The sequence below is a fragment of the Mustelus asterias genome, chromosome 1, assembly GCF_964213995.1.
Source record: "Mustelus asterias chromosome 1, sMusAst1.hap1.1, whole genome shotgun sequence".
Taxonomy (NCBI): Eukaryota; Metazoa; Chordata; class Chondrichthyes; order Carcharhiniformes; family Triakidae; genus Mustelus; species Mustelus asterias.
Window position 1 is genome coordinate 148,935,803 of NC_135801.1, and position 144,179 is coordinate 149,079,981.

The window sequence follows — 144,179 nt, forward strand, 5'->3', positions numbered from 1 at the left end:
TGTTTTTAATATAATTTAAATGTAATTAGTGGGCCCAGGACAGAATTCTCTATTAGGACGTCCCTGCTGGAGTGAATGGAGGGCAATTGGGGCCCCCCAGGGGGGGTTCTGTGCCCCAGCCCATGCCCAGGGGGCACCTTGACACTGCCCATCTGACATGGGGCAGTGCCAAGGGAGCGGGGCCTAGGGTGCGATCGGTGGACATGGGGGGGGGGGGGGGGGGGGGGGTGGCCAGCTGCCACTCTGCATTTCGATCAATGGGGGCAGGAGGGATGCCAGCGATCAGTGTGGGCTGGGGAAGGGACTGCCGGGGGCATGAGGGTCAGCCGGGGTGGGGGCCTGCACAGCCTGCTGAGGGGTCGACACTGCCTGTGGGGCGGGTGTCAGGACTGCTTTGGGGGGGAAACTGTGGGGGCAGGGGCTGGATCGGGGTGGGCCGGGATGGGGGGGGGGGGGCCTGCCTATGGCTGGGGGTGGTCAGCCGAGGGGGGGTGGGGTGAGTCTGTCTGCTGGAGGGTTGGGATGGGTGACGTGGGCTGGAGATTGGGGTGGGCCGGGCCGAGGCTGCCACGATCAGGCCATGGTGGGATTGGGGGTCAACACTGCGGGGGTCCCGGGCTGGCTAGTAATCAGGAGGCTGATAGTTCAGGACTACTGTGCATGCACAGAGACCCACTGATTTCAGCCTCATATCCTCAGAATAACTTTAAAAAAGACATCTGGAACATATAGAGAGAGGAGAAGAAAAGACAGTAAGATGGACTTTGGATTTTTCTTGCAAGAGGAAGCACAGACAGAATAGGATGTTTAGCATCCTTTGTGCTGCAAGCTTCTGACGAAGTATGGAATTAGTGCAAGTTATCATGGAAACCAATTCAATCTGGCGTATTTTCATAAATACCCACCAACTGTAAATGCATGAATCTTTATAGACTAATCCTGTTAGCAGGCTTTATACTTATGTTGAACAAGATATAATTTTAGAATCTGTTCATGGCAGAAGTCTTAGATTGCTTCGAAGTATTATCTTGCAACTAAACGTGTGAAATATATTGGAGAACTTGAAGCCTCGCACACAATAGATTTTTGTGATAAATATTACCTATTGTAAGCTGAATGGTGATGCTTGAGCTACCCCCAATATTGGGCCTTGGACCCTATTTCGGTCAGTTGAGAAGTCGGAGTCTGGAACCTAGTCCAGAAGGAGAGGCAATGACCGTGGGTTAAGGGAGGTACTGCTTCTCCTGGCTCAACATTGAGGTCAGCATTGTTATCATACCATGTTGTTTGCAGCCTAATAGGCAGTCTTAGATTGCATGTAGACCTGGTGTGCCTAAGTGCATCTGTGCCAGCAGTGGGCTTCAAATAGTTCATAGATCTCTTATTTGCAAGTATAGCAAGTGGTACATCACTGCTGCTAATGATCATGCACTTGTAATAATGGAAGCTTTGGAGGGTCTCTGGCACCAGCAAAATAGGCTAAATGGACAAAATTCTAGGCCAACATTCAGAAATTAGAACATTGTTCTTTTAATTTCATCTTGCCCAATGTTGTACTTTTTAAAAGCATACGATAAAGTTAATTTGTTTTGTGTGGTCGCTTATGTTAGATAACATTTGGTAATTTTTTCAACTTGATAATGAGAAAAATTTAAAATATAATGGTAAATAATTTCATCGACACTAAGGCAGAAAATTTTATTGCCATAACATAATAAAGTAAGAAATTTAAATGTATGTTACAAATGAGATTTTGGTCCATTACATTCAATAACCCCGTCAGACTGCAGCTTATTTATTTGCCCCTTGGTGAAACCATATTCAGTCAACACAAGTTGCGTGTGCTCCCCTACTTCTGGATCTCTTTTCAAGCTGATAATGGCAGGGGTCCGGGACAGAAGAGGAGCTGGCCTAGGACTGATTTGTCCTTCCTCATCAGTAATAAAAGATCCTTTTTTTTGATTATGTGGATGATTGAAAGCTTCTTGGAAGGATAAAACAGGAGTGACACAAGCATCAGCTCCATCAAAGATCTTAGTCCACTGTTCCTGGCTCTTTGCAGCAAATGCTTCTGTAAAAATTCTTTTCAACTCTGGCCAGTCAGACTGGCTCATCTGAGAAGGGAGTTTGGTGGAATCCAAGCCAAGACCTACAAAGATACACAGAAAGCAGCAGTTAATCACATGTATGAGGAGAGACCGTCAAATCTAGATCAGAAACTAAAAAGAATCCTGATCTTTATCTCAGAATGAACTCACTTTGAATGGTTCCTTTTAGAAGAAAGATGTGATTAATACCAGGAGAACTCACTGATCTAAGTAGTGATTCAGGGCTTTTGTTTAAATTTTGAAAACTTTGGCAGAAATACAAATGCAGTTTGGAGGGAGTGCTGCAAAGTTGAGACTCTCTCAGCAGTACACTGAAGTCTGTTAAGAATATGTGCTCAAGTCCATAAGTCAGGCTTAATTCACAACATTCTGATAGGCAACAATAAGGCAAGATGAGGAGGGCGATCCTGGCTGGAAAACCCATTGCTTTGTACTGTTAAGTTGTTCCTAAACCTTGGTTCTTAACTAATTGTAACTAAGATTGGGGGTCATATGGAATCTACGTGAATGATCCAGATCTCAATGATATATGGAGGAGTTCCCCTAGTTTCTTCCAAACTAGGGGAACACTAGAGCAAGGGAGGCTATTCAGCTCACTGAGCCCATGTTGGTTCTCTGCAAAAGCAATTTGACGAGTCCCATTCTCTCGCTCTTTCACTGAACCCGTGCAATATTTTTTGTTGAAGTGCTTGTTTAATTCCATTTTGAAGATCATGATTAAATCTCTCTCCACCATACTCTTGGACAGTGTGTTCCAGATCAGAACCAAACACAGTATAAAAATGTTTTCCTCATGTTGCCTTTGGTTCTATTACCAGTTAAATTCTGGAATCTCTGATCTTTGAGCATTCTGCCATTGGGAATGGTGTCTGTCTATCTACTCTGTGTAGGTCCCTCAAGATTTTGAGCACCTCTATGAAATCTGCCTTCAAGCTTCTCTTCTCTAAGGAGAACAATCCTAGATTCTCTTCTCCAAGGGGAACAATACCTCGAGGTCCTAGCACTGAACTTTGGGGAACATCATTGTTTACCATTCTCCAGTTTGAAAAATTTGCTGCTTTCTGTCCTTTGGACATTTTCTTTTCTCCAAGATCTTCCTTAGTGAACACTGCAAAGTATTCGCAACACAAGTAATGCCACTACACCATATTCCCACATGGCTCTTTGTGCTTGTAGCTCATCAACATTATTCACCACATCGTGAATTTACATACTTGTTTTTGTATCCCTCCTAGACCTTCTCAATCTGCTCTTATTACAGTACTATTTTTTCCTCTAGTACTACCCAAACCTTTCAATCCTTAATGGACTTTAATCCTCTTTTTTGCTTAGTGCCCAACCTCATGCCAATTCAGTTTAAAAACTCCTCAACCATACTAGTAAACCTGGTCACAAACACAACTTGTCCCTTCTGAATAGGTACTTCCTGCCCCGGAACTTATCCTAATATCCCAAGAATCTGAAGCCCTTCCTCCTATATTAAGTCTTAAGATATGCACCGATCCTCCTTAATGTAAAAAAATTACTCTTTTATTGATAGTGAGCATCACTGGCAAGGCTAGCATTTGCTGCTCAACTGTCCTTGGGGAGGGGCTGATGAGCTGCTGACTTGAACTGCAGTCCATCTGGTGTAGGTTTCTACTCTCACCAGTGTGGGGTCCTGGGAATAATCCAGAGGTTACTTACTACCTTTGAAGTCCTACATTTCAACTTCCTCCCTAGCACCTGATGATCTGACCATAATACTTCAATACCTGCTTTCTCTATGTTGTTGGTACTCATTTGTATAACTTCTTCCTTCTGCAGAATCTCTGTAATAGCTTCACGAGGCAACACACAATGCAGGACTCAAGATGATGAATACAGTAAACCTATCTGCCCTCCTAACTGTGGAATCTCCTATAACAACAGCATTTCTACTCAGTTTGTCCTGTGCAGTCCCTTACCTTGTTGCCTTAGTTGGATTGCACACTTTCAAGATTACATAATTCCCAGCAATTTCCAAGGCCGAGTTCTAGTTTAAGAATGCCACACACTCCAAGGACTTTTGCAATTCCTGCCTCTTCCTACACTTCTGGATGGATACCTATTATCCTGAACTTCCATTGCCTACACAGTGTCCACCTCTTGGAACACATGGTCCAGGAAATTGTCATCCTTCCTGATGTTCTGCAGTGGCTCCATTTGGCCCTCAAGCTCAGAAATCCAGAACTTGCAATCTCAGCACCATGGGAGTGCCTTTGGTACATGGACTTCAGCATTTCAAGAAAGTGGTTCATCAATACCTTCTCTCACATAGTTATAGATAGGCAATAAATGTTGGCCATCCCAACAGCACCCAAATACCATGAAATAATTAGATAAAACACCTCATGGTGAGACCTGCTTTGGTCTCACACTGGCATTACTACAACTAATATCCCAACATGGGTCATGACAGATTCAAACTTAGTGTATACTTCCCTTGTTAAATAGTAATTCTGTCAGTTACCACAACTAAGTAATAAAAACAGAAACTTCTGGAAAAACTCAGCAGGTCTGGCAGCAAATCTGTGGGGAGAATAGAGTTAACATTTTGAGTCCATATAACATTGCTCTGAAGGTTTCCAGCATCCGCAGTATTTTGCTTTTATTTAACACAACTGAAAAAACCGAAAGTGCTTGAAAAGCTTAGCAAATCTGTAGTGAGAGAAAATCAGAGTTAACATTTCGAGTTTAACAGGACTCCTCTTCAGAACTAAGTATCGTGACCCTTCCTGCTAAAGAACTCAAACACATTCTATTTCTAGTAAATACACGGGACTTTGAGAATAAGGTCAGTTTTTCCAATAACTGGCATCAGCTGCAAAATCATGTGGTTATCTGCTGAGATGGTATTCAGACACGTATAACTATAGGGAAAAAAATATCAAATTTACACCAATATTAACTGAATTGTTAATAGCAATTTTTTCTTCCAAATTTATCGAAACCAGTTTGGTCAGCTCCCACAATAAATAACAGACATGATGAAAAGGAAAATGGTTCAATAAAATCCACATAATTCAATTTTTAGATTAGTATTAACCAATGGTTAAAGAAGCTGCCTTGTCGAATCATAGAAACTTTCAGTACAGGAGGTAGCAAAAAAAGCCAGTGTGTCTGTGCTGGCTATCCAGAATTATCGTACCTTTCAACTCTTCGAATCAGAGTCGTATAGCGCAGAAAAGGTCCTTCGACCCATCAAGTCTACACCGACAATAACTACCACTAAAGTTGCACTAATCCCATTTTCCATCACTTGTCCCATGTCCTTGAATGTTATGATGTTTCAAGTGCTCATCCAGATGCTTTTTAAAGGTTGATAGGTTTATGGTCTCCACTATCTTCCTCGGCAGTGCATTCAAGGTGCCCACCACCCTCTGAGTGAAAAAGTGTTTTCTCAAATCCCCTCTGAAATTCCTGCCCCTTATTCTAAAACAATGCCTCTTCATGATTGATCCCCCCAACCAAGGGGATCAGCTGCTTTCTATTCACCCTGTTCATACCTCTCATAATCTTATACGTTTCAATCATGTCCCCCCTCAGCCTTCTCTGCTCAAAAGAAAACAATCCAAACCTATTCAGTCTCTCCTTATATCTCAAATGCTCCAGCCCAGGCAACACCCTGACAAATCTCCTCTGTGCCGCTCTAGTGCAATCACATCCTTCCTATAGTGAGGTGACCAGATCTACACATAGTACTCCAGCTGTGGCCTAACCAACGTTCTGTGCATGTCCAATGTTACCTCCTTACTTTTATACTCTATGCCATGCCAAGTGTCCCATATGCCTTCTTAACTGTCCTATTCACCTGCTCTGCTGCTTTCAGGGACCTGTGAATAAGTACCCCAAGATCCATCTGTTCCTCTGAGCTTCCTTGTGTCCTGCCAGTCATTAAATACTCCCTTGGCTTGTTACTTCTTCCAAAATGCATCGCCTCGCACTTATCAGGGTTAAATACCATCTGCACTGGTCTGCTCATCTGACTAACCCATCTATATCTTCCTGTAACCTACGACCTTCTATTAACTATCCTATAAATCTTGGTGTCATCTGCAAACTTGTTTATCATTCCCCCCACGTCATCTTTTCATTTATGTATGTTACATAAATAGCCCTGAGCATTTGGTTATGCCACTTTGAGTACATATTCAAGTACTTTTCAAATGCAGAAAAGGTTTGTCTCCACCACCCTTTCAAGTAGTGGGTTCCAAATCCCTACTACTTCCTGGGTGAAAAAGTATCCCCAAATCCTCTCGAATTCTCCAAGCCTAATTTTCTACCAATTATGTTAAATTTATGATCGAACGTTATCGACTTCTCGGCTAAGGAAACAGGTCCTTCCTATCAACACCATGTAGGTCCCTCATAGTTTTAAATGTTTCAATTAATCTTTCCTCAGCTTCATCTGTTTCAAGGAAAAAATACTCAGCTTACCCAAATCCTTTCTCATAGCTAAAATTTCCTATTTGCGGCAACATCCTTGTAAATCTCCTTTCTGCCCTACTGAATACGGTCATGTCCTTCCTCTAATGATCTGAGGACATGGGTTCAAATCCTACCATGGCAGCTGTGGAATTTAAATTTAATTAATGAACTTGGACGATAAAGCCAATTTCAGTAATGTTGATGATGAAACTATCAATTACTTTAAAAACCCATCTGTTTCACTCATATTCTTTAAGGAAAGAAATCTGCTACCCTTATTTGGTTTGGCCCACATGTGACTCCAGACAGACAACAATGTGGTCGACTCTTACTGCCTTCCGAAATGGCCTAGCAAGCCACTCAGTTCAAAGTCAATTAAATATGAGTAACAAGTATTGGCCTTGTCAGCAACTTGCACATCCTGTGAAAAAGAAAGACTTGGTCAGTGAAGGAAAATATTCTGTTGCCTTCCCGACCACCTTATCTACTTGTCCTGTTACTTGCAAGGATCTGTAGACACACACACCAAGATCCATCTGTTCCTCTACACTTTTCAGAATCTAACCATTTATTGTGTATTTCCTTGCCTCAATTGTCCTCCCCAAACTCATTGCCTCACATTGTTCCAGGTTGAATACCATTTGCCACTTGACCAGTCCATTGGCATCTCCCTGTTGTCTCCTGCTTCTTTCCTCGTTATCCACCACACTCTCCTTTTTTGTATCAACTGTAAACTTCTTTATCATTTCTGCTAATGCTGATCTAAATCATGATATATATCGCAAACAGGAAGGGAGCCAGAACTGAGCCCTGCAGAACCCAACTGAGAGCAATCTTCCAGTCAAAAAAACACATCAACCATAATATTTTGCTTCCTGCCAGAGCCAATATTGGATCTAACTTGGTAATTTCCCTTGCATTTTTAAATTTCTGACTGATCTATCATGTGGGACCTTGGGAAAAGTGTTTTGGATTGTTAGGTGGCTATGCACCCATGCAGTCTAAAAGGAACCCTGGTGGCATGCGCTTTATGCAATTTTAGAGGATATTTCCATAACTGTACAATTTCCTCAGATGTGGATTTGTTAGCCATCTTCTGATGAAAATTTTCATTGATATTTGCAGGGCAATAATATCAGTGATACAGTAACAATCATATTTTGTTCTCCCAATAATGATTCAAGTTGGTTTATAACTGTTGAAAGGGCCAACCTTACAATTATAGAATCCCTACAGTGCAGAAGGAGGCCATTCAGCCAACAATCCCACCGAGGCTCTGTTGCCGTAACCCCACATATTTTACTCTGCTAATCCCCCTGACACCAAGGGGCGATTTATCATAGCCAATCAACCTAACCTGCACATTTGTGGACTGAGGGAGGAAACCGGAGCACCCAGACGAAACCCACGCAGACATGGGGAGAATGTGCAGACTCCACACAGACAGTGACCTGAGGCTGGAATTGAACCCGGGTCCCTGGCGCTGTGAGGCGCCAGTGCTAACCACTGTGCCACCTTGCTGCCCCTATTATTCCTATCATAAAGTAACTTGTGTCTTAAAAAGTTTAAAATGGAAGACTCTAGGGTTTAAAATACCTTATTCATTCAATTTATTCTGAAGTCATTATTCACAGAGGGATCTGAAGCTTAACTCCATGAAGTTCCATATCCCAAAATAATTTATGCAGTCATGTTCATACAATTCCATTTTGATCTCATATCTAAATAAACTAACTTCAGGACACCTCTGCACCTCCCACTGCCATAGCATAGGAATTAAATGAGCTTTTCCATCCTCCATGTGAAGCATTGAAATTAATGGATATAACATATCTACTATGAATTTTAAAGACTTTAGTTTGTCCAAGAAGCGTAATTCAGGCTTGAATTGATGTGATAAAATGACATAACTCTCTTTAGGCCTTATCCTTATTCTTTCAAAATGCTTTAAAATTCTATTTGTCAAAAGATATTACCATAGACACCTTCACCAAAAAGCCATCATCAAGCACAGGGTAGGAGGTAAACTGTCTGAGCATGCTTTTACTATGATTGGCAAGCAGAGAGCAGGCCCCTGGCAAACATTAATGCTCATTTCACTGAAATGAAAGCTGCTCCCTAGATGGCTTGTACAGCCACATATAAGGCAGCTGACAGGAATAATCCTCACATTAAAATTACATTTCTTGAACTCTGTCACCTCGTAACTCACATAACTCCAGAAGCAGCAGGAAATTTGAATGCAAGGCGTATTGACTTTTTCCATGCATTGCGTGCACTGCTTGAACCAACACAACTGAGAAGTAAGGGAGTGGGAATAACAGAGGGGGAACAAGAGACTGAGAACTGATGGATTGGGAAAAGCAAGCAAGAATGCTGAGCGGAAGTTTGGAGCTTTGCGTGTGAATCATAGAAACCCTACAGTACAGAAAGAGGCCATTCGGCCCATCGAGTCTGCACCGACCACAATCCCACCCAGGCCCTATCCCCATATCCCGACATATTTTACCCGCTAATCCCTCTAATCTACGCATCCCAGGACACTAAGGGGAAATTTTAGCATGGCCAATCAGCCTAACCCGCACATCTTTGGACTGTGGGAGGAAACCGGAGCACCCGGAGGAAACCCACGCAGACATGAGGAGAATGTGCAAACTCCACACATGTGATGAGAACTTCTAAAAAATCTGACGCTTCTTGCCTATGAATCACCTACTTTTTCTTTTATTTAAAAGGATTAATTGCTATAAATGGTGAAGACTGGGGGATTGACTTCTATATAGGCTTTCTTATAGGTAGGTATATGCAGTACTATTTGTTAGAATACAAAGGACAACCTGATTCGATAAGTCAGGCTCAGTTCCAAATTACCAAATTTAGATGGGCCCACATTTGTTCTCATTCGAGTAGAAATGTCCTTGACAATTACTTCAGGTCTTCTTCTATTATTGACATGAAGAAATGAATGGATTAGTGAATTGTATAACATGGTTTCAGTTGGTGCACTTCTGTGCTGCAGAGAAATATTCAAATTCTTAAGACCATTATGTTGTGCTGGCACATTCAATGTGGACTACTTTTGCAGAGTAAACTCAGTCACATTGGAAGAGCATTTCCAATTACTGTCATGTCCTTTATATTGCAGTTTGCTGGTGATGTTTGGGGTGTGTTTCAAATAAATTAGCAGGAGGATAGGAGGAGGATGAGAGAAGAAAACAAAGTGCACCAAGAATTGAGAGACATAGATAACACTCGAGTAAAAATTGAAAATAGTGGGTAGAGGAAGATTCTAAATTAAGGCTGAATAACTAGAGGAATAGAATACAAAAGAAAGTTACTACGATGAAACTTTCAGACTCAGCTGCAGTACTCTGCCTAATTCCAATAATTTAGGAGAGATGTGAAGACATTAAAGAGGGTTCAAAAAATATCTGCAAGAATAGTTCCAGGGATGAGGCCAGAAAATCGTCCCCCTATATTTCCATTTCCCATAGTTGTCGTGGATGTGACCCATGGAAGCACTCAATAATGAAATCACTGCTATATCAGCAGATCATATCTACTTTAAGAGTTAATCAGCTTCTAACACAGATTTAACAGACATCTACTGACTACAACTGATACTGAAACAGCAGAGATGCTATACAGGCAAAATTAACCTTTCGAGAATTGTAGTAGATCCGTTCAAAAAGATTGGCTTTAGATCCCGTACAGGCACCCCAGTGTCCAGCTATCTAAATAGGAACAAACATTTCAACAAAACCAACTTTCTTCATCCGGAAACGTCGAATGGATGATACATCCCCACAATCATAGATGACGGTCTTCAGATAATTCTATTCATTCCACGTGATATCAAGAAATGGCTGAAGGCACTAGATACAGCAACAGCTATGGGGTACTGACAAGATTTCAGCTACAGTACTGTACCGGGAGCCAGGCTGATCCAGTACAGCCACTGTAGGGACCTGCCCTACAGTGTGGAAAATTGCCTTGGTGTGTCTTGTCTCCAAAAAGCAGGACATTCCAATTTGGCCCATTACTGGAAAGTGCGGTCAACAGTGCTATCAAACAGCACTTAGACTGATTGGGTAATGCTTGGGTCACTCAACTCCTAACCTCATGACAGCCTTGATCCGAACATAGGCAAAAAAAGCTGAATTCCAAAAGTAAGGCGAGAGTGACTGCCCTTGACATCAAGGCAGCATTTGTTCCAATGTGACATCAAAAAGCCCGAGTAAAAATGAGGTCAATGGGAATCAAGAGGAAAACTCTCCACTGGTTGGAGTCACATCTAGCACATGTGGGAGTACTGCATGGAATTATGATGTTATTGCAATTACGGAGTTCTTATAGACTGATTTGTGATCAGCAAAGGAATTAAGGGTAATGGTGAGTGGGCAGGTAAGTGGAGCTGAGTCCACGGAAAGATCAGCCACAATCTTATTGAAAGGCGGAGCAGGCTCGAGGGGGCAAATGGCCTACTCTGGCTCCTAGTTCATACATGGTTAAAGGAGGGACAGGATTGGCAGCTTAACATTCCGGGATATTGTTGTTTTGGACGGAATAGAAGGGGAACCAAAAGGGGTGGGGGAGTTGCATTGCTGATTAGGGAGCACATCACAGCTTTGATTTGATTTATTATTGTCACATGTATTAGCATATCGTGAAAAATATTGTTTCTTGCACGCTATACAAAGCATAGAGAAGAAAAGGAGAGAGTGCAGAATGTAGTGTTACAGTCATAGCTAGGGTGTTGAGAAAGATCAACTTAATGCAAGGTAAGTCCATTCAAAAGTCTGACAGCAGCAGGGAAAAAGCTGTTCTTGAGTCGGTTGGTACGTGACCTCAGACTTTTGTATTTTTTTCCCGATGGAAGAAGGTGGAAGAGAGAATATCCGGGGTGTGTGGAGTCCTTAATTATGCTGGCTGCTTTGCTGAGGCAGCGGGAAGTGTAGACAGAGTCAATGGATGAGAGGCTGGTTTGTGGGAGCTGTGTTGAGAGAGGAGACAATGGAAGGATTTTGTAGAGGCGCATTATGGATGGAGCTCAGGAATGGGAAGGGTGAAATCATAATGTTAGGAGTGTACAACAGACCTCCCAACAGCTTGCAGGAGGCAGAGGAGCAGTTGTGCAGTCAGATACTAAAAAGGTGTGACAAAAGCAGGGTAGTTGTGGTGGGTGACTTTAACTTCCCCCATACGGCACGGTGACACAGTGGTTAGCCCTCACAGCATCAGGGATCCGGGTTGAATTCCCAGCTTGGGTAACTGTCTGTGCGGAGTTTGCACATTCTCCCCATGTCTCCATGGGTTTCCTCTGGTGATCCGGTTTCCTCCCACAGTCCGAAAAACATGCTGGTTCGGTGCATTGGCCATGTTAAATTCTCTGAGTGTACCCGAACAGGTTCCGGAGTGTGACGATTAGGGAATTTTCACAGTAACTTCATTGCAGTGTAAACGTACTTGTGACACTAATAAATAAACTTGAGCTTAAATTTACTGGGACTCCCTTATAGCCAGGGGCTTGAATGGAGAGGAATTTGTTAGATGTTACCAGGAGGGCTTTTTTACACAGTATATTGACAATCCAACCAGGGATGGGGCCATATGAGACTTGGCAATGGGGAACGAGCCAGACCGGGTGATCAATGTTTCAGTGGGGGAACATTTTGGACTTAGTGACTATAATTCCATAAAAGTTTGGATAGTCATTGATAAGGACAAGAGTGGCCCTCGGATGGGGGTGCTTAATTGGGCTGGGCCAATTAAACCATAAGACGATAAGACATGAGAGCAGAATTAGGCCACTCAGCCCATCGAGTCTGCTCCGCCATTCAATCATGGCTGATATTTTTCTCATCCCCATTCTCCTGCCTTTTCCCCATAACCCCTGATCCCCTTATTAATCAAGAACCTATCTATCTCTGTCTTAAATACACTCAATGACTTGGCCTCCACAGTCTTCAGCAGCGAAGAGTTCCACAGATTCACCACTCTCTGGCTGAAGAAATTCCTCCTCGTCTGTTTTAAAGGATCGTCCCTTTAGCCTGAGGTTGTGCCCTCTGGGGCACAAGAATGTCTGGAAAAGAGGAATGATGGGGCCAACAATTGGTCCTCAATATGTTGTTCCTCCAACAGTTGGAGGAATGATGAGGCCACACCTGGAATACTATGTGCAGTTTTGGTCTCCTTATCTGAGGAAGGATGTTCTTGCTCTAGAGGGAGTGCAGAGAAGGTTCACCAGACTGATTCCTGGGATGGCAGGACTGACATGAAGAGAGATTGAGTCAGTTAGGATTGTATTGCTGAAGTTCAGAAGAATGAGGGGGATCTCATGGAAACCTATAAAATTCCTACAGGACTAGACAGGCTAGTTGAAAGAAGAATGTTCCTGATGGTGGGGTGTCCAGAACCAGGGGAATAAGAGTCTGACAAATAAGGGTAGACTAGGACAGAGTTGAGGAGAAATATTTTCACTCAGAGACTAGTCAGCCTATGGAATTTGCTACCACAGAAAGTAGTTGAGGCCAAAACATTGAATGTTTTCAAGATGCAGTTGAGGCAAAGGGAATCAAATGATATGGGGGAAGGCGGGATCAGGCTATTGAGTTGGATGATCAGCCATGATCATAATGAATGGTGGAGATGGCTGGAAGTGCCAAATGGCTTCCTTCTGCTCCTATTTTCTATGTTTTGATGCATCATTTCAAGATGCAAAAACTCACCAAGACTCCTTTGACAGCATCTTCAAACCCACAATTGCTACCACTTAGAAGGTGCATGTAAATATCATCACCTACAAGTTCTTCTCCAAGTCATTCACCTTCCTTACTTGGAACTATAGCACTATTCCTTCCATGTTGATGCGTAAAAATCCTGGAGGTTATTTTAACTGTTGATGTACTGTAGTGCTTAATGGTAATGATTTATCATCACCTTCTCCAGGGCAATTCGTGATGGGCATTGAATTTTGCTTTTGCCAGAAATATCTATATTCCAAGAACAATTCTTTTACAATATGCACATCATTCTTCAATAACACACACATTCACCACTTCAAAGTGGAGCCATTCCTGTCAGCCTACATCCTGCTGATAACTAAAAGTATGCCAAATAAATGTTTTACTGCGTGCACACTATGAAAAACAAGTACAGAAAGTTGATTTATTCACTGCGTATGAACAACTTGATATTTTCCACACTGAACATTTAATGTTTTAAATGAATATAATTAAGCATAGACTGATGATTAGTTCCTATGAATAATCATTAATACTATTTATGAAACACTGTTTCTTTGCTAGCTGTACATGTTGAAGTACTCTATGACTCGACTCTCAAATTACAAAATTAATTGCACTTGTGGGATTTTCACAAGCTCTTAAATTACATGCTTATTAACATGTTAAAACAGTTGAAACCATTGAAATATTCTAACATAATCCAGATTAAACATCTGAAATATTGAACTCTGACATTTGAAAATGAATAGCAGATTTGTTGAGGTCTCCAAACCTTCATTACAAAAGAACTGGTTAGTGGATGAGAAGTTTTGAACATTGTCATTCTTGTTAATGATTTCCTTGATTTGAGTCATAAATCTTATGACGTTTTAGTAAGCAACTAGGGAGACGTGCAGTGACCATACCCTACTATATACAATTTTTAGCAATTTTCCAATAATACCAACATGAAGAATGCTCAGGTTATGTATTGTGGTGGTGCCATGTGGTCCATTGAACACATGCAGATTTTTACCACCAAGGCATGACTGTTTAGTGTGGGTGGATTTTGTATTTGACACTTGAATTACATTTAAATAGCATCTCAAAGTGCCTCATGGTGCATTATAGAAAAGCATACTGAGACAAAAATTGACACAGAGCCGATGAAGGAATAAAAGGAGAGTCTTGGTCAATGAGGTAAATTTTAAGAACAGTCTTAAAAAGCAGGAGAGGTTAAAAATGTTTAGAACATAGAACATAGAACAGTACAGCACAGAACAGGCCCTTCGGCCCACGATGTTGTGCCAAGCTTTATCTGAAACCAAGATCAAGCTATCCCACTCCCTATCATCCTGGTGTGCTCCATGTGCCTATCCAATAACCGCTTAAATGTTCCTAAAGTGTCTGACTCCACTATCACTGCAGGCAGTCCATTTCATACCCCAACCACTCTCTGCGTAAAGAACCTACCTCTGATATCCTTCCTATATCTCCCACCACGAACCCTATAGTTATGCCCCCTTGTAATAGCTCCATCCACCCGAGGAAATAGTCTTTGAACGTTCACTCTATCTATCCCCTTCATCATTTTATAAACCTCTATTAAGTCTCCCCTCAGTCTCCTCTGCTCCAGAGAGAACAGCCCTAGCTCCCTCAACCTTTCCTCATAAGACCTACCCTCCAAACCAGGCAGTATCCTGGTAAATCTCCTCTGCACTCTTTCCAGCGCTTCCACATCCATGGTTTATGTAAGGAAATCCAGAGCCGAGAGTCCAAATGACAATGATGGGACAGGGAAGTGGGATATGGGTAAGTGAGAGGAATGCAGAGTTCTTGGCAGGCTGTAGTATTGAGGAGGTTATATGCAGGCGAAATGCCATGAAACAATTTTGAAACTTTAAATTGGAGGCATTAACGGATCAACCTAGGCCTGTGAGCAAAGGGGAGATGTGGTGTGGGATAGGATACAGCTAGCGGAGTCCTGGATGATTCTAAATTTATGGATGGTAACGAATATGCCAGGGGGATGGGAACCTCTGTAAGGAGTCCGAGAAGGAGGGAGCAAAGACAAAATGTGAGGAGAATGTTCCAACTACATCAAAAATCAGGAAAAAAGTTAGAAGGAAGGAGAACTCAGGAGATGTTATTAATGGAAATGTTAGAATTCAAAAAGGTACAAAAACTAGCAAAGGGCACTTTATCTGAATGCTCGTAGCATTCGAAACAAGGTAAATGAGTTGACGGCACAAATCATTGCAAACGAATATGATTTGGTGGCCATTACAGAGACATAGTTGCAGGATGGTCACGACTGGGAGTTGAATATCCAGGGGTATCAAACTGTTCGGAGGGACCGAGAGGTGGTGTAGCTCTGATATTTAAGGATGATATCAGGGCGGTAGTGAGAGATGATATAGGTTCTATGGAAAAAAAGGTTGAATCCATTTGGCTGGAAATTAGAAATAGTAAGGAGAAAAAGTCACTGATAGGCGTAGTCTATAGGCCACCAAATAATGACATCATGGTGGGGCGAGAAATAAACAAAGAAATAACTGATGCATGTAAAAATGGGACAGCAATTATCATGGGGGATTTTAATCTACATATCAATTGGTCAAACTAGGTTGGTCAAGGCAGCCTTGAAGGAGTTCATAGAATGTATCCGTGATAGCTTCCTTGAACAATATGTAATGGAACCTACAAGGGAGCAAGCTATCCTAAATCTGGTCCTGTGTAATGAGATGGGAATAATTAATGATCTTGCAGTTAAAAATCCTCTTGGAAGAAGCGATCACAGTATAGTTGAATTTAAAATACAGATGGAGCGTGAGAAGGTAAAATCCAATACCAGTGTCTTGTGCTTAAACAAAGGAGACTATAAAGGGATGAGGGAGGAATTGGCTCAGGTAGACTGGGAGCAAAAGCTTTATGGTGGGACAATTGAGGAACAGTGGAGGACCTTCAAAGTGATCTTTCACAGTGCTCAGCAAAAGTATATACCAGTGATAAGGAAGGACTGTAGAAAAAGAGATAATCTGCCATGGATCTAAGGAAATAAGAACATAAGAACATAAGAAATAGGAGCAGGAGTAGGCCATCTAGCCCCTCGAGCCTGCCCCGCCATTCAATAAGATCATGGCTGATCTGACGTGGATCAGTACCACTTACCCGCCTGATCCCCATAACCCTTAATTCCCTTACCGATCAGGAATCCATCCATCCGCGCTTTAAACATATTCAGCGAGGTAGCCTCCACCACCTCAGTGGGCAGAGAATTCCAGAGATTCACCACCCTCTGGGAGAAGAAGTTCCTCCTCAACTCTGTCTTAAACCGACCCCCCTTTATTTTGAGGCTGTGTCCTCTAGTTTTAACTTCCTTACTAAGTGGAAAGAATCTCTCCGCCTCCACCCTATCCAGCCCCCGCATTATCTTATAAGTCTCCATAAGATCCCCCCTCATCCTTCTAAACTCCAACGAGTACAAACCCAATCTCCTCAGCCTCTCCTCATAATCCAAACCCCTCATCTCCGGTATCAACCTGGTGAACCTTCTCTGCACTCCCTCCAATGCCAATATATCCTTCCTCATATAAGGGGACCAATACTGCACACAGTATTCCAGCTGCGGCCTCACCAATGCCCTGTACAGGTGCATCAAGACATCCCTGCTTTTATATTCTACATCCCTGCTTTTATATTCTAAATAAAGGAGGGTATCAAATTGAAAGAAAATGCATACAAAGTGGCAAAGATTAGTGGGAACCTAGAGGATTGGGAAATCTTTAAAGGTCAGCAGAAAGCCACGAAAAAAGCTATAAAGAAAGATAGGATGGATTATGAGAGTAAACTAGCTCAGAATATAAAAACAGATAGCAAAAGTTTCTACAAATATATAAAACGAAAAAGAGTCGCTAAAGTAAACATTGGTCCTTTAGAGGACGAGAAGCGGAATTTAATAACTGGAAATGAGAAAATGGCTGAGGCATTGAACAGGTATTTTGTGTCGTCTTCACAGTGGAAGACACAAATAACATGCCAAAAATTGATGACAGGAAGGCTATGGCAGGTGAGAACCTAGAAACTATCATTATCACGAAAGAGGTAGTGTTGGGCAAGTTAATGGGGCTAAAAGTAGATAAGGCTCCTGGGTCCTGATGGAATGCATCCCAGGATACTAAAAGAGATGGCGGGAGAAATAGCAAATGCACTAGTGGTAATTTACCAAAATTTGCTGGACTCTGAGATGGTTCCCGCAGATTGGAAAACAGCAAATGTGACGCCATTGTTTAAAAAAGGAGGTAGACAAAAGGCAGGTAACTATAGGCCGCTTAGCTTAACTTCTGTAGTGGGGAAAATGCTTGAATCTATCATCAAGGAAGAAATAGCGAGACATCTGGATATAAATTGTTCCATTGGTAAGACGCAGCATGGGTTCATGAAGGGCAGGTCATGTTTGACTAATTTGGTGGAATTCATCGAGAACATTGCATGTGCAGTGGACAATGGGGAACCTGTGGATGTGATGTGTCTGGATTTCCAGAAGGCATTTGACAAGGTGACGCACCAAAGATTGCTACATAAAATAAAGGTGTACAGTGTTACGAGTAATATATTAGCATGGATAGAGGATTGGTTAACTAACAGAAAGCAAAGAGTGGGGGTAAATGGGTGTTTTTCTGGTTGGCGATCAGTGACTAGTGGTGTGCCTCAGGGATCAGTGTTGGGACTGCAATTGTTTACGATTTACGTAGATGATTTGGAGTTGGGGACCAAGTGTAGTGTGTCAAAATTCACAGCTGACACTAAGATGGATGGAAGAGCAAAGTGTGCAGAGGACGCTGAAAGTCTGCAAATGGATGTAGATAATCTAAGTGAGTGGACGAGGGTCTGGCAGATGGAGTACAATGTTGGTAAATGTGAGGTCATCCATTTTGGTAGGAATAACAGCAAAATGGACTATTATTTAAATGGTAAAAAATTGCAGCATGCTGCTGTGCAGAGGGACCTGGGTGTCCTTGTGCAGGAATCTCAAGGAGTTGGTTTGCAGATGCAGCAGGTAATTAAGAAGGCAAATGGAATTTTGTCCTTCATTGCTAGAGGGATGGAGTTTAAAAACAGCAAGATTATGCTGCAGCTGTATAAGGTGCTGGTGAGGCCACACCTGGAGTACTGTGTTCAGTTTTGGTCTCCTTACTGGCACTGGAGGGGGTGTAGAGGAGATTCACTAGGTTGATCCCGGAGTTGAGAGGGTTGGCTTATGAGGAGAGACTGAGTAGACTGGGGCTATACTCACTGGAATTCAGAAGAATGAGGGGAGATCTTATAGAAACATATAAGATTATGAAAGGAATAGATAAGATAGAAGCAGGGAAGTTGTTTCCACTGGCACGTGAAACTAGAACTAGGGGGCATAGCCTCAAAATAAGGGGAAGCAGATTTAGGACTGAGTTGAGGAGGAACTTCTTCACACAAAGGGTTGTGAATCTGTGGAATTCCCTGCCTGTGAAGCAGTTGAGACTACCTCATTGAATGTTTTTAAGGCAAGGATTTTTGAACAGTAAAGGAATTAAGGGTTATGGTGAGCGGGTGGGTAAGTGGAACAAAAAGATCAGCTATGATCTTATTGAATGGCGGAGCAGGCTCGAGAAGCCAGATGGCCTACTCCTGCTTCTAGTTCTTATGTTCTTAAATGAGAGATAGGCCAGAAGAGGATTTGGGGATCAGACAGGTGACCATAGCAATGAAAAGGACATAAAGTTAAATAGAATACTATTACATTAAAAACAGTCATTAACAATCAGAAACTGTTGCCAAAAAGAGACTGAATCAGAGGCAAGAATATGGCATTTGCAATGAGGGCTGAAAACGATGGGTTCAGTTTTTCCAATGTTTAACTGAAGAAATTGTTCCTAATTCAGGACCAGGCCTTGGACAAGAAGACTGACACCAGAGGAGGTGGAAAAGTTGAGAGAGGAAGGACAGGGTACATATGGAATACAATGCCATATGTTTGGATGATGTAGCTGAGGGTAAGGACCTAGATGGAGAAGAGGAATGGATCAAATACTGATCCTCATGGGACTCACACAAGTAATAGAGGGTAGAAAGTATTTCTGGAAATATTCTCATTCTGATTAGATGAATACATAGAAAATAGGAACAGGAGTAGGCCATTCAGCCCTTCAAGCCTGCTCCACCACTCATGATCATGGCTTAGTTGCACAACAAAAAGAAAAGACATTGCTATTGGTTATGTCATAGGAAGCAGAGAGGTTGAGAAGGATGAAGGGTGATGGTCATGGTCTAAGAGGAAGCTATTTGTAACTATCAGTAGAACCATTTCAATATTATGGCAGAAACAAAAATCTAATTGGAGAGATTCATAAAAGAACCATAAAGTTGTTGGAAAAAAAGGACACACATTTAAGAAGCAACAACACTTTCAAAGTGTTTGAAGATTGGAGATGCAGCCAATTTGCAAAGAGCGATTTCCCACAAAGAGCAATGTGATTAATATTGCATCCAAAACAAAACCCCGCTGACAGCACAGCACTTAAATACTGCACTGGAGCATTAGCCTAAAGTTTTCTACTCATGTCTGAAGTGGGACTTGAACACACAACATTTTGACTCAAGTGACGAGAGTCCTAATCAAAGACTCTGCCATTTGACTTGCCCTAAAAGATTGGGTGTATTACATTACAAGGCACAGGTTAAACTCCCATGATTTGAATTCAACAATGCAACTTAATCCCAATATCTGATGAGCACACTCCAGCATGAGAATTTCAAGATTTCCACTTCTCGCTATGCAAGTAGCTTATAAATTAAATTGTCAATTTGGTGCTGAAAGCTAAATTTTTGTTATGGACCGAAGCCCACACGAACTTGCTTCAGTCATTTGAACCTTTATAACCAATAGACAAGAGTGACTTTAATTGCTTTAGTGTCAGAGATCTTGAATCTAATTGTCAAAAAAGATCACATACTAACCCAAAGTGGCACCTTTTGAGTTATGGAGAGAGATATTCAGAATCACAATGGACAGTTGATCGTGAACCGACACATGATAAGCCTTCAAAGCATCAGTGTTTAAGTCCAAAAGACAAATTAAACTTAAGAAACAACCCATTCCTTATGTATATAAATTACAGATTTTGCTAATGTTTTGGGAAGAGATATCTAGCATAAAAATTGCAAAAAAGGATTGTTGCATTCCAGTAACCAAATTCAAAATTAGGATTTCAAAGGAACCATGAAGGAGTGCAAACAAGTGGTTTTAACTGCAGAAAATTACTGGAATTTGTAAATTAAAATAAAAAAATATTGCTATACTGCTGTAATAAATGCTTAATTTAATAACATATGTCTTGGTATCATAATTCCAAAATCTGACAATGTGACAAATCATGACAATGATAGAAAAAAAGTTCAGTGACAATTGGTCTTTCAAAAATTATTACGAGAAATCAGGGCAGAAGCTAAATAGCTTGGCAATAGGATAAATACTATCAATATTAATTATAGAAGATGTGCAAAGAGAACACTTTGTGGAACCTTTAAATATTTGATATACATTCACTAAATTAAATGAATTAATGAATTTAAGAGATGAAGATAGTCCATAGGATTAGCACAGCTACCTCCTATATGGGTAAGATAATTGTATAGCAGCGACATCTCCTATGCAGTCTTGGATTTCCCATGCAGTGGGAAAGAAAGGACAGCTTTCAGGATAGAAATTAGATAAGTAACATTAATGCAATCTGCTCAGCTGAACTGAATCTGTCACTTCAATTAAGTTGAAAGGGCTTTAGGAAATTTAAAATCGAAACAAATTACATCATGATGACTTAGAATCACCAGTCTGTTCATTTAATTTCAAATTCAAATGGAATGCAAGTATGTCCGTATGTACTAACATAGTTCATAGACCATTTTAAAGTAATAAACTTCGAGATGTTACTCAAGGGAAATCTCGAAACTGTTTCCTGACTTTGTGTTGTTGCCTTTGTGTGTCTGCCTTCCATATCTCTTTGTTTGTTTTGCTTGCTCACACTTCTTTGCTCCCTTCTCTTTTTGTCCCCATTGCTAAATTATTTGTTTTGGGTGAAAGATCACTAACAACAGCAGCAAATTGTATTTATATAGTATTTTCCTCAGAGTAAAACATCCCAAGGTGCTTCACAGGATTATTATCGAACAAAATCAAACACAGAGCAGAGGCCAGCATACATAAATTAAGGGGTAAAGCATTTACAGTTAAATTTTATTTGAATAACATGCTACGAATGACCCAAAAAAAACTACTGGAAGCAGAGGAGTACAATAGGGGGTGCACGAGCCTTTTCACATGTAACTATTGTGCAAAGTGAATCACGATATCCTAAAGTGTGCATTCTCTATCCCACTTGGTATAAAGATCTAGAAAATATATTCTGCAATGTTCCTTTATGAAATTGAAAAAGCAACAGCGTTTCCAGTTATTGCCCATTTCTCATCCTCTCATTTGTATCACGTATGATTTAAGCAGATTTATATTGATCCTTGATACAACTGTTTCTTGTCAATAGCAAAACATTGAGCTTTACTACCCCATACGAATAATGAAATAACAAAATCAGTAGGAAGCCTGATTAAGTACTTCTGAATTCTGCATGATCATAGACAAACATGAATGCGTACAAAACTTAACAATACACAGCAAATAAGCAAAATACTTTCCTTCTTGCAAAGTATTATCATACTTCATGGAAACAGCACCTAGAGAAGAGTGCAAGAGGAGACTGAAAACAACTTAAGTGCTAGCTTGGAGTTTGGAGCTCCTGAGGTGACAGCAAGATTCAAAGGTGACGTGGGGCAAATGGAAGCTGCTGACTGGATGAGTATGGTAGGGAAGTATTTTGTACTTTTATCACATATTATTTGGAAGGTCTTTATTTTGTGGTTTATAGTTTGGGCTATATTCTGTAGTAATGAGGAAAGGGAAGAAAAGCCCAAAAGTAATTGATATTATTTGATTTTTAGTATCTTCCAAAATGTTTAATTTAAGGGGTAAGTCATGGCAGGAGAGCTCAAAGCCATGGAATATTCCTCATGCTCTATGTGGGAAACCAGGAACATTTCCAGTGACCAAGGCCAGCATGTGTGCAGTAAGCGTCTCCAGCTGCAGTTCTTAGAAGCCTGGGTTTCAGAGCTGGAGCGGACGCTGGGGACACTGTGGAGCATCCGTGAGGCAGACAGTTTTGTGGATAGCATGTACAGAGATGAGGTCACATTGCAGGCTAAGACTCCACTTGCAGGAAGGAAATGGGTGGCCACCAGGCAGAGCGCCAGGCCTAGGCAGGCAGTGCAGGAATCTCCTGTGGCCATTCCCCTGCATAACAGATATACTGTTTTGGATATGACTGGGGTGGGTATTGGCTTCTCAGGGGAAGCAGCAACAGCTAAGTTACATTTGACTCTCCTGCACAGGAGAGGAGTAAAACATGTGGGAATACAATAGTTATTATTGTATTCAATTATAAGGATTCAATTATAAGGGAAAGAAATAGACATTTCTGTGACCGCAAACAAGGATATGTTGCCTCCCTGGTGCTAAGGTCAAGAATGTTTCAGAGCAGCCACAGGACACTCTGGAGGGGGAGGGTGGTTGTGGTACACAATTGTACAAACAACTTGGTTAAAAACAAGGTCCGAAAGCATAATTAAAAAAAAATTAATTCATGGGTGTCGCTGGCTGGCCAGTATTTACTGCAGTATAAGATGGTGAGTTGAAAAGAAGGACCTCAAAGGTCTGTGCTGCATGCTAGTCAGAGCAGAAATAGCAGGATATATAGGATGAATATTTGACTGAAGAGATGGTGCGAGGGAGAGGTTTCAGATTCCCGGGACATTGGGCCCAGTTCTGGTGGAGGTGGGACCAGTACAAACTGGATGGGCTGCACCTGGGCAGGACTGGGACTGATGTCCTAGGGGTAGTATTTGCTTCAGTGGTAGGGGAGGATTTAAACTAAAATGGTAGGAGGATGAGAACCTATACAAAGAGTCAGAAGAGGGGGGAAAAAGGAACAAGAACAAAAGACAGAAAGAGGGATAAGAAAAGTGATAGGAAAAGTGATAGGCTGGAAAACCAAGGGCCAGAATCAACCAGGGCCACAGTCATAAATAATGGGAACGGGACAAGGAATATTAAAAAGCCAAGCCTTAAGGCTTTGTGCCTTAATGAGGGAGCATCCACAATAAAGTGGATGAATTAATCACACAAATGTATATAAATGGTTATGATATAGTCAGGATTACAGAGGCATGTCTTCAGGGTAACCAGAATGGGAATTGAATGGTTAAGGGTATTTAGTATTTAGGAAGGACTGACAAAAAGGAAAAGAGGGTGATTTGCATTGCTGGTTAAAGAAAAGATTAATGCAATAGTGAAGATGGGTATTGGCTCTGATGGTGTTGAATCTGTATGGGTAGAGCTGAGAAACATCAAGGGGTAAAAAAATGTTAGTGAGGGTTTTATATAGACCCCCAAACTGTAATGGTGATATTCAGGATGGCACGAAAGAGGAAATTGGAGACACATGCGATAAAGAAACATCTGTAATTATGGGTGACTCTTGTCTGCATATATTTGATTTGACTTATTATTGTCACATGTATTAGCATACAGTGAAAACTATTGTTTCTTGCGCACTATACAGACAGAGCATGCCGTCCATAGAGAAGGAAACAAGAGAGTGCAGAATGTAGTGTTACAGTTACAGCGAGGGTGTAAAGATCAACTTAGTGCGAGGTCGGTCCATTCAAAAGTTTGACGGCAGCAGGGAAGAAGCTGTTCTCGAGTCAGTTGGTATGTGACCTCAGACTTTTGTATCTTTTTCCCAATGGAAGAAGGTGGAAGAATATCCGGGATGCATGGGGTCCTTAATTACTTTGGCTGCTTTTCCGAGGCAGCGGGAAGTGTAGACAGAGTCAATGGATGGGAGGCTGGTTTGCATGATGGATTGGGCTACATTCACGAACTTTTGTAGTTTCTTGTGGTCTTGGGCAGAACAGGAGCCATGCCAAGCTGTGATACAGCTGGAAAGAATGCTTTCTATGGTGCATCTGTAAAAAGTGGGTGAGAGTCGTAGCTGACATGCCAAATTTCCTTAGTCTTCTGAGAAAGCAGAGGCGTTGGTGGGCTTAATTAACTATAGTGTTGGCATGGCGGGACCAGGACAGGTCTGTGATGATCTGGACACCTAAAAACTTGGAGATCTCGACCCTTTCCACTTCATCCCCGTCGATGTAGACAGGGGGAATTTTTCCTCTACGTTTTCTGAAGTCAATGACAATCTCCTTTGTTTCACCACATTCTCTATCTCATTCCTGCACTCTTCATACTACGATGGTGTTGTCAGCAAACTTGAAAATCGAATTGGAGGGGAATTTGGTCACACAGTCATAGGTGTATAAGGAGTATAGTAGGGGGCTGAAAACACAGCCTTTTGGGGCACCAGTGTTGAGGATGATCGTGGAGGTGGTGTTGTTGCCTATCCTTACTGATTGCGGTCTGTGAGTTAGGAAGTTCAGGATCCAGTCACAGAGGGAGGAGCCGAGGCCCAGGATTGGGCAAATCAAATTAGTGATAATATCGTAGAGGATGAATTCCTCAAATGTGTGTGGGATGGTTTTTTGTCGGACCAATACATTGAGGAACCAACTAGAGAACAGGTCAACCTGGAATGAGGACTGTGTAATGAGAAAGGAGTAGTTGGCAATCTAGTTGTGCGAGACCCCTTGGGGATGAGTGACCATAACGTAATAGAATTTTTCATCAAGATGGAGAGTGACATTGTTGATTCTGAGACTAGGGTCCTGAATCTAAATAAAGGAAATTATGATGGTATGAGGCCTGAGTTGGCTTTGATGGATGGAAACGTTACTTAAAAGGATGGCAAGGATAGGCAATAGCAATCATTCAAAGAGCGCATGGATGAACTGCAACAATTGTTCATTCAAAGCAGGAAAGGTGGCCAAACCATGGCTAACAAGTGAAATTAGCAATAGTATTTGACTGAAGGAAGACAATAGGTCAGAAAAAACAGCAGACATGAGGATTGGAAGCAGTTTAGAATTCAGCAAATGAGAACAAAGGGATTGGATAAGAAGGGGAAAATAGAATATGAGAGTAAATCTGCAGGGAACATTAAAAACTGACTGTAAAAGTTTCTATAGGTATGTGAACAGAAAAAGATTGGTGAAGACAAATAATTGGAAAATTTTCGGATTGGAGGCAGGTTGCTAGCGGAGTGCCGCAGGGATCAGTGCTTGGTCCTCTGCTCTTTGTGATTTTTATTAATGATTTAGAGGAGGGGGCTGAAGGGTGGATCAGTAAATTTGCTGATAACACCAAGATTGGTGGAGTAGTGGATGAGGTGGAGGGCTGTTGTAGGCTGCAAAGAGACATAGATAGGATGCAAAGCTGGGCTGAAAAATGGCAAATGGAGTTTAACCCTGATAAATGTGAGGTGATTCATTTTGGTAGGACTAATTTAAATGTGGATTACAGGGTCAAAGGTAGGGTTCTGAAGACTATGGAGGAACAGAGAGATCTTGGGGTCCATATCCACAGATCTCTAAAGGTTGCCACTCAAGTGGATAGAGCTGTGAAGAAGGCCTATAGTGTGTTAGCTTTTATTAACAGGGGGTTGGAGTTTAAGAGCCGGGGGGTTATGCTGCAACTGTACAGGACCTTGGTGAGACCACATTTGGAATATTGTGTGCAGTTCTGGTCACCTCGCTATAAGAAGGATGTGGAAGCGCTGGAAAGAGTGCAGAGGAGATTTACCAGGATGCTGCCTGGTTTGGAGGGTAGGTCTTATGAGGAAAGGTTGAGGGAGCTAGGGCTGTTCTCTCTGGAGCGGAGGAGGCTGAGGGGAGACTTAATAGAGGTTTATAAAATGATGAAGGGGATAGAGTGAACGTTCAAAGACTATTTCCTCGGGTGGATGGAGCTATTACAAGGGGGCATAACTATAGGGTTCGTGGTGGGCGTTACAGGAAGGATATCAGAGGTAGGTTCTTTACGCAGAGAGTGGTTGGGGTGTGGAATGGACTGCCTGCATTGATAGTGGAGTCAGACACTTTAGGAACATTTAAGCGGTTATTGGATAGGCACATGGAGCACACCAGGATGATAGGGAGTGGGATAGCTTGATCTTGGTTTCAGATAAAGCTCGGCACAACATCGTGGGCCGAAGGGCCTGTTCTGTTCTGTACTGTTCTATGTTCTATGTAATTGCTTACAATTAGAAACAAGCGAATTTATAATGGGCAACGAAAAAATGGCTGACCAACTAAATACATACTTTGTGGACCTCAAAGATAGTGACCACTTTCACAAACAAGGACAAAAGAACGTACCAAAAATGTTGGGGAAAACCGGGTTTAGCGAGAGGGAGGAACTGAAGAAAATCAGTATTAGTAGAGAAATGGATGGTATTAAAGGCCGATAAATCCACATCCCAAAATAATTAACAAAGTGGCTCCAGAAATAGTGGATGCATTGGTGGTCACCTTCCAAGATTCTATAGACTCTGGAACAGTTCCTATGGATTTGAGAGTAACTAATATTACCCTATTACTTAAAAAAGGGAGGTAGAGAAAAACAGGGAATTATAGACCAGTCAGCGTGACATCGGTAGTGGGAAAAATACTTTGGATCCATTATAAAACATTTAACAGCAGAGCATTTTGAAAACAATGGCAAGTTTTGGACAGAGTCAGACTTTATGAAAGGGGAATCACGCTTGAAAATCTGGAATTCTTCGTGCATGTTATTAGTAGAGTTGATGAGCAGGGCGAGGGGGGTTCTGTGGGTGTGGGTTATTTGAACTTTAAGAGGGCTTTCGACAAGATCCCACATAGGAGATTAGTATATACAATTGAACTGCACGGAATTGGGGGTAGTGTATTGAGATGGATAGAAAACTGGACAAGAAACAAAGAACAGAAATGAACGGGTCTCTTTCCAAGTGGCTGGCAGTGATTAGTGGGGTATCGCAGGATCAGTGCTCGGGCCCAAGCCATTCACAATGTACATTAATGATTTAGATGAGAGAACTAAATGTAATATCTCCAATCTGCAGAGACACAAAGCTGGGTGGAGGGTGAGATGTTTCAGTGTGATGTGGACAAATTGAGTGAGCAGGCAAATACATCCCAAATGCAGTATAATGTGGATAAATGTGAGGTTATCCACTTTTATAGCAAAAACAGGAAGGCAGATTATTATCTGAATGGCTATAGATTGAGAGCTAAATTTGCCGATGACCCTAAAATAGGTGGGATAGAAAGTTGCAATGTGGAAATAAGAAACTTACAAGTGGATAGAGACAGATAGGTCAGGTGAGTGAGCCAAGATGTGGCAGATGGAGTTTAATGTGGCAGATGGAGTTTATCGTGGCTGAGTGTGAAGTTATCCATTTTGATCGGAAAAATGGAAAGGCAACTTATTATCTAAATGGAGAGAGACTTTGGGATGCTCCTGTGCAGAGGGATCTAGGTGTCTTTGTGTACAAGTCGCAGAAAACTGGTATGCTGCTAATGGACTCACTACGGACCTGGAAATTTGAGGGCTAGGAAACCAAGGAGTGGGGCCCAGGGAGCCGAAGATTGGGAAGCAAAACCCAGACAGCGGAGATGCCAGAGTGCATTGCCAAGGGACAGAAGTGTTGGGGCGCCGCACCTGGGTGTCTGGAGTGGGGCCCAGGCGGGCCAGAGCAGAGCATGAGGACGCAGATGAGGGACCACTGGCATCCAAATGAGTGAGTGACTGAAGACTGTGTGAAAGAGTGTGAAAAGGAGAAGAGAGAGAATGTGAAGGTGGGAGAGGGGAGAGCAAGAGTGCGAAGGGTTGGGGTGAGAGCGAGAGTGCAAAGGGGAGACAGCGAGAGTGTGAAGGGGTGGGACGAGAGCGAGTGTGCGGAGGGAAGGTGGAGAGTATGAGAGGGCAGGGCTGGTGGAGAGTGCAGGGCCAGAATGTGTCCATAGGTTTGGCTCACTCCCAGGTTCAGGGTTCTCACTCTCCCTCACCACACAAGCCATCATACTCTCTCAGCCTCTCTGACAATGAGTGAGGGTGATTGAGTAAGCATCCTGAGACTGGGAGTGAGCTGGAAACACACACTCTAACCCTATTACATTCTAATACTCATCTTTATTTATTACCCATTGTTTATCTGCTCAGTGAGTTATTTCTTTTCACACCCCAATTTCTATTTTAAATTCATGTTTAAATCTGTGTCAGACTTTACCTTCTCAAAATTTGCTCATCGATCCAGTAATGAGAAGAATTTTGAGGTGTAGCCCGCCCCCTTCCCCCAAATGAGAAAAGGTTGGACATGCCTGATCTACAAGATGCACTTGCAGCAACTTGAAAAGACTCATTCAACAACATCTTCCAAACTTGTAACCTTTACCGCTTATAAGTACAAGGAAGCAATTGCACAGGAACACCACCACTGCAAGTTTTTTTTCTCCAAGTCACACAACATCCTGACTTGGAACGATATCACAGTTCCTTCACTATCACAGGGTCAAGATTCTGGACCGCCTCCTTACAGCACTGCAGGTGTACCTACACCTGCATAGGATTGGGGGAAGTGTATTGAGATGGATAGAAAACTGGTTGGCAGACAGGAAACAAAGAGTAGGAATTAATGAGTCCTTTTTCAAATTGGCAGGCAGTAACTAGTGGAGTGCCACAGGGATCGGTGCTGGGAACCCAGCTAATCACAATGTATATTAATGATTTGGATGAGGGAACAAAATGTAACATCTCAAAGTTTGGAGATGATACCACGATGGGTGGGAGGGTGAACTGTGACAAGGATGCAGAGATTCTTCAGAATGATCTGGACAGGTTGGGTGAGTGGGCAAATCAATGGCAGATACAGTATAATTTGGATAAGCGTGAGATTATTCACTCTGGAAGTAAAAACAAGATGACAGATTACTACCTGAATGGCTGTAAATTAGGAGAGGGGAGTGTGCAACAGGACCTGGATGTCCTTGTGCACCAGTCACTGAAGGTAAGCATGCAGGTGCAGCAGGCAGTAAAGATGGCAAACGGCATGTTGGCCTTCATTGCGAGAGGTTGAGTACAGGAGCAGGGATGTGTTGTTGCAATTATACAGGGCGTTGGTGAGGCCACACCTAGAGTATTGTGTGCAATTTTGGTCTCCTTTTCTGAGGATGTTCTTGCTCTCGAGGGAGTGCAGTGAAGGTTTATCAGGCTGATTCTGGGGATGGCAGGACTGATGTATGAGGAGAGATTGACTAGGTTAGGATTGTTTTCGCTCAGACGAGTGAGGGGGGATCTCATAGAGATTTATAAAAGTCTAACAGGACTAGATAGGGTAGATATAGGAAGGATGTTCTCAATGGTGGGGAGTCCAGAACCAGGAGTCACAGTCTGAGAATTCAGGGTAGATGTGTTTAGGACGGAGGTGAGGAGACATTTCTTCACCCAAAGAGTGGTGAGCCTGTGGAATTCATTACCACAGGAAGTAGTTGATGCCAAAACATTGAATTTATTGAAGAGGCGGCTGAATATAGCACTTGGGGTGAATGGGATCAAAGGTTATGGGGAAAAAGCAGGATTAGACTACTGAGTTGGATGATCAGCCATGATCGTGATGAATGGTGGAGCATGCTCGATGGGCCAAATGGCCTCCTTCTGCTTCTATCTTCTATGTTACACCAAATAGGCTGCAGCAATTCAAGAAGTTGGCTCATCACCAACTCAACGGCAATGATGGACAATAAATGCTAGCCTTGCCAACGACAAGTAGAGATGGTTAGACTCCCTCTTGTTGAAGATGGTAATTTCCTGGCGTATACGTGGCACAAATTTTACTTGCCATTTATCATCCTAAGGCAGAATATTGTCCAAGTCTTGCTGCATGTGGACACAGGCTGCTTCAGTATCTGAGGAATTGCGAACTGTGCAATCAACAAACACCTCACTTCTAACCTTGTTTGACAACAAAGACTGTGGCAAGTTAACAAAAGTCCTAACATACAGAACAGTGTTGTCACCACACCCCTGTACTACAGTGAGATTGTGAATGGGCAATACATGAGAGCACAAGAGAAATTCCATCAGCAATTTTGAATCCAGTGAGAGGCCCATGAAACGAATGCTAGTGTCCTTGAAGCCAGCTCCACAAGCATTCAGGCAAAATTTCTGCTACATCAGCTTCAATGGATTGAACGCTGAAAAGAAACTCCCTAACCAGGTCCCGTTTCCTCAAACCAAAAGTTCCAGGAGAGGAAAATGTTTCAAGCATACTCGGAAGCTATCCTTGAAACATGACAGCATGGACATTAATGACTGGGAGGAGTTTCATACGAATTCTTCAAAATGGTGACAACTTATCCATCAGGTTGCATCAGGCTTTAATGATGAGGCAGAGCGATGAAAAAGAAAGAAGACAATGTAAATCCTGCACTTCAGATCAGGCTATCTTGAGATACATCCTGCCCTCTGTGTCCAAAGATCTATGGGTCAAGAATTGACCTGATTAATTACATAAGGCCCCTTTGCAGAAACTGGTGGACTTGAATAGACATCATCCTTGAATTGAGGGTCAACTGCTAACAATGAGAGAGAAGGTCATTGATTAACTAGCTGAAGATTGTTCAGCTCAAGGCACCAACCTGAGAAACAGATGCAAACAATAGCCTAGGGCTGAGATGATTGGCCTCAACTCATTTTCCAACTTAAATTTGTTGGGCTCTAACGCCACACTCAGGACAAATGTTGTTTGAATGTCAAGTGCAGCCACTTTCACTTCAACTTGAGAATTTAGCTCTTTCCTTCATATTTGGACCAAGGTTATAATGCGGTCTGAAGCCGAGAGGCCCAGGTGGAATCCAAACTGAGAATTGATGGCCAAATTATTGCTGAGGAAGTTGTGGTCAATGACACCTTGTTAGAATCATAGAATCCCCACAGTGCAGAAGGAGGCCATTCGGCCCATCGAGTCTGCACCGACCACAATCCCACCCAGGCCCTACCCCCCATATTTTACCCGCTAATCCCTCTAACCTACACATCTCAGGACTCTACGGGGCAATTTTTAACCTGGCCAATCAACCTAACCCGCACATCTTTGGACTGTGGGAGGAAACCGGAGCACCCGGAGGAAACCCACGCAGACACGAGGAGAATGTGCAAACTCCACACAGACAGTGACCCGAGCTGGGAATCGAACCCGGGACCCTGGAGCTGTGAAGCAGCAGTGCTAACCACTGTGCTACCGTGCTGCCCCGTGTTGATGATTGAGCATTGACTGATGGGAAACTATTAGCCAAGCTCAGCACTTGAGGCTGAAAATGATGGCAAATGTTTTACCTGGTCTTTTGCACTTATGTTCTGGGCTTCCCATCATTGAGGATAGGGATGTTTGTGAAGCATCTTCCTCCACTTAGGTGTTTAATTATCATGTATTCACAAATGAATGTGGCACAGTGGTTAGCACTGCTGCCTCACAGCGCCAGGGACCCAGGTTCGATTCCCGGCTTGGGTGTGTGTGGAGTCTGCACATTCTCCCCGTGTCTGCATGGGTTTCCTCCGGGTGCTCCGATTTCCTCCCACAGTCTGAAAGACGTGCTGGTTAGGTGCATTGACCTGAACAGGCGACGGAGTGGGGCGACTAGGAGAATTTCACAGTAACTTCATTGCGATGTTAATGTAACCCTTACTTGTGACTAATAAATAAACTTTTTAAAAAAAACTTCTAAAAAGGACTGCAGAGCTGATCTGTCACTTGTTGAATTGCTTATCTGGGTAAATCGCATGCTGCTTCTGCTCTTTATCATGCATGTATTCCTGTAATGCAGCTTCACCAGGTTGACATTGTTAGGTATGCCTGATGCTGCTCTGGCTGCTCCCCTGGCTTGGTGGTAATGATAGAGTGGGAGGTAAGCTGGGTCATGAAGATTGTGGTCTTGGTCTAAAACAGCTGAACTGGATGACAGGGGGTATAAGTCAATGTGGCTGGGAGCTAGGTTGAGGCAAAGAAATTTCGACTGACTCAAGCTGGAACACAGAGGATATCAAACACTTGAAAATCAGAGTGGGGCAACAAGGATCAAGAGGGTCAGAATTTGAATCAAAGAAACTTAAAATGGAGAAAATTGTTCGCTTACAGTTCAGTGAAGGTGCAACAGGCAAGAAAAAACAGAATATTTTCAGGTGGAAGCTACATGCAGCAATGGAGAGGGGAAGATCTAGAGTGCCACCCAGTGGTGGGAAATGTGTTTTTGTAGAACTATGTAGAATTAACAGCATTGAACCAATCATTTGCTGGTTGGAATGCTTCACATGGGTCTCCTACCCCTATCTAATTTACTGTAAATTGAGGCTCAGGCTAATAATCTGGCCACATGGGTTTGAATCCCACCATGGCAGCTGATGGAATTCAGTTAGTAGTCTGGTATTAAAAAGTCTCAGTAATAGTGCCTTTGAAACATTTGTCAATTGTCTCGTTTACTAATGTCCCTTCTGGAAGGAAACCTGCCGTCATTACCTCTTCTGACCTATATGCTACTCCAGACCCACAATAATGTGTTTGACTCTTAAATGTGGGCAGCACGGTGGCACAGCGATTAGCACTGCTGCTTCATAGCGCCAGGGACCCGAGTTCGATTCCTGGCTTGGGTCGCTGTCTGTGTGGAGTTTGCACGTTCTCTCTGTGTCGGCTAAAGTTTTCTGCGGGGCTCCAGTTTCCTCCCACAGTCCAAAAAACATGCTGGCTAGGTGCATTGACCATGCTAAATTCTCCTTCAGTGTACTTGAACAGGCACCGGAGTGTGGTGACTAGGGGATTTTCACAGTAATTTCATTGCAGTGTTAATGTAAGCCTACTTAAATAAACTTTAACTTTAAATGCTCTCCAAAATGCCCAAGTAAGCCACTCAATTGCTTCAAACCTGCTACATTGTCTACCAAAGGGAATGAAACTAAACAGATCATATAGTAGTGACCAAGGTACCAGAAACAACAAAAGAAAACGCAACCCTGTTACCCTTGCCACCATCTGGGAACTTATGTCAAAACTGAGACCACAGGCTAGTCAAACAACAGTCTGTAATCATAATTGACAGACAATATCTCAGACACCACCCTGGATATGCCCTGTCCCACCGACGGGACAAGCCCACAATAGGTGACGGAACAGTGGCATACAGTCACCTGGGAGTTGCCCTGGGAGTTCTTAGCATTGACTTCAGACCCCATGAGATCTCATGGCATCTAAAACTAAACATGGCCTTGCTGATTACCACTTACTGCAACCACGTCCAATGCCGTACACCCACCATCAACCCCCTCCCTCTTGGTTGATGAATCAGTACTCCTCCATGTTGAACATTGCTTGGTAGAAGCAGTGGGTGGCTCTGGGTGGAGATTTCAATGCCCAACATGAAGACTGCCTCAGTAGCAACACTAGTGACTGAACTGACTGAGTCTTAGCAGACATACCTGTTAGACTGACTCTGTGGCAGTGTTGAGGAAATCAATAAGAGGCAAAAAACCTACTTGACTTCATCCTCACCAAAGATACATCTGTTCATGTTATTATTGGTCGGACTAATCATCACATAGTCCCATCTTCACATTAAGGATGTTGCCCATTGTGTTGTGTGACCCTACGATCGCGCTAAATGGGATAGATTCTGAACAGATCTCGCAACTCAAAACTTGGTATTCATGAGGTGAACCATTAGCAACAGCAGAATTTTATGTTACACAATCTGTAACCTCACAACCCCGAATATCCCCCAAGCTACAATGGCCATGAATCTGGGGGAAATCAACCCTGGTTCAAGGATGAGTGCAGGATTGCATGCCAGGAGCAAAAACAGGCATACCTAAAAATGAAGTGTCATCCTGGTGGAACAACAATGCGAGACTACTTACTTGCCTGCGAAACTGTGAAAGCAGCATGCGATAGATAGAATGATCCCACAACCAATGGATCTTATCTCAATTCTGCAGCCCTTCCATATCCAGTTGTGAATGGTGGTGGACAGTTAAGCAAGTTATTGGAGGAGGCGGCTCCACAAATAGCCCCATCCTCAATGATGGTGGAGAGTTCAAAAGACAAGGTTGAATCATTTGCAGCCATTTCAGCCAGAACTACTGAGTGGATGATCAATATTGGCTTCCTCCTGAGGTCACCAGCTAATTGTAACTTGAGGATATTCGGGATCGTCAGGTTACAGTTTGTGTTACATACAATTCTGCTGTTACTAATGACTCATAGCACCTCATGGATGCTATGAAATCCTTGATAATGGACTCCAGCAACTTCCCCAGTATTGACATTAGGCTTACTAGTCTATAGCTCTCTGTTTTTTCTCTACCTCCCTTTTTGAACAGCTGGCTTACATTAGATACCCTCCAATATGTAGGAACCAGTCCAGAGTCCAAAGAATTTTGGAAAATAACCACCAATGGATCTACTATTTCCAGGGCCACTTCGTTAAGTACTCTGGGATGAAGATTATCAGGACCTGGAGATTTATCCATCTCAAATCCCATCAATTTCCCCAAAACCATTTCTCTATTAATGTTGATTTCCTTCAGCTCCTCACTAAAACTTGTTTCTCTCAGAATTTCTGGTACATTATTTGTGTCTTCTTTTGGGAAGACTGAAGCAAAGTATGAATTTAATTCCTCGACCATTTCTTTGTACCCCGTTATGAATTCTCCCATTTCTGACTGTAAGGGGCCTACATTCGTTTTTGTTAATCTTTCTCTCTTTACATATCTGTAGAAACTTTTACAATCAGTTTTTATGTTCCCCACTAGCTTACTTTCATACTCTATTTTTCCTCCTTAATCAATCCCTTTTAAACTGTTCCTAATCCTCAGGCCTAGTGCTTTTTCTTGACAATTTGTATGCTACTTCCTTGAATCTGATACTATCTCTAATTTCCCTTGTAAGCCATGGTTTGGCCACAATTCCCTTACCACTCTTGCGTCAAACAGGAATAAACAACTTCTAGAGATAACCTATTCATTCTTTAAATGCCTGCCATTGCCTGTCCACTGTCTTTCCTTTCAGTAATGTTTCCCAGTCCATCACAGCCAATTCATGCTTCATACCATCACAGTTACCTTTATTGAGATTCAGGACCCTGGTCTCAGAATCAACTACATCATTATCCACCTTGACAAAGAATTCGATCATATTATGGTCGCTCATCCCCAAGGGTTCTCTCACAACTAGATTGCCAACTAATCCTTTCTCATTGTGTGACACCTAGTCCAAGATGGCCTGCTCCCTTGTTGGTTTCTCAAAGTATTGCTCCAAAAACCATCCCATACGCACTCCAGAAATTCCTCCTCTATTGGACTGTGACTAATTTGACTCTCTCACTCCATATGCAGATTAAAGTCGCCCATTTTCACAGATGTATACCACCTCAACCAACGTTCTTAGCATGGCTTAAGGCTTTTTGGTGCTTGTGTGATGCACTTGAGATACACAAGAAATGTTAAGGCTATAGAAAAGGTAACCCAAAATATTACTTTATATTAAACTGTGGGAGTAGAACAAGGGGCAAAGATGTAAGTTAATAGAATAATGTTAGGATTGATAACAAGATTTCTTTACCTCACACCAAAAGTAAAACTGATAATCAGATAAAGTAGTCATGGCAAAATAAAACACACTTGCCTTCAATCAGCTGGTCATAAAACTTTGGCTCCAAAGCACCAACGGCCATATACTTTCCATCAGAAGTCTTGTAGGTTTCATAAAATGGTGCTCCAGTGTCCAGCAGATTTTCACCTCTTTGCCTATCCCAAAGACCTGATTGTTGTGATTTCCAAAGCCAAGAGCTAAAGTAAGCTGCTCCTTCAACCTGACAAATACCAGTCAGATTTTAAAAATAAAACTGAAATATGGCAATGAAATGTACTCACTTTCAGGATCATGGATACAAGAGGTTTCAATGGACCTTTCTATTTTATATATTTTAAAATTTTTTATCAAATAACCTTCTCAAATTGGTGACGACAGATAAGTATTAAAAAAACGCAAACAAATTTAATTTTGAAAAATCCAAGAATTCAATTCAAAACTTATCAACCAATTGATAATTCCAGCAAATTACATAGGCTACATTTTTATACAACACAAATGATTTTCCCACAGGAATGGTATACTCTTCAATGATTTTGTATCCATTTTTAAATTAGCTGAATTAAGGCAAGCAGAGAAATAACGTTGAGGCAATTCCAACTTTTAAAAAAATGGGGGTCATCTTACTGGCTCGTCATGCTAGTCGATCGGCGTGGTGGGCCAATAAGTCGCGGGAGAGAGGTGAAAAACCGAGTTCACGCCTCTCTCAATCTTACTAACCCCAGATTTCCGGCATGAACAGCCTTGCACTGGAAAGGGTGTGAGGCTAATTTCAATATTTAAATGTTTATTTAAATATCATTGTGAACCCAGGATGCTATTACCTGGGCTCAATTGCCTTAATGGCCTCGCTGATGAAGGTTCTCACCGGCAAGGATCATGTATGATCCCCACCAATGGGGGACCTGATGTGATGGCCTCATCAGTGGGACAGGAGGCCATTGAGGCCCTTCAGGTGGTCAGGGGCAAGGGGGTGCAGGCAGTGCCCATTGAGAATGCCAGCCTGGCACTGCACACAGGGCAGTGCCAAGGGGTGGGGGCCACAATAGGGGTGGAACCTAAGGGGATGTGGGGGAGAAGCTGTGAGCTCTGCAATCAGCTGAGGTGGGTACTGGGGCATTGTAAATCAGGGCAATATCTGGGGGGGTGGGCGGTGGAGGGGGGGGGGGGGTGAATGGCTGGGGAGGCGAGTATTGACAGATCTGTGTCCCGTTGCACAGAACAGAAAGATCTGTATATGCATAATAACACTTTCTAATGTGGGCACCTGGCTTTCCGGCAACAATAGTCTTTCTCCATTCCCCCTATCCCTACTGCCATAAGATTCTGCCTGAGAACTCGCCAAATTAATGGGTGCAATTCTCTCCTGTTTTCACGCTTGTTTGGCACGTCAAATATTTTTTTTAGTAAGATCACCCCTATTAAATCAGTTCTGTTTAATGCTTAAGAAATGAAGGTCGACATTTTAACCCCTTAACACTCGGCCTAAAAGTCTGGAAGGAGGTCAGGAGAAGTGGCCATGTTAGCTAACATATTAGGATTGAGCAACCCAACCTCTTCTCTATCAAATTGGGTACCTAAGCAGGATTCAAATCAGTGGCCCCATGACTTAGACTGAAGTAGGAAAGGCCTGAGGTGTAGGATTCTTAGAAGCAGATTACAGGCAGGAGGAACCATTTATCCAAAATTCCTTATAGGCTAGGAGGAGTGTTCTCCTGAGGCCTCACAAGGAAGCCACTATCTTCTGCCAATCCCAATAAAAGACAGAGCCTGCAGCTTTCCACCCATTGGTCTAGCCCAGCCCCGACTGTCACATGGAACATTGTTTTTATTCTATCACACTCCCGATTTGTACCTTGCGGACAGTCTTTAGGGAGTCAGGAGTTAATTGCCTCAGAATTGCAAACCTCTGAACTGTTCTTGAGAGGACAGTGCTGGTTACGTTTTGTCAATTTGAGTACACACTCAATAGGTCTACTCTTTGTCTCTTGCAACCTAATTAATTCTCTATCTAACCTAATAGATTTCCTCCAATTCCATAAATTCCCATTTTTATTCAGCGGGGTGGGGGCGGGGGGGGGGGGGGGGGGTTGTTAAACCAGAGCAGTATGTCAGCAGTAGAAATAACTGAGGGATAGCTACAGACTAAGGTCAGTAAGATTAAGAGGAAGTGCAGGCAGGGAGTAGTTGTTGAACACAGTGGGACTGGTGGTCTGAAGTGCATTTATTTCAACACGAGGAGTTTAACAGGTAAGACAGATGAACTTAGAGTGTGGACTAGTACTTGGAACTATGATGTTGTTGCCAATACAGAGACTTGGTTGAAAGAGGGACAGGATTGGCAGCTAAACATTCCAGAATTTGGATGCTTCAGGCAGGTTAGAGGAGGGTGTAAAAGGGGTGGGGATGTTGCAATACTGGTTAAGGAGAATATGATGTGGAGATGCCGGCGTTGGACTGGGATACGCACAGTAAGAAGTTTCAGAACACCAGGTTAAAGTCCAACAGGTTTATTTGGCAGCACAAGCCACAAGCTTTCGGAGTGCTGCTCCTTCATCAGGTGAGTAGGAGTTCTGTTCACAAACAGGGCATATAAAGACACAAACTCAATTTACAAAATAATGGTTGGAATGCGAGTCTTTACAGGTAATCAAGTCTTAAAGGTACAGACAATGTGAGTGGAGAGAGCATTAAGCACAGGTTAAAGAGATGTGTATTGTCTCCATCCAGGACAGTTAGTAAGATTTTGCAAGCCCATGCAAGTCGTGGGGGTTACAGATAGTGTGACATGAACCCAAGATCCCGGTTGAGGCCGTCCTCATGTGTGTGGAACTTGGCTATCAGTTTCTGCTCAGCGATTCTGCGTTGTCGTGTGTCGTGAAGGCCGCCTTGGAGAACGCTTACCCGAAGATCAATCAATTGAGTTTGTGTCTTTATATGCCCTGTTTGTGAACAGAATTCCCACTCACCTGATGAAGGAGCAGTGCTCTGAAAGCTTGTGGCTTGTGCTACCAAATAAACCTGTTGGATTTTAACCTGGTGTTGTGAGACTTCTTACTGTAAGGAGAATATCACAGCTATATTGAGGGAGGACACCTCAGAGGGTTCAGGCAGCAAGGCAAAATGGGTACAGCTCAGGAACAGGAAGGGTGCACTCACAATATTGGGGGGTGTATTACAGGCCTCTCAACAGCCAGCGGGAGACAGAGGAGCAGATATGCAGACAGATTTTGGAAAGATGCAAAAACAACAGGGTTGTTGTGGTGGATGATTTTAACTTTCCTAGTGTGGAAAAGTCAAGTACTAGGGGACATAGGTTTAAGGTGCATGGGGAAAAGTTTAGAAGACATGTGCGAGCCAAGTTTTTTTTTTACACAGAGGGTGGTGAATGTCTGGAACACACTGATTGAGGAGGTTGTGGGAGCAGGTATGATAGCGGCATTTAAGGGCCAACTAGATGAATGAATGAATAGGATGGGAATGGAAGGATACGGACTCCATAAGTGCATACAGTTTTAGTTTAGGCAGGCACCATGATCAGCGCAGGCTTGGAGGGCCGAAAGGCCTGTTCCTGTGCTGTGCTTTTCTTTGTTCTCCTTTGTTCTCTAATGGAGAACATGGTTGAATATCTTTTGAAAGTCCATATAAATGACATCCATAATGTTAATTACCTCAAAGAATTCAACTCACTTCTTGTACCCTTTACAGCTCCATACTGACTGTCCCTCATGATCAACTCATATTTGGTCAAATACTCCAAACACTTTTTCTCCTAACCAACTTTTCTTCAAGTAGCATTAAACTACTAGGCCTACAATTTTGAAGTTTATCTCTCTTAATTGTTCAGGGATATTGGCACGTTTTCCACTCAAGGAAACAATTCTAAATTGAGTGTGTTTTGGAAGATCACGACCAAGACATCAACAATTTGCTCACCTCTTTCTTTTAACTAGGATTAGAAACCATCAGATCCTGGAGATTTGTCTATCTTTAATAACATTAGTTTCACTAGCATTACTTTTTTTTTTGCTTTATTTATATTGAAACTAGTTTGTTCCACCTCTTGATTTATTTTTAGATTGGTATCTCTAATTCTATGTCAAATATGTTTCATATAGCCCATATCTGTTATCCCCAGATCTGTAAAAGACATTAATAGTTGTTGCATGCCAAGTCATTGACAATGTAGCTTCAAATCATGGCCAGTGGTAATAGCCCAGGGTTTTGCAATTGCCAGAACTATTCCACAAATAGCAGGGTTCATCCCGTCCAATCAGGTTCTCCTATGCCCTTCCCGACTCCCCATTGGTATCAAGGTAGAGGTTTTATGGTTATTTTAGTTAAAGACTCAGCTCACCATGTTTGCATCAATGACCTGTCCTTTTCCAGATCGTATTCTCTCATACAGAGCCAGGATTATACCCATGGCACACATTACTCCACCTCCAGCAAAGTCAGCCACAACGTTTAATGGTGCATAGGGATTCTCGCCTTTTCTGCCAAATTTTGATAGTAGACCTAAGTTCCAAATAAATGTTGTTAGTAAACTGTATAGCAATAACACTATAGCATAAATGCTCTAAGAGAAAGAGATCTTAATATTCTTCTTCTTCTCTTCGAGTTCTCTACCAAACAGGTAGGGCAAGGAGGCAGGTTCCAAATTCACCCCAGCCAGAATGGGGACGAAACCCAGGCTGTTGACACCAATCTGATCCACACCAACTGCTCAGTCAACCAGCCCTCACAAGAGTCAGAGTTGCTATGACAACATATACTTTTCAAATGCATATTTGTAGCCTGGAGCTATGGAGTCTGATGGTAGAGGCTCCAATTTCTCTCCATCACATGGCTGACCAAGAACGTCTCACTACAGTTTGCCTACTGCCGCAACAGGACCACAGCATACGCCATCTCCCTGGTCCTGCACTCAACCCTGGAACACCTAGATAGCAAAGACATCTATGTCAGACTCCTATTTATTGACACAGCTCAGCCTTCAACACCATTATTCCTAAAAAACTCATCTCCAAACTCCATGGCCTGGGACTTGGCTCCTCCCTCTGTGACTGGATCCTTAACTTCCTAACCCACAGACCACAATCGGTAAGGATAGGCAACAACACCTCCTCCAAGATCATCCTCAACACCGGTGACCCACAAGTCTGTGTCCTCAGCCGTTTACCATACTTCTTATATACCTGTGACTGTGTGGCCAAATTCCTCTCCAACTCGATTTTCAAGTTCGCTGATGGCACCACCGAAATGGGTCGGATCTCAAACAATGATGAAAATCTGGTGAACTGGTGCAGCAACAATAATCTCTCCATCAATGTCAACAAAACGAAGGAGATAGTCATCGACTTCAGGAAGTGTAGTGGAGGACATGCCCCTGTCTACATCAATGGGGATGAAGTAGAAATGATCGAGAGCTTCAAGTTTTTAGGTGTCCAGCTCATCAACAACCTATACTGGACCTCCATGCCGACACTATAGTTAAGAAAGCCCACCAACGCTTCTATTTTCTCAGAAGACTACGGAAATTTGGCATGTCCGCTATGACTCTCACCAAAGTTTACAGATACACTATAGAAAGCATTCTTTCTGGTTGTATCACAGCTTGATATGGCTCCTGCTCTGTCCAAGACCGCAAGAAACTATAAAGGACAACCAATAAATCCCAGTCCATCACTCAAACCAGCCTCCCATCCACTGACACTGTCTACACCTCCTGCTGCCTCGGAAAAGTAGCCAGCATAATTAAGGACCCCATGCACCCTGGACATTTTCTCTTCCACTTTCTTCCGTTGAGAAAAAGATACAAAAGTCTGTGGTCACGTACCAACTGACTGAAGAACAGATTCTTCCCTGCTGCCATCAGACTTTTGAATGGACCTACCTTGCATTAAGTTGATCTTTCTCAACACCCTGGCTATGACTGTAACACTACATCCCGCACTCTCTCGTTTCCTTCTCTACGAACAGTATGCTTTGTCTGTATAGCGTGCAAAAAAACAACACTTTTCACTGTATACCAATACATGTGACAATAATAAATCAAATCAAATCCTCTGGACCCCATGAATGATTGATAAACCTGCACTGATATTTTTAAAGATCATTTTAGAGTGACCTGAAGCAATCCTTTCAAGGACTGATGGGTAGGCCACTCATCACCAAGTAATCAATTAGCAGAACACGCAGTTTGCATACACCTCCCCTTGGTCTCTCAAAATTGCATTGGGGTCCTATTATCATTATATGTCTTCCAGTAGGCGAATGAGGTTATCACTCATTTCCAGCAGATTGTAAACAACCACTTAAAATGCCAGTGGTAAGGGGACAGTAACTACTGTGGTGCGACATCATGCTGCCTCTCTGCTTGTGGCTGGCAGAGGGAGTGTGAATTGGCTCCAATATTCATTCATCTATATTATCTGGATAAGTAGCATTGCATTTTATACTTGCTGGCAATGGTGTAATGAAAATAATTTTTAAAAGTATCTCTGCACGAAAGCGCCATAGCACTACTTAAAATATTATCCAGCTAGTAGGGTGGCAACTGTACAGTCAAATGAAGGGGGAAACTAATTAATGATGTTGCTACATTGTATCCCACTGAAGAGGGCTTCAGAATAATCTGCTGGGAAGTGTTTTACACCAGGGGTTACACTATTTAACACATGAGCTAACATTCAAGAAACAATTCAAAAATTACATTGAATGATAGCACAAACTAATGCTGCAAGTATGCCTCAGTACTACAACTTGCACATTATTCAATTGGATTGATTAGTCATATAAATATTGTAGCCATGGCAAGAATTCAGTGTTACAAAAAAAGTAATTTAAAAATTTCAAAAATGGAAAGGGTTCAGTAAAATGCAAACTTATACTGATCTATCAGAATAACATTTTAATTGAATCTCCCCCTTTCTGTTCAAAATTTACTAACTCCTGTGAAAATAGTTAATTTAAACAATTCAATGGACACAGAAATATTGATTTTTTTTCTCCTGAACTAGATCGCAATAAATACATTCCAATTACCTGACACAGCAATGTAGTTGATATCATGCCCGGCATTTTTGGAATATAACCCACTTTGTCCAAACCCAGTCAACCTGGCATAGATAAGCTTTGGATTCTGTCCAAGTACATCATCAGGACCAAGACCCAGCTTCTCCATGACACCTATAAAGGGACACATGTTTCATTGACTTGGAACAGCCAGCATGCAAACCAACTCTTCCATGAACACAACTACAATATTGATAAAAGTCGGCCAAGAAAGTCAGAAGTGTGATGGAATATTCTGCATTTGCCTGGCTCTGTGCAGCACTAACAACACTCAAGAAACTTAACACCACCCAGGACATAGCAGCCCTTTTGATTAGCATTCCTTCCAAAAACATTCATGTCCTCCCCCCCTCCCTCACCGACAGACAGTGGCAGCAGTCTGTACCATCTACAAGATACACTGCAGGAACTCACCAAGGCAGCACCTCCAAACCCATGGCTGCTACCATCTGGAAGGACAAGGGCGGCAGACACACAGGAACACCACCAGCTGATCTGAAAGTTCCCTTCCAAGTCAGTTACCATCCTGATATGGAAATATCATCATTTCTTCGCTGTAACTGGGTCAAAATCCTGGAATTCCTTGCCTAACAGCACTATGGGTGTATCTACGCCTCAGGGACTGCAGCAGTTCAAGAAAGCAGCTCACCACCAGCTTGCCAAGGGCAATTAAGGATGGAAAATGAATGCTGACCTAGCCACCGACACCCACATCCTATAAATTAGTAAACCAAAACAAAGTACCGCAGTTTACTCCACAGAAAGCAACTGATGCCTCCTGACATCCCAGAGCAGGGAATTTTTTAAATTAATTGATGGTTTCACTTGAATGTAGTTTAATATTAAGTTTGCTGAACTGCAGTTTTAATTCCCATTTATTAGAATTAGCAAAGAGAATGCTGTTTAAGTTAGAATGTCTTTTCAGCTTGAATGCTCACTAATTTCAAACTTTTAAACTGCCAAAAACAAGAAAGCTTTTAGAAAAGCTAAAGAAACAAAAATGACAAAACTAAGGGTTACATGTCAGTGGCTGGGCCAAAATACATGCATGTTGGGGCTGTGATCGGGTAGAACAGAGACTGGAAGATACCTGACTGGATGAAGTTTTGTGCAATTTAGCTTTTGGGATTCAGCGGTTGGGGCTTGTGCACTTGTCGGTGCAGAGATTTGAGCTGAGGGTGTGATGACTAAGTATGTAATACCACCTACCCAAGATTAATGTCATTCTCAACAGTTCCTTGTAAACTGTTGTTGAAACCTTGCATATATAAAGTCTCAAAGTTTTACAGCACAGAAAGAGGTAGTCAGTCTATTGTGCCTGCACTGGCCTTAAAGCACTTATATTTAATGAAAAAATCAGACAATTATGAAGTCAGCTTTGAACTATGGGACAAACAATCCAAAGAAACTTGAAATTTATTCTGAAATCTTGCAAACTGCATTTAAATAGCCTAAATGCACCTGTATTTCTAATTACCTGACACTGAAAAGGTGGAATCAAAATTCTTTCCCTGTTATCCCAACGTAGTCATAGAAGAAATCAAGAAGAAGAAATCATACAGTGCAGAAGGAGGCCATTCAGCCCATCGAGTCTGCACCGACCACAATCCCACCCAGGCCCTACCCCCACATATTTACCCGCTAATCCCTCTAACCTACACATCCCAGGACTCTAAGGGGCAATTTTTTTTTTTTTTAACCTGGCCAATCAACCTAACCCGCACATCTTTGGACTGTGGGAGGAAACCGGAGCACCCGGAGGAAACCCACGCAGACACGAGGAGAATGTGCAAACTCCACACAGACAGTGACCCGAGCCGGGAATCGAACCTGGGACCCTGGAGCTGTGAAGCAGCAATGCTAACCACTGTGCTACCGTGCCGCATCTCATGATGTGGAGATGCCAGCGTTGGACTGGGGTAAACACAGTAAGAAGTTAAACAACACCAGGTCCCAACGTAGGGCAGACGTTTGCGTAGGTGACGACTTTTAGATTAGATCAACATATGGTTAGTTTTCACTTGCTGTGATGAAGTAATAGTGCTGATAATTTGTGTCTGATTTCCAAAGAATCAAATTTTCAGTCTTATCAAGATTGCAGAAAAAAATTAAATCTACAACAAGCTACTCAGTAACTGGCTGGTATTTCATGGGGAGGGTCAGAGCCAAGAACCTAAGGACCTCTGCTCTTGCCTTTACATACTCAACTGCAGAATACTGCACCCACTGTATGGTATCAATCTGCCCTCTTAAATCTATCAATGAACAACTCAACATTATGCATCATCACAAATAGGCTTCGATCAACTCACCTCCCCTGTCTCCCAGTCCTAACCAACATTGCCACCAAACTGCAGTCTCTCACACCATCACACCACCAGCCCCCCCCCCCCCCCCCCCCCCCCCGCCTCCCCACCCCACGCCACCAGGTCCCACAACCCCCTCCACAACAGGAGGAAATTGCAACAGGTAAGCTACTGGAAAAAATCTACTCCAAATCAATCCTACCTTATTCAATGACATCCTCAACGCACCAGCAATATGCCTTCCCTCACACCACCCCATATATTTAGCCCCACCACACCAAGGACCTATGCAAGTGCATTGGGAGGAGAAAACATCCACCAAAATTGATTGTAAACCTCACTGCTCATCTACCCAGCTTTGATTTCCCACAATGACACTGGGCCCGTTTAAACCACTTGTGGACAGCCGTGCCCTCTATGCAGTCACCCAACATTAGATGGGTCACCCAGACATCCTGGCTGCAGCTATGGTGCAGTCCAAACTAACATTCTCATTATCAAGGCATGTCCATGAACTAATCTTGAAGGCAAGTTTAAAGAATCTCATCAAACGACTGACAAGCTCTATGGCTATGCACACCCTAAAATTAAAATAAACCAATGATCAAACACAAGGATAAAGCCATGGTTACAAAGCTAAACGGATGTCTGCATCAGTTTTACATTTCTGAAGATAGTACCATAGTCCTTGTATTTCAGGACAAATGTGCAACTAAAATTGCTTAAGTACAAAGAACAAAACAGCACAGGAACAGACCCTTCGGCCCTTCAAGCCCGCGCCGCTCCCTGGTCCAAACTAGACCATTCTTTTGTATCCCTCCATTCCCATTCCGTTCATGTGGCTATCTAGACAAGTCTTAAACGTTCCCAGTGTGTCCGCCTCCACCACCTTGCCCGGCAGCGCATTCCAGGCCCCCACCACCCTCTGTGTAAAATACGTCCTTCTGATATCCGTGTTAAACCTCCCCCCCTCACCTTGAACCTATGACCCTCGTGAACGTCACCACCGACCTGGGAAAAAGCTTCCCACCGTTCACCCTATCTATGCCTTTCATAATTTTATACACCTCTATTAGGTCACCCCTCATCCTCCGTCTTTCCAGTGAGAACAACCCCAGTTTACCCAATCTCTCCTCATAACTAAGCCCTTCCATACCAGGCAATATCCTGGCAAACTCCTCTGCACTCTCTCTAAAGCCTCCACGTCCTTCTGGTAGTGTGGCGACCAGAACTGGGCGCAGTATTCCAAATGCGGCCGAACCAACATTCTATACAACTACAACACCAGACCCCAACTTTTATACTCTATGCCCCGTCCTATAAAGGCAAGTATACCATATGCCTTATTCACTACCTTCTCCACCTGTGACGTCACCTTCAAGGATCTGTGGACTTGCACACACAGGTCCCTCTGCGTATCTACACCCTTTATAGTTCTGCCATTTATCGTATAGCTCCCCCCTACGTTAGTTCTACCAAAATGCATCACTTCGCATTTATCTGGATTGAATTCCATCTGCCATTTCTTTGCCCAAATTTCCAGCCTATCTATATCCTTCTGTAGCCTCTGACAATGTTCCTCATTATCTGCAAGTCCAGCCATTTTCGTGTCGTCCGCAAACTTACTGATCACCCCAGTTACACCTTCTTCCAGATCGTTTATATAAATCACAAGCAGCAGAGGTCCCAATACAGAGCCGTGTAAACAGTAAACAGTGGTATGATTGTCCTTTAAGGCTAAGGGTGGTTTATGACCTGATATTATTTACTGCAGAATGCTCAGTAAAATGGGGGAGGTCATATGTGAAACTCTGGCATATATATTTAATAGATCATTCAAGAAATAAAATTTTAAAATGCTGTAAAGAGAAATGGTAGCTTATGACCTTTGTAGGGGTATGAACTCTGCATCACAGCTGGAGTCTGAGCGATGAATAGTAATTAAAATAGAAAAAAAACAGAGAGAGCGAGTGTGCTATGATCCTTCTAGAGCAATGGTTCCAAAGCCTTTATAGGTCACATGATGCCTCTATACTGTAAAAATACTTTGAGGCATACCTCCTATATTCTCTGAACTGCCCTCGAACAAAATACTTTTTTGAGGCAATTTTCAGCCTGCATTCTCCCAAGCAGATTTCACTTAAGGTTTGCTCCTTGCAGCACATTCTCTAATTGGAAACTGTTTCTTCTTTTATTAATTTGATTGGCTCCTATTTCACACACTGTCTTCCTTCCTTACTAGGAACTTCGTTCTAATCTTATCCCCGTCCTCTCTCCTGTTATTTTTTAACCTCTCTGTCTTTCTCGCTTCTCCCAGAACTTTTGTGCCCTCTGAGATTTTTCTGTGGATGCATGGGGCCTTTTCAGCTCCAATCCCTGTTGGTCATATTCATGGGCCTGACCAATGTAAAAAGTCTAAACTGCACACATGTGGCTGTTTCCCGGCCTGAGCTTCATCAGGTCTTGGAGATACTGACCACAGTCCTGAAGAGACAGGTTAGTTTTCATTTGATTACATGAATTTTTAATCATTTTGAATATTTTTTGTGTGGCATACTTGGCGAGTCTTCACAGCAGATCAGTGGGCCGTGGCACACCAGTTAGGAATCACTGTTCTAAAGAGTAACGACTTTAAACAAATAAATTTGAACTACCAGTTGGTAGCTGAAAGGATGATAATATTTCAAGTGTTAAGACTTTTATTATAATAATTAGACTAATTACTGACTAAATTATTGCCTAAACCCTATTTTTGTAGGGAACTTGTACTTTAACTACAAAATTGAACTTTTCCCTTTTACTTCCAACACAACTGGAAAACCCACTTCACAGGTATACTTTACACTGTCCCTTAAGTAGTTTTTTGATTTTCCTGGAACCAGTCCCAAGTTCTCAAGGGTTTACTTCCATTCTCTTCCTTTCCCAACAGCTAATTTTAAACACCCAAACTATCTTTCATACTGAAGGTTTGTTCCTGGAGAATCGCCCTCCAATGCAAACTAGGTCAAGTTTCGAGGCTGTTTCAAACCCTCATCAGTTTGTTTTTTTCAATCCAAACACGAGCTCCCACTTGCACCCTTGTGCGGTGAACCATAGAGATTTTTGACTTTTGCCCTCTTTCTCCTTCCCAGATCTTGGCAGACTAACTTGTTTGGGAGATTCAATGATATTCATTGGAAAGCCTAAACCCCGATCTCTCAATGGCTTCCCTCTCAAAGTCCATCTCCATGGCAGGTTCACAACTGCACCATGGAAATCCAATGTAAATATATTAATAACATGTCTGTCTCTCCTCAGTGGAAGATTTGAATGCCTCAATATCTGCTGTGGCAAAAATGGCAATGGTTACATGCACAGTGGGTGCCAGGTGCTTTTGAGGATTGAAGCAATACCCTCCACTTCTGCTGTCCTGTTTGTCGCGGAGAGGGCAAAATTAAATGAGGTTCTAGCATTTCCTTGTTTGATTTGGGACATTGAATTTTAATTCTTTTACTCTATTTTCTGAATTGGACACAATATTTATTTGGCTAAATTTCTAGGGGCAAAGTTGTACTTTAATTTCATAGGGCTGGACTTGGGACTTTTGTCGTCTTCCTTTTCATGTGTTCACCTGGATCTTGCTGTGTGTGAAGTTCTCTGAAACTGATATTTTTCACTGCGTTCAAAACCTGAGGAAATGGCATTTCAATTGCCTGACATTTTCAGAAAGCTGTCAACCATAAAATTACATGAAATGGGCTGCTGCACCAGCCAGCAATCTCGATCACCTTCAAGTGAAATTTGATGGATTTTTCTTCACATTAAGTAACACCTGCAATACACCAATAGTGCAGCATTCTTTTTGAATAATTACATTTGTGTGGATGAAAGGAAGGATGAAAGGATAATTATAGGAAATATTCTAATACCAAAGCATTTGGGTATAAAATCAATCATGATTTTTATTCAGAGAACAAGCTCAGTCAATGAAAAATAAGGCACAAAACCTGCAGCTCGCTAATTAACAAGCCCAGACTAGAGGAGCTATCAGGTTGCATTATGGCTCAAGATCATTCACAAGCAGACCCAGAATTACCAAGAACCTGAAACCTCTACGAGAGGCAACAAGCATAAGAAAACAAAATTGGTGGGGTTGGGGTTTTTAGAGCATCCAACAGCTCTACCACACCTCAACTCTTATCCAATTGATATGTCAGAAAATATTGTAATGCTGCTTTGACCCAGGATCGACAAAGAAAATCAAATGTATGATACAAATTGCATGACAATTGAAAATCAGGACCATTACAGAAATTATAGTTCATTCACAGTGCTGACAGTCATAAGACTCTGAGACTCCTCTGCTGTGTTGTGCATGTACTAAAATCTGTTCCGTTGTAAACTAACTTGTGAATAAGTGAAATAAAAATTGTAATTAAAAAGTTAATTGAAATCCTTTATATCACACCAGAGTAACAATGTTTCAGTGAATATATGGACTCGTCAAAAATAGCAAATGCTGGAAACATTGCTGAGGATAGACACTGCAATATTTTACTTTGTACCTGGTTCCAGTGCTGGTTTCTAATCAGCTTTTTATGTCATTTATGGAGACAAACTTCAGACTGTATTTGAAATTAAGAATTTTTTAGCTAAAGTATATATTCATAAATAGAGTTACATTGGGATCTAAGAATGCACCACAGAATGTAAAACTTTGAAATTATTATAAAAATTATAGAATCGCCACTACAATTTGTTTGCATCTTACCTCTCCGAAAAGGTTCAATGAGGACATCAGATTGATTACAAAGCTGCTTCAATACCTCTACTCCCCCTGGTTTCTTCAGATTCAAGGCCACTGAGCGTTTGCCTCGGCCTAACACATCAGCTGTAGCTGTGCCTGTTCGATCTATGCGCACAACTTTAGCACCAAAATCAGCCAAAATCATTCCACACAAGGGAGCTGGTGCCAGACCAGCTAGCTCAATTACACGAATTCCTGCTAAAGCCATTCTGTTTCACCTGTAAAAGGAAGACAGTTCTATGTTAATTAAACAATACTTAATTAAATTAAACAATTATATAAATATAGCTCACAAAATGGGGTATGAAAGGCAAAGCATCCACAATACTCTTTGTTGAATCTTAAATGCAGCTCCTTTGAACTTGATATTTACCAGATGCCTGTAAAGGGAGGGTGCAGGGATGCGTGATAACCTGGTGATGGGGAGTTGGGGGGGGTGGGGGGGTGGGGGGCGGGTGGCGGTGGCAGATGTTAAAGGGGGGGGCGGGGAGAGAAATGGCAAGGTCAGAAAGGTAGAAGTTCTTGTTGAATTTAATGGCAGTGCCTCATAGAAACACAGAAAATAGGAGCTGGAAGAGGCTATTCGGCCAGTTCAGCCTGCTCAGCCATTCATTAGATGCGTGGGTTAAGTTGACTGGCCACGCTCAATTGCCCCTTAGTGTCAGGGGGACTAGTAGGAGAAATATGTGGGGTTACAGAGTGGGATTCTTGTTGATGCAGGCTCGATGGGCGGAAGGCCTCCTTCTGCACTGTAGGGATTCTATGATTATGATCATGGTTGATATTCCAACTCAATAGCTGATCCCGCCAACTCAATAGCCTGATCCACATATCCTTTAACGCTCTCGCCTCAAGTGGTATATCTAACTGTTTCTTTAAAATATTCAATATTTTGGGTCAAATTACTTTTTGTGGTAGTGAATTCTATAGGCTGACGACTCTCTGGGTGAAGAAAATCTTCCACATCTCTGTCCTAAACCATCTACACTATCGTCGGACTGTGATCTCTGCAGACCCCAACCATCAGGAACATCTTTGTTCCATCTCCCTTGGGTCTAGTCCTGTTAAAATTTTAGATGAGATCCTCCCCCGCTCCCCCGTCATTCTTCTGAACTCCAGCAGATGCAATCCGAACCAACACAATCTTTCTTCATACGTCAGTCCTGCCATCCAGGAATCAGTCTGGTAAACTTTCTCTGCACTCCCTCTAGAATAAGAACATCCTTCCTCAGATAAGGAGGCTTAAACTGCATACAATATTCCAGATGTGGCCTCACCAAGGCCTTGTATAACTGCAGCAAGACATCCCTGCTCCTGTCTTCAAATCCTCCCCCTATGAAGGCCAACATACCATTTGCCTTTTTTACTGCCTGCTGCACCGACGTGCTTACCTTCAGTGACTGGCGTACGAGGACACCCAGGTCTCGTTGCACATGCTCTTCTCCTATTTGCCTTCTCGATTTTGCGACCAAAGTGGATAGCCTCACATTTATCTAAATTATACTGCATTTGCCAATCATTTGCCCACTCACTCAACTTGTCCAAATCACACAGAAAGATCTATGCCTCATGGTAAATGTTCTTCTTCCATTTTCTGGCTGGCAACTAAAAGCTTGCAGGCTTCCTTGAGGGGACTGGGGTATAAGACAAGGAGTGCCCTGGAGGAGACAGTGGCATAGTGGTAATGTCACTTGTCCCAGGGTAATGCTCTGGGGACCAAGCTTTGAATCCCACAATGGCAGATAATGAAACTTGAATTCAATAAAAATCTGGCATTAAAAGTCTAATGATGACCATTAAGATAATAATCGTAAAAACTCATCTCGTTCACTGATGCCCTTTAGGGGACCATTCTTACTTGGTGTGACCTACATATGACACAAGATCCACAGCAATGTCACTTAAATGCTCTCTTAAATGGCCATGCAAGCTCAAGGATGTTTAGGATGGGCAATAAATGCTGGCTCAGATAGCGATGCCCACATTTCATGAATGAATAAAAAAAATAAAAGCAGCCACCTGAAACTGGCAGTTTTTTCAGTTTCATTGCTGTATGTCCCAAGCCCTGGAACATCTAGCTGGAAGCTGCAAAATTGTTAATGTGGGCGACATGGTGGCTTACAATGGTTAGCACTGCTGTCTCATAGCGCCAGCAACCCATATTTAATTCTGGCCTTGGTTGACTGACTGTGTGGAGATTGCACATTCTCCCTGTGGGATTCCTCTGGGTGCTCTCATTTCCTCCCACAGTCCAAAAATGTGCAGGTTAGGTGGATTGGCCATGATAAATGCACAGTTACGGGAAGAGGGTGAGGGGTGCACCTGAGTAAGATGCTTTTGTGGAAGGTCGATGTAGATTTGATGGCTGAATGGCCCAATTTAAATATAATAATGCAATGCCCAGGCTCTCCAAGCCAGGACACATGCCATCTAAACTGCTACCAACCGGGGGAATAGGCTGTCCAAGGTTTAATCTTTAACACCCTCCCCAAAAGCAGGCAGGAGAGGGTAAACATTGAGGCCTCATTAACAATACTTGTTGAATGTTACCAGCATTGTTTTGCCTCAGAATTTTAGCAGCTGTGGTTTTGTATTTTTCATCCTTTATTTTTAAACAATGAACAACCAATAATGAATGTCTTAACTATTTTATTTGTATAAATGTATGGTAAATGTCTAAGTAGGCAAAAGTCTGATACCACAAATTAGGGAGTACCAAAAATCATGCACTCAAACAATCATAGAAAGTTAATGGCACAGAAAGAGGCCACTTGACCCGTTGTGTCTGCACCAGCTGACAAATGAGCTAAATTCCACTTTTCAGCATTAGTCCATAGCCCTGCCGGTTACAGCACTTCAGGTGCACATTCAGACACCTTTAAAATGAGTTGAGGGTTTCTGCCTCTTGTACACTTTCAGATAATGAGTTCCTGATCTCAACTACCCTTTTGGTAAAAAAAATGCATCCTCACACCTCTCGAATTACTTTAAACCTATGCCCCCTAATCACTGACCTCTGCTAATGTGAATAAGCCTTCCCCCTCTACTCAAATCAAAACCCAAACAGTTTTATACATCTCAATCAAATCTCCCTTCAGCCTCCTCTGTTCCAAGGAGAACAGTTTTAAAGTTTATTTATTAGTGTCACAAGTAGGCTCACATTAACAGTGCAATGAAGTTACTGTGAAAATTCCCTAGTTGCCACACTCCAGCACCTGTTCGGGAACACTGAGGGAGAATTTAACATGGCCGATGCACCCAACTAGCACACCTTTTGGACTGTGGGAGGAAACCCACAAAGAATGGGGAGAATGTGCAGATTCCACACAGTGACCCAAGCTGGGAATCAAACCCGGGTCCCTGGTGTTGTGAGGCAGCAGTGCCAACCACTTTGGCACCATGCTGCCCTAGCCAAGCTTAACAACACCAGTCATAGACATAGAACAGTACAGCACAGAACAGGCCCTTCGGCCCATGATGTTGTGCCGAGCTTTATCTGAAACCAAGATCAAGCTATCCCACTCCCTATCATCCTGGTGTGCTCCATCTGCCTATCCAATAACCGCTTAAATGTTCCTAAAGTGTCTGACTCCACTATCACTATCACTCCATTCCACACCCCAACCACTCTCTGCGTAAAGAACCTACCTCTGATATCCGTCCTGTATCTCCCACCACGAACCCTATAGTTATGCCCCCTTGTAATAGCTCCATCCACCCGAGGAAATAGTCTTTGAACGTTCACTCTATCTATCCCCTTCATCATTTTATAAACCTCTATTAAGTCTCCCCTCAGCCTCCTCCGCTCCAGAGAGAACAGCCCTAGCTCCCACAACCTTTCCTCATAAGACCTACCCTCCAAACCAGGCAGCATCCTGGTAAATCTCCTCTGCACTCTTTCCAGCGCTTCCACATCCTTCTTATAGTGAGGTGACCAGAACTGCACACAATATTCCAAATGTGGTCTCACCAAGGTCCTGTATAGTTGCAGCATAACCCCACGGCTCTTAAACTCCAACCCCCTGTTAATAAAAGCTAACACACTATAGGCCTTCTTCACAGCTCTATCCACTTGAGTCTATCCCATTTTTCCTCATAGCTGCACTTCTCTGCCTTCAATTTTCACTTTTGATTTTGCCCTTGAATCTATTCTTGGGTATCCATCTCCCTGCCAAACAAGAAACTCTTCCCATCAAAACTAGCAAAGTGTCCCACAAGGAACTCAGTCCCACCTCTGTTCAGGTGCAACTTAATAAGAAGTCTCACAACACCAGGTTAAAGTCCAACAGGTTTATTTGGTAGCAAATAACATAAGCTTTCGGAGCTTGCTGCTCCTTCGTCAGATGGAGTGGTCTCTGTTCTCCAACAGTGCACAGACACAGAAATCAAGTTACAGAATACTAATTAGAATGCAAATCTCTACAGCCAGCCAGGTCTTAAAAGGTACAGATAATGTGGTTGGAGGGAACATTAAACACAGGTTAAAGAGATGTGTATTGTCTCCAGACAGAACAGCTGGTGAGATTACTCAAACACACAGATTATGCAAGACCAGGGGCAAGCTGTGGGGGTTACTGATAATGTGACATAAATCCAACATCCCGGTTTAGGCCGTCCTCATGTGTGCGGAACTTGGCTATCAGTTTCTGCTCAGCGACTCTGCGCTGTCGTGTGTTGTGGACTTGTGCAGCCTGTACAGGTCTCATCTTCCCCTGAGCTGGTCTCAATGTTCCAAGTATCTAAAACCCTCCCTTCTGCACCAACTTTCCAGCCACACATTCATGTCTTATCCTCTTACTCCTGTACTCACTTGCAAATGGCCATCGGAGTAATCTGGAGAATACTACTTTTGAGGTTTTGCTTGCTAATTTTCCCCAAATCCTGCCTGCAGGATCACAGTTCTCTTTTTACTCATATTGTTGGTACTGGCATGGACCACAACTGCTGGCTATTCACCCTCCCTCCTCGGGATGCTCTGCAGCCGTTTAGTGAGATCCTTGACCTTGGCACAAAGGAGACAACATACCATCCTGGAGTCACATTTGCTGCTGCAGAAATACCTGTGTATTTCTCTAATGACTGAATCACCTATTACTATGGCTTTCCTTGTACCCCTTGTACAGCTGAGCCATCCTGGTGCCATTGATTTCCTCTGGCTACACTCCCAAATGAACTATCATTCTCATCAGTATTCAGAATTGAATATTGGTTGGAGAATGGGATGCACTCAGTGGACATCCGGTGGTCACCCAATGCTTCTCTCATTTGCATACTTTTAATCTAAAGAGTGACCACATCTATAAACATGCTATCCATGTAGCTCTTAACCTCACAGATACACCACAGTGATGCCAGCTGCTGCTCAAGTTCTGAAACCCAGAGATCAAGCTGCTACAACTGGTAACATTTCCTGCACCAATGATTACCCAGGATATGAAAAGTATCTTGGGTTCCCACATTGCACAGGACATGCATTCTCAGTGTTGGAGTAGCCCTGCCATTCCTTTAATTTACCTTGCTACTACTAAAGAAACCTTATCAGTACATACCAAGTTCATTTATTTATTTTGTAAATTTGTTATAATTTACGCTGTTAAAATAATATAGTAGAAATTTGCATTTTCCTAACTTAGAGACAAGGAAAGAAAAACTCAGCAATTACTGGAGGCTGATAAACAAAAAGGCATAAGATGGATTACCTGAACCAAATTCCCAGCTCTTCACTCAACTTCTCATCCAACATACATATCATTTAGCATGGTCTCGTGTCTGTGCACCTCTTTCTGCGTGCAGGTTTAAAATTGCTCTGCTTCTACGGAGAACTTCTGATGTAGTGGTGATCACCTATTGCTGATTGACAAATAACTGCCACTTCCAGCAGTTCCTTGTTGAACTAGGCTATTAACCTAACATTGTTTAAAAATGGAAGCCTAACTCTTAATCCATGTTGAAAGTTAAGAAAAGTTCCATCTGAACTTACCACCTGTACCAGATCTCGAACTTGTCACTCAATCTACATTTCACTCAGTATAATCTCAGGTCTGTTCACACCTTCTGCATGTGAGTTTGAAACCTCTTTGCTTATATATAGAGCCTCTGGTGACTAGTTAGGTAGCACAGCTTTCTGCTACAGTGATTATTGTAAAATATTTTCAAAAAAGACTGAAGCTCAATCCACTGAAAGATTAAGGCTCTATATTAGTAAATATGACACCCAAAATCTTACGTCATCTGTTCCCTGCAGAGATGCTGTTTGACCAACTAGGTTTTCCATCATTTTGAGTTATTTTGTCTCAGGTTTTGGAGATTGAATTTTGCTGTGTCTGTATTCACAATAATTTTGAGTGATCAGGAAGTCCTACACTCAACAGAGGTTGTTCCCTAAATCAGAAGCTGAGTGGAAAACTCAGCTCTTTGTTAATGATTGTCCACGACAGGCAACAACTTGTACTGAATTAAAGTCCACCGCCTTTCTGGTAATTTATTTAGAGTTAATTAGTAAGGGGAACCAAGTACTCTGGAACGTATTCATAAATGGTATTAGGCAATGTTTTAGGGTCAGTGTCAACTTCTCTGTTTTTGACTCTGGCCCTCACTGACTCCCACCTGGTTTTGCTGTTGTTCCAGGGAGTTAAATTCTGCTGTGCAGGGATTTGTACAATAATTCTTCAAGAAATTCCAATTCATCTTTCACTCTTTGAAGTATGGGAATTCAGATTGGCAACCAGAGGGGGTTGGGGGGGGAGGGTGCTGTGGAGAGAAAGTTATGCAACTGATACCTGTATAAAAAATATGCAACAAAAATATGCAATCCCATTATTGATTTTCCCTTGCCTTCTAAAAATTGCGAGGACCCACAATGCTTTTTGTCTTTCTACTTGGGATCTTTCCTTGATGTTCTCAACGAATCAAAATCCCGATTCGTCACCAATTATATTTTTGTAATGTCCTAACAATGTTAGGAATTGAGGAAAAGAGCTGGTTTACACACATTGGGGCCCGATTTTACCATAAAGTTGCACCCATTTTCGGACGTGAAAACTTGATAAAGTCAGGTGTGAGGTAAGTAGCGCAATCTGCGCCCACCTCCGCACCAGTTCCCCCTTTACCAAGGTCCAAAAATGGCCGCGATCGGGACCGTGCCCGAAATGGTCATGACGTCCATTTAAATGCATTTGCATGCATTGCCATTGACTTAATGGGCTGCACGCCCAACTTTACCGGCACTTCCCCCTTTACCAGCACGTTCGCCCATCCGGAATCGGCACGAAACAGACATGCTCCATAAAAGTCCGATTTGGGCGCTCCATCAGTGGGGTTAGTGAGGAGGTAAGTGTTTGACAGCTCTCTGCTGCTTACAGGGGTCCTTTTGTTGCGGCCATTTTCTTTCTCGGGTCAATGGGGGCTTTGCGAGTGTGTGGGGGTGGGGGGAGGGTGGGTTGCTCACCTGGGTGTTCAATGTCCGATTTGCAGCACGGACCCAGATCTCAGCACGGACCTCGGGTCTTGTCGATGCTGCTGGGTCCTAGTGCACTCAGCACTCTGCCAGCTGAAGGATGTGCAGAAAGCTCTTGCAAATTGCACTGCTGCAGTCTCTGAACTTTTCACGGAGCTATGATTCTGGGGAGCATGTAGGTGGGGGAATGGGGTTGCTCTATATCTCTGGGAAGCATGTGGGTGGGGAACTGGGGATTCTGTGATTCTGGGGAGCATGTGGGTGGGGGAATGGGCAATATGGACAGTGACTATTGCTGGGCTAGGAGCAAGCAGCATTCCTTAACCTCTACGTGTTCCTCTCCAACTCCAACCCCCCCCCCCCCTTCAGATTGATGAGATGGCTTTTGCGATGCCACCGATTGATCTTGCTGTTCTTTTTGTTGCTGCTGGAGCTGAGGAGGAGCAGGAGGAAGAATTGCGGGAACAGGAGGCAGGAGCAGAGGGAGACAACCACAGGAGGCAGGAGGTGGCCGCCATTCACCCGGGAGGGGAGGGGTATGGGAGGTGGCAGGAGGAGAGAATGGATTTCCCAGCAGTGCTGTGCACGAGTGTCATTTGAACAGATGTCAGACACCGAGTGCCGCCGACGGCTCTGCCTCCGTAAGGAGACGGTGCAACACATGTGCCACCTGTTGCAGGACCTGGCACTTCAGGGCTGGTGGGGGGTGAGGGGGGTGGAAACATACACCCACTCTCAGTGGCTGTCAAATTGATGGCCGCGCTGAACTTTTATGCAACTGGCACCTTCCAGACCCCCAGTAGAGATGTTAGTGGCATTTCCCAGTCAGCTGTGCACACCTCTGTCAAACAGGTCATGGAAGCCCTTTATGCCCGGGCTGGGCAGTACATCGAATTTAACCTGGACCAGGTCCATCAGGAAACCCAGGCTACTAGGTTTGCAGCCATTGCGGGGTGCCTAATACAGGGGGCCATCAACTGCACCCACATCACCCTCAAGGCCCCCTTACAAAATCCACAAAGATTCATCAACAGAAAGAGATTCCATTCCCTGAATGTCCAACTGGTGTGGGACCACAATATGAACACTGTGGACGCCTGTGTGAGACACCCAGGCAGTGTGCATGACAGCTTCATTCTCAGGAGCTCTGACATACCAAACGCATTTGAGGAAGAGCCCAGGCTGCGGGGGTGGCTCGTGAGTGATATGGGTTACCCGCTTCGGACATGGCTGATGACGCTTATGCAGAGGCCTGTGACTGAGGCGAACACCTGCTACAATGAGGTCCATGTAGCAATCTGTGCGATAGTGGAGAGGTGTATTGGGCTCCTCAAAATGTGATTCCGGTGCCTGGACTGCTCTGGCGGGGCCCTACAATACAACCCTCTGATCTCTTCCTGCATTGTAGTGGTGTGCCGTGCCTTGCACAACCTGGCACAGCAGAGAGGTGACCTATTAGAGGAGGAGGAGGACGACATGGAGGCCAACCAGCTGGGTGTCGCTGGGGAGGAGGCTGCCCAGCAGGAGGAGGAAGAGGAGGAGGAGGAAGAGGAAGAGCACACCAAGGCGTTGGAGGGCTGGTAGCTCGAATAAGACATGCGAAGGTGGCTAGAGAGGCCCTGATCAACAGGCAGTTCAGTTGCTAAGGGCCTATGTCAGTGGGTTCCATTTCCCCCCCCCCCCCGCCCCAAAGTCTTTCTAACTCCTGCAACATTGTCACACCAGAGTGGTGGGCTTGGGTACGCTGTGTTAGCGAGTTTCTTTGGCAGGCAGGCAGGGTGATGACAGCTCCCTAAGCTCCATTATGATGATGCCCTAGTGCAAATTAGTCTGACTCCTACCTGAGCTCCACATGCGTGCTGGCAGAGTAAGGGATCTGAAACCCCCATACAGGGCCCTGGGGCGGGTGGGGTAGGGGAGGGAATGGCTTGTGGGTTCTGGGGAGCCAATGGCTTCATTTTCTCAGTGACACAGCATTGAGTGGCCTGCCCAACTGACATCAACATGAAGCATCTCCAGCAATCGTCAATGGAAGAGGATTCCTATTCGAGACAAATTAGTCACAGGTCGCTGGTGAAAAAACATTTAATGATTACAATAAAGGTGTTTAAATAATAAGTCCTAACATAAAAATGTGTAAACAGAAAACGTTAAGCTGCTTAAGGATCTATCTAACAATGTAGCTCTTCGCCCATGCCATCTTCGTGCAACTACTACTTTCTAACCTTATGTGGCCTACCGTTACATCTCAGTGTCTCCCCAGAATGTACATCGGAGGTGGAGGGGCCCAGCTACCTACCTCGCCCCGTTGCCTCTGATGCGCATGGCGGGCATTCTCTGGAGGCCCTGGACCATGAGGGTCCTGGCCAACTTCCAGGTGTCTGGGATGTTTTCATTACATCCTCTTCATCCAGCTGCCCCCGAGATGTCCTGGTGTTAGGAAGGGGGAAGTCAGAAGGTGTAGCCTTAGCCACAGCCACAGCCTCCTGGCTGGATGGCACCCGGAATGGGCTTGAGCCCTTCCTCCTCCCTTGGGGTTCCTGTGGGTCCTTGGTTCACTCCATGAGATGGCAGTGCTTCTGAAGTGAGAACCAGGAGCTCCGGCACCCTCTGGCCCCGTCAGTCCTGGAAGACCATCTGCGTACTACTCATGTTGGTCGAGCCCACTGCAATGGCCATCTGAGTCGGGGGCCACCTGTCAATGGCCGCAGCAAGTTCTAAATTCTCCCTCAGTGTATTGGAACGGGCGCCGGAATGTGGCGATGAGGGGATTTTCACAGTAACTACATTGCAGTGTTAATGTAAGCTTACTTGTGATTAATAAATAAACTTTAACTTTAAAAAAGTGCCCTCTGAGACTGGGCCACGCTCTGCAGCCCCTCAGCCATGACCCTCTGTGACTGGGCCACATTCTCAAGGGCTGCTGCTGTAGCCTGCTGTGTCTCAGCATTGTCCGGCTGGGTCTCCTGCAAGCTCTCGAGCCTCTCAGCCATGGGCTGCAGAACCTCGAGATTCCTGTTTAGTCCCTCAGCTGGGGCCTGCTGTGACTTGGCCATTGCTTGGATCCTGCCACTCATGGTGAGGATTCCCTTCCCCTGACTTTCCACTGCAGAGTCCACCCTTGCAGCATTGACCTGGGAACCATGCAAGGCAGGCAATGGCTGGCCCGTCTGAAAGCTTTGGGACTCCTCCCAACAGCCTCGCAGTCAATCCAGTGTGGTCGTCGGCCTCTGCTGCATTCCCTGGCTCTGTCCAGTGTGGCCGTCAGTGCCCTGCTGGAGGGGAAGAGGGTGTCCCGCCTGTCCTCTGCTGCATCCAGCAGCCTTCCCAGGTCGCCCTCAGTAAATCGTGTGGTCATTTTTTCCTGCACTGCCTGCCTGACCATCCTTGGGTTTTTTTTAATGGAGCTGCCCCTCATTGGGGCAGATCAGCTGCAGGCAGTTTGGCAGAGCATTCCAGCAAGTTACATAAAGTTTGCTTGTTAGCATTGAGGGGAAGGCAAGTGAGCACTTGCAGGTGTGCTGGTGGGGAGTGGGGAAACAGTGCCTCAATGACTGGGGAAGGGTAGAGAGAGGGAGGTGTCATACAGCCATTAGAGTCAGGAGGAGATGGGGGCCTTGTCCAGGAGGGGGTGGGGGGAGATTCACTCTGCCTGAGAACAGGGGGGGCGTAAGGGGGATCCGCTGCCACTCTACTTGAGCTCGGTGGAGGGGAAGGGTGGATCACTCTGCCTGAGATCAGTGGAGGGGCAGGGGGAGGGTGGATCACTCTGCCTGAGATCGGTGCGGGAGAAGGGGAGGCCCGCTGCCACTCTGCCTGAAATCGGGGGGGGGGGTGGGGGGTGGGGGGGGATAAGGGGGTCAGTAATATTGTGGGGGTGGGGCAATGTCAGCGGGGGCCAGTGGGAGGCATTATCCGGCACAGGAGGGATGTGGCAGGATTTTGGGTGCATTAAGCCCCGCCCACAGGATTGTGCAGCATGACTCGGACTTGCTGATATTTTTGCAGGCAGACTGCGTATGGCGCACCACAGAACAGGCCTAAAAATCGGAAAAGTTTCAAGTCCGCCCAGCACTTAGAATCAAAATGATAAAATGGAATCCATAGATTAAATAACAACAGATTTATTGCGGGAGTTGTTGCCTGTACAGAGTAGAAAATGAAACTGAACAGGAGCCCGTGAAACATCCCAATGACATCACAAACAAATCATGTGACTGGCTCTTAAAGCAATCAATAAATATATAACTAGTTTAGCCGCAATTGGAGTATTGGATCCAATTCTTTAAAACGGATATGAAGACATTAGTAAGGGTGCATAAAAGAATTATGAGAATGGTTTCAGGGATGAGGGACTTCAGTTACAGAGACAGATCAGAAGCTGGGGTTGTTCTCAATGGAGAAGAAAAGTTCGAGAGGAGATTTGATACAAGTGTTCAGCATCATGAGGGGTCCAGACAAAACAGATAGAGAGAAACTGTTCCAATTGGTTGAAGATTTGAGAACGTGAAGATACCCTTTTGGTATCTTCAATGGCAAAAATGAAAAATGTGGAATAATGTTTATCACCCCGCTGAAGTGTTTAGAATCTGGAATGCACTGCCCAAGAGCATGGTTGAGGCAGATTCAATCATGGCTTTCAAAGAGGAATTGGGCCTGTGAAACAATATGGCAGAGCTATGGTGAAAAGGCCGGAGAGTGGCTCTAGGTGAATTGTTCTTGCAGAGAACTGGCACAGACAGGATGGGCTGAACAGCCTTCTTACGTACTGTAACCATTCGATGATTCTTTGGGAATCTTCGACAGAATTAATTTTAAAAGGCAGATGCCACAAGACGCAAGATATCGGAGCAGAATTAGGCCTTTCAATCATGGCCGAGAAGTTTCTCAACCCCATTCTCCCACCTTTCCCTGCAACCTTTGATCCCATTGGTGGCTGATTCTCTCTTTCAGATACTGACAGCTGATTGTATAATCTTTTGTAAATTTGGCTGCATTTAATCAAGCTTCAAATATAACTTTACCTATCTTATATTTTGTATCTCATGGAGTTTAGCAGCCCATTGGTCAATTTTTGAACGTACTAGGCTTCTTTAAATAGCTTACTTACCTGAAAAGCATTCAGTTTATCCATAATGATTTCCATTTGAGCTATACTCCTACTTGCCATTATAATATCAAAGAGTATCATAGAATCCCTACAGTGCAGGAGGAGGCCATTCGGCCCATCGAGTCTGCACCGGCGGCAATCCCACCTGGACCCTATCCCTGTAACCCCACCCAGAGAAATCCCACACGGACACAGGGAGAACATGCAAATTCCACACAAGGTAGTCACCCGACCTGGAATTGAACCCGGGTCCCTGGCGCTGTGAGGTAGCAGTGCTAACCACAAGTGCCAACATGCTGCCGCTTACTGCCGAACAATAAGTTGAACCCCATTTGACATTGTTCCATCTGAATCTGTTAATTATTCATTCATTGTGCTCTGCCAAAGACAGGTCTTCGGCCCATTATCTGCTGATGCTTCATCCTGAGCCATTATCTTGGCAGTTGTTGTCAATGGTGGTTTCCACCTTCACATCAGGGCAAGGAGACAGGTCCCAGGTCCACCTCATCTGGAACAACCTACCTCAGCTAGGAATTGAACCTGCACTGTTGCTATTATTCTGAACCACAAACTAGCCATCCAGCCAAGTGAGCTAAATGACCCCCAGTCCAACCTGCTAATGTCTTTTGGGAATTTTCTATTTCTTTCTTCACATTGACTACAGCATTCACAAATTAAATCTCATATCACATGCTTAATATACTTTTTAACTTCTAAATCTGGACCATGCATACATAGATAGAGAATCTTGTATCCTACTGCTATCCCCAAGGTACACTGCCTGTCACTTACTAATAATATGAAAATGTAGATTTTATCCTAATTCTCAGCTGATTAATGTTGTAAATGAATGCAGTTCCACTCTTCCTTCCAAGTCATTTAATGTTGCTGTCCATCTAATCAGTTATATTATCTATGACTACTTACACTAGATGTCTGTGTATAAAATCCTGCTGAGATTTAACTCTTCCCTTTCACTAGGTGCTTCCTGCCCCAGAATTAGTCACCATGTCGGTGAACCTGAAGCCCTCCTTCTTGCATTATACCTCCCTTCTGCACCATTGTCTTCCAGTCTTCTTGACACAAGGCCAATATTCACTTTGAATAGTAAAAGCTGGCGGCATTAGGCTCACGCTATACCTGATTTCCTAACCATTTGTTTACATTGTGTTGGCCTCTTTTAGGTCAATTGACATATATTATCAATTACTTTGTCCCAAAGCACTTTTATCAAATTTAAAACTTTACTGTTCCCAATTTCAATGATTTGCCATCTCATTACAGTACTTTTACAATTCAATTATTTATTTTACAACCCTAATACTATATATCTCACAGCCTGAACAGTTTTTGTGGTTGAAAACTGCTCAGTTTTACCTTTGCTTATAACCTCATTTCATCTTCCAGCGAAACATATTTTACAACTTCTTTAAATCCATTTTATGATAATCTTATCAATAATGTAACCTCGCTGATATCTATGCACCGCCATTCTGCTATTTTAACTGATCCTATGACTGAGAGGACTGAAGATAAATTGTGCATAATAATTGGTTTGAGATAATCACCAGATCTAAGTAGGAAGCTGAAATGTTACTCTAAGTCAGGACTTCAAAGTTCCCTCAGCACAACCCAAGCAAGATGTGCCAGCTGCAGTGATTATGCCCCTTGATGAAACTGACTGGTGAAAATAAGGTGCATGTCTCTCACTAGATAGAACAGTTGACCACCCATTTTGCCATGTCCTGTAATTTCACTGACTCAGTAATAATATTTTAGTTTAATTATTAGTGTCACAAGTAAGCTTACATTAACAATGCAATAAAGTTACTGTGAAAATCCCCTAGTCGCCATACTCTGGTGTCTGTTCGGGCCAATGCACATATCCAGCACGTCTTTTAGACTGTGGAGGAAACTGGAGCACCTGGAGGAAACCCACGCAGACACGGGGAGAGCGTGCAGACTCTGCACAGACAGTGACCCAAACTGGGAATTGAACCCGGGCGCCTGGCGCTGTGAGGCAGCAGTGCTAACCACTGTGCCACCATGCCAACCCTAATATTGAATAAATAGACATGAAAAAAGAGGAAATCTTAAATGGAATCAAAAAACTGTGGTATATGTAACTCAGCACTTGATTAAAAAGAAGAGATGACAGGATGTTATAGTTGCGGACTCCTAATCAGAGCTGACAAAAGCAGAAATACTCGTCCCTTAATAAGGCTGACCGAACCAAGATAGTAGGGGAGAATAACAGATTAAAGTAAACATACTATTTCAAAGAAGAAAACAGCCTTGTGACCATTGGTAGTGGAAGAAAGTCAGGCATCACTAGTATTCCTATGGGAAACTGAAATTGCAGGACTTGAGAATACTACATACAAACATATAAAATAGGAGCAGAAGTAGGCCATTTGGCCCCTCAAGTCTGCTATTCAACTATTCAATTGGAGCATGGCTATCCTGTTTGCATTGAATTCCACATTCCATTTAGCCGATGGCCTTTGGTAATCCTGCCCAACACGAATCTATCGCTACCTTAAAAATATTCAACAACTGCCTTGACTGCCCTCTGAGGCAGAGTCAAAAGTCGCACAATGCCTCGAGAAGAAAATTCTCCTCATCTCGGTCCTCGAAGGCGACCCCTTTAAAACAGTGTCTCCTAATTCTGAACTTACTCACAAGAGGAGACATCATTTTCGCATCTACCTTGTCAATGCCAATCGGAATCCTGTACACTTTAATCAAGTTACAAGCCCAGTTTAATCAAGTTACAAGCCCAGTTTTTCCAACCTATTCTGATAAGGCAACCCACTCATTCCAGCTATCAATCTAGTAAATCTGCTCTGAACCGATTCCAATACATTTCATCCTTCCTTAAATAATGAAACCAAAACTGCACACGATTTGAGATGTGCTCTCAGGAATGCCCTGTATAACCGGAGAACAGATATCCACTCAACCGGAGCGTAACATCCTTACTTTTATGTTAATTACCCTCATAATAAAAGATTGTATCCCATTGTCGAGGAGAATACTGAGATACAGGCTATTGGGCTAGACGGGATTGAGGTTAATAAGGAGGAGATGTTAGCAATTCTGGAAAATGTGAAAATAGATAAGTCCCCTGGGCCGGATGGGATTTATCCTAGGATTCTCTGCGAGGCTAGAGGGGAGATTGCAGAGCCTTTGGCTTTGATCTTTATGTCGTCATTGTCTACAGGAATAGTGCCAGAAGACTGGAGGATAGCAAATGCTGTCCCCTTGTTCAAGAAGGGGAGTAGAGACAACTGTGGTAATTATAGACCAGTGGGCCTTACTTCTGTTGTGGGCAAAGTTTTGGAAAGGATTATGATAGGATTTATAATCATCTAGAAACGAATAATTTGATTAGGGATAGTCAACACGGTTTTGTGAAGGGTAGGTCGTGTCTCACAAACCTTATTGAGTTCTTTGAGAAGGTGACCAAAGAGGTGGATGAGGGTAAAGCAGTTGATGTAGTGTATATGGATTTCAGTAAAGTGTTTGATAAAGTTCCCCATGGTAAGCTATTGCAGAAAATAGGGACGCATGGGATTGAGGGCGATTTAGCGGTTTGGATCAGGAATTGGCTAGCTGTAAGATGGGAAATGTTCATCCTGGAGTTCAGTTACTAGTGGTGTACCGCAAAGATCTGTTTTGGGGCCACTGCTGTTTGTCATTTTTATAAATGACCTGGATGAGGGCGTGGAAGGATGGGTTAGTAAATTTGCGGATGACACTAAAGTCGGTGGAGTTGTGGACAGTGTGGAAGGTTGTTCCAGGTTACAGAGGGACATAGATAAGCTGCAGAGCTGGGCTGAGAGGTGGCACATGGAGTTCAATGCGGAAAAGTGAGAGGTGATTCACTTTGGAAGGAGTAACAGGATTACAGAGTACTGGGCTAATGGTAAGATACTTGGTAGTGTGGATGAACAGAGAGATCTCGGTGTCCATGTGCATAGATCCCTGAAAGTTGGCACCCAGGTTGATAGGGTTGTTAAGAAGGCGTACGGAGTGTTAGCTTTTATTGGTAGAGGGATTGAGTTTCGGAGCCAGGAGGTCATGTTGCAGCTGTACAAAACTCTGGTGCGGCCGCACTTGAACTATTGTGTACAATTCTGGTCGCCGCATTATAGGAAGGATGTGGAAGTGTTGGAAAGGGTGCAGAGGAGATTTACTAGGATGTTGCCTGGTATGGTGGGAAGGTCTTATGAGGAAAGGCTGAGGGATGTGAGGTTGTTAGAGGCATACAAGATGATCAGAGGATTAGATAGGGTGGATAGTGAGAGCCTTTTTCCTCGGATGGTCATAGCTAGCACGAGGGGACATAGCTTTAAATTGAGGGGTGATAGATATAGGACAGATGTCAGAGGTAGGTTCTTCACTCAGAGAGTAGTAAGGGCGTGGAATGCCCTGCCTGCAGCAGTAGTGGACTTGCCAACATTAAGGGCATTTAAATGGTCATTGGATAAACATATGGATGATATTGGAATAGTGTAGATTAGATGGGCTTTAGATTGGTTTCACTGGTCGGCGCAACATAGTGGGCCGAAGGGCCTGCACTGCGCTGTAATGTTCTATGCTTCTATGTTCTATTAGCCTTTTTAATTACATGCTGCGCCTGCGCCAACTTTTTGTGATGCATATACGAGAACACCTCGATCCTATGCATCCCAGCATTCTGCAATAGTTCTCCATTTAAGTAATACTCTTCTTTTTCATACTTCCTGCCAAAGTGACAAACTTTATATTTTTCCACATTGTACTCAATCTGCCAGATTTTTGCCCCCTCACTCAACCTAGCTATATCCATCTGCAAACTCCATATGCCTTTTTCAGCACATACATTCCTACCTATCTTTGTGTCATCTGCAAACATAGCTTGACATGACATAGCCATGTCTTCACTCCCCTCTCAGTCATCGATGAAAATTGCAAAATGTTGAGGCACCAGAACAGACAGCTGTGGGACTCCACTCATCATATTTTGCCAATCATAAAAGATCTATTTATGCACACACAGTGTTTTCTTTCAGGCAGCCAATCTTCAATTCGAACTAACATGTTACCTGCTATATTTTGCAATAACCTTTATCGTGCTTTTTGGAAATCCAGTACGTCTACAGGTTCCCCTCTATCCACTGCATGTATTACTCCTTCAAAGAACTCAAATAAATCGGTTAAACATGACTTTATTTTTATAAAACCATGCTGATTCCTTCCAACTACCTTGAGCTTGTATAAGTGACAAATTCTCCAAAACGAACACCAAGCTAACTGGCCTATAATAATAAAATTGGCCTTTAGTTTCTTGTTTTCTGCCTCCCTCCCTTTCTGAACAGAGGGATTATATCTGCTATTTTCCAGTCTGATGGAACCTTTCCAGAATCTAATAAATTTTGGAAAATTAACACCAACGCATCTACTATCTCATTTAAGACCCTGCAATGAAGTTCATCAGGAGCTGGAGATCTACCAGCTCGCAACTCCATCAGTTTTCTCAGCACTGCTCTCCCAGTGATTATAGTTTCATCAACTTCCTCATTCCCTTCCACCTCCTGATTTATAGCTATAATTGGAATGTTCCAGTTTCTTCTATCGGGAAGACAGAGCAAAATATTTGTTCATTTAATCTGCAATCTCCTCATCTATTATTAACTCCCCATTCTCGCTCTCCAGAAGATCAAAACCCATTTTAATTACTCTTTTCCTGTTTATCTGTAGAAAATCTTGCTATCTGATTTTATATTCCTAGCTAGCTTCCTCTTATAGTCTAATATTTTTCTCCTGATTAACCTATTAGTTATTCTCTGCTGTTCTTTATATTCTAACCAATCATCTGACCTGTCCTTCACCATTATATGCTTTATCCTCAAGTTTGATGCTTTTCTCAACTTCTTTAGTTCATCATAGATTGTGGTTCCTTTCGATTTTTTTCTTCATATTGTTAGGGCCCTGGGCTCGCATCTCAAGGTGTGTTATGAAGCTGGACTAGACCCCAACAATTTTTCTATTTTGGCATAAATGTGAGGATAGAATGCTTCACTTCAGGAGTAATTCCGCTGACAAATTAGGAACCTTAGTGAAACAAACTTTATTTAATAACACAATTTAACTACAAGTCTAACAAACAAAACAGCTTAAGTATTACCCATTGAACAAGAACAATATTTAAAAATGAAAAGAAACAACTCTAATTTCAAACGTGTCTCTGTTTTAGTTCCAAATAAGCAACATTCTTCTTACAGACTCAAAAAACACTATATAGTTAGCAACCATAAATATACTTGCTATGAGTGTAAACTCATGAAGCTTTGAAGCTTTAAAATAGATTTTGTGAGGAGAGCAGCTTGCAGACCTCTGTCTTTAACCAAACCCCATCCAGAACTGAAAGCTGTTTTCTCTGCTACATATCTAGCTCCTCCCATTAATATATCAATACATATCACAAAATCCTATATACTTGAACACACCTTCAATTCCTTTAACCAAAAACCCCAGGGACCTGTTTTCTGTAAACAAAGGTCCAATAGCTCTCTCCTAAGTAAACATTACATGGCTGAAATGAGTAACTATCCTGCTTTTCCAGTATCTGAGCTAAACTGCCTCCAAGCCAACTGTCTGTAGAAAACCAAAACTGAACTTTAGCACAGTCCCCTTAAACAGAAATAAAATAGCAACTACTGTCATCACAGTAGCAGGAATATACTTATTCTGAGCATTCTGAAATATCCTCTTAAATGTCTGCCACTGCTTCTCCACTGAACTATCCTCCAGCATAGTATCCCAGTTCACTTCACCTATCTTAGCTTTCATGTTCACACAGTTGCCCTTATTTAACTTTAAAATACTAATCTTTGGCCACTCTTCCTCCTTTCAAGCTATATGTAACATTCAATCATATTATGGTCACTGCTACTTAGGGGTGCCTTTACTTTAGGCCATTAATTAACCCCGCCACATTAAACAATACTAAGTCTCATGTTACCTGCTCTCTGCTTGGTTCCAGAATATGCTATTCTAAGGAACTATCTTGAAAGCATTCTAAGATCTCTTCATTCAGGCTGCCAATCTGATTTTTCCAGTTCATATGTAGATTAAAGTCATCCATGATTATTGTCATTCCTTTATCACATGCACCCAATATTTATTCTCCTGTAAACCACTCCCACGACTAACTCCTTTCCCCTACTATTCCTCATCTCCACCCAAATCTCCTCCTCCATCCACATCCTGATCGCTTGAACCAAGGTTATCTTTAACTATTGTACCAATGCCATCCTTGATCAAGTGTTACCCCTCCACATTTACCTCGTTTCCTATTATTCATAAATGTCATATATCCCTTAATATTCAGAAACCAATAACTGTCTTCCTGTAGCCAGGTCTCCGTAATGTTTATCAGATCATATTGTGTTCTATCAATTTGTTTACTTAGTTATGAATGCTCTGCGCATTTAGATGCAAAGCTATTAGTTTAGTCTTTTTGCTATCTTTCTCGCATCTACATAGAACATAGAACAGTACAGCACAGTACAGGCCCTTCGGCCCACGATGTTGTGCCGAACCTTTTCCGAAACCAAGATCAAGCTATCCCACTCCCTATCATTCCAGTGTGCTCCATGTGCCTATCCAATAACCGCTTGAAAGTTCCTAAAGTATCCGACTCCACTATCACAGCAGGCAGTCCATTCCACGCCCCAACCACTCTCTGAGTAAAGAACCTACCTCGTACATCCCTGCTATATCTTCCACCACGAACCTTATAGTTATGCCCCCTAGTAACAGCTACATCTACCCGAGGAAATAGTCTCTGAACATCCACTCTATCCCCCTCATCATCTTATAAACCTCTATTAAGTCGCCTCTCAACCTCCTCCGCTCTAAAGAGAAAAGCCCTAGCTCCCTCAACCTTTCCTCATAAGACCTACCCTCCAAACCAGGCAGCATCCTGATAAATCTCCTTTGCACTCTTTCCAGTGCTTCCACATCCTTCTTACAGTGAGGTGACCAGAACTGCACACAATATTCCAAATGTGGTCTCACCAAGGTCCTGTACAGTTGCAGCATAACCCCACGGCTCTTAAACTCCAACCCCCTGTTAATAAACGCTAACACACTATAGGCCTTCTTCACGGCTCTATCCACTTGAGTGGCAACCTTCAGAGATCTGTGGATATGAACCCCAAGCTCTCTCTGTTCCTCCACATTCCTCAGAACCCTACCTTTGTCCCTGTAATCCGCATTCAAATTTGTCCTACCAAAATGAATCACCTCGCACTTATCAGGGTTAAACTCCATCTGCCATTTTTCGGCCCAGCTTTGCATCCTTTCAATGTCTCTTTGCAGCCTACAACAGCCCTCCACCTCATCCTCTACTCCACCAATCTTGGTGTCATCTGCAAATTTACTGATCCACCCTTCAGCCCCTTCCTCCAAGTCATTTATAAAAATCACAAATAGCAGAGGACCCAGCATTGATCCTTGTGGTACACTGCTGGTAACTGGTCTCCAGTCTGAAAATTTTCCATCCACCACCACCCTCTGTCTTCTATGAGATAGCCAGTTACTTATCCAATCGGCCAAATTTCCCTCTATCCCACACCTCCTTACTTTCTTCATGAGCCGACCATGAGGGACCATGGGGGATCTTGTCTTGATCTTCTGTGCATTGATGATCAATTGTCGATAATACATAGCATAGAAGACAAAACACAGAATATAGAAGGCAAATTATACAATGTAATCCTAAACCATGGAGTGCTTTGTACCCAATTTCGTGACTGCAGTTCGGTTACAATGGCACTATGGTTTTGGAAAAGATATGGCAAAAGGTTATCTGATTAATAACTGATTTCAGACACATAACTTATAAGGAGTCTATAAGTGTTGATTTTTGTTTACCACGGCAACTTTAAAAAATTTATTTATTAGTCACAAGCTTACATTCACACTGCACGAAGTTACTGTGAAAATTCCTTAGTCGCCACACTCCGGTGCCTGTTTGGGTACACTGAGGGAGAATTTAACATGGCCAATGCACCTACCCAGCAAGTCTTTCAGACTGTGGGAGGAAACCGGAACACCCGGAGGAAACCCACGCAGACACGAGGAGAGTGTGCAGATTCCGCACAAAGAGTGACCCAAGTCGGGTCCCTGGCGCTGTGAGGCAGCAGTGCTAACCACTGTGCTACTGTGCCATCCAGCGATAGTACTTGCTAGAATATTGTGTGCAGTTTTGGTCTCCTTTTTTGAGGAAGGATATCCTTGTTCTCAATGAGTGCAGCCAAGGTTTATCAGGCTGATTCCAGGGATGGCGGGACTGATGTACGAGGAGAGACTGATTAGGTTAGGATCGTTTTCGCCGGAGTTCAGACGAATGTGGGAGGATCTCATAGAGACTTATAAAATTCTAACAGGGCTAGACAGGGTAGATGCAGGGAGGATATTCCCGATGGTGGGGGAGTCTGGAGCCAGGGGTCACAGTCTGAGGATTTGGGGTAGACTATTTAGGACAGAGATGAGGAGACATTTCTTCACCCAAAGAGTGGTGAGCCTGTGGGATTCATTACCACAGGAAGTAGTTGATGCCACAACATTGAATGTATTCAAGAGGCAGCTGGATATAGCACTTGGGGGGGAATGGGATCAAAGGCTATGGGGAGAAAGCAGGATTAGGCTATTGAGTTGGACGATCAGCCATGATCGTGATGAATGGCGGAGCAGGCTTGAAGAGCCAAATGGCCTCCTCCTGCTCCTATCTTCTATGTTTAATTCATAAAGATGTGTGTTCAATCCTGAGTCCAGGACATCCATACCAAAAGTATCCTGACGTTTCACTATGGAATGTATTATCTGGGGGCTTTTAATCTGATGTAAAAAAGGACAAAAAATGCAAGAGCCTATTATAAAGGATGTAATAACAAGACACTTAGAAAATATCAACAGGATCAGATGTCTAACAAACGTACTGTAGCTTTTTGAGGACGTAACTAGCAGAATAGACAAGGGAGAGCCAGTGGAAGTGGTGTATTTGGATTTTCAGGAAGCTTTTGATCAAGTCATATATAAGAGTTTGGCATGCAAAATCAAAGCACATGGGATTGGGGGCAATATATTGGCATGGATTGAGAATTGGTTAACAGACAGGAAATGAAGAGCAGGAATAAACTGGTATTTTTCAAAATGGCAAGTGGTAATGAGTGGGGTCCTATATGGATCAGTGGTTGGGCTCCAGCTATTCACAATATACATCATATATATATATCAATGATTTGGATGAGGGAACCAAATGTAGTACAACGCGAATAAATGTGAAGTTATCCAGTTCAGAAGGAAAAACAGATGGTTGAGTATTATTTAAATGATGATAGATGAGAAATGTTGACCTACAAAGGTACCTTGTTGTCCTTGTATACCAGTCACTGAAAGCAAGCACGCAGGTACAACAAGCAGTTAAGGCGGCAAATGGTATGTTGGCCTTCTTTGTACAGGGCACTGGTGAGACCACATCTGGAGCGCTGAGTACAGTATTGGTCTCCTTGTTTAAGGAAAGACGGAAATCCATTAGAAGTAGTTCAGAGAAGGTTTGCTAGACTAATACCAGGAATAGGCAGGTTTTCTTAAAAGGAAAGTGGTTAGGATTGTATATTAGGATTTAGAATAGTATTAGGTGACATGATTAAAACCTTTAAGAGCCTGAGAGGTATTGACAGGATGAACGTGCAGCAGATGTTTCCTCTTGTTGGAGAATCTAGAAGTATGGGTCACTCATAAGACAAGAGATGATGAGAATTTTTTTTTATGAGGGCCGTAAGTCTCTGGAACTCTCTTCCACAAAAGACAATAGAATCAGAATCTTTGAATATTTTTAAGATAGAGATCGATAGATTCTTGATTACCAAAGTGCTGAAAGGTTATTGGAGGTAGGCAGGAGCATGGGGTTGAAGCTAAACTCAGATCAGTTTGATCTTATTGAATGACAGAGCAAGCTCAAGGTGCCGAGTGGCCTGCTCCTAGTTCTATGTTTGTATTGCAAGAGCACACCTGGAGTATTGCATGCAGTTTTGGCCTCCTTACCTAAGAAAGGATATACTTTCATAAAGGGAGTGTAGCAATATTTCACCAGGCTGATTCTTGGGATGGCAGTGTTGTCATACGAGGAGAGATTGGGTCGACTGGGCCGATATTCACTGGAGTTTGAAGAATGAGAGGGAATCTCATTGAAACTTTGAATTCTGTCAGGGCTGGACAGACTGGGTGCAGGGATAATGTTTCCTCTGGCTGGGTTACAGTCTCAGGATATAGGGTAGGCCATGTAGGACTGAGATGAGGAGAAATTCAGAGGATGGTGAACCTGTGGAATTCTCTACTAATGGAGGCTGTGGGTCAAGTCACTGATTCCATTTAAAAAATAAATAGATTTCTAGACTCTAAAGGCATCAAAGAGTCTGGAAAAAGAGGTGGAAAATGGCATTGAAATAAAGGATAAGCCATGATCACATTGAATGGCAGAGCAGGCTCAAAAATGACTTACTCCTGCTCCTAATGTTTACGTTTCTAGATGAGTGATTAAAAAAGAAGGGGCTGTTGCGTAATCATGCTTCATACTATAGTTCAAAAAGCCCACCAATGCCTCTACTTTCTCAGGAAAGTAAGGAAATTTGGCATGTCCACTACGACTCTCACCAACATTCACAGATGCATCATAGAAAGCATTCTTTCTGGTTGTATCACAACTTGGTATGGCTCCTGCTCTGTCCAAGACCACAAGAAACTACAAAGGATCGTGAATGGAGCCCAGTCCATCACGCAAACCAGCCTCCTATCCATTGACTCTGTCCACATGTCCCATTGCCTTGGAAAAGCAGCCAGCATAATCAAGGACCCCACGCACCGCGGACATACTCTCTTCCACCTTCTTCTGTCGAGAAAAAGATACAAAAGTCTGAGGTCACGTACAAACCGACTCAAGAACAGCTTCTTCCCTGTTGCCGTCAGACTTTTGAATGGACCTACCTCATATAAAGTTGATCTTTCTCTACACCGTAGCTATGACTGTAACACTACATTCTGCATCCTCTCTTTTCCTTCTCGATGTGCGGTATGCTCTGTCTGTATAGCATGCAAGAAACAATACTTTTCACAGTATACTAATACATGTGACAATAATAAATCAAATCAAATCAGGCCCTGAGGTCTAATCTACCTTTAACGCTCTTCAGGAGACCCAACATCACTTATTTTGTGATCTCATAATGTCCTAGCACATTAGCATGCTCCACACTAATGTTACTATCGTCTATATCCTTCTGCTTGGTGAACACTGACGCCAAGTACTCATTTAGGATTAGTTTTACAACTGGTAAGTGATATCTTAAGTTTGTGATTACAGAATTAAGGGGTAGGTGAATAACTCACCTTTGAATCTGAAAACAAAGTGTTAGATCAGAGAAAGATTAGGGAGCGGGGGGGAGCACACATAATAATTTGTATATTTTGTGCTGGGTGGAAAAATCTCTTTCACATGGATCAATGCAACTGGATTAATGGGGACATTGTAGTTATGAAGGGGTTCACTGGGTCCAGGTTGCTGAGCAGTGGGGCCCGCACCACATTGCCGGTATTGGACACAGACACCATATCAGCAGCATTGCACCGGGAATATTAATTCACTCACCCTCCATTTACAGCTACCCGACTCCCCAGCACAGGCTCCCGTGGGCACAGGGAGCGACTGACTAAAGCTTCCCGATCGAGGACAGGCCCTGCACTCACATCAATCACCAAGGGCCCAGTGGCAGTTATCCCGCCCCGCGCGCGTGCGCGCCCGCCCATCACCCTCTCGCCCCGCCCCATCTCCCTCTCGCCCCGCCCCCATCTCCCTCGCGCTCCGCCCCCATCTCCCTCGCGCTCCGCCCCCTCCCTCACGCCCCGCCCCCTCTCCTTCGGCTCCGCCCCCTCCCACTCGCACAGTATCCATAGAAACCCTACTGTGCAGAAGGAGGCCATTTGGCCCATCGAGTCTGCACCGACCACAATCCCACCCTGGTCCTGTAGCCCCCACTTAGTAACCCTGCTAAGGGACAATTTGGCACGGCCAATCAACCTAACCTGCCTATCTTTGGATTGTGGGAGGAAACCGGAGCACCCGGAGGAAACCCACGCAGACACGGGGAGAACGTGTAAACTCCACACAGACAGTGACCCAAGGCTGGAATTGGACCCGAGTCCCTGGCACTCTGAAGCAGCAATGCTAACCACTGTGCCACCGTACTGCATCTTTCAGGTGAGAGAATAAAATGCCTGTGATATGGTGGAAGACAGGAAACCTTAAACAACAGGAGTTGGGAAGGAAGGTTGAATGGAGTGGTACTGGAACAAATAAAGAAATGAAAGATCATTCCCGAGGAGCACTGCTGCCTCACAGCGCCAGGGACCTGGGTTTGATTCCCGGCTTAGGTCACTGTTTGCAAGGAGTTTGCACGTTCTCCCTGTGTCTATGTGGGTTTCCTCCAGGCGCTCCGGTTTCCTCCCAGAGTCCAAAGATGGGCTGGTCAGATGCATTGGCCATGCTAAATTCTCCCTCAGTGTACCCGAACAGGTGCCGGAGTGTGGCGACTCGGGGATTTCCACAGTAACTTCATTGCAATGTTAATGTAAGCCTACTTGTGACACTAATAAATAAACTTCAGTAGAACAATGAACAGTTGCTGTCTTAAATCAAAAAACAGAACAGGTTTCAGACCGACACATACAAAGAAAGGAAACAAAATGGGAGGCAGTGATTATGGGTCTCCAATTCAGACCGTAATTTTTGCATTATTTTGCTTCCTTTTCTTTGTATGCCAGTCTCTACCATTTTACCCATTACCACTACCCACATCAACTCTATCATTTAATGTTTCCTGTCTTCCACTCCATCACAGACCTTTCATTTTGTCTTTTTCCCCACTCTCCCCCCATTTCACTTTAAATATTATATTTCTAGCATTTCCCAATTCTGATGAAAGGTCACAAACTGTTATGTTAACTTTGCTTTTCGCTAGCCAGATGCTGCCGACTTTTCCGTTTTTAGTTCAGATTTCTACCATCTGCACTATTTTGTTTTTGGAAACATATTGTTTTGATGTGGATCAGACTACTCTCTTACTGAAACAGTGAACTAAGGCAGGAGCTCAAGTCAGGATATTTCCCGATGCAGCAGATGTATCTCCTTTAAAAGGGCCCCCATCATATTTTCATGCCTGCGAGGTGGCATGTTGGAGTAAAATCTGCTCTCCTTGGAGGCAGGCAAGTAAGAAAGCCCACCAACGCCTCTACTTTCTCAGAAGACTAAGGAAATTTGGCATGTCAGTATGACTCTCACCAACTTTTACCATAGAAAGCATTCTTTCTGGTTGTATCACAGCTTGGTATGGTTCCTGCTCTGCCCAAAACCGCAAGGAACTACAAAAGGTTGTGAATGTAGCCAAATCATAACGCAAACCAGCCTCCCAGCCATTGACTCTGTCTACACTTACCGCTGCCTCGGCAAAGCAGCCAGCATAATTAAGGACTCCACACACCCCGGACATTCTTCCACCTTCTTCCATCGGGAAAAAGATACAAAAGTCTGAGGTCACGTACCAACTGACTCAAGAACAGCTTCTTCCCTGCTGCTGTCAGACTTTTGAATGGACTTCCCTTGCATTAAGTTGATCTTTCTCTACACCCCAGCTATGACTGTAACACTACATTCTGCACTTTCTCATTTCCTTTTCTATGAATGGTATGCTTTGTCTGTATAGCGCGCAAGAAACAGTACTTTTCACTGTATGTTAATACATGTGACAATAATAAATCAAATCAAATCAAAAATCAAGTGGGCTGGTTTCGAAGGCCCACCTCAGTTCACTGGGACTTTGTCCAAGTGGATTAACGGCTATTAAGCTCGCTGGCCATCACTCCTCACAGCCTCCCTCATGCCAGCTCCATGCCCCTTCCATGATCTCCTGTTTCCTTCATCCTCACTCACCCAGTATGAGATGAAGGACCAATGAGCAGATTTCTAAATGGATACTTTTTAAATGCTTTTCAAAACTTGCCATTATCACATGATTCATGAGCTCTATAGTGCACAGTGGGTGACTGAACATGGAGGCTGCAGGGGATACATGGACTGTGCATGGGTAAGACACTAATTATAACTTTCAAAAGGTTATAGAATCCAGACTGTGGTTCACAACTCCTCTGAGGGGCCGAGAAGCTCACGCCCTCGGAAACTAGCCCAATTCCACAAAAGTTGTGCGGGAAATAAAATGCTTATGCCTGGAACGGGAGCTTGCCAGGTTGGAAATGCAGATTACGGGCTCAAACTCTTACCCACATCAGCAAAAATTACCAACACAGGAAATGGGGGCGGGAATCCTGCAATCAGGTCCAATTGCCCCACCCTCCTCTCCCTTGTGCCCCCCATCACATTCCATCCCTACCCCCTCTCACACTCCGACCCCCACTCCCTCTCACCCCCCCCTCCCCCCCCCACACATGGATGTCTGGAACATTACAAGATATGATTCCATGACTATAACTATGTCAGGCTGTTGCTTAACAAGTCTGTGTGACAGCTCCTCTATTTGGCACAAGCCCCAGATCATTGAATCATAGAATCCTTACAATGCAGAAGGAGGCCATTCTGCACTGACTCTCCAAAAGAGCATCTTACCCAGGCAAACTCCCGCCCCCCCCCCCCCCCCCCCCCTCCCCATCCCATCCCATCCCTGCAACCCATACATTTGCCATAGCTAATTCACCTAACTTACACATGCTACGCACTTGGGGCTCAAGGGATCGAGGGATATGGGGGGAAATGTGGGATCAGGATATTAAATTTTATGATTAGCCATGATCAAAATGAATGGCGGAGCAGGCTCGAAGGGGAGCATGGCCTACTCCTGTTTCTCGTTTCTATGTTTCTATCCTGGGACACTAAGTGGCAATTTAGTGTGGCCAATCTACCTACAATGGTTTGGATAATTGTCAATGTACTACGACTGGTTAATGTCCAGTCAGCCATTATTAATCACCTTTCAGCATGAATGGTAAACCCACAGATAATTTTCTCACGGAATTGCATTTAAAAGAGATAAAGATTTGACTGGTACTCTTTGGCCAACATTTCCTAAGTGACTTATAAATTACACAGATGCAATTTTATTACAGGGTCTCTTGTATAGAAACATAGAAATTCAGAGCAGGAGGAGGCCATTCAGCCCTTCAAGTCTGCTCCACCATTCATTCTGATCTTGGCTGATCATCCAACTCAATGGCCTGATCCCGCAATCCCCCCATATCCTTATACAACTTGTACATCTTTGGACTGTGGGAGGAAACTGGAGCACCTGGAGGAAACCCACTCAGACACAGGGCAAATGTGCAAATTCCACACAATCATCCAAGTCTGGAATCAAACCCAGGTCCCTGGTGCTGTGAGGGAGCAGTGCTAACCACTGTGCCACTGTGCTGTAAGGAGGACTTTGCAGAGCTGGGTGTGCCATTGCCGGCATTTAAGAGTCAATCACATTACTGTGATTCTAGAGTCAGATGTAGGCCAGACAAGGTAGGAATGGCAGATTTCCTTCCTTTAAGGACATTAGTGAACCATGTGGGTTTTTACAATGATCAACAATGGTTTGTGGTCAGCTTTAGACTAGCTTTTAATTCCAAATTTATTTGTTGAATTTAAATTCCGCCAGCTACCGTGGTGAGATTTGAACCCATGACCTCAGAACATTAGCCTAGGCCTCTGGATTACTAGTCTAGTGATATTACTACTACATCATCACCACCCTCAACAATCATTCTATGTACTATAAAGATCTGTAAAATATGCTTCTTTTTGAAGCTGAAAATCTGAAGCCTTTCTAGTCATTGCCCAATGCACATCTTTAATAAGCATCCTCTCATCTGTACTATGTGTTTTTTAAACACATTTGAATTCAGCCCACATCCAACTGTTCCTTTGCTAAAGGTCCTGGTGCATGATTATTGACAATTTCATCCCATAGGAATGATAAGGTAACAAAATCAATAGTAACTCCTAATGAGATACTTATGAATTCTACTTGTTTATAGATGATGAGAAAAAACATTAACGTGTTCCTAATGAAGCATTCTTCTACTCAGCAACCGACTGAAATAATTCCTTCTTGTCAAATGAAATAATTTATGGAATATTTTCTAATTCTCAACCTTGATCTTATTCCACTGAACTGAGATGTTCTCTTTGCTCTCAAGTCTAAGAATCATTTGACTCTATCTGATGAGTCAGGAGTAATTGTCCACTGCTAAAATTAGTTCTCTTTAGCAAAGTAAACCACGTTGTGTTGCACACAGGATTGTGATGTACTTGGATCTCCGAACTGAAAGGTTGTGGGTTCAAGACCCAATCCAGGACTTGAGCACAATATCAAGGTTGACACTCCAGCGTAGTACTCAGATAATTCTGTACTGTTGGAGATGCTGCATCCAGATGAGATATTAAACTGAGGCCAGGTCTGGCCTTGCAAGTGATTGTAAAGGATCCCATGGCACTATTTTAAAGATGAGCAGGGGATTTATTCTCCAGTGTCCTGGCCAGTATTTATGCCTAAATCAACATCATAAAAAAACCCATTATCTGGTCATTATCACATTGCTGTTTCTGGGCACTTGCTAAGCGGAAATTGCTGTCACATTTCATACATTACAGTGGCACAGTGGTTAGCACTGCTGCCTCACAGTGCCAGGGTTCCATTCCGCCCTCGGGTGACTGTCTGTGGGGAGTTTGCACATTCTCCCCGTAATCGCGTGGGTTCCCTCCGGGTGCTCTGGTTTCCTCCCACACTCCAAAAATGTGCAGGTTAGTTGGATTGGCCATGCTAAATTGCCCCTTAGTGTCCCAAGATGTGTAGGTTAGGGGGATTAGCAGGGTAAATATTTGGGGTTACATAGAAACATAGAAGGTAGGTGCAGGAGGAGGCTATTTGGCCCTTTGAGCCATTCATTACGATCATGGCTGATCATCCAACTCAATAGCCTAATCCTGCTTTTTCCCGATAACCTTTGATCCTGTTCGCCCCAAGTGCTATATCCAGCCGCCTCTTGAATACATTCAATATTTTGGCATCAACTACTTCCTGTGGTAATGAATTCCACAGGCTCACCACTCTTTGGGTGAAGAAATGACTCCTCACCTCCGTCCTCAATGGTCTACCCTGAATCCTCAGAATGTGACCCCTGGTTCTGGACTCCCCCACCATTGGAAATATCCTCCCTGCATCTACCCTGTCCAGTCCTGTTAGAATTTTATATGTCTCTATGAGATCCCCCTCATTCGTCTGAACTCCAGCGAAAACTATCCTAACCTAGTCAATCTCTCCTCATACATCAGTCCCGTCATCCCTGGAATCAACCTGGTAAACCTTCGCTGCAGTCCCTCGAGAGCAAGAACATCCTTCCTCAGAAAACAAGACCAAAACTGCACACGATACTCTAGGTGTGGCCTCACCAAGGCCCTGTATAATTGCAACAACACATCCCTGCTCCTGTACTCGAAACCTCTCGCAATGAAGGCCAACATGCCGTTTGCCTTCTTTCCGGCCGGCTGCATCTGCATGCTTACCTTCAGTGACTGGTGCACGAGGACACCCAGGTCCCGCTGCAAACTCCCCTCTCCCAGTTTACCCATTCAGGTAGTAATCTGCCTTCTTGTTTTTGCCTTCAAAGTAAATAACCTCATATTTATCCAAATTATACTGCATCTGCCATTGATTAGCCCACTCACCCAACCTGTCCAGATCATGCTGAAGGATATTTGCATCCTCGTCACAGTTCACCCTCCCACCCAACTTGCTATCATCTGCAAACTTTAAGATGTTACATTTTGTTCCCTCATCCAAATCATTAATATATATTGTGAATAGCTGGGGTCCCAGCTCTGATCCCTGTGGCACCTCACTGGTTACTGCCTTCCAATTTGAAAAGCACCCATTAATTCCTACTCTTTGTTTCCTCTCTGCCAATGAGTTTTCTATCCATCTCAATACACTTCCCCCAATCACATGCGCTTTAATCTTGCACGATAATCTCTTGTGCGGGACTTTGTCAAACGCTTTCTGAAAGTCCAAATATACCACATCGACTGGCTCCCCATGTCAACTCTGCTAGTTATATCTTCAAAGAATTCCAACAGATTTATCAAGCATGATTTCCTCTTCATAAATCCATGCCGACTCTGTCTGATCCTTTCTAAATGCTCCACTATAAAGTCCTTGATAATGGATTTGAGAATTTTCCCCAGTACCAATGTTAGCTTACTGGTCTATAATTCCCTGTTTTCTCTCTACCTCCCTTTTTAAGTATTAGAGTGACATTAGCTACCCTCCAATCTGCAGGCACTAGGTCTGGGTGAGATTGCCCCTACGTGTCAGGGGCATTATGTGGGGCTACATGGATAGGGGCTGAGTGAGATTGTTGTCGGTGCAGACTCGATGGGTCAAATGGCCTCCTTCTGCACTGTAGGGATTCTATGAAGTGACAACACTTCAAAAGTGCGGCATTGACTTTAAAGCAGTTTGGGACATCTAGTGGTTGTGAAAGGCATTACATAAGTGCAATTCCTCATTTTGATTTGTTATTGTATTAGTAAACAGTGAAAAGTATTGTTTCTTGCGCACTATACAGACAAAGCATACCATTCATAGAAAAGGAAAGGAGAGGATGTAGTGTTACAGTCATAGCTAGGTTGTCGAGAAAGATCAACACAATGCGAGGTGGGTCCATTCAAAAGTCTGACAGCAGCAGGGCAGAAGCTGTTGAGTCGGTTGGTACGTGGCCTCAGACTTTTGTACCTTTTTCCCGACAGAAGAAGGTGGAAAAGAGTATGTCCGGATTGCGTGCGTGGCTGCTTTTCCAAAGCAGCAGGAAGTGTAGACAGTATCAATGGGTGGAAGGCTGGTTTGAGTGATAGACTGGGCTTTGTTCATGACCCTTTGTAGTTTCTTCTTAGAATCTTAGAAACCCTACAGTGCAGAAAGAGGCCATTCGGCCCATCGGGTCTGCACCGACCACAATCCCACCCAGGCCCTACCCCCATGTCCCTCTAACCTACGCATCCCAGGACACTAAGGGCAATTTTAGCATAGCCAATCAACCTAACCCGCACATCTTTGGACTGTGGGAGGAAACCGGAGCACATGGAGGAAACCCACGCAGACACAAGGAGAATGTGCAAACTCCACACAGACAGTGACCCAAGCCGGGAATCGAACCCAGGTCCCTGGAGCTGTGAAGCAGCAGTGCTAACCACTGTGCTACCGTCTTGGACGGTCTTGTGTGGTCTTGGACAGAGCAGAAGCCATACCAAGCTGTGATACAACCAGAAAAAATGCTTTCTATGGTGCATCTGTAAACGTTGGTGAGAGTCGTAGCTGACATGCCAAATTTCCTTAGTCTTCTGAGAAAATAGAGGCATTGTTGGGCTTTCTTAACTATAGTGTCAGCATGGGGGGACCAGGACAGGTTGTTGACGATCTGGACATCTAAAAACTTGAAGCTCTCAACCATTTCTACTTCATCCAATTGATGTAGACAGGAGCATATCCTTCACTACACTTCCTGAAGTCGATGACTATCTCATGCATATTAAACTGTGAGCTTAATAAAGAGTTACATACACACACCAGAATTGGGTTATGTATGTACCTTAGCACATACTGAATTGTGTGTTGCGATGTCTCAAGAGCCAATTTTTATGTGGTTATAACTAATAGCTGTGTACTCTGATGATTAAAGAAACAAAGTGAATAACATCAAATCTTGGGAAGCGAGTGGGACCAGAATTATATTTTTACAGCACATAGAGAAGCCATTCTACCTGTGGTGTCTGTGCAGGTACTTCAAGGAGCTGTCCAATTTAATCCCCCCGTCTTTTCTCTCATTACCCTGCACAGCCAAATACTTGTCCAATTATCTTTTGCAAGTTCCTCTGGAATCTGATTTAACCACACTTTTCAGATTTTAGGGTGGAATTTTCCAGTCCCGCCCACAGGCAGGATTTACCAGTGCCACCAGATTCAATGGACTTTTGGCTGGCTTGCTGCAGCTGCTGCACTGGGTTTGGAAAATCCTGCCCTTAATAACCCTTTGGCCTTGCAGTGCTTTTGACAATTATTTATCAAATGACGTGCCAGAAGAAACTGTTTCTTCCTACTTGCTATATCAAAACCCCTCATACTTTTGGATAACTCTCTTGCGTCCCACTTGAACGTTCTCTGCTCCAAAGTTAATAATCCCAGATTTTGCAATCTCCAAATAATTGAAGTAATTCATCCCTGGCACCATCCTACCTTATGTTAAGATTATCTTTCTCTACACCCTAGCTTTGACTGTAACACTATATTCTGCATCCTCTCCTTTCCTTCTCCCCTATGTATTTTATGAACAGTACACTCTATCTGTATAGCATTCAAGAAACAATACTTTTCACTGAATACCAATACATGTGACAATAATAAATCAAATCATCCAAGAAAATTCGACACATTATCCCAGCTAACTGCTGAGGTCTAACCAGTAATTTTTAGTTGTTTAGACTTTCTTGGGTTTGTATTCAGTACCTTTTTGCAAAACCAAATATCACAGGCCCTTTCTTACCCACCTTATCATCTTGCCCTGCTGCCTCCAAGGAGTTACAAATATGCACTCCCAATTCCTCTGATCTTGCATCTCCCTCAAAAGTACCATTTAGGTTATACCATCACTTTACATTGTTTTTCCTGAGTGCATCTGTTTACACTTACCCATATTAATTGCATCTAAGTGTCTGTCGATTTCAGTCTATTTCTTGAAGGCTGCTACCATTTCGTTGACTATCTAATTTGTTGCCAAGTTTTGTTACATTCGCAAACTTCAAAAACTCCCAATACCCAAGTCCAGGTCATCTGTGTGTAACAAGAAGAAAATTGGTCCGAATATTGACTCATGGGGCTTCCTTCTGCATAATTCTATTCTGTCAGAAAAACATCCATTAAACCGCTATTAATTGTTCCCTATCTCTTTACTAATTACATACTTAAGTTGCCACAGTCCCATTAATATCACATGTTTCAATTTTCTGAATAAGTGTGTTACATGGTACTTCATTAAATACCTGTCGAAACTCCATATATAGAGGCCCAAATTGTCATCAACTTGGAGAACCTCTCTACTGTTATGAAAATGGCTGTGGAGGCCCAGATCTGGACCTCTTGCTCCAAACGCAGAACCTGCCATTTTTAAGGGTGGCAGTGGTGGAGAGGAGGGGAGAAATAGGGTTAAAAATTGCATATCCATTGTTCACGGGGGAAGTTGCCCATGTAAAACAGAAGCTTCCTCCGGTTATGTTGCATTTTCATCAGCTAGGAACGAGAAATAAGATGTGTAGATTAGACCTGGTTGGAACAAGTCTAAAGTTTGTGGAGTTGTTTGGATAGATGAGGTACCCCTTTTGGAGAGGAAAATTACACTTTGGATATGATCCTGGATGGTCAGCTATATTTGGGAGAGGCATGGCACACTTATATGTATTAAACTACATAATCTCATTAGAACTGTCAAGGCCATTGGAACCATCAAGGAAATTGTCAAAAGGAACTGTCATTCAAACATACGAATTAGGAGCAGGGGTAGGCCATTGAGGTTCTTCAACCTGCTCCGTAATTTAATAAGAGCATGACTGATTTAATTGTGTTCTCACTTCCACATTCTGCCTATCCCCGATAACCTTTGACTTTGTTGTTAGTCAAGAATCGATCCACCTCTGCCTTAAAAATATTAATTGATCCTCCCTTCCCCACTCTTTGGAGAAGAAAATTCTAAAGATTCACAGCCTTCTGAGGGAAAAAAATTCTTCTCATCTCCATCTTGAATAGGAGACTCCTTATTTTTAAATTGTGCCCCCTAGTTCTAGTATCTAGTATCTTTTCAGCATTCACCCTATCAATTCTCCTCAGGATATTAGATGTTTCAATAAGGTCACCTCTCATTCTTCTAAACTCCATCATCCTGGCCCTTTTTTAAATATCCAAAACTTTTTTTGTCCCAATGCGGAACTGTAGAACGGTCATATGGACTCAAAACTGTGTTCTTGTCTGCACAAATGCTGCCAGATCTGTTGAGTTTATCCAGCCTTTTCTGTTTTTACTCATTTTTATGTTATTAACTAATCTTTCTCTTGTCCTCTTTTAATCCTTTTAATATATATTATTTTCAATTTCCCTAGCACACTCTCTCTGCTGGCTGGTACTTGACTGTATTCTGTTCCTGACATTTGTCATAAATTTGTTTTTTCTGTATCATTTAAATCTCTATTTCTGAGATGAGGTGATATGTCTGCCTTTAATATCAATGTAGGATTCAACTGAGTGTAGCACCAAGCAACCCTAGTAAGACTGATATCAATGAGGATCGGGGAGAAACTTTTCTAGTGGATTTATGAGCACAAAGGAAGAATGCAATGGTTGTTGGGGGCCAATCAGCTCAGCTCCAGGACATTTCTGCAGGAATTCCTTAGGACAGTGTCCGAGGCCCAAACATCTTCAACTGCTTAATCAGTAACCTTCCCTGCATTTCAAGGTTATAAGTTGTATGTTTGCTGATGATCACATAGTGTTCAATACCATTCACAGTTCCTCAGATAATGAAGATGCCCATGTCCACAATTGGCCAAATTTGGACAACACCCAGGCTTGATTGATAAGTAATCACACCACGTATGTTCCAGGCAATGATCATCTCCAGCAAGAGACAGCTTATCCATATTCCCCTAACATTCAATGGCACTCATGTTGTTGAATTCCCCACTATCAACATCCAGGGTGCCAGCATTGGCCAGAAACACAACTGAACCAGACACATAAATATTGTGTGGCTCAAAGTGCAAATTAGAGGCTGGGAAATCGGTGGTGAGCAACTCATTTTCTGACTCCCCAAATCCAGGGGACTCAAGTCAGGTGTGATGGAGTACAGCTCCAATAACTCTCAAGAAGCTTGACACCATCCAGGATATAGCAGTCCACTGGATAGGAAGCCCATTCGCCATTTTAAACATTCACTCTCTCAACCACTACTGCACAGTAGCTGCAGCGCATACAATCTACAGAATGCATTGCAGGAATCCACCAAAGCTTCTTTAGAAGCACCTCGCAAATCCATGTGGCCTGTACCCCCTAGAAGGATAAGGGAAACAGGCACATGGGAACAGATTTACCATTAAGTATCCCTTTCGAGTCATACATAATTCTGACTTGGACATATATCACTGTTCTTTCATATTTGTTGGAAATGCTGGAATTCCCAAATGAACTTTCACCACCCAGACTGCAGTGGTTCAACAAGGTGGCTCACCACCTCCTTGTCAAAGACAATGACTTTAAGCAATAAATGCTGACCAGGTCAGAGATACCACAAGCCTGAGAACTTCTTTATGGACAAGTGGGCACAGGTTTAAGGTGAGAGGTGGTAAGTTTAGGGGAGATGTGCGGGGAAGGTTTTTCACACACAGTGTCTGGAATGCACTGCCAGTGGAGGTGGTGGAAGCAGGCAAGTTAGCAACATTCAAGGTGTATCTTGATAGACACATGAACAGGAGGTGAACAGAGAGTTAGAAACCACATATTGGCATGAGTTTGTTTGGCCGAAGGACCTGTTCCTGTGTTGTATTGTGCTTTGTACATGAATGTACACAGGAATGGATTTTTAAAATAAAACATGCGAGTAGACACCAAAGATCAATGAATGAATGAAGCTCTGTGCAACAATGAATTAATAAATTCATAGAGCAGTGGGCAGCAACAAAAAAAATGAAGTGGTTAGCAGTGAATTAACGAATTCACAAACAAAACAGTAAATTAATGAAGCAGGGGCACATCAACAAATCAATAAATTGTGTGAAAGGTTAAACATATTTGTTTAGATAGAAGTCAAAGTAGTTGCAGCATGATTTGAGGAAAAGCAGGGACGTCCTGCCAGTGTTCTGCCAATATTTACTTATTCAATCAATACCACAAAATCAGAACATGCCATTATCTAGACTGTTGTTATCTCTGGTATTTTGCTGTGTACAATTTGTCTGCTTCATTTGCCCACATTACAACATTGTCTACAGCTTCAAGGTCTAATCGAGAGGTTAAATAGCCTATTGTATCCATGCTCTTCAAAGCTTATTTTTACAACATGCCTTGGGAAAGCATGCATTTTGAATTCTGGTTCGACTTTGCAGATGTGGTGCTCAGTTCCATAATCTTCTATGTAAATTCTGCCTCCAAGTCCTTTCAAAATCTGTCAGACATGCTATTATGTGGCATTATTATTCCAAGAGCATCCTGAATTGCTTAACTTACAATGTAATGGTGATAACATGACAACAAGCATAACACAAAGTGGTCTTTGGAGCTGAGCCTATTAGTAGATATTTTATACTAGCTTAAAAAGGATTTGATGCTTTATTTGTTCCAATTTTGACTTGCTACATCCTATTTGTACACAATCAGGAAAGCAGTGAAAGCCATTCTCAAAGGAATACCATGAGAACAATTGTATATCACTGTGATTGAACCAAGTTCTTTCAGTGAACATTTCAGAAAAAACTTTCAGGCAATGATTCACTAACCCTTACAAAGTGATCAAAATAAAACAATGACACTTTTGTATTCTGGCATTGTAGCGTACGGTGATTTCCTTCCTAACAAGATTCATTATTACCTGCAGCGTGGAATGCTAAGGTGCTGCTGACTTGCGAAGTCTATGAATACTAATTTCCATTTTCATGTCTCTCACTGTTTTTACTCATCATGGTTTTTTAACAAATACTGTAAGGCAAATTTTAAGAACATAAAATCATTTTTCCTTTGTTGATACATTTCTTTACAGTGTGTTAATTTTATTCTTGTTGTTGAAAACTGTAGTTACTTAAGAGAAACACTTCTGCATCATATTGTCAAACTTGGCTTACCCCATTATTTTCTGATTCAGCTCAATGGATATTTTTCCATAATCCGCAGTCAGCTTGGAGATTTATTCCACATACTTTGCTGTATTTCTGGTTGCTCTTTGAAAGTACAGTCTGTTTTGGGCATTTTTTTATGGCATTGCCAACTTTAAGGGCTGAATGCTCCCGGCCTAATGAACATGGGGTTGGGAAAGTGGGGCTGGGACAATAGTATGGAGTTGCATCAAGATAGGTCCATGATGCATTCCCGCCTCCAGGGGACTTTTTCAGGAATGGACTGGAAACCAGGTTGGTTGCCTGCTCCATGGAGGTGGCCTTCCAATTAGGCCCAAGGTAGAGGCAATTTTGCAAAGCAGCCTGCATTTTTCCACCCTCAAAACAGTCACATGCCAATTGCAGAGGCCACCGGCTTATTGGCCATCAGAGTCAGAAGGCCTGATTTTGCCATCAAGTTGCGCCCGTTTTCAGGTGCGAAAACTTGGTAAAGTCGGACGTGAGGCGAGTCGTGCGATCCGAGCCCACATCCACGCCAGTTCCCCCTTTACCAAGGCCCAAAAATGGCCACAATCGGGACTGTGCCCGGAACGGGCCTGACGGCCATTTAAATACATTTGCATTCATTTAACTTGACTTAATGGGCTGCACACCCTACCTTACCAGTACTTTCCCTTTTACCACCGCATTTGCCCATCCGGAATCGGCATGAAACAGACATGCTCCACAAGAGTCCGATTCGGGCGCACCAGTTAGTGAGGAGGTAAGTGCCGGACGCCCAACGGCTCTCTGCTTGAGATCAGTGGCAAGGGCCGGGGGGTAAGGGGGGGTTCGCTGCCACTCTGCCTGAGATCAGTGAGGGGGAAGGGGTGGTCCGCTGCCACTCTGTCTGAGGTCAGTGAGGGGGAGGGAGGGGGGCCCGCGATCGGTCTGGGTGGTGCGATAAGGGGGTCAGTAATGCTGTGGGGGTGGGCAATGTCTGTGGGGGCCAGGGGGAGGCATTATTCAGTCCGGGAGGGATGTGGCAGGGGAGCCGCATTCTATCATTTTTTTTTCTGCGCATGCGCAATTGGAGGCTCCGATCGGAGCTGCAGGATTTCGAGCGCGTTAAGCCCCGCCCACAGGCTTCTGCAGCATGATTCAGAATCACTGATATTTTTACAGGCAGAGTACGTATGGGGGCGCTTGAGAATGGGTCTAAAAGTCCGATCTGAAACACTCCCAGTTTCAAGTCCACCCAGCACTTAGAGTCTCCATGCCCCCAAAAAAGGGTCACAGGGATGAAAACCTGCAACTGTGTCTGTCACTATTTATTTAGAAGTGTTCCCCTTCAACTTGGTGGTCAGACCAGCTTTGGCGTCTTTATTTGAGGATTTCAATGGAAGCAACCATGACAACATAAGAGGGCTCAGAACTCATATATAGGGCTCTGACCCCTGCTGCAAAACCCAGTTCCAAGTGCCAAAGTGTGGAGGCAATTGTTATGGCCCTCTATACGAGGGCCATAAAATCCCTCGTATAGAGTCATAGAGCAACACAGCAAGGAAACAGGCCCTTCGGCCCAACCAGTCTATGCCAACAATGGTGACCTCCCAGCTAATCCCAACTGCCCGTGTTTAGCCCATATCCCTCTAATCCTTTCCCATCCATGTACTTATCCAAATGCTTTTTAAATGTTATATTGAACCCGCCTCAACCGCTTCCTCTGGCAGCTCATTCTATTTACGGACCACCCTCTGCATGAAGAAATTGCTCCTCAGGCCCCTTTTAAATCTTTCCCCTCTCAACTTAAGCCTGTGCCCTCTAGGTTTCAATTCCCCTACCCTGGGAAAAAGATGGTGGCCGGAATTGTACCGTCCCGTCCACCATGGGAATCAGAGTGGGCAAGGGGTGGAGCATGGAAAGGTCCGTTGATCTCGGGCCAATTTTATGGTGTCGGTACGAGCAAGGCCATAAAATCTCACACTATGTGTATTCATCCCATCTATGCCCCTCATGATATTATCAACGCCAAATAAGATCACCCCTCATTCTCCTACATTCCAAGGAACAAAGCCCTCGCCTGGCCAACTGCTCCCTATAACTCAGGCCCATTGTTACAGAACTGTTTAGAATGGATTTGGCGATGTTGGGAGCAGAGTGTAATATTGGAATAGAATGTCATTTCTGCATTTCACTGTTAGGTATCGGACTGCAACATCAATGCATTAGTAAGGTAATGAAGGAAATTAATTGTCAATTGGCACAGTGCTTGTTTTTGAATTTTACTAATGGTAAACAGGCAGCATGAGACTCCAGAGCCTTGCCTGGTTAAAGAAAGCAGGAAACAAAGCGAGAGATCACTGCTGGCTCTATCGATCATTCAGAGAGCCAGTATGGGGGTGCCAGGAAGGGTGAACCAGTGCTGGCACTGGCAAACAAAGGAAAAAGGAGGGTAAAGCTGCCAGCATTAAGGACATGTGTTACCATGGTGTCATCAGGGCAGTGGCGCTTGGGCAAAACAAAACCGGATGGTGGAAAAGGACTATTCGCATAGCAGATGATACACATTGAGATAGACCACTTGTCTTGGGTGTCATCAATCCAGGCTTTCCAAAGAGGAGCAGTAGAGTGGGAGGGGAATCCAGGCAGTGGGTGATCAGCAACCTCAAGCAGGGACTGCCTCAGGATGGGGACGCCAGAGGAGAGAGCAGAGAGCCACATGAACTCCTGTGCACCGAAGAGGCTGCCCTCAAGAGAGGGTCCATCTTCAGAGCTGAGCAAACTGCAGCAGTGCTTCTGCACACTGTCTCTCCAGAAAGCCTGTCACTGATCTGTGTGCCTCACTGCAGGTTGGGTTGAGCTGCATGGGAGTAACTGGGCACACAATGCCAATTGGCACTGAAAATCACTGTGGCAATGACCCTCTACGCTGTCAGATCTTTCCAGGGATCCACTGGACATACATCTGGGATCTCGCAGTGTCTTGTGCATCACAGCACCAAGATACTGACCAATGCCCTTTTCAGGATGACCAGTGACTATGTGCGCCGTCTCATCAATCCAGAAATTCAAATTGAGAAGGTCATAAGGTTGGAGGCCACCGCTGAATTGCTCCAGATGCTGAGTAGAATCAACTGTATATATGTGGCCATCAATGCAGGCCCTTGGTGGAGCTAGGGTTTAACTAAAGGCCCAAATGGGCAGCAAGAATTGGAAGGAGATGCAGCAATAGTACGTGAACCCGTTATTGAGCAGCCACATAAGGCATAACATCTGCATACTCTGTTAACCCATGAACTTCAAGTGCAGTTATGTGCTCTTCTTTGTTTAAACCCATGCTGCTACGTGATACTCCCTATCTGTCGAGAACTGTGCTAGTGAAGGTCTCCTGACTTTGCTGCCCCTGGCCTGGGATGACTTTGATGGCTGTCCTCTGTCTGCCGGCAGCCTACTAGGTCCAGGTGAGGGGCTTCTGCACAGGTATAGTGGCCTCTGTCATCATGGCAACCTGGGGCACTGGTATCACTGGCATAGGATCTGTGGAACCACTGTCCTCACCAGAAACATCCGAAGAACATCCCCCAGAAGCAGAAGGCAAGCTCCACCACCATTGTAAGGCACATCCCTGCTCTCCTGCGCACCCACTTTTGCCTTGCCACAGTGTTCACGCACAAGGTGATCGTGTGCCGGCCTGCATGCATCCCCAGCATCCACTGAGCAGTCGACTGAATTTGGCTCTCCAACAGGGACATCGTCCTCTTGATAGAGGAAGTCATGGGCACACATGCCAGAGACAAACCTGGCCTGAATAGACACCTCTTTCAGCCACACATGGGGGTGCAAAGGCTTTGGGAACTCTGTGAGATGTTCCCTCATATCTCACTGCAGCAGTAGCCATGTTGCCAACAACTCTCAAGGCATGTTATCAGCCTGTGCTTAACACGGGCCTATATTCTCACAGCCCTCTGACTGTCAGTGACCTTGGCTGTCACAGCCTCTGTCAGCTGCTCAGACACACTGAGCTGTGCTCAGCAGCTTATCTGCCTGACCTATTCACAAAAGGACATGCAGAGATGCAAGCTTATTAGCGCTGGCAGGGAATGCGGAGGAATATGATGATGGTCGCCTTCTTGAAGCAGATACGGGCCTCAGATTGGTGTAAAGAGAGGTTAAAGATGTCTACGAGTACATGGATACAATTTCCGTGAAGAATGATCTGACATCTGTGATGATGACCTCGGATACGGATTCGGCTGAGGCTTCCAGGGCGGAAGGCGTGCTCTCACTGAATTGAAATCCCTCCTGGAGTTAGTGAATTATTGCAGGAAGTTTATTCCTAATTCAGCTTCTTTCCTGGCCCCCTCCCATACCCTAGTACAGAAACAGCAAAGGTAGTCTTGGGGCAGGGGGGCAAAGCTGAAGGCTTTCAACAGCAACTTTTGTCCTCTAATTTATTGGCCCATTTTGACTGCAAAAAGGACCTTACCTTGACATGCACTGCTTCCCCCTATGGGGTTGGGGCAGTACTGGCACATCTCCAGAGAGATGGAACAGAGAAGCCTATTGTGTATGCCTCTCGGACCCTCTCAGATGCTGAGCGGAGGTATTCCCAAATCAAGAGGGGTTGACAGTTGTCTTCGGCATTAAGAAAATTCCATCGATACGTCTATGATAGACGCTTCATCTTAGTAACTGATCATAAACCATTCCTGGGACCTTTTAAAGAAAGCAAGGGAATACTCCCATTGCCCCCGCCATGATATACAGTATTTGGCCTTGTTACTGGCAGCTTATGAATACCTCCTGGAGCACTGCCTCGGGTTTCAGATAGCTAAAGCCGATAATACTGAGTCAAGAACAAAGAAAATCACAGTCGGTGCAGGCCCTCCAAGCCTGCACCGACCATGCTGCCCAACTTAACTAAAACCCCCTATCCTTCCAGGGACCATATCCCTCCATTCCCATCCTATTCATGTATTTGTCAAGACACTCCTTAAATGTAGTCTGCCATTGCATGTAAGCCAGGCTTCATTACCAGCTGTAGAAGAGGTCATGATGACCTCCTTGTGGACACCTTGCCGGTGTCTGCAAGGCAAATCAAGGCCTGGGACCCAGTCCTGTCCAAATTAAAAAACACGATATTAGATGGGGGTTCAAAGGTCAGCCCTCAGATGAAATGAAACACTGCTGGACAAAGAAAGACAAACTCAGTGTTGAGGGTGATATCATTCTCTTGGGATCCCATGTAGTTGTCCCTCATCCAGGGCGACATGCAATACATATGGAATTACACCAGAGCCACCTTGGGTTTTCAAAGATGAAAATGCTAGCCAGAAGTTATACCTGGTGACCCAGATTTTGTGTCTCTGTGCCCTGTTTGAGAGCAAATTTCCACTCCATCTGACGAAGGAGCAGCGCTCCGAAAGCGAATGGTATTTGCTACCAAATAAACCTGTTGGACTTTAACCTGGTGTTGTTAAAACTGTTACTGTGTTTACCCTAGTCCAACGCTGGCATCTCCACATCATGACTACCATCAGCCCAGCCTTAACACAGACATCAGTGACTTGGTCAGACAGTGTAAGTTGTGCCAGAAGAATCAAAAACTCCCCAACTCACCCTCCATACTTGCATGGGAATGGCCTGGTAGGCCCTTGGTGTGAGAGCATGTAGATTTCACTGGGCATTTTTTTGGACTCCATGTTCCTGATTATAGTCGAAGTGCACTCCCAATGGTAGCAAATACATCGCATAAGCTCCACCACTTCTCATGCTATCATTGAGAAACTATGACAAAGTTTCTACATGTATGGGATACCCAAAGTCCTGGTCTCTGACAATGGCACTGCCTTTCCCAACACCGAGTTTCAGACCTTCCTACTTACCAATGGAATCAAATGCATTAGGATAGCACCCTATCATCCGTTATCAAGTGGGTTTGCTGAACGAGCGGTGCATCCTTTTAAGCTCAGCATGAAGAAGCAATCTGCAGCATCCATTAAGACAAACTAGCATGAGTTTTATTCGACTAGAGGACTACCACTCACACAATGACAGGGATCGCCCCAGCAGAATTGTTAATGGGATGGAGGCTTCAGACAAGATTAAGCTTACTATTCCCAAACCTGGCAGGGAGGGTAGTGTCCCAACAAGAGAAGCATAAGAAGAACAACTATGATTCTGTAAGGACAGAAAGAATGTTCAAAACCGGCGACCCAGTAGACCTGAGGAACTTCGGGGACAGCCTCTCTTGGCTCCCCAGGATCATAATTGAGGAAACGGGGTCCATGACTCATAAGATCAAAGCGCAGGGCAAAATTATTTGGAAGAACCTGGACCATCTCAGGAGCAGGGAGCCCGTGCCGGCGTAAGCCTCATTACCAGACGTGGGGACAACCACTGCCAGTGTCAAATGGCAAATGCAAGTTGACCCCACACCTGCCCCTCTGGATGATGAGGACATGGATTCCGAAATGGAAGTCTAAGAGACCAACGCCCCCACTGAAACAAGACCTCAGGGAGAACCAGAATCAGTGGCTTTTTGGGAGAAAAGATCTCCAATCCGCTTCACAGCACCTGATCCAGTCTTGCCTCCCATCGACGCTGCCTGATCGCTAGGCGATGGAAAAGACCCCCTGTGGCGGGGGTGCAGAGGAAGAAACGGAATTGAGGGGGGAGGGAAATTATGATGGCCATGGGGCTATCATTAATGTATCTCCTGGGCCTTGAACTCCCCTATTTGGCAGGTGGAGGTTCGCCCAATAGGGAAGGAGCAGTGGGGAATTTAAAACCAGTTGGCTCCCCTCAGTCCGGCAGTTGAAGACTCAGAGCTGATCTGCACTCTGCAGCTGGTATAAGTAAAGGGTGATTGCTGACAGAAGGCTGGCCTCAGTAAAACTATTACAAAATGATTCCATTGAATTTCCCTTGGAAGTCCAGCTTCAACAATCACATAGGCTGTAGGAGTGAGATACAATTTTTCAAATTCCAGCCCAATCAATCCTGAGAAACCCTTTTTTGTTCATTCAGAAGAACCATTTGAAAGGACCCATCGCTAATCCTGATCCCTGAATCTGAGTCTCAACATGTGACTCCTTTTTGGCAAAGAAAAAAAAATCTTAAATCAATAATTAATTTAGTCTACTTTTCAAGTATCTCACAACTGTCCAATTTTCTAAGCAGCAAGTCTGCAGTTCTTCTCTATGTGAACCGGCTCACAATAATTTACAGCTGATGAGATTAAGTCAGCGGCTAGCTGACCCACACTGCCATTGCGGACCCTTCTTCAGGCAGAAGCACTTTGCCATCATTTTGGAAAGTCTGCTAAAAACCAGCAAACGCGGGAAAACACGTTATTCTGTAATGAATGGTGATGTCACCTTGGAAGCCTGTAATCTTTTAAAGCTGTACCCACACTCATAAAACCCTCATAAAGAATCACAAATCCAACTCACGGATTGCATTGACCAACCCAAGGGCTAAATCCGGAAGGACATTTATCATTCTTGAGTAGCGATTTTTCACATAACTTGAGTATATAAGACCTCAGTAAAAAAATCAGAGGAGCATCAGATTAATGTTTTTATTCACTGGTTTGGTGATCTTGTGAATCATCATGTCCTGATACAAGGCATCCGTGAATCTAAACCAGCATCTAAGAACTGTTGAAAGCCTGTAATATTGTGGAAAGAGTGGCAGCCACAAGTGGAGTAACTAAAATACTGGTTATTAATAAGACATAACTATTTACAGAGAGTGAGAAAGAGGCTATCAATTATTTTGATTCCAGCCTCCAGATTACCTGGGAGAGTTCACACTCTGTCCTAAGATTTGTGCACTTTGGTCTGATTGGCCGAATGGCACTCCGAAAACCCACCCCTTAAAGGGGCTCATGCTACATCCCTCCCCCTTTAGGTTGCTTATTAAGACATACCAACAAAAGTTAAACTACTTACAATACAACACCATAAATGAATTCTTTAACACACTCCATTATAAAGTCAGTGTGTCAGGGGATTTACTCTCCCTCTGGGAGTGACACAGCTCAACAGGAGCTGTCTTAGCAGCAGGGGTAGATTCTGTTTGACTTTCAGCAATCGGGCTTCCAACTTGCAGAGGTGCATCAGTGCAGATCACTTCTCTAGTTCCCACTGGAACACTAGTTGACCCTTCCTCAGCCTGATGTGTTTCCATACTGCTTTCAACCACAATAGCATCACCGACAGGCATACGCAGAATGGACTTCCCCGTTGGTTCTCCTCAAATGATCTAGATGCTTCTTCAATATTTTACCTTGAACTTCTACTTGATACGATATTGGGCACATCCTGGTCACAACACAACACCTGGGACCCAACTCTGACCAGTCCCAAAATTTTTATCATATACTAGATCATCTACTTTAAATTTTAAATCAGGCTTTGTTAAATCATGATGTTTCTTTTGCACATTTTGCTTTGCCTCCACCCTCCCTTGCAAATTTGGAAACACCAGGTCCAACCAGTTTTGAATATGCCAACCCATCAGCAACTCAGCAGGAGTTACTCTGGTGGTCATGTCGATTATCATAAAAACCCATCTGGTTCTGTAATGCCCTTTAGGGAAGGAAACCTGCTGTCCTTACCTGGTTGGCCTACATGTGACTCCAGAGCCACAGCAATGTGGTTGACTCTTAATTGCCCTTAAGGATGGGCAATAAATGCTGGCCCTGCCAGCAAGGCCCACATCCCATGATGGAATAAACAAAATGTGGAGTGCCATTCTGTAGGTAATAAGAAAACATGCTAATTTGGTCTGTAAGGATGCTGGTGCTTGCTTTTTCATGGCTGCTTCAAAGATTTGCATAGCCCTCTCAGCCAGTCCATTTGAGCAGGGATGGTAAAGTGTGGTATGCCATTTGACAACATGAAATGTTGGAACTCCTCACTGGTAAATGCTGTCGCATTGTCCGAAATCAACATCTCTGGCAAACCATGGGTGGTGAAGGTTTGATCTGTTGTGACAACATGGTTAGTGTGGCAAAGAAATTCAAGGCAAGGATAATTCCTTGTGACACTGGTGGAGACGGTGTACCACTAGTGGGAGATGGCTCAAGGTACCTGCATTTGATATATGTTTCCCCGGTGTATGTTGGAAAGTATATTTGTAAGCGTACAGCAATAAAGCCCTTTCATCATTACTTCATAGTCCCCACATATTAATGCAGTCTTATCTGGCTTAAGTATTGACACAATGGGAGCTGTCCACTCTGAGTTGAACGGGTTTGATTATGCTCAAACTTTCTAACCATTTAAGTTCAGTCTCCACCTTCTCATGTGGTGAATAGGGCATGGGTCTTGCTCTGTGTATTTTTGTGTAGCCTCAGGATGCTGGATCTGTGCAAAGGCTTGGGTGGAATGTTCAAGGTTTTTTTTCAGTGTTGTTTCAGGCAAGAAAAGTGGTGTATAGCCCATCGGCTAAACTGTCGGACTTTCCAGCCACTGTTTCAAACACTTTGAGAAAATAAATGCTGGAGGTGGGTCCCACGCCGTCATGTGTGGGAAATGAATCTAGCGTTTTGGCTCTCGCACCCTGTCGCCATTTTATGCCTGCAGCAAATTGGGGGGCTGGCGGGGTGGGGCAAAATCTTGGACTTTAGCTGCTGCAATTTGACCTGAATTTTCCCTAATTCGCCTAACTTTCCTAAGAGATTTTTCAACAAGCGCAACAAACAACTTGCATTTAAATTGGATTTTTCATGCAGTAACACCTTCGAAGAAACATCAGAGGTGATATATCTGATACTGAGCCACTTAAGAGGATATTGGAACAGAAGCTTGGTGAATGAGGTAGGTTGTGAGGTGTCTCTGAAAAGAGGAAAATGAGATAGAGAGGCAGAGGTCTGGGAGCCCCTCCACACAGAGTGAACAGGGAGCTACTCTACACAGCAGCCTGCAGTCAGACAGGCAGGGAAGATCTTAAAGGCATCCTGGAGCATTGCATCCCACTTGCCCCTCTCCTCGATCTGCAACCAGAAAATCCCTCCAGGCAGTTGACCTGTTCCCAGACATCTCCTGTGGTCAGGAGGGCCATTTGGCAAATTCCAGTCTGCCACTGACAATAGGCCTTAATTGGCCTTCAATTTGCCTGGGGGCAAGATGGTGCTGGCTCATAGGCATGCCAGCAGCCGGTGCAAAATTTTGTGCCTACCCACCCCATTGGGGCCTAAAGATTTAGCTCAAAGGGGTAGAATATCTGTGGGAGTTTATCCTGTTGCTTTGGGGTTTATGTGGATTTTCCACTGAATTTATGGAGGTTGATTGTAAGAACACCTTGCAAAAATTTATTAAATGATGGCTTGCACCCTACAATTTTAAGAAGTTGGACGGGATAATCAAGACTCTGGCTACAATTCTAGTATATAAATTGTATCCTATATAGGGGAGAAAGCAATATAACTCTAAGGAAGAGTAGGATTAATCAAGTAATGATAGACCAGTTAATCTCCGCTCAGTTGTGAAGATGCTCTTAGAATCCATAATTCAAAATAAAACTAGTCAGCATTTAGGAACACATACGTTAATCAAAGACAAATTTCATAGAGTTTTTAAGAAATGATGGAATGTTATGTGAAAGAAAATCTTTTGGAAGTGTAAATAAATGAAGAAAATGGATTTGCTGGAACAAAACACCCTTGACAACTTGTTTTATGTTCTGTGCCTCTCACCTTTAACTATTTCTATTGCAGACTCACAGTTTTGTTTGACAATATTTCCTTTAACAACTAAGATTGACCAGCAATGAAATTAAAGACATGACGAAAAGGGTGGACTGCAGCGATTCAAGGCAGCTCACTATTACCTTCTCAAGGGCAATTAAGGATGGACAATAAATGTTGGCCGAGCCAGGGATGCCCGCATTCCAAGAATGAACAATGGTTGTGTGCTGGAATGAATGGGAAGTTAAGTTTAAATTTGCAAACAATAAATTAAGACAAGAACAACATTTGAAAGCTACATAAGTGGAGGTTTGAAAGAATAAGAGAAAATTTGCGAATAAAAAAGCTAAAGGAGTGAAGAAACCTCACAAATTGGCCCAAAATTGTTCAGCTTTATGCCAAAAGTTTCTTACATGGTCCTCATATGGAAAACTGTGGCAGGAAACTTCAATTTATAACATCTACCCAAATGTGACTAACACATCACTAATCACTAACACAGTTGGTCATCCACAACTGGTTGAGGCTCCAACATTTATCCCCGAGGCACTCCACTCATTACAAATTTCCAACCCAGAAATGACCCTTTTATCCCCACCCTGTTCTCTACTTCCTGTTAACAAATCCTTTATCCGTGCTAATGCGTTACTCCCTTTACCATGAGTTCTCATTTTGTGCATCAACCTTTGATACAGCATCTTACCAAATGCTTTTTGGATATCCAAGTACACCACATCTGCAGGTTCCCCTCGATCTATCTTGCTTTGTTACTTCTCAAAGAACTTAATAAGTTAGTTAAAAAGGATTTCCCTTTTACCACTCCATGTTGACTTTGCCTGTTCCCATTGCTAAGAAAACAAAGTTAATTTTAAGGAATTTATATTTGTATTGGTAAACATTAGAAATAAGGTACAGTTTTAAGTGCATTTAATTGAATGTTTCTGTGCCTGGAAGTGTAAAATCTATAATTGGATTCATGCTGGATAAAGATGTTTGTACGTTTGAGAGTTGGTTTCAATTCAAAAAGTAATTTTATTGTGCTTAGAGAGGGTTACGGATTTAAGAATAAATAGTAGTAGCAGAGGTTGCTTAGCAACTGGAGAGCTCTGTAATGTAGGAAACCTTTGAAGTTTTAGTTTTTGCTAGACATATTGCAGTTGGAGACAAGACACCAGGCAATCAATTCTCTCAACTCTGCCAGGAGGAAAACTGGACAGAATGGAAGCTGCAAAGAAGCAGGCTTCCCAAGGAACCAGTTACTGTCCAGATGACAAGGGAACAGAAAGAAGCTAAGAAATCAGAGACCAAGTTATTGTTCAGAAGAAATAAAGGAGGAAGAATAAAAAAGGGCTCTGAGTTGGAAACAATTGCAATAACCAGATTTAAATTGGGACAGCAGACTTCAGAGGTAAATGAAACATTTGATGCCATTTTACTAGAGTCTGGGAATTGAGTGTTAAAGCAATTGTGAGCAGTTTACACAGCAGCCAAGACAAAGAAATCCTAAAGGGGCTGTTATAAATTCTGGACTAGATTCGCTGTTAAACATGGAGCAGAAGCTTTGTTTAAACAAGTCCTTTGGAAAACCTGAACTGGATTTTGGAATGCAAACCATTACTGAAAAGCTTATTGTGAAAGAAAATTTTAAAGTGTGCTTTGGGAGTAGAGTTTGGAAACTCATGTGTGACAATCATCTTGGGCGAGATTCTGAGGAGAAATCTACGGACACTAACTTGGATTCTGAATGGAGTGCGTGCATTTGACCACAGTCATCGTGTGCTTAATAGGGCTTTGTGTGTTAATGGGACCATTGTATCTTAAGATGTACTTTGTAATCTGTGCTAATTTTAAAATCTGTGTGTAATTGTTAAGTTAAGCGGGGCGTAAAGGACTATTATATTTTAATCCAATTTGTTCATGTTTAATAAACGAATTTTCTTAGTGTCAAAACTAATTAGCAGTCCTGTGACTGTTCATCTATGTTTTATTGAAAAAGTATAAATTATGGTCTTTTGAGCCAGGGTGCCATTCTGGGATTTTCCTGTCCAGTTATAACATCAACTGGGATTGTAACACCATTATGATTTTCCAAGTATCCTGTAATGACCTAAATAATAATAGATCCCTGCAATTTCACCAGGATAGATGTTAGACTCATAGCTATCCTATAGCTATGTCCTATAGCTTTCTGTCTCCTTCCTTTCTTGAATTTACACATTACATTTGCTATTTTCCAATCCACTGAGACTCTTACAGAATCTTAAGGATTTTGGAAGATCATAACCAATGCTCCTACTATCTCTGCAGCCACTTTTAAGCCTCTGGATACAGTTCAATTGGTCCTTGGGACTTGTCAGCCTTCAGGTCTATTAGTTTCCTGAGCACATTTTCCTGGATGATGGTGAAAGTTCCTCTCTCCTATTCATGTTTTAATTTCCAAGTATAATTTCTGTAAGTTTTCTAGGTTTCCTACAATGAAGACAGACACAAAATACCTGTTCAACACTTTCACTATTACACCCTTGACTTACTCTCCAGAGGAACAACACTCTTGGGGTCTGGGATCAGAACCCCAAGATATATTATGGAGCAAGACTTGAATTTTCTATTTTAACATAAATGTGAAGAAAGGATGCTTCACTCCAGGAATAATACCACTGACAAATTATGGATCTTTTATTCAAGCAAAGTTTTAATAAATAACATAGTTTAAACATAACTCTAACAAAATAAAGCAGATTAACTCTTGCCAGTTGTGCCATCGTTAAACATGAAAAGAAACAAGTCTAATTTCTTGCTCATCACTATTTCAGTTCCAAGTAAGCAATATTCTTCTTACAGACTTAAAACCCACTGTCAACATACTTAGCACACACAAATGCAATTGCTATAATGGGTGTAGAGAGTCTTGGAGTTTTCAGAGAGATGTAGAGCTTTCAGAAGCCTGTAAAACTCTCCTAACTTCAACCAGAACAGCCAAACCCCAGCTCCCTTTCTGCAAAAGCCTGTTTCTTTTTCCTACAGGTCCACGACTGCACATAAACAACTACATCGTATGATCCTGTCAATCACTCTAATCTGAAATCTCAGGAAACATAAGTAAACAAAAGTCCATTAACTCTACTTAACATAGCCACTTGTAAGGTTGCAATGAGTAACTATCCTTCTTCCCCAGCATCTGAGATGTATTCCTACCAGACATACTGACTACCTGTAGAAAAAAGCTGAAATTTAAAACATTCTCCTGAAATATAAAAATACAAAATGTAGACACAAATCATTTGCACACTTTCACCACAAACACTTTTTTTTACTCTTTTCCTATTTAAATAATTGTAGAAACTCTGACAGTCTTCGAATATTTCTTGCTCGCTTTCTCTCAAACACAAATTTTCCCTTTGTTTCATTATTTTTTGCTGGTTCTTAAAATTGGGCCAAATCTTTTGACCTAGGTGCCGGAGTGTGGCGACTAGCGGATTTTCATGGTAACTTCATTGCATTGTTAATGTAAGCCTACTTGTGACTAATAAATAAACTTTACTTTTACCAATAATATTTGCAGATTTGTACAATATTGCAACAGTAACAAGCTTTTGTTGGTTGACATAAAAAGGATTATTTATTCACACATTTATCTTGAAAAGCTAAACACTACATCACCCACCCACACACACACACACACACACACAGGATTGATACAGAGCAAGGAAATAGTGCACTTTTACAAGTTGTAAATAAAAGAATAATTCCTCGTTCACATGTTAGCTTGTCATCGGAAAACCCAGCATTGCGCGTCCACTGAAGGTGGCGTTTATATTACAGAAGTGTAGTTTGGGTTGTTCCAGTAGTGAGGGTTGAATCTAAGGATTACTGCAGGATTCCCTCAAAGACATGGATGTTCAGCAGGTTCCAAAGTTAATCAAATTGCAGTTTTCTTCTTACCAGGAGATCAAGTTTCTTTACAGGTGGACTTAATATTAGAAACATAGAACCTAGAAGCAGGAATAGGTCATTCGGCCCTTCGAGCCCGCTCCGCCGCTCATTTTGATATGGCAAATTCAATACCCTAATTCCCCCCTTCCTCCTATGTCTCTTGATCCCTTTAGCCCCCAGAGCTATATCTAATTTCTTCTTGAGATCAGACAGCCTTTCGACCTCAACTACATTCTGTGGTAATGAATTCCATACATTCACCACCCTCTGGGTGAAGATATTTCTCCTCATCTCAGTTCTAAATGGTTTATCCCATATCCTCAAACTATGACCCCTAGTTCTGAACTCCCCCATAGTTGGGACCATTCTTTCTGATTCTACTCTGACTAACCCTGTTAGAATTTTATAAGTTTCTATGAGATTCTCTCACTCTTCTAAACTCCAGTGAATATAATCCTAATTGACTTCATCTCTCCTCATATGACAGACCTGCTATCCCAGGAATCAGCCTCGTAAACCATCACTGTACTCCCTCTATAGTAAGGGCAAACTTCCTCAGATAAGGACACCAAAACTGCACACAATACTCCCGTAAGAAGTCTCACAACACCAGGTTAAAGTCCAACAAGTCCCGCTGGACTTTAACCTGTATTGTGAGACTTCTTACTGTGCCCACCCAAATCAAACGCCGACATCTCCACATCACAATATTCCAGGTGTGGCCTCACCAATGCCCTATTTCAATTTCAGCAAAACATCACTATCCTTATACTCAAATCCTCTCACTATGAACTGCTCCTAATCCTCAGGCCTGTTGCTTTTTATTGCCAATTTGTGTGCTTCTTTCTTGAATCTGATGCTATTCACCTTGATAAAGCATTTTACCATTTTATGGTCACTCGTCCCCAAGGGCTTTCTCACAACTAGATTGCTAACTAATCCTTTCTCATTACACAACACCCAGTCCAAGATGGCCTGCCCCTTGTTGGTTCCTCAATGTATTGCTCCAGAAAACTATCCCGTATGCACTCCAGATACTCATCCTCTATTGTACTGTGACTAATTCAACTCTCCCAATCTAAGTGCAGATTAAAGTCACCCATAATCATCGATGTTTCTTTAACATATTAGAATCAGTCTGTCAGACATTTTAGATGTAATAGTTTCCAGGTTTAAAAAGGTCTAGATCTCCTGTTTTTTTCTGCCGCTAAGGTCCTCTAATTGATGTTTTATAGACTGAATTTTCTCTGGTTCTTGGGATAATAGATTTGTTAGTCAGTTTTGGTCACATGATGGCAGTTTTCAGTGTCTTCCATTTTCCACATAATGGTTGCAGCCAGGGTGATTGGTTCTCAATGGGGGAATGATTGATAACCCATCAACATACCAACTATAATTCGTTCACTGGATTGATATTTGATTTTCTGTGCTCACTACTCTGGCATGTCTGACAGTCATTGTTTGTTCGGACGCTTGCATTGAGTTGATAAGAGTAGGCCTTTTGCACTAGAGAAATCCACTTGCATTTGAGAACTTTTCAGAGACATTTTCAGACATGAGGTAATCCTTTGTCTGTGCCGGGAATGCAAAAGTCACTAGATCTTTGGCAGCCATCTGAGCCAACTTATTTTTTAAAATTATTGTCAATTTCTAAAAAAAGACAGTTCCAGAAAGTTATACATTGATACAATCCATGTTTAAATGTATGAATAGGATATGCCTACACATCACATTTTTTAAAGTATTAAAATTCATATAAATTTTGTAGGACACTCTATGTTTGCCTTTCGTTTGTCACTTTGATCCATGTGTGGAAAAATAAGAAAAAGTTCAACGTTAATTGTCCTTAAATAATTCAGTAGATTAAATATTTTATATCTTGTAACATAAACATCATTCACATTTGCATATGCTGAAACTAAACCTTTTATCTTTTGTTTGAATTACATAACGTTTATTCATAAATCATAAATGATTTGGGAAATCGACTTTTTGTGGAGGTTCAAGATGAGGGTAATTTAAGATTTATTTGTTCAAATATTTTCTTTAATCCTTTTTCCTTTATAGTTTTTTTCTGGGGGGAGAGCAGAGGTATGGGAGGAAGCCATTCCATTATAATTGCTCGCATTGGCTTATATCAAATGGTCTCCCTTGGTGCTGTAAATGTTTAGAAGTGAATTAAAAATAAAACACATGATCAGACTGTGGAAGACACTTTGGGATGGAAAGGAGAGAAGAACACCTGGAACAGGTTAAATGTTCGGACAAGCAAACTCCTTTCACTTGGGCCAGGTATGAGTTGATCAAAGAGAGTCAGCATGGATTTGTAAAGAGTTGGTCATATCTGAGTAATCGAGTTGGCTTTTTTTTTTAATGGTGGTCACTAGTCTGGTCATTAGAAGAGTATCTATGAATGTTGTCTCTTTGGATGTCCAGGGGAAATTTGTTCAGGTTGTATACAACAGAAATTTATGAAACAAAAATTGAAAGTGCACTGAATTGAAGGCAACCTTGTGTGATATGGGCTATTAAATGATTCAGAGGTAGGCAGTGGCGTGGTGGTAGTGTGTCTGGACTAGTAATCCAGAGACTCAGGGCGATGCTCTGGGGACTCGGGTTTGGATCCCACCATGACACATGGTGAAATTTGAATTCAATACAAAAAAATCTGGAATTAAAAATCTGGTGATGACCATGAAACCATTGTCAATTGTCGTAAAAACCCATCTGATTCACTGATGTCCTTTAGGGAAGGAAATCTGCCGTCCTTACCTGGTTTGGCCTAATGTGACTCCAGAGCCACAGCAATGTGGTTGATTCTCAAATGCCCTCTGGGATGGGCAATAAATACTGGTCCATTCAGTGACGCCCAGATCCCATAAACAAATTTTAAAAAAAGGAGATAAAGAGTAGAAACATAGGGAACGTTCTCTGACTGGCCAGGTCTTGCCCCAGAAATCTGTAATGAAACCTCAACCTTTCACCACGTATTATTATCTTAGATGAAGGAATAGATTTATATGTTTACAAATTACACTAAATAAGGATGCACAGTATGCTGTAGTGATGCGAGCTTGAAGTTGCTAAGTGACAAACATGCCTGTGATATGATATAAATATGTTTTTATGGGAGTGTACCTTAAAATGCTGCCAATCATTACCACCTCAATATTGAATGTGATGTATTAGTCCAATGACTTTGCACTCAATATGTAGCAGTAACAGTTGAGATCCGATGTGCTTCACCGTCTCCTGGTTAATATTATACGCATATAGTCTTACCTTCAAATCAGGAACTCACATTATTGTTTTAACAAACAGCTTCATATGATTGGTGCACTTACATCAGCTAGGAGAACATAACATGGTAGCAGTGTGATTTTTGAAGGTTTCACTGAGAGATCAACTGGTGTGGAAGTGAAACAACCATCAAGTACTAATACACCTTGGGCGTGATCTTAGTGGCCATTCACACCACATTCCCACTGCAGTGAATTCAAAGAATTTTGCGTCAAATCTTCATTCACTGCAGTGGGATGGGAAAATCCCACTGACATGAACGGCTGGACATGTACAGATCATTCATATCACACCTTCACTCTGGATTTTTACTCCTCACTCCAGGCAGCAAGCATTAGATTCCAGTAAGATTGTTCAAGTTTCGGAGAGTGCAATTAGTATAAGTCCAGCCGCTGTTAAGTTGTGCTGGAACAGAGATTAAATAGCTGACTTTGGAGAGTCTAGCTTTAAGCAGAACAAGAGAAAATCCATTGCTGCTACTTAGTATCACCTCAGGAAGTCAGAGGAAGTTAAACACTGAAGACTAAGTTAGAGAATAAAAATCCATCAAGTAACAACTGCCAACAGCCCTAACAGCTAGCAAAAGGCTGTGAAAAGGATTTTTAATTTTACTTTTGATGTCTGCAGTTCCTTTCACAGCAAAACTGGTTTATTCTGTTTGGAGCTTAGCCTAACCCTGGGAAAGGCAGAAACAGAGCTTAACAGTGCCACTATTATAGTCAAATAAATACCCAATACCAGTTAAGGTGGTGGCCACTGCAACTCAGGGAGCCAACAAGGTCCTGAAATTAATACTCGCACAAAAAGCCACAAAATGTGCAATGTGCCATTGGAAGGCACGAGACTCCCTGCCTGAGTTTATTTTGTTCCAACAACATGTGGAGATTTGTTTTCTGAATTTAAATATTTCCGAACCAGATTATCAAACCATTGAGATTGAAATTGCTATTGGCAATGAAGGCCTCCACAGACTGAACAGATCAGGTCTGTCAGACGATGACCTTAAAAATCCAGATAAAATATGCTCAACACTCAAAGATCAATTACAAGTGAAGGTCATCTTCTGAATGTGCTGTTTAAAATTCATATCTCTTGGGAAACAGCTGACAGAAACCATTGACCAATTCATATGTAGATGCAGACACAAGAGGCCTGATTGCGACATTGTGGCGTCAGCTGGCTGGCAGAATATTCATGCTCGTGATAGTGTCTACTCCAAAAAGGCCTGACGGACCAACTCAACGGTTACGGCATGGAAGTATTACCGCAAAGCGGATGCCATACCTCTGGGTAGACAGGGTCTAATGGCTATGTACAATTCGTCCACCGTTGGCCAGATAGCCAATACAGGCAAGCCTAGTAAGCAATGCGGGTTTTGAAGCCTCATATATGTACCCAGACATTGCCCAGCTTCAATGATAATAGACATGTGGCACTAGTGGACTCTGTAAATGTCAATGCAGAAAGTAGAGGCTGGAATAAGCTGTTCAACATCATGAGAACACACAGCCAGAGGACAGACAGGAGCAGCGTTCCAAACAACCAAAAGCATATACCAGATATCGCCAAAATATGATCCAGAAAATGTCTAGCCAAGCTATAAGGACAGATCATGAGATAACCAGTTCACTGATACACAAACTGAGCTGATCTTCTACATGGTAAACATCAAAGAATGTATTGGTAGAATGGTACCAACTGAAGCTTTTTCACCATCTAGATTACATGCCACAACTGCAGGGTTAGCATAACCTAGGTAAAGCTGGGTACAGATGCAAGCATCTTTCCACTTCACATGCTGAAATAAATGTACCCACAGGCAAGGCAAGAGATGATCCAACCAACTACTACTAAAAACTTACCATGTGCAATGGCTCTGAGATTCCTTCTCTGGAATCATTACACTTAAGTGACAGGACAACAATTCATCCTGGTTACCCCCCCAGATGTTTTATTTTGTGGATTTTGTGGTCCAGTGATTGCAGATCTGCTGGCTTGCAGGGACTTATCCTTGGTCACCATCCATAGTCATGTCAAGACAACTGCAAGGACCACAGGCCACAAACCACATGGAGCATTATTGAAAACCCAATGCTTACACTGGGAGTAGATTACGTAACTCTGCAACTTCGGTCAACAATCAACAGGCCACACAACAGCTGGAACCAAGTATGTGCATCCATTCCGAACTTGCAAACTTCACTGTACTGCCAAACATATGAGGAATCACTATTCAGCAGACAAATGCTGAAAACTCTTCCCAGTTATTACTTGCCAATACTCCAATGGTTACAAGATAAGAACTGAGGAACATAAGAGCATAACATCGACTAATCTAACCACAATCATGTTCTAAGACGCAACACTGAATAAAAAGAATCATTTAGGACAGAGAGGAAGTGAAACGTTTCCTCTGAAGGTTGTGAGTTTTTGGTACTCTCTACCTCAAAAGGCAGTGGAAGCAGAGTTTTTGAATATTTTAAGGTCGATGTGGATAGATTCTTAATTAGTAAGGGGGTGAAAGATCATTGAGGGTAGGCAGGAATGTGGAGTTGAGGTTACAATCAGATGAGCCCTGATCTCATTGACTGGCAGAGCAGGCTCAGAGAGCCAAGTGACCCAACTGCTGCTCCCAATTCATATGTTCAAAGCACCTCTAACCAACATTCTGAAAACATACAGCAACTTTCACCAAGACCACTGTAACAAAATCTGGACGGATAAGCAAACCAATGATGCACTTCAGGGACATTTCATTTTTCCTTTATATCAGGTATATTCAGACACAGTTATTTTCATTTATCCTCATATAACTAGTTCATTCTTTAATGGTTAAGCTCTATTTTAGAAAAAAAAAGAGGAATTTGTAATCTTAAACTGTTGTCAATCATTACCCACCTTGAAACAGAATGTAATGTATTAATCCCATAACTTTGTACTCAATATACAGCAACAGTCAAGGTCAGATCTGCCTCGTAATCGCCTAGTTAGCACTATGTATATTGTCTTACCTACAAATAAGTAACAAATATTACTGTTTTACCAATCTGTGTCGCATGTGTGGTATATTTATATCAAATTGAAGGACTTAAAAATACTTAGTGAGTGAACAAAATACTGTTAAATGTGGGGAAATGTAAAATCATCCACTTTGAATCTGAACTAACATTAAGAATATTTTACTGCTCATAAGGACGATGGAGAAGCAAGGCAATTTAGGTTTTCATGCACACAAATCACTAAAAGCCAGCTTCCTAGTACAAAACCTAATCACAAACATGAATCGAATGTGGATCTTTATTTTAAGAGGGTTTGAACACAAAATTGAAGAAATGACGCTGTAGGTGTGCAGAGATTTAGCTGACCCCATCTGTAGTATTGCATTCAGTTCTGGCCACCAAACTTCAGCAAAGACGCTTGTCTTTAAATCGGGTACAACTCTGATTCACTAGAATGTTACCATTTCATTGCAAGGACAGTTCATGTACACTTGGTCAATATTTCCTTGAGTTTAGAAGGTTGAGACATGATTTTGTTTTAATCTACCTGGTCTTCAAAATTCAGTTCTTCAAAATAATAAAACGATTTAATAGTGCAGATCACTGAATTATAAAGAGCTCACAAGTTTGTCAGCATTCATGAAACAGAGGCAGCTTTGTTGGCAATTTGGCAGGACAGAAAACAAGCTCATGCGTAAGGACTTTTTGTATGATGATGTAGTCAGAGATAGATGACCAACCAAACCTCCACTTCAAAGATGTTTCCAAACTTGGCATGAAGGCCTTAGACATCAACTATCGCACCAGCTAACGACAGAAGGAAATGGTGACATCTCCTGTGAACTTAATGTGTAACACCACAATGACCAGTGGCTGCATTGGCTTAGAAACCAATGTTGAAAAGTACAATCCACAACAAAATTTAGTTTCTTCACAATCTGCCTCTCAAGAATTGGCCTCTTCAGCCATCAGCAAAGGTGTGCCATATGAAGACACCCCATCTCAAATGGATTTGTTTGTTGTCTCCGTCATCTTTTGCAGATGGATTGATGCAAGATAGAATTATTGCAATGCACTGCACAGAAGAAAAGCAATTCATGCCATTGTGCCTGTATTGACCTTTAGGAAGCATGGTGGGTGCTCAGCCTCCAAGTCATACTTTTCCTCTGCAGCCCTGCAAGCTCACCCACTCAAATATTTGTCCAATGTGCTTTAAGATTCTTTATGGAATCAACATCCACTTTTCTGATAGAGCATTATAGACCTCAATTTTCTGAATGAGTAAATTTCTCCTCATCTCTCCTCTAGATCTTTTACCAATGATTTTTAATCGATAACCTCTCGTTATTGATTCACTTGTCAAAGGGAATAATCATAGAATTATAGAATCCCTACAGTACAAAAGGAGGCCGTTCAGGCCATTGAGCCTGTACCCACAACAATCCCACATAGACCCTATCCCTGTAACCCTCATGTACTTATCTTGCTAAACCCCCTGATACTAAGGGACAATTTAGCATGGCCAATTAACCTAACCCGCACATCTTTGGAGTGTGAGAGGAAACCGGAGCACCTGGAGGAAATCCATGCAGACACTGGGAGAATGTGCAGAATCCACACAGACTATCACTGAACCTGGGACCCTGGCACTGTGAGGCATCAGCGCTAACCGCTGTGCCGCTGTGCCACTGTGCCGTCCATAATATTTCACCATCTATTCGATCAAAATGCCTCACCATCTTGAACCTTATATCATTAATTCACCTCTTAACCTTCTCTGTTCCAAGAAGAATGATCATAACTTTTCTATTATTTATTGATAAATGAAGTCCCTCACCTCGCAGCAAAGAAGAACAAAGAACAAAGAACAGTACAGCACAGGAAACAGGCCCTTCGGCCCTCCAAGCCTGTGCCGCTCCTTGGTCCAACTAGACCAATCGTTTGTATCCCTCCATTCCCAGGCTGCTCATGTGACTATCCAGGTAAGTCTTAAATGATGTCAGCGTGCCTGCCTCCAACACCCTACTTGGCAGCGCATTCCAGGCCCCCACCACCCTCTGTGTAAAAAACATCCCTCTAATATCTGAGTTATACTTCGCCCCTCTCACCTTGAGCCCGTGACCCTTCGTGAACGTCACTTCTGATCTGGGAAAAAGTTTCCCACCGTTCACCCTATCTATCCCCTTCATAATCTTGTACACCTCTATTAGATCTCCCCTCATTCTGAATAAACCTCCTCTGTACCCTTTCTAAGGCCTTTACACTTTTTTCTGAAGTGTGTTGTGCAGGATTGTCCACAATATTCTAGCTGAGGCCTAACCAATGATTTATACATTTTTAGAATCATCTCTTTAATCTTATATTTTATTCTTCTATTTATAAACCCAGGTTTTTTGGAAACACCACCATGCACTACTTCCAAATGTGTAAAATATCCATCTTCCACCAACTGCACTTCGCTTAAGGTCACCGAGCCAATTTTGTACCCCAGTCGTCATTTTGTCCTTAATTTCATGGGCTTCCATTGTTTTAATATATCGCCAGTGTGGCACTGTCAAAGGTCTTCTGAGAGTTCATATATGCAACATTTAATACACTACTTTCATCAAACCTATTTTGCCTCATCAAAGAATTAAATCAGATACAATTTCCCTTGAACAAATCCATGCTAGCTCCCCTTGATTAACCTGTTCCTGATGATGGTTTCCAATAAATTGCTCACCAATATTAGGCTCACTAACTGTTGTTTCCAGACTTCTAGAATTCATATTATTCCTACAATGCAGAAGGAGGCCAGTTGGCCTAGCGAGTCTGCACCAACTCTCTGAAAGAGCATTTTACCCAGCCCCATCCCCTTGCCCATAACCCCGCGCATTTACCATAGCTAATCCACCTACCCTACACAATTTTGGACACTAAGGCGCAATTTAGCATGGTCAAACCACCTAACCTGCGCATGTTTGGACTGTAGGAGGAAACCGGAGCACCCGGAGGAAACCCATGCAGACACAGGCCGAACGTGCAAATGCCACACAGACACAGGGAGTATTTTCGTGTCTCAAGATATAGCTTAGGGGGATTAGCAGGGTAAATAGGTGGGGTTATGTGGTAAGCCTGGGTAAGATGAGGTGCAGACTTGATGGGCCAAATGGCCTCCTTCTGCACTGTAGGGATTCTGTGATTCTTTGTCTACCTTTGCTTTTTTGAGCAACCTAGGATGCCTTCCATTTGCACCCATTGACTCACCAACTTTTAGTATTGTTAATCTTTTTTAGCACAGCCATTCTATCTATTACTACTCTGTTCATAGATTCCTTTTTAGTTTACCCTTGGCATCTTTCACTTTCTTTGCGAAGACTGGTGCAAAGTACTCCTTTAACACTTAAACCACGTGGTCTGCCTCAGAATGAGAATTGAATTTTGGGTTCCCAGTAGGCCCCACATTTTTTCCCTTCCTAACTGCTCACATGTTTATAAACCATGTTATTGTTAAACTTAATGTCGTCTGCTAATCATAGAAATCATAGAAACCCTACAGTGCAGAAGGAGGCCATTCGGCCCATCGAGTCTGCACCGACCACAATCCCACCCAGGCCCTACCCCCACATATTTTACCCACTAATCCCTCTAACCTACGCATCCCAGGACTCTAAGGGGCAAATTTTTTAACCTGGCCAATCAACCTAACCCACACATCTTTGGACTGTGGGAGGAAACTGGAGCACCCGGAGGAAACCCACGCAGACACGAGGAGAATGTGCAAACTCCACACAGACAATGACCCGAGCCGGGAATTGAACCCGGGACCCTGGAGCTGTGAAGCAGCAGTGCTAGCCACTGTGCTACCGTGCCGCCCAATCATTTCTCTTTGCCTTCCACATCAACTTTTTCAGTTTCCGCAATTTTTAAATCTTGTTGGTTACAAACAGAATCTTTCCCCTAACATTTGTCAGAAGTCTCCTTTTTCTATCTTTTTATCACAGGATGACATACATGTTTTAAGCATGTGACAGTAAAGCTAACTGATCCCATAGCAACAGATCATATCAAAGCTCTACAGTTCTACCAAGTCCAGTTGTGAATGGTAGTTGGTAATCAAACTGACAGAAGGAAGAGGCTCCAAAAATACCCCCACCCTCAATGATGGGGTAACTCAGCATGTTAGGCAAAAGAGAAGCCTGAAACATTTTCAATCGCCTTGAGTCAGTCGAGTGGATTATCCATTTTGCCCTCCTCCTGAGGCCTCCCCCCACCCTCGCACATCACAAATGTCTGTTTTCAGCTAATTTGACTGACTCAATGTGATATCAAGAAATGGCTGTAGGCCAATGGATACAACAAAGCCAGAAAACCACGACCAAAGCTGGGCAGAAGCACTGAAGACTTGTGCTCCAAAAGTAGCTCTGCCCAAAGCCATGCATTTCCAGTACAGCTAGGATACTCGCATCTTGCGGACACTATGGAAAATTTCTCAGGTTTGCCCTGTCCACAAACAGCAGGACAATTCCAATCCAGCCAATTACTGCCTTATCCGTCTACTCATGATCATCAGCAAAGCGATGGGAGGTGTCATTGACAGTGCCATTCAACAGCATTTACTCAGCAATCACCTACTCTTTGATGTTCAGTTTGGGTTCTGCCAGGACCACTCAGTAGGCATGTTCATGGATGACTGCACAGTGTTAATGTACCATTTGCAACTTCCTGGATACTAAAGCAGTCTGCATCTCCACTGCAGCAAGAGCTGGATAACAGCAAGGTTGGGCTGATAAATAGCAAATAACATTTGCTACACAATTGTCAGACAAAGACCATCTCAAACAGAACAGTATCTAACAATCTCCCTCTGAATTCAATGGTATTGCCATTGCAGAACAACCAACACCGACCCCTAACCCTGTGCTCCCACATGCCACCACCCCCACCCCTTCACATTAACCTCCACCCTTCAGCCTACACCACCACCTGCACCTCCACACCACCATCAATGTGCTGGGGCTTATGTTCGACCAGAAACTGCAGCAGCCAAATAAACAAGAACAGGTCAGAGGTTGGGAATTTTCCTGAACAACTCACCTCCTGACTCCCCAATACCTGTCCACCATCTACGAGGAACAAGTCAGGAGTATGATGGAATACTCTCCAATTGCTTGGATGAGTGCAGTTCCAACAACACTCGAGGCTTGACACCATCCAGGACAAAGTAACCTGCTTGATCAGCACCCCATCCACTCCCTTAAGCATTCATTACCTCCACTATTGATGCAGAGTGGAAACAGTGTGTAACATCCACCAAATGAACTGCAGCAACTCACCAAGCTTTGACCGCACCTCTCAGACCCACAGCGTCTATTACCTAGAGAAAAAGAGCAGCAGACATATGGAAACACCACCTGCAAGTTCCCCTCCAAATCACATGTCTTGACTTGAATGTATATATCACCGTTCCTTTGATATAACTTGGTGAAAATTCTAAAACTCTCTCCCTAACAGCATTGTAGATATTCCTACACCACATGTACTGCAGCTCACAGTCACCTTTTCAAGGACTGTTAGACAAACTCTAGTGATTACCATATCTCATAAAGGAATAAATATAAATTCCATTGCCATTGAGAACTCTTTAGCTTTCAATGCTTTATATTTTCCTTATAAAAGGAGCATGTTCGGTTTGTACCTGAACCTCTTCTTCAATGAATGCCTGGCACTTTCCATAATTATGTTCAAACACAATGAGGTTATCACTATTAACAAAATAATCTCTAACTATAACATGCTTCATTTGACCTTACTTCATGTCCTGGATCCAAATCCCGGTCCAACACTACTTCCTTGGTTGATGGACAGGTCACGTATGGGGCTGAATTTTCCCAGCACCTTCCCTCTTCCCTCCTCCCACCATAGTTCCACCCCACTCTGGCTCCTCCCCCACTCAGGCCCCACCCCTTTGGCACTGCCCTTGGCAGTTATAGTGCCCAGTGGGCAGTGCCACTGCGCCCGGAAAGCAGTGCCAAGCTCCCAATGGGCAGTGCCAGAGTGACTGGTAGGCAGTGCCAAGATGCTTAGTGGGCAGTGCCAGGGTGCCAGACAAGCACTGCCAGGATGACACTGCCCCATGGGCACTATCCGGACATACCCTGACCACCCAGAGGTTTCAATGGCCTCTGATCCCCCTGCCAAGGACATCACGTCTGGTCTCCAACTGATGGAGCCCATCTGTGATTCTTGCTGGTGAGAAACTCAATCGACAAGCAGGTAAGGTCAAGGAGCCCAGACAATAGAGTCCAGGACTCGCTAATTACATTTAAATTATAACATAAATATTTAAATCATGGGTGCGAGCTGATTTCACCGGCAAGGCAGGGCCGGTACCATTGGGGGAGGTGAGAAACTGGGCATTTCGCCTTTTTCTGCTTCTTACCCCACTGTACCACCTCACAGTTAAAATCAAATGAATTCATAATGGGCAACAAAGAGATGGCAGACCAGCCGAACAAATACTTTGGATCTGTCTTCACTAAGGAGGACATAAATAACCTTCCAGGTGAGGGGTGATCTTATAGAGACATATAAGGTAATGAAGGGGCTGGATAGGGTAGAGGTGGAGAGATTCTTTCCACTTAGAAGGGAAACCAGAACTAGAGGGCACAGCCTCAAAATAAGGGGGGGCCGGTTCAGAACAGAGTTGAGGGGGAACTTCTTCTCTCAGAGGGGAGTGAATCTCTGGAATTCTCTGCCCATTGAAGTGGTGGAGGCTTCCTCGTTGAATATGTTTAAATCACGGGTAGATAGTTTTCTGATCGATAAGGGAATTAGGGGTTATGGGGAGCAGGCGGGTAAGTGGAACTGATTCGCTTCAGATCAGCCATGATCTTGTTGAATGGCGGGGCAGGCTCGAAGGGCCAGATGGCCTACTCCTGCTCCTATTTCTTATGTTCTTATGTTCCAGAAATACTAGGGGACAGAGGGTCGAGCGTGAAGGAGGATCTGAAGGAAATCCTTATTAGTCAGGAAATTGTATTGGAGAAATTGCTGGGATTAAAACCCAATAAGTCCTCAGGGCCTGATGGTCTGCATCCTAGAGTACATAAGAAAGTGGCCCTAGAAATAGTGGATGCATGGGTGATTATTTTCCAGCATTTTATAGACTCTGGAAGAACATAGAACAGTACAGCACAGAACAGGCCCTTCGGCCCACGATGTTGTGCCGAGCTTTATCTGAAACCAAGATCAAGCTATCCCACTCTCTATCATCCTGGTGTGCTCCATGTCTATCCAAGAACCGCTTAAATGTTCCTAAAGTGTCTGACTCCACTATCACTGCAGGCAGTCCATTCCACACCCCAACCACTCTCTGCGTAAAGAACCGACCTCTGATATCCTTCCTATATCTCCCACCATGAACCCTATAGTTATGCCCCCTTGTAATAGCTCCATCCACCCGAGGAAATAGTCTTTGAACGTTCACTCTATCTATCCCCTTCATCATTTTATAAACCTCTATTAAGTCTCCCCTCAACCTCCTCCGCTCCAGAGAGAACAGACCTAGCTCCCTCAACCTTTCCTCATAAGACCTACCCTCCAAACCAGGCAGCATCCTGGTAAATCTCCTCTGCACTCTTTCCAGCGCTTCCACATCCTTCTTATAGTGAGGTGACCAGAACTGCACACAATATTCCAAATGTGGTCTCACCAAGGGCCTACACAGTTGCAGCATAACCCCACAGCTCTTAAACTCCAACCCCGTTAATAAAAGCTAACACACTATGGGCCTTCTTCACAGCTCTATCCACTTGAGTGGCAACCTTTAGAGATCTGTGGATATGGACCCCAAGATCTCTCTGTTCCTCCACAGTCTTCAGAACCCTACTTTTGACCCTGTAATCCACATTTAAATTAGTCCTACCAAAATGAATCACCTCACATTTATCAGGGTTAAACTCCATTTGCCATTTTTCAGCCCAGCTTTGCATCCTATCTATGTCTCTTTGCAGACTACAACAGCCCTCCACCTCATCCACTACTCCACCAATCTTGGTGTCGTCAGCAAATTTACTGATCCGGCGGCACAGTAGCACAGTGTTAGCACTGCTGCTTCACAGCTCCAGGGACCTGGGTTTGATTCCCGGCTTGGGTCACTGTCTGTGTGGAGTTTGCACATTCTCCTCGTGTCTGCATGGGTTTCCTCCGGGTGCTCCGGTTTCCTCCCACAGTCCAAAGATGTGCGGGTTAGGTTGATTGGCCATGCTAAAATTGCCCCTTAGTGTCCTGGGATGCGTAGGTTAGAGGGATTAGTGGGTAAGTATGTAGGGATATGGGGGTAGGGCTTGGGTGGGACTGTGGTCGGTGCAGACTCAATGGGCCAAATGGCCTCTTTCTGCACTGTAGGGTTTCTATGATTCTATGATTCTATGATTCTATGATTTCTATGATCCACCCTTCAGCCCCCTCCTCTAAGTCATTTATAAAAATCACAAAGAGCAGAGGACCAAGCACTGATCCCTGTGGCACTCCGCCAGCAACCTGCCTCCAGTCCGAACATTTTCCATCCACCACCACCCTCTGTCTTCGATCAGATAGCCAGTTACCTATCCAATCGGCCAACTTTCCCTCTATCCCACACCTCCTTACTTTCATCATAAGCCGACCATGGGGGACCTTATCAAATGCCTTACTAAAATCCATGTATATGACATCAACTGCCCTACCTTCATCTACACACTTAGTTACCTCCTCAAAAAATTCAATCAAATTTGGGCGGCACGGTAGCAGAGTGGTTAGCACTGCTGCTTCACAGCTCCAGGGTCCTGGGTTCGATTCCCGGCTCGGTCACTGTCTGTGTGGAGTTTGCACATTCTCCTCGTGTCTGCGTGGGTTTCCTCCGGGTGCTCCGGTTTCCTCCCACAGTCCAAAGATGTGCGGGTTAGGTTGATTGGCCAGGTTAAAAATTGCCCCTTAGAGTCCTGGGATGTGTAGGTTAGAGGGATTAGCGGGTAAAATATGTGAGGGTAGGGCCTGGGTGGGATTGTGGTCGGTGCAGACTCGATGGGCCGAATGGCCTCCTTCTGCACTGTAGGGTTTCTATGTTTCTATGTTTCTATGACTTGCCCTTCACGAATCCGTACTGACTATCCCGGGTTAATCCGCATCTTTCTAAATGGTCGTAAATCCCATCCCTAAGGACCTTTTCCATCAATTAACCAACCACCGAAGTAAGACTAACCGGTCTATAATTACCAGGGTCATTTCTATTCCCTTTCTTAAACAGAGGAACAACATTTGCCACTCTCCAGTCCTCTGGCACCATCCCCGTGGACAGTGAGGACCCAAAGATCAAAGCCAAAGGCTCTGCAATCTCATCCCTTGCCTCCCAAAGAATCCGAGGATATATTTCATCAGGCCCAGGGGACTTATCGACCTTCAGTTTATTCAAAACTGCCAGTACATCCTCCCTCCGAACATCTATTTCCTCCAGCCTATTAGCCTGTAACACCTTCTCTTCCTCAAAAACATGGCCCCTCTCCTTGGTGAACACTGAAGAAAAGTATTCATTCATCACCTCGCCTATCTCTACTGACTCCATACACAAGTTCCCACTACTGTCCTTGACCGGCCCTAACCTCACCCTGGTCATTCTTTTATTCCTCACATAAGAGTAAAAAGCCTTGGGGTTTTCCTTGATCCGACCCGCCAAGGACTTCTCATGTCCCCTCCTAGCTCTCCTAAGCCACTTTTTCAGCTCATTCCTTGCTAACTTGTAACCATCAATCGAGCCATCTGAACCTTGTTTCCTCATCCCTGAATAAGCTTCCCTCTTCCTTTTCACAAGACATTCCACCTCTTTCGTGAACCATGGTTCCCTCACTCGGCCATTTCCTCCCTGCCTGACAGGGACATACCCATCAAGGACACCCAGTATTTGTTGCTTGAAAAAGTTCCACTTTTCATTAGTTCCTTTCTCTGACAGTTTCTGTTCCCATCTTATGCCCCCTAATTCTTGCCTAGTCGCATCATAATTACCTCTCCCCCAATTGTAAACCTTGCCCTGCCGTACGGCCCTATCCCTCTCCATTGCAATAACAAAAGACACCGAATTGTGGTCACTATCTCCAAAGTGCTCTCCCACAACCAAATCTAACACTTGGTCCGGTTCATTTCCCATTACCAAATCCAATGTGGCCTCACCTCTTGTCGGCCTATCCACATATTGTGTCAGGAAACCCTCCTGCACACACTGCACAAAAACTGCCCCATCCGAACTATTTGACCTACAAAGTTTCCAATCAATATTTGGAAAGTTAAAAGTCCCCCATGACAACTATCCTGTGACCCCCACACGTATCCATAATCTGCTTAGCAATTTCTTCCTCCACATCTCTATTACTATTTGGGGGCCTATAGTAAACTCCTAACAACGTGACCGCTCCTTTCCTATTTCTATCTTCAGCCCATATTACCTCAGTGTGCAGATCCCCCTCAAAGTGCCTTTCAGCAGCCATTAGACTATCCTTGATTAACAATGCCACTCCTCCACCTCTTTTACCAGCTTCCCTACACTTACTGAAACATCTATACCCCGGAACGTCCAACAACCATTCCTGTCTTTGTTCTACCCACGTCTCCGTAATGGCCACAACATCGTAGTCCCAAGTACTAATCCACGCCCCAAGTTCATCTACTTTGTTCCGGATGCTCCTTGCATTGAAGTAGACACACTTCAACCCACCTTCCTGTCTACCGGTACCCACCCTTGACCTTGACCTTGATACCTTCCCCAATACCTCACCACCCTCAACACTGACTTCTGGACTACAACTCCTTTTCCCACTCCCCTGACAAATTAGTTTAAACCCCCTGAAGAGCCGTAGCAAATTTCCCTCCCAGGATATTGGTGCCCCTCTGGTTCAGGTGCACCCCGTCCTGTTTGTACAGGTCCCACCTTCCCCAGAATGTGTTCCAATTTTCCACGTATCTGAAACCCTCCCTCCTACACCATTCCCGCAACCACATGTTTAACTGCACTCTCTCCCTGTTCCTCAAGTCGCTATCACGTGGCACCGGTAACATACCAGAGATGACCACATGTTTTGTCTTGGCTCTCAGCTTCCAGCCCAGCTCCCAAAATTCCTGTTTTAAATCCCCGTCCCTTCTCTTACCTATGTCATTGGTACCAATGTGTACCACGACTTGTGACTGTTTCCCCTCCCCCTTAAGAATCCGGAAGACACGGTCCGAGATGTCACAGATCCTGGCATCCGGTAGGCAACATACCATCCACGAGTCTCTTTTACTGCCACAGAACCTCCTATCTATCCCTCTAACTAACGAGTCCCCAATAACTATTGCCCTCCCGCTCTCCCCCTTACCCTCCCGAGCCACAGAGACAGACACAGTGCTGGACATCCTCTTACTGGCTACTGACTAGCTACTTAAGAGGGAAATCAGGAGGGCTAAAAGAAGACATGAGGTTGCTTTGGCAGACAGAGTGAAGGAAAATCCAAAGAGCTTCTATAGGTATGTTTGGAGCAAAAGGATAGTGAGGGATAAAATTGGTCCTCTTGAAGATCAGAGTGGTAGACTGTGTATGGAACCAAAAGAGATGGGGGAGATACTAAATGGTTTTTTTGCATCCGTATTTACTGAGGAAACAGGCATGGAGTCTACGGAAATAGGGCAAACAGGTAGGGAGGTCGTGGAACTTTTACAGATTAAAGGGGAGGAGGTGCTCGCTGTCTTGAGGCAAATCAGAGTGGATAAATCCCCAGGACCGGACAGGGTATTCCCACGGACCTTGAGGGAAGCTAGTGTTGAACTTGCAGGGGCCCTGGCAGACATATTTAAAATGTCAGTATTCACGGGGGAGGTGCCGGATGATTGGAGGGTGGCTCATGTTGTTCCGTTGTTTAAAAAAGGTTCCAAAAGAAATCCGGGAAATTATCGACCAGTAAGTTTGACGTCGGTGGTGGGTAAGTTATTGGAAGATGTGATAAGGGATAGGATCTACAAATATTTGGATAGACAGGGACTTATTAGGGAGAGTCAACATGGCTTTGTGCGTGGTAGGTCATGTTTGACCAATCTATTAGAGTTTTTCGAGGAGGTTACCAGGAAAGTGGATGAAGGGAAGGCGGTGGATGTTGTCTACCTGGATTTCAGCAAGGCCTTTGACAAGGTCCCTCATGGGAGGTTAGTTAGGAAGGTTCAGTCGCTAGGTATACATGGGGAGGTAGTAAATTGGATAAGACACTGGCTCAATGGAAGAAGCCAGAGAGTGGTTGTGGAGGATTGCTTCTCTGAGTGGAGGCCTGTGACTAGTGGTGTGCCGCAGGGATCGGTGTTGGGTCCATTGTTGTTTGTCATCTATATCAATGATCTGGATGATAATGTGGTAAATTAGATCAGCAAGTTTGCTGATGATACAAAGATTGGAGGTGTAGTGGACAGTGAGGAAGGTTTTCAAAGCTTGCAGAGGGATTTGGACCAACTCGAAAAATGGGCTGAAAAATGGCAAATGGAATTTAACGCAGACAAGTGTGAGATATTGCACATTGGAAGGACAAACCAAAGAAGAACGTACAGGGTAAATGGTAGGACTCTGAAGAGTGCAGTTGAACAGAGGGATCTGGGAATACAGGTACAGAATTCCCTAAAAGTGACGTCACAGGTGGATAGGGTCGTAAAGAGTGCCTTTGGTACATTGGCCTTTATAAATCGGAGTATCGAGTATAAAAGTTGGAGTGTTATGGTAAGGTTATAGAAGGCATTGGTGAGGCCGAATTTGGAGTATTGTGTACAGTTTTGGTCACCTAGTTACAGGAAGGATGTAAATAAGGTTGAAAGAGTGCAGAGAAGGTTCACAAGGATGTTGCCGGGACTTGAGAAGCTGAGTTACAGAGAGAGATTGAATAGGTTGGGACTTTATTCCCTGGAGCGTAAAAGATTGAGGGGAGATTTGATAGAGGTGTATAAGATTTTGATGGGTATAGATAGAGTGAATGCAAGCAGGCTTTTTCCGCTGAGGCTAGGGGAGAAAAAAACCAGAGGGCATGGGTTAAGGGTGAAAGGAGAAAAGTTTAAAGGGAATATTAGGGGGGGCTTCTTCACGCAGAGTGGTGGGAGTGTGGAATGAGCTGCCAGATGAAGTGATAAATGCGGGGTCACTTTTAACATTTAAGAAAAGCTTGGACGGGTTCATGGATGAGAGGGGTGTGGAGGGATATGGTCCAAGTGCAGGTCAGTGGGACTAGGCAAAAAATGGTTCGGCACAGACAAGAAGGGCCAAAAGGCCTGTTTCTGGGCTGTAATTTTCTATGGTTCTATGGTTCTGTGGTACTGCGGCTCACCACTGGCATGTCGTCCCCCTCAACCGTATCCAAAGCGGAATACTTTTTGCTAAGGGGAACGACCACAGGGGATCCCTGCACTGACTGCTTCCTCCCAGCCCCTCTCACCGTCACCCACCTATTTTCATTCCTCGGAGTAACTGTATCCCTAAAGCTTCTGTCTATGGCTACCTCTGCATCCCTAATGATCCTAAGTTCATCCAACTCCAGCTCCAGTTCCCTAACACGGTTTTGGAGGAGCTGCAGATGGGTGCACTTCCAACAGGTGTAATCAGCAGGGACACTGACATCGTCCCTCACCTCAAACATAGTGCAAGAGGAACATTGCACTGCCTGCACACCCATCCCCTCTAGATACCTTGCCAGTACCAGGTAGAAACAGCAAAAATGAATTAAACTCACCCCTGCTCGCCCTTTCCGCCGAGGCCCTGTGAGCCAAAGCCCTTACAGCTTTCACTCAGCTTCCACTCACTCCTGTGAGCCAAAGCCCTTACAGCTTTCACTCAGCTTCCCACTCACTCCTGTGAGCCAAAGCCCTTACAGCTTTCACTCAGCTTCCCACTCCTGACGCTGCCCGCTGTATAGAGTGACTTTTATACTAAAAAACACAATCTCCCAGAATCCCTTGCAGTCTACTCCCACTTCCTCAGAGTTTAAACCCTTGAAAAAAGCCCGCAAAAAAACCAGATTAAATAAATAAATCACAGCACTTTACTTACCCTCAGTACTCCTGCTGAGAATCTCTCCCTCTGTCCTGCACCACTTCGAACAACTTCGAAGAGTTCCAATGAATTGGAGGGAAGCTAATGTAACCCCACTTTTTAGAAAAGGAGGGAGAATGAAAACAGGGAATTATAGACTGGTTAGCCTGATATCAGTGGTGGGGAAAATGCTGGAATCAATCATTAAGGATGCAATGACTGAGCATTTGGAAAGCGGTGACAGGATTGGTCCAAGTCAGCATGGATTCACAAAAGGGAAATCGTGTTTGACAAATCTTCTGGAATTTCTGAGGATGTGACCAGTAGAGTGGACAAGGGTAAACCAGATGTTGTGTATCTGGACTTTCAAAATACTTTTGACAAGAGATTAGTCAACAAAATTAAAGCTCATGGTATTGGGAGAAATGTATTGACGTGGATAGAGAACTGGTTGCAGACAGGAAGCATGAGTGGGAATAAGCAGGTCCTTTTCAGAGTGGCAGGCAGTGACTCGTGGGGTACCGCAGGATTCAATGTTGAGATCCCAGCTGTTCACAATATAGATTAATGATTTGGATGAAGGAATTGAATACAATATCTCCAAATTTGCAGACAACACAAAGCTGGATGGCAGTGTGTGCTACGAGGAGGACACTAAGAGGCTGCAGGCTGACTGAGTGGGCAAATACCTGGCAAATGCAATATAATGTGGATAAATGTGAGGCAAAAACAGGAAGGAAGATTATTATCTGAATGGTGGAAGTTTAGGAAAAGGGGAAGTGCAACATGACCTGGGTGTCATGGTGGAAGAGTTGCTGAAGATTGGCATGCAGTTACAGCAGGCAGTGAGGAAAGGTAATGGCATGCTGGCCTTCATAGCACGAGGATTTGACTATAAGAGTAGGGATGTCCTGCTGCAATAATACAGGGCCTTGGTGAGGCCACATCTTGAGTATTGTGTGCAGTTTTGGTCTCCTAGTCTGAGGAAAGACATCCTTGCTATTGAGGGAATCCAGCGAAGGTTCACCAGGCTGATTCCCGGAATGGCAGGACTGACATATGAAGAGAGACTGAATCGACTGGGCTTGTACTCACTGGAATTTAGAAGAATGAGAGGGGAACTCATAGAAACATATTAAATCCTGATGGGACTGGACAGGCTAGATGTGGGAAGAATGTTCCCAATGTTGGGGAAGTGCAGAACTAGGAATCACAGTCTAAGAATAGGAGGTATGCCATTCAGGACTGAGCTGAGGAAGAACTTCTTCGCTCAGAGAGTTATGAACCTTTGGAATTCTCTACCACAGAAAGCTACTGGGGCCAGTTCATTAGATATATCCAAGAGGGAGGTGGACATGGCCCATGCAGATAAAGGGATCAAGGGGTATGGAGAGAAAGTGGGAGTGGGATACTGAAAGTGCATGATCAGCCATGATCATATTGATTGGTGGTGCAGGCTCAAAGGACCGAATGGCCTACTCCTGCACCTATTTTCTATGTTTCTATGTTTCTCACCTTGCCAAAAGTCAGACAGGACGAGGCCGTAAGATTGCGCCCATTATAAAATAAGAGGTCTCACAACACCAGGTTAAAGTCCAACAGGTTTATTTGGTAGCACGAGCTTTCGGAGCGCTGCTCCTTTATCAGTTGAGTGCACTCACCTGCTGAAGGGGCAGCGCTCTGAAAGCTCGTGCTACCAAATAAACCTGTTGGACTTTAACCTGGTGTTGCGAGACTTCTTACTGTGCCCAACCCAGTCCAACGCCGGCATCCCCACATCATGGCTCATTATAAGGATTTTAATAACCACCTTGTTAGACAATGCATAGATAATGTTTTTTCCTTTGTCACATTTTCCAAATAAATATACTGATTGGCAACAACATTGGGTGTAACCAGCAGCAAAACTAACTGTATGTGAAAACTAGGTTTGAAAGTTCAACTTGCATGAGTTCCTAGAGTCAGAATGCACTTGCATACAATTGCTTGCATTATTATCATTTGATTCACTTTCTTCCAGTTTTGTAAAGAAATCACCTTTTCCAGTCATTATAGTCCTTCCAATTTTTTTCCATGTCTTTGGTTAAAAGGTTGCACATTAACTTTGCGTTCCTCATGTTTCTCGAAAAGAATAATAATAGATTATTGTGCACAGTCCAAACACTGGGATAGTATTTATGGTGGGTCCAAAGGTTTTATACTTTGTTTGGTTTGGCTGACTTTGTCCTGAATTACATTTCTGATTGCTGGCATTCCATCTGGCTTTTGAGTACTGGCTGTTATGAATTGGACTTTAAGAGGAAATTCTTGTCATATTGCCTCTTAACCCCTCGATTCAGAATTTCCCCCTGTTTCTCTTTAAAGCTGGACATCAGATTAACACCAGAGCTTCTTTGGTGTTAGTTTCAGAGCTTTTACCTTTTGAAACAGGCTCGACGGCATTCAATTTAGATTTTAACTCTTGGGAATGAATTTTGTATTTGCCCCACTGACATATTTGAAGGCAGAGAGTATTTAAAGTAAAGCAGGTATCGAACCTACTGCCTTCCTACCATCCCCAACCTATTCCCCCATATTATAGGGGCGGGTAAGGATTAATTTCATATTCTTGGCATTTATTAGATGGAATTTAATGCCTCTACCTTTATGTAGTCTGCCCACCTATCTTAGTGCTATTAGCATCCTTAAGTGGCCACTACTGATGGCCACTCAAGACCTCATCTGCTTCCACTGCAGCAATATGTGTGGCTATGGAAGGCAAGGAACGCCTTCAGGTTTCACTGCCCAGGGTAAAGATACCCAGGAACCCCCGCACCCCCTGAACCCCCTCCCACCCCCTGAACCCCCTCCCACCCCAGCCCACAGAACATTCAAATTGCTGTGAATCTTCATTGAATTCACTCCATTCTGTTTAATTGCAGGATCATTGTTAACTTTAAGCTTTTTTCAACAATCAAACTTTATTTTATTCTTTTCTAGAAAAAGCATACATTACATTTACCTCCTTTTGTGCAACACATCATTTCTCTGCCGAGTGAAATCCCTTTTAGCTGTTTTAAGATCTTAATTGAGGCTATTTTGCTGTTTAGTTGTTTGAATACCAATTGCTCCAGCGTTAGGCATTTAAATGGATGTTAATTGCCCACTTCAGGGCCTCAATTAGTGATGCGCGATTAAATCACTCGGGAGGCTAGATTGTACCCGGGAAATAAAGGCTTTTATTACTGACAAGAATGGAGCACACTATATACAATACAATCCCAGACTAAAGGGTCACCAGGCAGTGCAGTGACCTTTATACTTCCCCTGGTAGGCGGAGCCAACTGGAGTGTGCCACAGAACAATATCAACAGGTAGAACACCAACAGTAACTACAGTAACATATCTACAACACACCCATAGTGCTGACCATCCATGGCTCAGCACTCATAGTGGTAACCAACTATGGTTCACCACAATTAGCATTCAGGCAGGAAAGTCTTCCTTAAACTTTCCCATCCCAGAATTATTTGGATAGAGCTGGTGACCCCAACCCACAGCTTCCTACCTGAATAAATGCCTTCTTGCCATCAAACTCACTACTTGGATAGAGGCATTAAATTCCATCTAATAAATGCCAAGAATATGAAATTAAAACAGAGAACATTGGAAATATTTACCAGGTTAGCTAATGTCTGCATGGGCTAGTAGAATATGATAAAGAAAAACTGTATTGGCATTGCAGCTTTTGCATTTTGGGGAATGCTCCAAATTGCTTCACAACCAATGAATCACTTTTGGACAGTAATCACTAGAAAATAGATAAGAATAACCATCAATCTGCATAAAGCAAGTGCCACAAATAGCAATCAGATGAAGGACTCAGTTAATCTGTTCTGTTGCTGCCAGATGAGGATGAAATATTGACCAAGAAACCAGGAGAGTTCTCCCTTTATCTTTTGGAAAAAATCTCATGGGAATTTTTACAGCCACCTGCGCAAGTAGGATCCCCTTTATTGTGAATTCAGATACTGATTTAAAGTTTGTAGTTTGTCTCTGTGGAGTGTTTTTGCTGGTGAGCTCTGAAAAAGATCCAAATCCACGAAGCTAATAATGAAAACCATTGTTTACTTTGTACTTTGGTGAGGCTCCAGATAATTGTGGCCAATTTTCAACATCTTGCAAATATTTTAACTGGTGGGAATTTTTGGTTTGGGAATTCGTCCATGTGAATTAGGCTTTACGCGTCTGCTGCAAAGATAATTCATTATCTCTAACTTCAATGATGTGTTACACTGCCACCATTCTATCCTTTCATGGTGGCACAATGGTTAGCACTGCTGCCTCACAGCGCCAGGGACCCGGGTTCGATTCCCAGCTTGGATCACTGTCTGTGTGGAGTTTGCACATTCTCCTCGTGTCTGTGTGGGTTTCCTCCCACAGTCCAAAGATGTGCGTATTAAGTTGATTGGCCATGCTAAATTTATCCTTCGTGTCAGAGGGACTAGCTAGGGTAAATATGTGGGGTTACGGGGATGGAGACTGGGTGGGATTATGGTCGGAGCAGACTCGAAGGACCAGGTGGCCTCCTTCTGCACTGTAGGGTTTCTATGATTCTATGATAACCTGCATGTTGCTAACTTTCCAAACAGAATTGTTGGTTTCATGGGTTCTGTTGATAATTTAATTGAATGGAACTGGTAAGAATGAAAACTGTACAGCATAGCACGGCATGGTGGCACAGTGGTTAGCACTGCTGCCTCACAGCGTCAGGGACCCGGGTTCAATTCCAGCCTCGGGTGACTGTCTGTGTGGAGTCTGCATGTTCTTCCATGTCTGCGTGGGTTTCCTCCAGGTGCTCTGGTTTCCTCCCACACTCCAAAGATGTGCGGGTTAGGTTGATTGGCCATGATAAATTGACCCCAGTGTTAGGGGATTAGCAGGGTAAATGTGTGGAGTTACGGAAATAGGGCCTGGGTGGGATTGTGGTCGGTGCAGACTTGATGGGCTGAATGGCCTTCTTCTGCACTGTAGGGATTCTATATAATTCCTGTAAGAGTTTCAAAATATATTCAAAATTAATGATTTAATATTAATTTTCAAAAATAAAATCTCTTGACAGGTTATGGAAATTGTATATCATCAGTGGGACTGGTCGATTTAATTATTTTCCTTTTGTGTAAACATATTGGTTGTTAGTTGGTAGGAAGTCAGCACTTCAAAGATATTGCTTATGTAATGAATTACCTGGCTGATTGGATGTTGCATAGGAACGTAGAGGACCTGGAAAGGCACTGCAGCCTATCTAGGCACTTCCAGAAATGTGTTTTCTCTTGAATTTAGAGGGTTAAGGGGTGATCTGATCAAAATCTTCAAGATATTAACAGGAAAAGATAGGGTAGATAAAGATAAACCATTTCCACTGTTTGGAGATGCTAGAACTAGGGGACATAGTATAAGAATGAGGGCCAGACTGTTCAGGGGAGATGTTAGGAAGCACTACCACACACAAAGGGTGTTTGCGGTTAGGAACTCTCTTCCTCAAATGACAGTTGATACCAGATCAGTTGCTAATTTTAAATCAGAGAGAGATCATTGTTAAGCAAAGATATTAAGGGATATGGACCAAAGGCAGATATGTGGAGCTGGACCACAGAATAGCCATGATGTCACCATCCTAACTTGGAAATATATTGCCATTCCTTTGCAGTGGCTGGGTCAAAATCCTGGAATTCCCTCCTTAACGGCATTGTGGGTCAACCCACAGCACATGGACTGCAGCGATTCAAGAAGGCAACTCACCACCACCTTCTCAAGAGCAACTAGAGAGAGGCAATAAATGCTGGCCAGCCAGCGACGCCCATGTCCCACGAATGAATATTTTAAAAAATCTAATTGAATGGCAGAGCAGGCTTGAGGGGCTGAATAACCTCCCCCTGTTCCAAGTTCCCAATACCTCACGAACAGCCAGTTCTTCAAATGTTTGTCCAATTCTCCCTTGGCTTTCTCACACAATCTGTCTCCACTGCTTCCCATGTTAGTCTGTTTCTTATGTTCACTGATCTCTGCCTCAGACAATTAAATCTAATCAGCTGGTGCATCTTCCTTCTTTGAAACTTGGAGACGATGGCCGCGTTTCTCCCAAAAAAGTTCTAAGTGTTGAATTCGTAAGAAAACTGCAGTAAATCACGCTGGTTTTTTTCAGTGCGACTTCAGACTCGAATCTCCCATGCTCTGGGCAATGCACAGGTCACAATTGGGAATATCATTATAAGCTCGGGTCAGGGCCTATTTGCGCCGGATGCACAGTGGCCCCTTATCTGTCAGCCTGCAGTTTTCTAGCTCGATCGCTGCCTGGGATCCTTGTTGTGCTACCCCTCCACCCCCTGCCACGGCCTGATCACGGCCACCAGTCCATTCGCTGGCCAGCCCCGACCCACCTCCCCATCCCAGGCCACCTGATCTCCAGCCCTTCCAGCAGTGATGATCACCCCACCTGCCCTGGCAGACCCCCCCCCCCCACAGGAAGCAGACCCCCCCCCACCCAGGGAGGCAACCCTCTGCAGACCTCCCCGGCTGACCAACTCCCCCCCGCCCAAAGCCACCTCGATCGCTGGCCTCCATCCAGTCCCGACCGATCACAATGCAAAGTGGCAGCGGGACCCTCTACCCCCATGGATCACCTCCTAGGCCCCGCCCACCAATGACCCCACCCCCTTGGCACTGCCCCATGTCTGGGCAGTGCCAAAGTGCCCCCGGGCAAGAGCACTTTGCCACTTGGGCAGACGGGGGCACAGGCTAACACTGCCAAGTTTCCCATGCCCAGAGGCCACGATCTTACCTTCTCACCCCACCAGTTGATGGGCAGGGCAAGTATGATTGTGCGAGAGCCAAGAAATCAGGTGGGCTTCCAATTTCTTGCCTCTCGCTATCTTACCGGCACCGGATATCCGGCACATTCAGCCTCATGCCCAAAAAGTTTGTCAAGATTTTTTTTGCCAGTAACCAGGACACCCAAAGGAAACCCATGCAGACACGATGAGAACATGCAAACTGCATACATACAGTCACACGAGGCAGGGATTGAAACCGGATCCCTAGAGCTGTGAGGCAGCAGTGCTAACCACTGTGCCATCGCACTGCCCCAATTATTTTATGCAAAGTCATCTTTGTGGTTACAATCTAAAAAGGTAATTTACATATTAAAAGGCCACATCTCACTATCAGTCTGTTTAAAATATCGATTAGCACTATGTCGTGATGGGGGAGTTCCGCATCTGCAAATGAAGGCTGTGAAATTCAGGAATGAAGAACGGATTTTTGAATAATTCCCCTCTAAGTATTCCTGACATGAACTCTCAAAACCAGTGATCTTCAAGCACATTTTCATCCAGAAATGTGCTTGTACTTTCTCTTTGACCTAAGGAAAGTGGTTCACTCCCAAACCATAGTTTGGTAGCACAGTGGTTAGCACTGCTGCCTCAGAGCCCCAGGGACCCAGGTTCAATCCCCAATTTGGGTCATTGTCTGTGTGGAGTTTGCACGTTGTCTGCATGAGTTTACTCCGGTTACCTCCTGATGCGCTATCAATAAGGCGAAGGACTACCGATATGCCAATATAAGTGTAGGCTTTTATTCACAACAGAATCAGGAGCAGATCCCAACATATAACCAACCTGGACTGAACAAGGGGGAGGAGACAGCCACCTTTATACTAGGTGCCGAGGGGAGGAACCAAACTGGAAGGGGATGTGTCCAGGTATGACAAGCACACACAACGGTGGTCCATATAGGACAAAGGCACAACTGAGGTCCACCACACCTCCCACAGTCTGAAAGATGTGCTGGTTAGGTGCATTGACCCAAATAAGTGCCGGAATGTGGCAACTAGGGGAATTTCACAGTAACTTCATTGCAGTGTTAATGTAAGCCTTACTTATGACTAATAAATAAACGTACTTACTTATAAACCAGATTTCTAGGCCTTGGGCAGGATTTTCAGATGGTGGGGTTTTCTGCCAAACCCCGCTGATACTGGCTGCTGCACAGGCTTTTAACACATGGCAGGACATTAATTGGCTCAGGACAAGACTTTTGTCTCCCCATCTGGGGAGGAAGTCCCACCTCAGAGTGCTGCTAGCCAATCTGATTGGCTGGCAGCTCTGCCATTGCAGCAGCACCAGGTTTGAGTGGGGATCACTGCTGGAACCACAGTCGATCCCCGAAGAAGAGAAGCTTTATCTCGAACAAATGCAGATTAGTTGGTCACTTTGCTTAATATCTCCATTCAGTCCACTAACTTGACACTGACCTTCTAGTCACTTACTATTTTAATACTCTGTCGCAGTTCTACTCTGACCTCCCTGCCCTCAGCCTCCGACACTATTCTGATGAAGCTCAACAGAAACTCAGTGAGGCTATTTGTTCACTGATTGCAGATCATTGCAACGGCTCTCATTTTTCCAGTAAGAAGTTTAACAACACCAGGTTAAAGTCCAACAGGTTTATTTGGTAGCAAAAGCCACAAGCTTTCGAAGCCTTAAGCCCCTTCTTCAGGTGAGTGGGAATTCTGTTCACAAACAGGGCATATAAAGACACAAACTCAATTTACAGAATAATGGTTGGAATGCGAATACTTACAGCTAATCAAGTATTTAAGATGCAAACAATGTGAGTGGAGAGAGCATTAAGACAGGTTAAAGAGATGTGTATTGTCTCCAGACAGGACAGCTCATTTTTCCAAACAGCAGTTGTTGGTAATGGTCGTGTTTTTGCCCTTCCAGTATATTTATTAAATTAGTTGCCCCAATACCACCCTGTTTTATTTGATGCCATCATCCTTTTTGTCATGTAATCACTCTCTCCTTCCCCTTTGTTCCTTCTTCCTCTCTCACCTTTCTCTTTTTGCTTCAAATTGCTACACCTCTAACTTTATCCAGAGAAGATGTTAAGGTCATCGGCCTAGAATGTTAACTCTGTTTCTCTCTCCACTGAGCATTCCCATCAATTATTACCAATTAAAGTTAAAATTAAAGTTTATTTATTAGTCACAAGTAAGGCTTACATTAACGCTGCAATGAAGTTACTGTGAAATTTCCCTAGTCGCCACACTCCGGCGCCTGCTCAGGTCAATTCATCTAACCACCTGGTCTTTCTCGCTGTGGGAGGAAACCGGAGCACCCAGAGGAAACCCACGCAAACACGGGGAGAACATGCAAACTCCACACAGACAGTTACCCAAGCCAGGAATCGAAGCTGGGTCCCTGGCGCTGTGAAGGAGCAGTGCTAACCACTGTGCTACCATGATGCCCTGGTGCAATTATAACCGATGCAAAATTCAATCCCAATTCTCAGTTAAGGGTGGATACATTTCGCACCCAATCTGACAACAGGTAGGGGAGCAATACATAGCCGCCCACTAGAGGCAAATGGAGGCTGCCTTTTAGCCACAGAAACATCGGGGATGATTCTCCCATCCCGCTGCACTAATTTTTTAGCACAGCGGCCAGGAGAATTGCGTGTCGGCCAATTCGCGGGATTCCCGTGAGCGTTCACGCCATGATTGCACCTCCCAAGCCGGATTTCTGGCAGCATCTGCGCGGTACTGGAAATTGCCTAGGAGGCGGGGCTAATGTTTAAATAGTGTTTTAAATACAATTTAAATGCTATTATCGAGCCCAGGACTGAATTCTCCGGTCCCGCTAGCATCGCCCACCCCGCCAGGAGTATTTCACTCCAGCGGGGTTCAGACTAGCTCCCCACTTTTGGGGAACTAGCTGGACAAGTGAAGGGAGGGCAATCGGGCCCTTCCCCCCCTCCCGGGGGGCTCGTTGTTTGATAATACTCCTGCAAAGCACCTTGGGATGTTTAGCTACATGGTTGTTTTTGATTGGCATTGCATTATCAATTATCAATTATAGGGAGTGGGATAGCTTGATCTTGGTTTCAGATAAAGCTCGGCGCAACATCGTGGGCCGAAGGGCCTGTTCTGTGCTGTACTGTTCTATGTTCTATCACGTCAGTAAAATGCTTCTTATGCTTTTAGTTCCCAGTCTTAATTTTATGGTCAGTTTAATGGGAAAGTAATGTGCAAATCTAACAAGCTCTTAAAAATAGCAAGAAGGCTAAAAGCTAGAGGTCACTTGTGTGAAGAAAATGGTGGAGAAATGTAACTCAATCGGCAAGCTCTGGAAATTGTTGGCCCACTGTGTAAGTCTTCTTGCTCTGAATTTGCTGGTCGATTTTTTGCATTGAGAACAGCGTACACCACTAATACAATTGCATTTGCCCAGCAAGGCCTGGCCCAAAAGAAAATTGGAAAATCTTAGACACACTGCAAAGATTCTGGAAAAGTTAGAAGGACTATTCCTTACATACTGCAAAATCCCCTAACACAAAACACAGGAATGAAGATAATCACATATTCTGAAAGATTTAAAAGTTTCCGATCAAAACTCTGGTGCTAATTTGAATTGAACCTGATCAGTGATCAGGCAACAACACAACTTACTGCTTAACATGTTATTACCTGTAATGACAGCAATAGTTTCACATTGCAAATCTGTAGGGAGAATCATTTCTTGAAATGCCTGTCATTATCAAGCTAATTTAAAAACTGAGTAATTGCAATTTCTTGACAAGTCTCCAGTAGAATAAAAAGGATCCATGTGAATGAGTTGATCATTAAAATTGCACAGATATTAGGTACCAAGTGAGCACTTTCGAGAAGATCAAAGGCAATTGTAAAGCATTTTCAAAACTAGGTTTCAAACAGTGGGAAAACATAGGCATGTGTCAGAAAGCTAATTGCTATCAACGGAAGTAAAATCTAACAAGTATAAAACAATGTTCTGGAAGGACAACGTTCAATGCAAAACATTTCTCCTTCTAGATATTCTTTTTTTAAAATCCTATTTTAAAGACAGATTTCTTGATTTTAGTTCCTCCCTGCAACCTTCATGTGATGTGACATTTCAGACTGAAAAATTATCCGAAGTTCCCATGGATATGCTACAGGAGCAAAGACATGCTGGTTATGGGACCCAACTGGTGAACCAGATGTAAGGAAATCAAATTATATCATGAATTAATAACATTTGCAAATTAGTGGGAGTGGTACTAGAAAGATGACTCTTTATGGGCATCAAATGCTGGCCTTTCCAGTGACGCCCACATCTCATGAAAAAATATTTTTTGAAAGGGGCATTTCGGAATGGACAATACCCCTTGCTATAATTTGGCCACATCACAAGAACAAATAGCAGAGATTGCATACTGCTTGTTTGGGTTTGTAATCCTAATTTGTAAAGCATTTTGAAGTTCAATCAAGAGTACAACAGTATTGGAAAATAGTGCATGCTACTGAGCATTGATTTCTTGGAGGCTGCATAACGTGCCAGCTGAATTTTCCTCTGTACACGGTGAACGACAAGGAGCAGTCATGGCAAGAATTACATTGTATTTGATTTTTTACTTTGATTAAGAACAAAATTAAAATAGTAAGTAGGCCCATTGAGGCTGTTCTACCCTTCAATAGGATCATGGCGGAACTTCTACATCCTACATATCCCATAATGCCGAAAGTCGATCAGTTTCGGTCTGTGATATGCTCATCTCCAAAGACTCCAACCTTCTGAGCGAAGACTTTTATCCTGATCTTGGACAATATCACAATGCTGTTTGCCGGAGTTTGCGGTGCCCAAATTAGCTGTCACATTTCCTATATTACAACAGTGATTACACTTAAAAAGCATTTAATTGGCTGTGAAGTACTTTGAGACTTTACTCCTTCCAGTGATTGTGAAAAGTGCAATATCAATGCAAGCTTTTTTTCTCATCTCAGAGTTAATGTCGACTTCTTTCCTGACTACTATGACCCTTAGTTTTAGACCAACGCTTCCCAATCTATTTTCCTATGTGTCCCCATTTTAACATCTGAAAATTACTGTGACACCAACAAAATCAAAAGAATAATAAAGAAGCATAGTAACATTCATGTTATAATGACTAAAGTTGACACATCATGAATCAACATGATTGTGTGAATTTGAAAAGCACATAAATATGAAAATCTTTACTTTTAGGATTGTTTGTCAAAGTGTTATTATTTTATGCTTTCGAAGTGTAATTATTTTATGTCCTTATCAGTCCATTCTTGCATCTAAGTGGCTCCAGCTCACGACCTTGACCAGGAAGCAGCTACTATTTAAATTCACATTTGTATTCAGCATCACAGATCTTGTAGCAACATCACATCAATGTTCCCAAAAGGCCATCTTGACATCAGTAATGACAATGTGAACAAAGCCAAATTAACTTTTGATTTACTACTAAAGATTTCAAATGACAAAAAAACTTTCATAGTCCTAGTGACTAGTTTCACTGTAGATTCTGCTTTTATTTACTCTTTCATGGGATGTGGACATTGATATCAAGATCAGGATTTGTTGCCCATCCTTAATTGCCCTTGAACTCAATGGCTTGCCAGGCCATTTCAGAGGGCAGTTGATGTGGGCCTGGAGTCACATGTAGACAAGGCAGATGGCAGCTTTCCTTTCTTAAATGTTATTAGTGATCCAGATGGGTTTGAACAACAATCGATGACTGTTGTCATGGCTACCATTACTGAAACTAGCTTTCAATTCTACTTTTATTAATGAACCTAATTTCCACCACTGGTTTTTAAAATTATTAATTTATGGGATGTGGGCGTTGCTGGCTAGGCCAGCATTTATTGCCCATCCCAAGTTGCCCTTCAGAAGGTGATGGTGAGCTGTGTTCTTGAACCATTGCAGTCCCTGAGGTACACTCATATTGCCGTTGGTAAGGGAATTCCAGGATTTTGCCTCAGCAACAGTGAAGGAACAACGTTATATTTTCAAATCAGGATGGTGAGTGACTTGGTGGGGATCACAGGATCACTGGTCGAGTGATATTACCACTGTCATTGTCTCTTTGGACACATAATGCTTTTAAGCAGGTATGGAACACTATGGCTGGAATTTTACCATCCTGCAAGCCACAGGAATTGGAGTGGGCGAGGGGCAGACCATGGAAAGGTCCATTGACCTCGGGCGGGATTTTACGGCTTTGGGACGAGGGAGGCCATAAAGTCCCACCCATATATGTGTGGTAGTTACTGACCACTGAGATATCAGCCAGGTTCTCCATATTCCTAGTGACAAAAGATTCAATGAAGCCTGTCCCCTAGCTCCATGCATATTGCAATCAACTGCCTCCTGCCAAAAGGCATTAAAAGTTTCATTTCCCAGTACTGATATCTGTTAGTTTGATAAGTGCAGGAATTCAAAGCAGCTATCAGCAGCAAGTTAATTGAGCACTAATTCAGGTGTGTACATCCACTGACGCATATCAACTTCATTCACTTGGTTTGTGGCGTTGTCTGACTAATTGATTCATTGCCATATCTTTCATTTGTAGCCATCCATTTCACCTAAACTCTCGACAGGATAAGCATGAGGTGGGATTCTTTGATTTGGAGAGCAATGCTGAAGCATGATCAGCGCAAGGGCAGAGCAGAACACTGCCTGTGCACCTAGTCTCTTTACAACTCCAGATCTTTACTACTCCTTATCACCTCAATGATTTTTCAAGTGGCCTTCTCACCAACACTGAACTCTCTGGGCAGGATCTTACCTGCTGTTCAAGACATGCTCCCGCTGCAGCGAAGTCGGGGAATTTGGTGGCCGGCCAAATCTCCATTCACTGAAGCGGGATGGGAAAATCCCACTGGCATGAATGGTGGTAAGATTCCGGCCTTTAAGTTTCATGCTTGATGTATCATGGCTTATCTTCACCGTTTCTTACTTTTCTCTCTCTCTTACTTTGTCAGTGAGATTATGCATGAGCAAACTAAATCTCCCTGTGTCTGCATGGGCTTTCTCCAGGTGCTCCGGTTTCCTCCCACAGTCTAAAGAGCATGTTTATTGGGGTTATTCTGTCAGAGACCAGAAAATTATATAGTCTATGTGGAATGGGAATTGCTACATAGCTACACACAAACACACACACTAACTCTTCACACATTATCTATCCATTTCTCTCACACACATATTCTCTATCTCACACACCCTCTCTCTCACACAGTCTCATACACAGACACAATAGGGGGAATTTTACCATTTTGAGTCTAAGTGCCGGATCTGGGCGTCAAATAGATCCGCACCTGGAATCCTCTTTCCAGCGCGCCCATACGCATTTTGCCGGCTCCGGCCCGATCCGCGCTGTGTGCGGGGCTTAGCGCTGGCGGACCGATCGGAGCTCTGAACTGCGCATGCGCAGTTCGAAAAAAATCTGACAGCGCGCCCGGGCGTGAAAAAAAAGCAGAAAGTGGAGAGAGCGGCTCTCTGATGATCATCCTCTGGTCGGGGGGGGGGGTCGGGGGGGGGGGGGGGAGTAGTGGGGGGGTGGAGGAGAGGGGGTGTGACGTATCAAGCTCTGGTCGGGGGGGGTTCTGCTGCCTGTCTGCAGCCGATCCCTCCTGGCACCATCACTGGTTCACTACCAGCCACAGCCATCTCTCCCGCTCTCTCGCACCTGCAGGGAAGAGTAATCTGTGGCTGGTAGTGTACCAGTGATGGTGCCAGGAGGGATCGGCCGCAGACAGGCAGCGGAACCCCCCCCAACCAGAGGATGATACGTCACAGCCCCTCTCCTCCACCCCTCCCCCCAGGGGATGATCGGTCACACCCCCTCCCCTCCCCCCCCTCCTTCCCCCCCCCCCCCCCCCCCCGGGTATGAGACATCACACCCTCTCCTCCTCCCACCCCCCTCCCGCCCCGACCAGAGGATGACCTGGGTCAGAGAGCCGTTGCAGTCTCTGGCCCCGCTCTTCGGAGGCTGCAGCGGCGACTTCAGACTTTTATTTTGCAGGTAGGTAACAGCGCGGACGCGGATCGGGCCAGAAGACGGTAAAGTGGGATTTGGCGGTAGAGTTGGGTGCGCGGTTCATTAAGTCGATTTAAATGCATGCAAATACATTTAAATCCCCGAATCGGGTGTCGGTAAAGCCGCGATCTGCTCGGAATCGGGTGTCCATCGCCCAACTTTACCGCGATTTCGCGCCCCAAAACGGGCGCGAAGTTCTGGTAAAATCAGACCCAATGTCTCACAAAAGTACAAACTCGGGTTTCACGCACACATGTGTCTCACATACCCTCACACACACAACACATACAAAGTTTCTCTCTTTCACACACACACCACACATAGAATAACTCTCCCTCTCGCTCTTATGCACACACACACACACACACACACACACACCCTATCTCACATATGTTCTCTATCTCTCTCTCATTCTGTCACCAATAATCTGCAACAAACTCACTCTCACGCACAACTACATCATCTCTCTCTCTCTCTCTTACACACACGGACTCTTTCATGAACACTCTCACGCATATTCTTTCTCTCTCTCACTGTTTCTCAGACACACTCTCTCTCTTACACACACACGCACCTTGCAGGGTTTTGATGCTGCCAATCTGGAGCTCATATGACGATCAGCAACTGGTCCCAGTAGACGTCCAGATGTTTTACTAATGGAGCTTTGGTGTGGAGGAGAATGTTATTTATTTATTAATGTCATTAGTAGGCTGACATTAACACTGCAGTGAAGTTACTGTGAAAATCCCAGAGTCACCATACTCCAGCGCCTGTTCGGGTGCACTGAGGGAGAATTTAGCATGGCTAGTGCACCTAAGCAGCATATCCTTTGAACTTAGTTAAATTGGAGCACCTGGAGAAAACCCATGCAGATACGGGAAGAATGTGCAGACTCCGCACAGACAGTGATCCATGACAGGAATCGAACCCAGGTCCCTGGTGCTGTGAAGCAGCAGTGCTAACTACTGTGCCTCTGTTGCGCTCTGGATCAAACCCTCTTGTCGCAGCTTTCCAAGATTCCAAATGCAGACAAGTTATACTTAGATGAGGTATTCCCGGCTGCATGCCCATAACCACACATACAAATTCAGGCAAGCAGGGAGAGGCTGAGTTGGGGCAGCCTTCCTTCTCAGCTTGTTCCCCAAAACATAGTAAGTTCAACACATCAGGCCCATGACTTAAAGCTTGTCTTTATCTTATGATTTCCAATAAAGCAACAAATTGTTGCCAATTTTATCCCCATCAATGAATGTGGTTGCAGCTCAAAACAAACAAACAGCTCATCTCCCTCAGGTACTACGCTGGGCAGGCTATTTCTTGGAAAAAGGCAGGCTTGTCGACAGTCCAAAGGTGAACTTAGGGTGTTGGTGATGCCACACCTGAAGTATTGTGTGCATTTTGGTGTTCTTATCTGATGTTCTTGCTATAGAGGAAGTACAGCGAAGGTTTACCAGGCTGATTCCTGGGATGCAGGTCTGTCATATGAGGGGAGACTAAATTGGTTAGGATTATATAATTAGAGTTTAGAGGAGTGTGATGGGACCTCATAGAAATTTATAAAATTTTAACAGGATTAAATAGGGTAGTTTCAGAAAGAATGTTCCTGATGGTGGGGGAGTCCAGTACTAGGGGGGGTCATAGTTTGAGGATAAGGGGTAAACCTTTTAGGACTGAGGAGAGGAGAAATTTCTTCACCCATGGGCGGCAGGGTGGCACAGTCTCACATCTCACTAACTGTCCTGGCTGGAGACAATACACATCTCTTGTCCCGACTGGAGAAGATACACATCTCTTTAACCTGTGCTTAATCCTCTCTCCACTCAAATACCTTTAAGACTTGATTACCTGTAAAGACTCGCATTCCAACCATTATTTTATAAATTGAGTTTGTGTTTTTATATGCCCTGTTTGTGAACAGAACTCCCATTCACCTGATGAAGGAGCAGCGCTCCGAAAGCTAGTGGCTTGTGCTACCAAATAAACCTGTTGGACTTTAACCTGGTGTTGTGAGACTTCTTACTGTATTTACCCCAGTCCAACGGCGGGATCTCCACATCATGGCTATAAGTGCAAGCAGGGGCAGACTAGTTTGTAGGACAGCTGAGCAACAGTGGCGGATTTTTAAGGAGATTTTTCTCAGTACTCAGCAAAAATATATTCCTGTGATAAAAAAGAAATGTAAGAAAAGGGATAACCAGCCGTGGATAACTAAGGAAATAAAGGAGAGTATTAAATTAAAAACCGATGCGTACAGAGTGGCCAAAACTAGTGGGGAATTAGAAGATTGGGAAAGCTTTAAAAAACAACAAAGAACTACTAAGAAAGTGATAAAGAAAGGAAAGATAGATTATGAAACTAAACTAGCACAAAATATAAAAACTGATAATAAAAGTTTTTACAAATATATAAAAAGGAAAAGAGTAGCTAAAGTAAATGTTGGACCCTTAGAAGACGAGAAGGGGGATTTAATAATGGGAAACGAGGAAATGGCTGAGGCCTTAAACAAGTTTTTTGTGTCGGTCTTCACGGTAGAGGACACAAATAGCTTACCGAAAATTGATGGTCGTGGGACTGTAGGGGGTGAGGTCCTTAAAACGATTACTATTACTAAAGAGGTAGTGCTTGGTAGGCTAATGGGACTAAAGGTAGACAAGTCCCTGGGCCCGGATGGAATGCATCCCAGGGTACTGAAAGAAATGGCAGAAGTAATAGCGGATGCGTTGGTTGTAATTTATCAAAATTTGCTGGACTCTGGGGAAGTGCCGGCTGATTGGAAAACAGCTAATGTGACGCCACTGTTTAAAAAAGGAGGTAGACAAAAGGCGGGTAACTACAGGCCGGTTAGCTTAACATCCGTAGTTGGGAAATTGCTGGAATCCATCATTAAAGAAGAAATAGCAGGACACCGGGAAAATAATGGTTCGATCAAGCAGACGCAGCATGGATTCATGAAGGGAAAGTCGTGTTTGATGAATTTACTGGATTTTTACGAAGATGTAACGAGTGCAGTTGACAGAGGGGTAACCGGCGGATGTGGTGTTTTTGGATTTCCAGAAGGCGTTCGATGAGGTGCCTCACAAAAGGTTGCTGCGGAAGATTAGGGTACACGGAGTTGGGGGTAAAGTGTTGGAATGGATTGAGGATTGGCTATCTAACAGGAAGCAGAGAGTTGGAATAAATGGGTGCTTTTCTGGTTGGCAGTTGGTGACTAGTGGCGTGCCGCAGGGATCAGTGCTGGGGCCTCAACTGTTTACCATATACATAGACGATCTGGAGGAGGGGACGAGTGTAGGGTAACAAAGTTTGCGGATGACACAAAGATGAGTGGGAAAGCGAATTGCGTGGAGGATGCGGAAAGTCTGCAGAGAGATTTGGATAGGCTAAGTGAGTGGGCGAGGATCTGGCAGATGGAGTATAACGTTGACAAGTATGAGGTTATCCACTTTGGAAGGAATAATAGTAAAATGGACTACTATTTAAATGGTGAAAAATTACAACATGCTACTGTGCAGAGGGACCTAGGGGTCCTTGTGTATGAATCGCAAAAACTCAGTTTGCAGGTGCAGCAGGTGATCAAGAAGGCAAATGGAATGTTGGCCTTTATCGCGAAGGGGATGGAGTATAAAAGCAGGGAGGTCTTGCTGCAATTGTACAACGTACTGGTGAGGCTGCGACTGGAGTACTGTGTGCAATTTTGGACCCCCTATTTGCAGAAGGATGTATTGGCCTTGGAGGGAGTACAGAGAAGGGAGTACACCTCCAGGTTGATACCGGAGATGAGGGGTTAGCTTATGAGGAGAGATTGAGTAGATTGGGCCTGTACTCATTGGAGTTTAGAAGGCTGAGGGGAGATCTTCTGGAGACATATAAGATAATGAAGGGGCTAGACAGGGTAGAGGCAGAGAGATTCTTTCCACGTAGAAAGGAAACAAGAACTAGAGGACACAGTCTCATAATAAGGGGGAGTCAGTTTAGGACAGAGTTGAGGAGGAAATTCTTCTCTCAGAGGGTAGTGAATCTCATGAATTCTCTGCCCATTGAAGCAGTGGAGGCTACCTCGTTAAATATGTTTAAGTCACAGGTAGATAGATTTCTGATCAATAAGGGAATTAAGGGTTATGGGGAGCGGGCGGGTAAGTGGAACTAAACCACTATCAGATCAGCCGTGATCTTATTGAATGGCGGGGCAGGCTCGAGGGGCTAGATGGCCTACTCCTGCTCCTATTTCTTATGTTCTTATGTTCTATGGCAAGCAACTCACCTCCTGACCCCTAAAGCCAGCCCACCATCTACAAAACACAAGTTAAGAGTTTAATGAAATAATCTCCACTTGCCTGGATGCATACAGTTTCAACAACCCTCAAGAAGTTAGACACCATCCAGGACAAAGCAGCCCACTTGATTGCTACCTCTCCCACAAACATTCACTCCCTCCACCACCAATGAACAGTGGCAGCAAGCGGTCACCAAGATTCCTTAGACTGTATCTTCCAAAACCCATGCTCCCAGTTCTTTTGTGCTTATATCACAACAGGAGTCTCTCAGGTTAGTATCCTAGGCCCAACCATCTTCGGCTGAAGGTCATCAATGACCTTTGTTCTATCATAAGTACAGAAGTGGATTTATTCACTGATGATAGCATAATGTTCAGCACCATTCGCAACTCCTCAGATACTGAATTAGTGCATGTCTAAATGCAACAAGACGTAGTCAATATCCAGGTATAGGCTGACAAGTGGCAAGTAACAATCATACCAGACAAGTGCCATGCAATGGCCATCTCCAATAAGTCAGAATCTAACCATTGCCCATGACATTTAATGGAATTACCATCACTGAATCCCCCATTATTATTGGAAACAATGGGGTTTTCATTGACCAGAAATTGAACTGGTTTAACCATACAAATACTGTGGGCACAAAAGCAGGTCAGTGGTTACAAATCCTATGGCGAGAACTCACCTTCTGACCCTTCCCAAAGCCAGTCCACCATCTACAAGACACAACTCAGGAATGTAATGGAATACTCTCCAGTTTTTGATTTGATTTTGATTTATTTGATTTATTATTGTCACATGTTTCTTGCGTGCGATACAGATAAAGCGTATCGTACATAGAGAAGGAAAGGAGAGGCAGAACGTAGTGTTACAGTCATAGCTAGGGTGTAGAGAAAGATAGGCCCATTCAAAAGTCTGGTGGCAACAGGGAAGAAGCTGTTCTTGAGTTGGTTGGTACGTGAACTCAGACTTTTATATCTTCTTCCCAACGAAAGAAGGTGGAAGAAAGTATGTCCAGGGTGCGTGGGATCCACTTGCCTGGATCAGTGCAACTCCAACAACACAAGAAACTCAACATCATCCAGGACAAAGCAGCCTGCTTGATTGATCACAAACATTCACTCTGTCCACTGCTGATGCACAGTGGCAGCTAAATGATGAACTGCAGGAACTCACCAGGGCTCCTTGGACAATAACTTCCAAAGTCCGACCTCTACCACCTAGAGAGACAATGGCAAAGAATACATGTGAACATCACCAGCTCCAAGTACACCTCTGGGCCACACATCAACCTGACTTGGAAATATATCACC

At 43.5% G+C, this 144,179-nt stretch overlaps 1 protein-coding gene across 4 annotated transcripts; it reads right to left on the bottom strand.

Annotated features, from left to right (window-relative positions):
* Positions 1 to 1,516: 1,516 nt before the first annotated feature.
* On the bottom strand, positions 1,517 to 75,557 carry amacr (alpha-methylacyl-CoA racemase). 4 transcript variants are annotated; one of them, XM_078220381.1, is made up of 6 exons: positions 75,427 to 75,557; positions 50,125 to 50,378; positions 43,039 to 43,182; positions 40,349 to 40,509; positions 36,025 to 36,211; positions 1,517 to 2,149 (listed from the first exon to the last, which is right to left on the bottom strand). In XM_078220381.1, the coding sequence occupies exons 2-6, from the start codon at positions 50,366 to 50,368 to the stop codon at positions 1,740 to 1,742; spliced, it is 1,146 nt and encodes a 381-aa protein (XP_078076507.1). In that variant the 5' UTR covers positions 50,369 to 50,378; positions 75,427 to 75,557; the 3' UTR covers positions 1,517 to 1,739. The 4 variants fall into 4 exon arrangements, with proteins under 4 accessions (XP_078076507.1, XP_078076525.1, XP_078076516.1 ...); XM_078220399.1 differs by lacking the exon at positions 75,427 to 75,557 and adding an exon at positions 56,767 to 56,891 and having other exon boundaries at positions 1,518 to 2,149; XM_078220390.1 differs by lacking the exon at positions 75,427 to 75,557 and adding an exon at positions 56,141 to 56,586 and having other exon boundaries at positions 1,518 to 2,149.
* Between the last annotated feature and the right edge of the window lie 68,622 nt (positions 75,558 to 144,179).

Excerpts from the sequence above, each read along its gene's own strand:
- amacr (XM_078220381.1), bottom strand. The coding sequence starts at position 50,368 with ATGGCTTTAGCAGGAATTCGTGTAATTGAGCTAGCTGGTCTGGCACCA. Across the intron at positions 43,183-50,124 it reads CATTGAACCTTTTCGGAGAG|GTGTCATGGAGAAGCTGGGT; the intron begins GTAAGATGCAAA and ends GTCCCTTTATAG. Across the intron at positions 40,510-43,038 it reads CAACTACATTGCTGTGTCAG|GTCTACTATCAAAATTTGGC; the intron begins GTAATTGGAATG and ends TTTGGAACTTAG.